The sequence below is a fragment of the Schistosoma haematobium genome, chromosome 4, assembly GCF_000699445.3.
Source record: "Schistosoma haematobium chromosome 4, whole genome shotgun sequence".
NCBI lineage: Eukaryota > Metazoa > Platyhelminthes > Trematoda > Strigeidida > Schistosomatidae > Schistosoma > Schistosoma haematobium.
Genome location: NC_067199.1, coordinates 38,664,842 through 38,783,722, shown reverse-complemented (window position 1 = coordinate 38,783,722; position 118,881 = coordinate 38,664,842). Strand labels below are relative to the sequence as shown.

The 118,881-nt window shown below is 33.4% G+C and overlaps 2 protein-coding genes across 3 annotated transcripts; one reads left to right on the top strand and one right to left on the bottom strand.

The window, feature by feature from the left end:
- The first annotated feature begins 9,989 nt into the window (after positions 1–9,989).
- Positions 9,990–117,685, top strand: MS3_00008022 (uncharacterized protein). 2 transcript variants are annotated; one of them, XM_051216359.1, is made up of 21 exons: positions 9,990–10,246; positions 10,282–10,384; positions 10,421–10,520; positions 10,555–10,717; positions 10,752–10,929; positions 11,715–11,864; positions 13,304–13,464; positions 19,765–19,896; positions 21,058–21,409; positions 22,200–22,334; positions 23,910–24,348; positions 28,922–29,051; positions 32,356–32,609; positions 37,832–38,126; positions 45,986–46,210; positions 76,903–77,506; positions 79,366–79,476; positions 89,039–89,149; positions 105,744–105,849; positions 111,443–111,637; positions 117,382–117,652. In XM_051216359.1, the coding sequence occupies exons 1-21, from the start codon at positions 10,014–10,016 to the stop codon at positions 117,543–117,545; spliced, it is 4,341 nt and encodes a 1,446-aa protein (XP_051066940.1). In that variant the 5' UTR covers positions 9,990–10,013; the 3' UTR covers positions 117,546–117,652. The 2 variants fall into 2 exon arrangements, with proteins under 2 accessions (XP_051066940.1, XP_051066939.1); XM_051216360.1 differs by having other exon boundaries at positions 10,421–10,717; positions 117,382–117,685.
- On the bottom strand, positions 70,186–72,018 carry MS3_00008023 (uncharacterized protein; the record flags this gene model as incomplete). The annotated part of the gene is made up of 1 exon (XM_035732492.1): positions 70,186–72,018. The coding sequence occupies one exon, from the start codon at positions 72,016–72,018 to the stop codon at positions 70,186–70,188; it is 1,833 nt and encodes a 610-aa protein (XP_035587180.1).
- Positions 117,686–118,881: the final 1,196 nt, after the last annotated feature.

The window sequence follows — 118,881 nt, the reverse complement described above, 5'->3', positions numbered from 1 at the left end:
TAGAGCTATTTATTTTAGGGATTTATTTACCGCTACAGATCACCCCCCCTAGTGGGGCAGTGACCACCCTAAGACGTGGCCAGCCAGAAGTTTAAACCCAACGAGTTTGTCGTTGGTAAACACTCTTCTGATAGTTTACTAAGTTTAGCAGCGTCTGGTCGTCTTTCCTTACTATATGGGACCGAGGTACAACATAGTAAAAAAGAAAATGTACAATGAAAATTTCAGTTCCCCATAAACGTCATCGTTCTTTTCCAGCCGTCCTGGAAAAGAAAAAGAAAATGTTAGTGCATGTCGAAATACACTCGTATGTACGTAAGAACACAATGTTGGCGAAAAATTGGAATCTAAACTGATTTACACGTAATTTTGTTAAAAAAATTTTTATTTTTTATTTTTTTTTTTGAAATAAAAATATATAAGCATATTAAAATTGTTTTTTTTAAAAATATATTATATATCGTGAAAAGAAAGATCGAGATAATATTGAATGTATAGTAGTGCCTTACATGCACTAGTCGTTTAAATGCTCTGGAAATCTAACTCTTCTTCCAGAACGCGTCATTTTAAGTTTATTTTCAGATACATTCGGAGTATCGTCGCGTGCGTTGGTTGTCGATTGAGTAATTATGAGTGGAGTCGTGTCGTTCGATTGTACCGAAGGAAAATCGACGTAGATAGGATTTCCTTCTAAATACGCTGCTTTGAGGCGATCGATGCTGATGCTATCGTTTGTTCCGTTCTTATCGATTAAATAGTACTTCGGTTCGCGTTGAAGAACTTTGAAAGGTCCTTCGTATGCTGATTCGAAAGGACGTCGATGCGAGTCTCGACGAATGAAAACGTGTGTACTATATCGTAAGTCAGGTTGAACGAAAACATCGGTTGATTGAGGTCGAGTGGAAGCAGGTTTAACTGAACGCATTGCGTTTGTAAGCCTGTTCGTGTAGGAGGTTAGATCCATGTTCATTGAAGAGGACGAAGGATCCACGAATTCTCCTGGAAGTCGAAGTGTCATTCCATAAACGAGTTGAGCCGCAGTGTATCCAATGTCAGCTTTCACTGTATTGCGGATACCTAGTAAGACGAGTGGAAGAGCGTCGGTCCACTGTGAAACGTTTGCAGCTGATAGTGAAGCTTTTAGTTGTCGGTGAAAACGTTCTACCAACCCGTTTGCTTGTGGGTGGTAGGCAGTCGTTTGGAAGCGAGTGGTTCCTAAAAGTGTGGTCAGACGACGGAAAAGTTCAGATTCGAACTGGCGTCCGCAGTCTGTAGTGATGGTTGAAGGGCAGCCGAAGTTTGCTACCCATCGTTCGACGACGGCGCGAGCCACTGTTTCAGCAGTGATGTTCTTGATAGGTACTGCTTCTGGCCATCGAGTGAAACGGTCTACGCAACGGGTAACGATCGGGAATGGTATTTGCATGCAATCGCCGATAGTCGCCAGTTGGACGCCAGTCGTTGCTGTCCTTTTAGGGCCATGTGCAACGGAGATGCATATGGGCTATTTGATGGTCGTATGATCCCTAAGTCTATCATGTTATCGAATTCGTTTTTCGCTAACCTTAGTTTTTCAGGAGCTAGTCGTCGTGCTTTAGAGAATACAGGTGGTTCTGTGGTCGTGATGTGATGTGTAACATTGCTGGTTACACACAGTAGTTTCGGTTGAGTTTGTTGTATCCCAGGGTACTTATCGAGTAGTGGTTGATAGAGTGGGTCTATCATATGCTTAATTGTGACTGGGGATAGTTTGCAACCAGAGAAGGAAGTTACGCAAACGGACAAATTAGTGTTTCCGTCTACTAGCCTCCGTTTGCGCGCATCGATGATCAGATTATAGTGTTGTAGAAGGTCCATACCAATAATTGGCATAGAAACATCAGCAACAACGAAGATCCAGTGAATGGGTTTGCGTAAACCCACGTTAAGGTAAACGTACCTTTTGCCATACGTAGCGATCGGTTTTCCGTTTGCCGCCTGTAAGTTTAGGGTCGATTCGTGAAGTCGGTCGTTGGAATTCGCTGGGAGGACGCTAACTTCTGCGCCAGTGTCGACGAGGTAGCGAACTCTCGTTGTCACGTCTGTGACGTATAACAGACGGCTATGTTCGCCGGCTACGGTTGCCGTTAACGCGTGCCGGCTTGGAAGTTTCCTGAGTTGTTTTTCGAGTCAGTCGGTTTCGTGTTGTGAAAATTGCAGGGTTTTCTGCAATTTCTGGAAGACTTTCAATACTGGTTATGATACCAGCACCAGTCGGGGTTATCTGTCTATCGTGGTCTAGGGACAGATCGCTTACGTGAAATACTTCTACGTGGGGTGCGCGATCTCTTACGGTCGGTACGAAGATTAAGATAACGCGTGAGTGTATGACATAACTCGGTTATGTCATTCTGAGTCGTTTGAGGCTTTTCTTTGACTGAAAAACCTCTGTAGTAGAAGATTTCGTAATTTCTAGAATGAGGTCGGCAGATGCAGCTAGCTCGTCTAAGGCGTTGTTCTGAAACGAGACAAGCACAGTTTGCACCTGTTGAGGAAGTTTAGACAAGAATAGTTGTTTGAATAGACCTTCGTCGAAAGTTCTTGGGCCTATAACCTCTCTCATCCGTTGCAACATGTCCGTCGCAGAACCGTATTGCAGGTCGATGTTATTGAAGAGTTGATCTAACCTTTGTCGATCGGTTAGGTCTCCTCGTTTAAGAATCGAACGTTTCAAGATTTCGTAAGGTTCGGAAATATCACTAGTAAACATACTAGGTGTTACGTACCTTTTGAATTCGCGCGGTAGTGCCTTGACTACTGCGAGGAATTGTGCACGTGTGTCGATCACGCTGTGCTCGTGGAAGTCGGCTTCTGCGTAGCAGAACCAGGCTTCGATATTGTCGGGCCAGAAAGGCATGAGTTGAAACGAAGGCGGGGACAAAGTCTTAAGCTTGAGTATTTTGGGTTTCTGTTCAGTCATGATGAAATATGAAGTACGATAATGAACGAGGGAAAAATATATATATATCCAAGAAAAACACGAAAAAAATCACAATGTTTAAAAAATAAATAATAAGGCAATGATATAAAAAATCTTAAAAAGAACAGACTCACAGTTGCAATTAGGTGTACCAGATCACGTCGGGCTCACCAATGGAGATGACACAGGTATTCAGTGTTTGACAACGTTTCTACCAGTAACACCTTCTAATATGATTTGTACCCACCGAGAGAAATCAAAAGACAGAGTCGAGGAGATCGGAAGAGTGTATTTGGCGATAACCAAAATATCAGAATTCTCTGATCTAATCTGGCTAGCGATTGCGGTTGATGTTGAGCACGGCGTTACCACACGTGATCTGGTGCGGATGCATGACCGAGCGCCTTCAGCTAGATGAGTCCACTTAAACATATGGTCAGCATCCAATGTCGAAAACTTAGAGCTATTTATTTTAGGGATTTATTTACCGCTACAGATCACCCCCTAGTGGGGCAGTGACCACCCTAAGACGTGGCCAGCCAGAAGTTTAAACCCAACGAGTTTGTCGTTGGTAAACACTCTTCTGATAGTTTACTAAGTTTAGCAGCGTCTGGTCGTCTTTCCTTACTATATGGGACCGAGGTACAACATAGTAAAAAAAGAAAATGTACAATGAAAATTTCAGTTCCTCATAAACGTCATCGTTCTTTTCCAGCCGTCCTGGAAAAGAAAAAAGAAAATGTTAGTGCATGTCGAAATACACTCGTATGTACGTAAGAACACAATGTTGGCGAAAAATTGGAATCTAAACTGATTTACACGTAATTTTGTTAAAAAAATTTTTATTTTTTATTTTTTTTTTTGAAATAAAAATATGTAAGCATATTAAAATTGTTTTTTTTTAAAAATATATTATATATCGTGAAAAGAAAGATCGAGATAATATTGAATGTATAGTAGTGCCTTACATGCACTAGTCGTTTAAATGCTCTGGAAATCTAACTCTTCTTCCAGAACGCGTCATTTTAAGTTTATTTTCAGATACATTCGGAGTATCGTCGCGTGCGTTGGTTGTCGATTGAGTAATTATGAGTGGAGTCGTGTCGTTCGATTGTACCGAAGGAAAATCGACGTAGATAGGATTTCCTTCTAAATACGCTGCTTTGAGGCGATCGATGCTGATGCTATCGTTTGTTCCGTTCTTATCGATTAAATAGTACTTCGGTTCGCGTTGAAGAACTTTGAAAGGTCCTTCGTATGCTGATTCGAAAGGACGTCGATGCGAGTCTCGACGAATGAAAACGTGTGTACTATATCGTAAGTCAGGTTGAACGAAAACATCGGTTGATTGAGGTCGAGTGGAAGCAGGTTTAACTGAACGCATTGCGTTTGTAAGCCTGTTCGTGTAGGAGGTTAGATCCATGTTCATTGAAGAGGACGAAGGATCCACGAATTCTCCTGGAAGTCGAAGTGTCATTCCATAAACGAGTTGAGCCGCAGTGTATCCAATGTCAGCTTTCACTGTATTGCGGATACCTAGTAAGACGAGTGGAAGAGCGTCGGTCCACTGTGAAACGTTTGCAGCTGATAGTGAAGCTTTTAGTTGTCGGTGAAAACGTTCTACCAACCCGTTTGCTTGTGGGTGGTAGGCAGTCGTTTGGAAGCGAGTGGTTCCTAAAAGTGTGGTCAGACGACGGAAAAGTTCAGATTCGAACTGGCGTCCGCAGTCTGTAGTGATGGTTGAAGGGCAGCCGAAGTTTGCTACCCATCGTTCGACGACGGCGCGAGCCACTGTTTCAGCAGTGATGTTCTTGATAGGTACTGCTTCTGGCCATCGAGTGAAACGGTCTACGCAACGGGTAACGATCGGGAATGGTATTTGCATGCAATCGCCGATAGTCGCCAGTTGGACGCCAGTCGTTGCTGTCCTTTTTAGGGCCATGTGCAACGGAGATGCATATGGGCTATTTGATGGTCGTATGATCCCTAAGTCTATCATGTTATCGAATTCGTTTTTCGCTAACCTTAGTTTTTCAGGAGCTAGTCGTCGTGCTTTAGAGAATACAGGTGGTTCTGTGGTCGTGATGTGATGTGTAACATTGCTGGTTACACACAGTAGTTTCGGTTGAGTTTGTTGTATCCCAGGGTACTTATCGAGTAGTGGTTGATAGAGTGGGTCTATCATATGCTTAATTGTGACTGGGGATAGTTTGCAACCAGAGAAGGAAGTTACGCAAACGGACAAATTAGTGTTTCCGTCTACTAGCCTCCGTTTGCGCGCATCGATGATCAGATTATAGTGTTGTAGAAGGTCCATACCAATAATTGGCATAGAAACATCAGCAACAACGAAGATCCAGTGAATGGGTTTGCGTAAACCCACGTTAAGGTAAACGTACCTTTTGCCATACGTAGCGATCGGTTTTCCGTTTGCCGCCTGTAAGTTTAGGGTCGATTCGTGAAGTCGGTCGTTGGAATTCGCTGGGAGGACGCTAACTTCTGCGCCAGTGTCGACGAGGTAGCGAACTCTCGTTGTCACGTCTGTGACGTATAACAGACGGCTATGTTCGCCGGCTACGGTTGCCGTTAACGCGTGCCGGCTTGGAAGTTTCCTGAGTTGTTTTTCGAGTCAGTCGGTTTCGTGTTGTGAAAATTGCAGGGTTTTCTGCAATTTCTGGAAGACTTTCAATACTGGTTATGATACCAGCACCAGTCGGGGTTATCTGTCTATCGTGGTCTAGGGACAGATCGCTTACGTGAAATACTTCTACGTGGGGTGCGCGATCTCTTACGGTCGGTACGAAGATTAAGATAACGCATGAGTGTATGACATAACTCGGTTATGTCATTCTGAGTCGTTTGAGGCTTTTCTTTGACTGAAAAACCTCTGTAGTAGAAGATTTCGTAATTTCTAGAATGAGGTCGGCAGATGCAGCTAGCTCGTCTAAGGCGTTGTTCTGAAACGAGACAAGCACAGTTTGCACCTGTTGAGGAAGTTTAGACAAGAATAGTTGTTTGAATAGACCTTCGTCGAAAGTTCTTGGGCCTATAACCTCTCTCATCCGTTGCAACATGTCCGTCGCAGAACCGTATTGCAGGTCGATGTTATTGAAGAGTTGATCTAACCTTTGTCGATCGGTTAGGTCTCCTCGTTTAAGAATCGAACGTTTCAAGATTTCGTAAGGTTCGGAAATATCACTAGTAAACATACTAGGTGTTACGTACCTTTTGAATTCGCGCGGTAGTGCCTTGACTACTGCGAGGAATTGTGCACGTGTGTCGATCACGCTGTGCTCGTGGAAGTCGGCTTCTGCGTAGCAGAACCAGGCTTCGATATTGTCGGGCCAGAAAGGCATGAGTTGAAACGAAGGCGGGGACAAAGTCTTAAGCTTGAGTATTTTGGGTTTCTGTTCAGTCATGATGAAATATGAAGTACGATAATGAACGAGGGAAAAATATATATATATCCAAGAAAAAACACGAAAAAAAATCACAATGTTTAAAAAAATAAATAATAAGGCAATGATATAAAAAATCTTAAAAAAGAACAGACTCACAGTTGCAATTAGGTGTACCAGATCACGTCGGGCTCACCAATGGAGATGACACAGGTATTCAGTGTTTGACAACGTTTCTACCAGTAACACCTTCTAATATGATTTGTACCCACCGAGAGAAATCAAAAGACAGAGTCGAGGAGATCGGAAGAGTGTATTTGGCGATAACCAAAATATCAGAATTCTCTGATCTAATCTGGCTAGCGATTGCGGTTGATGTTGAGCACGGCGTTACCACACGTGATCTGGTGCGGATGCATGACCGAGCGCCTTCAGCTAGATGAGTCCACTTAAACATATGGTCAGCATCCAATGTCGAAAACTTAGAGCTATTTATTTTAGGGATTTATTTACCGCTACAACACTAAAACCAGGCGCCAAGGAAGTTTGACAAAACTCTGATTTTATTGCATATTTCATTTTTGAATGGTAACCTAATATAAAGTGTAGCTGTAACTGATAACAGTGGGACAAATGCAGTCCACTGCTTGAAGTGGGTACCACTGGGAATACAGCTGCACTTGTATGAGAGGCAGAATAGTGAGGAAAATGGACCCTCTTTTTTAGAGTAAGGCTAAATTTAGTATACATTACACTAGTAGTCTTATGGACGTCTATAAGACCATCGATTCGATGGTTGTGTGAAATTCGAGTTTGATATGATCAACCATGAGCCACTTGAGATACCGCCAAAGGCGAAACTACGAATACTCAGAAGCCAAGCAGTGTCTTAGTCTGCGGAGTGCCTGATTTGGCCAGTGATGGTCGGACGAACACGAATAAAAGTGGCGTTGGCCAAAGCATGGCATAGGTCCTCACATTACTATGGAAACTAGAGCTTACCATCATTTCGTCTGTTACACCTCACGACCAATAGGTGACAGAGTCTGATCAGACGGAGTTGACCTAACTGAGGCTCTTTACCCATGGTACTTGTCGAAGATTTTCCCCTTCACTAACGTCAGGTATTGAGTGAACCCATCAAGACCGATAGGATAACAGTGAAAAAGCCAAACAAGAGACACCTCGGTGTCCGTTGACCTTAATCAACAACCCATAACACAGGACACAGAGATCACAATCCCGCCAATGGAATATTGTAGAAAAGCACAAAACATGCACCCTCCAGTTCCGACATAACTGATTGACCGACTTTGAACAACCATTTTTCCGCAAACCCGAAGACAGATGGTTCAGAGTACATTATCTGAGACCAGAAACATAACTTCACTGAAACCTGAAGATCGTCGTCCCGACTAAAACGCGGGAATTTCCCGACATCACAGATAAAATGACCTAGGATGATGCCCCACTTCTACGATGCTATAGGATGCACAAAACAGGTGGAATAATGATGTACGCTAGTAGCCCTTTGCACGGACGTAACACCATACAGTAAAGAACTTACAGAAGTGACAGAATCATGCTAGTGATGCTACAATGCGGACGGCGCAAAGTGCTTGACTAAAGGAATAAATCGGCCTCTCACAGGTTCTAACACTTAAAAAGATAGAGCAGTCCAGGGGATATTAAAATCGCCACCACGGCGTTTTGAACAAATACTATTAGCTGAAGTTTCAAACACTCCGTCCCTAAGTAATATTAAGCGAAAAACAACTCTTACATAATGGCTCCATAAGCGGCTTGTCACGAGCTCTATGAGCTCAGGAGTGTCTTAACATGTTGGTTGCAGGAACAATGAGTGGAAGCCATCCGTACGCCGGTACATGGCCTATTCGGGCACTCACTGGAGACACATCAACATTCGTGAGAGTTGAAATAGACTACTTGCTCTCCGATCTACAGAGGGGGAGTTAGAAATGACTCAAAGGGAACTAAATAGAAGAGGTTAAAACTCATCCTGTCGAATTTTCATATAATGGGCCTTCTATCCCTTTTGACTTACGTCCTCCATAGAAACTCCCTCCCAGTTTTCTCCTCAGAGAGCAGTGTTGTATTCATAATGAAAGAAAGCTTGGAGACCAGCACAAACTACATAAGGTCAGCAGACAAGACAGACAACTACAGCAGTCAGTAAATCCCTAAAATAAATAATTCCATAAGCCTTCAACATTGATGCTGACCTCATTGGTTTTACTGAGTACATCCTGGATGAAAGCGCTAGGTTATGCGTCTACGCCAGATCACGAATGGGTACTCCATGCTACTGGTCTCTTGCAACTACTAGCTAGCATAGATCGGACAGTTCTCAACACATCGAAGACCTTTCAAATATATCTTCGAACTCAGTCATTTCTGACTTCTGATTTAACTGAGTCAGCATACCTTGGTTATAAAAACGTTACAGATAAAGGCGTTGTCAAACAGTGATTACGTATGCTATCTTCACAAACTACCACTTTATGCTCTGACAACTTGGCGCTTTCACTGTAGATTTAATCCTTAGTTTCTTTTGAAATATGTGGATGGCTTCACCCTGATATTCACAGTGTTCCCTCATGCTGTCTCTTCTAAAGATGAATAAATCTGTTGAACCCCGTACAGAGGCTAGTACCTAAGTAACCTACTGTGCTGAGGAACTAATCTGACGAATATTGTTCCCATCAATTTGAACTAACCTCACTTAGCTATGAGAGAACAAGAGGCGATCCAATTGTGATGTACAACATATTGAGTACGCCAACCTACCTCAGAACGGGTATTTTACAAATAAATCACTACCACACTGTTTGAGAGAACCCCAGAAACATTGTGCATCAAAGCGCGAGAACACAGCTTTTCGTTTACTTTTTCTATCTTAGAGTTGCCCCCTGCATATGAAATGCTCTCCTAGTCAAAGTGATCATAGTCATCCAGTAAAAAATCTCAAGAGGAGACTTGATAGACACGTTCTCACTCATAGATTACTGTCTTTCACTTGGACTAGTTCTATCTAATGGTTGTCATGACACCTACCTACTGTTAAAATTATAACATGCCATTATTCTTATGACGTGCGATCTATGGTAATCGTATAAACTGTGAGAATTAACGAAATAAATGCAAATGATATCAAAAACTATTTGCAAAATAAGTTTTTCATGCCCATCTCTATACATCTATGCCTTCCTGATAGTCGTGCATTCACTTCCAATCAACTGACCTAGTTATTTATTATTCACTTGAAGCGATTGTCTACTCGTAGCATTATGATTTTCTACCCATTATTTTTCAAGTTACGAACAACCTTCTGCCCGTTTATGTGATAGCTGCCGGTTCTGGGAGGTTTATTGGATTGGGAAGAATTCATCCAGATTACAAAATACATCAACCCATACATAACTAATACTGAGCTGACTGGAACCAGTAAGGTGGCAAGACTATTGCTGATGGAACACTACCAATTACACAGGCTTGTGATGAAATAATAAGAAACTAATGCAAACAAGGCTTCTGATCACAACAACTTGTCACAAAGCTGTTGGGTACATTAAAAACCGATGTGAACATTGGATACGTTTGATATAAGAGGCCTTCTCAAATAGGTTCGTTACAATATGCTTTTCGAAAAGTCATTAACATGTGACTTTGATGATATCAAATCGGAGGAAGTTCTCATTCTTTTTCCTGTTTTGTATCAGTCCGGTGACTTGATGCAATGCATTTCAAAAGTTTCAATGACACATAATCTTCGTCATCTTCTGGGTAATCTAATCAACACTTTGAATTCCCTTAGAAGTTTGAAAATCCCTATACTATGGGAAGAAACATGCACCGAATATTCTCTGTCGTAAGTGCTGTTTTTTCTTAGATCACGCGATGTAGTTCCATTCCTTCGTTTCCTTCTCTCGCTCTAAATTACGAATCACAAAATGCTTTGGGGAAGTTAAAAACACTCATGCTCCTTATCATTCATTTATGCAACGATGTGAGTTAATTTGAATATTCTAGTTTTTATATTTAGAAGCCAGATCCAAGATGCTCGCTAGAAAGCTGTTGCGAACTCATGGAAGCTGAAGCTCTGGAAACTGAAGTTTTTATTATCTTATGTTTTATATTTCATGGTTAGTTCATATAGATATCAAATATAACTTCAAGGTCTATCGAATTACCACTTAGTTGGGAAGTTCTTTTGTGGTTATTTGGCTCACTGTAATACTGTCAATCACAGTATTTTACTGAAGTTGGCAGTTAACTTACCTTCTGATTGGTGGCCTATAGTCCACGAATTATGGAAGCTGGGGAAGTCTCTTACAACCAAGTATGTCTTTCAACTGTTCTTTAATGTATTTCAGATCCTGCTGTCAGGGTGACAATTTGCAAGATAAGGATGGGATCCAGCGTATTCCGCATTCCAAGTCAAACGTTGGAGCCCATTTAAACCCATTTTCATTGTCATGTCGTATTCAAACAGTTTTATTTTACCTGGTAAAATTAAACCCACATGATGCCGTTACAGTAGTGGAGAATTGCGTGAGTTTTTTCACTTAAGATATTCGAAGTAATTTACACTCCTATAATCTATTTTGTTAAGACTGGGTCACTATTATGCATTTGAAGTTACTGTGTTAACAAAAGTAGCGTTAAAATTCAAGAAACATAAGAGGTTCTTTTTTAGCAAAGCAATTCACGTACCATCTTAACAATAGTGCACTTTCACGAGTAATTGAGAACTTAGCTTAACGACCTATCATAACAAAAATTACTGAAGTTAACCATTTATCTGTAGTTCTTCTGGAAAACTCCGATCACAGTTTACTAAAGGTTTATTCCTTATTCTTTCCTGGAACTAAAGTTTGTCGGTCCATTTGTAGAACTTTTAGCTTTAATACCCTATAATAAAACCTAGTTAAATTGTCTGACGGTTTGTCAGTCATATATAATGCTCTTCATCTCAATTATACTCCTCCGTACTGCTTATTGCCTATCAGGATTCGACTCGTGTTCAATATTTATTCTATATTTGTTATTATACAGTTCCGGAAACCTCATACGTCACTGATATCCCGAATTTCGATCTTGAAAACCTAAGTTCACAGATTATTTGACTAGCACCGTGCCTAAGACTCGTGTCTATGCAATTGTTAGCTATGCTTACTTCCCTTTATGATCTAGAATTCCGTATCAGTTCGTAATGCGCCATTCAATACGTTGGAAGCGTTTAATTTTATTGGACTTTGGATCTAGTTTTGTTACTTATACCTGTGGAATGATGCTTGCAACTGAAACATGTTGCTGCGTATACTTTTTGTTTTCAGATTACCACCCGTCAGTTTCCAGGCTTAGTTTTGGATTTACTTTTTGGATTGATCAATAAAGAGGGTTATACCTTGAATTTTTTGAAAAGGATTTTGCTAGACAGTGGACAAGACATTCGATCTTGGATGAGCAATTTTCTGAAGCTTCCAGTAAGCGTCTCCGAGTTTCTTACTTATGTTTTTAATAACACAGATATCTTTATAAAAAAACCTGATTTATATGTGCACAGCTAATCCATTAAATCAATCTATTTATTCTAAGATTTTAGTTTCTCTGAACTTGGGTTATTGGGCTTAAGCTGCAGTTAGTATTCACGTTAACTAAATTGAATCACAAGTTATTTTGTTTTATATCCTTGGGAGCATCAGATCATCGAAGGAAAAATTAAAGCCTTTTCTCATATCCTTCTCATTGTGCACAATGTGACAACACTATATATGGTAAATTGTCGTTACAATCGGTAACTTGATAAAGTGAAGTTGTAAATTTTGTGTTGACTTGGAAGGAGTCTAGTCCATGCAAACGTAGTTGTCTTTTGTTTATATGAGTATATAGAATAAGTTTTCATCGATCAGGACTTTTACCAAATATAAGATAATATTCATATCGAAACAAACCAATAAGGTATAATTGTTAGGAACATGTACATACAGCTTGTCAATGAGGAATGAACTTGTTTTTAATTGCATTATTGGGTAAAGTAAGGTCCATCAGTGTAGTGATTTCATGTTAGTGCAGCTAATTAGTGTTTTATTAACATAAAGGTTAAAGGATATGTAATCTTGAGATGTATAAAATCGGTGATTGTATTTGATGATAATATTGCAAATAAAATTAAATACTGTAATTACAAGGTAGAAATAATTCTGTTTTACTGAAAAAATGGGTTGTTTATATGAGATATAGTCAGTTACTTCCGTAAATCGTATTTTATGTGTACCTCAAAAATCTTGCTAAAATGGATACAGTACTTAAACTTCGGTTGTGTTGACTCGACCATGTAAAGGAAAAAAAAAAGAGCGGACATCTGTAAACATATTTGAAAGCTATGAGTTTGGCTTTAAAATTAATCCTGGGACGAACGTCTTCATCCTCCAAATTTAACAAAAAGATCGGTTAGTATCCATTACTGATTGAGGTAAATGGGATGGAATTAAGAGTTGCTCTAATGAAACCAACCAAAGACCCATGGGTGGCATATTATGTAAGTAAATAAGCAACTCACTGTTAAAGTTTGTTTGCTGTTAAAGTTGATTTATTTTTAGCATTTTCCACACCATATTTTTTGACGGCCTTTTACTGTGCAATATTATATACCTAAACTCATAAAGTACTTTGATTTTGAATTAGAATTTTAACAAGATTCACTAAATGTGCTCAATATTGGGTGTTTGCAATGTCAGGTTTCAAAAAATTTAATCAGTAAGTATGTGCGCGGTTTGATTATTTATTCGGACTTCGTTATTTATAGACGGAAATACAATAAGATATTCTTTAGATCCAGATTACATGTATTTAATGATTTCTGTTGTCTCTAATATACCCATGGATTTCAATATGGCTTTTTTTCCACCATAAAAATTTTCAGTCTTCATCATGGTACTTGGATAAGCTAAGCCATCATTTTATAAAAATCACTTCTTGCCTTATACCACGTGATTCTGCAATTCCTTTGGATGATAACATGATTCTCACTGCGTTAACATTACTTCGTGTGTTAGCTGCATTTCGTGGGTTTATAAATTACAAGTAAGTTGTTTCTTCCTTTCCCCTACTATTGTTTTTAATTCATGGCTTAAGCAATAAGCTAAAGAATAACAAATATTTGTGTAGTTCAAGGTAATGTTCTCATTAATTTTTATTTCGGCGCGGCAAATATACTACTTAATACTCCCTGGTAGTATAATTTATTTATTGAGAATTTAAGTTTCCTCACAGCTTTGCGCAGTCCACTCTTAAAAAAGTAACCGATTGGTTTTCGAAATACTTTTGTCGGTAAATCATTCTTGATATTTCTTATTTTACTATATTCATTTGCCAAACTTACTATGCCTTGGATATGTTAAGTTCTTCAATGAGTAGTATTCTGTTTGTTTGGAAACAAACTAATTCATATTGAAAATCCTTTACTATAACTAGGGCTTTTGGTAATAAAAATGAATGTTGCGAAGAAATATTTCTTTTTAATTGGCTTTATATCGTAGCTATATATATATACATATATACATATATATATACATATATATATACATATATATATATATATATATATATATATATATATATATATATATATATATATATATATATAACAATTATAATTTAGCATCAGTTAAGTGATAATATTGAGTAATAGTACGTTATATTATGAAAATGATATTGATTGCTTGGTCGAGTAATTAAAGTGGGGAGGGGTGTGAGATAATCGCAATAACCAAAGTAACTACCCACAAATGAGTCTAAGAAGAGGTATTTTCATATAAATCTGGGATTTAAAGTTTATTACACATCCCAAATACTTCGGGATGGTGTGCCTTTGACAAATAAAAAAACATCTTTACTAGAAAACTACGATAACCTTTAACAAGCGGAAGAATATTTTCCATATCTGTGGAGTGTAAACTCCTCTGTCTGTTTACCTTCGTGTTCATCCACTAGATCACCCATGGAGTAAGGTAGTTGAGTTGTAGCCAGCACCCTTTCAACATGGATACGAGGGTAATATTGAAGCTTGGCTTTACAAGGAAGGATGGAATGTGGTTAGAATCCATCCTCGAAGATTTGATCGACTTTAGTTTGTCTATATAATCTTTCGAAATTTACCAAGATTTCATCGTATCTGACTCCTTAATATCGTAGAAGTTCCTTTCATCCGTGATATGAAGCCTGAAATTTGTGTTTACGAGAAGTGCTTCATCTTTTTCTGTACCGTGCTTTAACCGAAGAATATTATTAGTCGTTTTATTCTTATTTGTTTGATGTTTTAATTTACAAAGGCCGCTCTTTCTGTAATTATTTTCTTCATATCTCCCTAGATTTGACTCCTAATTGCTACCTATATCAATTCATTTGATCCCTCTAATGCCTTTACGATCAAGAAAAAAAACATTTTAGTTATTTTACTCTATTCACACGATAATCTAATGTTACCTTATTTCTTTTACACTTGTTCTTTACTTGTGATTACTCTATAGAAATTACATAGCCTTATATTTTCAATTACACTATTTTACATAGTATTAAAATGTTCCAATTGTATCATATTTGTGCATTGTTCAAGTGTTGTTTTGAAATTAGTCTTTAAAATCTTGTAAATAAACCAGACTATACAGCTTGATAATAAGTCTGTTGTAGAGAGATCACTTTGCTGAATTTTGTGTGCTTGTAAAATTGGTCAAATAACTATGATAACAAGTCAGTTATGAATTAAAATCACGTCATATTAGAAGATGAATGATACAATTATGTAAAAACAAGGAAAGCAAAAAAAAACGAAATGGCGAACCTATCTAGATCTGCTCTGGTAAAACAGGATTGTATATATTAATGTAGAACCCTGATAGAAAGTCTAATTAAAATAAATTTCTCTTGCTCCATTTACTTTTTATCAAATGTCTGGATGAAACTTTTATCTTCTTGCTTGGTTGATTAGAAATTCAACCAGTTTTTAATTGTAAATATTTTCCAAGTTGTTTATTAATTTCTTTCAGTTACCTTAAAATGATGTAAGACGTTATTATTTAATTTTATGCTTCATATGAAGTGTTGTTTCGGATACAAACTGTATAACAATTTGATCCTCATAATTTTCCATTTGAATGCATAAGGCTGATTGAAATTGTGTATCAAATATTTTCAAGCTCTCACGTAGTTGTGTTCCATATTGTTTACATGGTGTATGGCAATATTTCTAGCATATCTTAGTTCAACTAACAGAGTGATCTGATTCTTTTGATAAACTCATCAATATATTAGTTGATTAGCATTACTGACATAGTTACATAGTAACCGGAATTTTAATTATTTAACTTCTTCAGTTAAAGTATTTGTTAAACTGCAACTGTTTTAATGTCTTTCGGGACTAAATTTTCAGTAAATACTCGTGTTTTTAGACGGGGTTGGATAGTGTCTAACAGTGGAATCTAGGTCGTCTGTTTCGCTCTATTCGAGACTCGTCAGCTGGATATACCCACATCCTTGTGTTTATATTCACTCCAGGACTTGAACTCAATGCCCTTCGCTTCAAGTGTTAATGCGTGATCCACTTAACTGTTTAGTCCAAACAATAACAGGTTTGTACAACGGGTGTCAACCATAATTCAGTTGATCAGTAGCTTTTAGCATGTGTTCATCCTGAGTAAACTACCTGGATATTGCCATCAGTCACAAGTATTCTCCAAAGCGAAGGCGATCCACTCAGGATCCATATATACTAAAAGAGACTGATCAATTACAGACCTTAACACTGAGGACAGAAAGATTCAAACCCTTGCAAGTGAATTATAACATTAGTTTATTTTGAGATAAATTCTGCTTCATATGCTTCGTATTTGAAAGTAGAGCGAGTTGGTGAATAGTAAAACTGGTTGTACAGAAAACTAGTTTTGTACTTTGACACCTATTTTTCCATTTTAGACGCATTTTTGATCCTGATTTACTATATTTAAGATTTAATTACATTAATTACATAATTTGTGTTGTGTCACACACACAGTGAGATCGATCTTAAGGGATGGGGATAAAATCAAACACCTAACTTTAAGTCAAACAATTTAATTATACTGCCAATAAAGTTGAATTTTATTTATTTAAACACATAAATATTGGTACAAAAGGATATTAAAGCAGTATATAATCCACGCAATAAAAATGAGATTATGAAGAAATCGAGAAAGGGGGTGAGTATAATAAAAAAAAGAACGAAAATGAATCGAAATTAGTATATGGGAGGTGAAAATAATAATAGTAATAGTATTTGTTATAATAAAAGGAGCGATTCATTCATGAAGTTCCTCTACATTATACTAAGTAAGCTAATGACTACATCAGGACTACTACTTGGTTTTATTCTGAGTCACGTCTATTTATTTATTTGAACACATAAATATTGGTACAAGCGGGCACCAAATATATATACGTCACAAGAAACAATGAGAATAGGAAGAGAAGAAAGAAGGCAAGGTACGTATAAGGACAATAACGACCACAGATTAGTGTAAGGTAGTGTAATAATAATAATAATAATAATAATAATAATAATAATGACGGAAATGGAAGGATACAACCAGAAGAATTCTTTCAGTTAAGGAAGATACAGCCACTTTTTATGAAAAAAGTAAAATAAGGTTACAGAAGGGTCGCCACTGGCTTCTATTCTGAGCCACTGTGTAGCACCATCTCTAGGACCCCAGCCAAGGAGTCGATAAGGACCAACAGAAGCCAGCCCTTTGCAGCTTTCCTTCATATCACGACACCATGTCATACACCGACCACCTCTCCGCTTCTCCCAACCAGTCCCAGTGTCGACAAATAATGTACAACGTGGAATTCTCTGGGACGACATTCGGAGAACATGTCCGAGTCACCGAAATCGATGTTTCAAGATGTTGGCACCAATTGTATTATTGCCTCTGCTCCCGAACACACGATGCCTAACCTCTGGATTACTAACATGGTGTTGCCACTGGATGTCAGCAATCCTTCGGAGATAACGATGATCAAACACAGAGAGTCGTCTAACATCCTCAACTCGGAGAGGCCAGGTTTCACAAGCATAGAGCGAAACTGCTCTCACCGACGCGTTGTAGTCCCGACCTTTTACAACCAGACTAACATCACGAAGGCGCCAATGATGGTCCAGATTGGCATAAGCTACTCTGGCTTTCACTATATGTCCATTGATCTCATCACTCACGCCACCACCAACACTTATGCAGCTACTTAGATACACGAACCTCTCGACTACTTCTATGTGCTCACCATGCAGGGTGAGTACAGGATTAGAATCCTGCCGGTCTTGTAGAAATACTTTGCACTTCGAAGGTGCAAAGCACATGCCGTACCTACGGACATTGATTGCCATCTGATAACGTGTCAAGCTACTGTGACACTGTCTCTGGGGCCCCAACCAGGGAGTCGAGAATGACCAACAGATGCTTATCCTGTATGTGTACAGGTGTTGACGTATGCTAGTGTTTGGGTTATTTAAAGATTTGTGAAACAAATCTATTTGTTGCTCATTTATCTCAATTTGTTTTTTCTTCGAAATGAATTCTTTTCTATAGTTGGCTATTTCCATGTTAATTGTCAGTCATTATTCCATCTAAAATCACTTAACCGATGATGGGTAGCTAGGTCGACACCAGATACTGACTATTGAAGACTTTATTTGGTTTATCGAAATATTAGCACCGTTGTAACTCTGATCTGTATTCTTTGTGTTTTATATTGGAGTTATAGCTGATAATAACACTAGTTGTCAGCTTAAATGATGTAAATTTGAACCGTTGATAAAATTATCTAATTAATGAGTCATTATTGAATTGAACACAATCCTCTTTCTCCATTGATCTCTAATCTCAGTGGATATAATTGTAAGCATTAAAAAATGGTGAACTTAATAGGGTAGGTCATTAGGTTTTTTAAATTGTCTCACATTTATTTTCAATGTTCAAAAGCTTTGTGATGGGATTTTTATTCAATATTACTTCCGTCCTTTTTAATTCAATGTGTTGATTACTCAGTAGTAGTAGTATTTGTTTTATTTTCCCAGTATGGTCATTTATTCTGTATAACTATTTGCTATGATGGAATGAAAAGTCAAAATTCGATTGATTTACTCATTATGATTTTTCAGTAATACTTCCTTTCTGATTCAATGTAATGGTTAGTCAATGTAGTATTCGGTTTTCTTTTCTCGTATGATATTTTATTCTGTATAATATATGATATTCTTTTATTCAATTGACATGAACTATGCTCTATATGTGATTTCATCCTAATTATGAATCAAAGTGTGTGTACAATCAATATACAAAATAAGTGTATTTTCGATACAACACAGCATGCATCAATCCAATCACACTTGACGAAGAAGCTTTGGAAGATGTAAAAACCGTTACATATCTGGGGAGCATCATTGATGAATATGATGGATCTGATGCAGATGTGAAAGCGCGAATCAGCAAAGCAAGAACAGCATATTTACAACTGAAGAACATTTGGAACTCAAAACAACTGTCAATCAACACCAAAGTCAGAATTTTCAATACAAATGTCAAGACAGTTCTACTGTATGTGGTGAACTACGAAAGCCATCATCTAGGAGATATAAATGTTTATTAACAGTTGTCTACGCAAAATACTTCAAATCCGTTGGCCAGACACTATCAGTAACAACCTGCTGTGGGCGAGAACAAACCAGATCCCAGCGGAGGAAGAAATCAGGAAAAAGCGCTGGAAGTGGATAGGACACACATTGAGGAAAGCATCCAACTGCGTCACAAGACAAGCCCTCACATGGAATCCTCAAGGCGAAAGGAAAAGAGGAAGACCAAAGAACACATTACGGCGGGGAATGGAAATAGACATGAGAAAAATGAACAAGAATTGGATGGAACTATAAAAGAAGGCCCAGGACAGAGTGGGTTGGAGAATGCTGGTCGGCGACCTATGTTATATTGGGAGTAAAAGGTGTAAGTAAGTAAGTATTTTCGACTAGGGTCTTCGTCGTGTTTTGGCGGTTAATAAATTCTCACTTATATCAGTCCTTGTCCTCTTACTTTCGCATCGTGGAACTTGTCGAGGTTCCTCGTTTTGAGTGTAAGTGATAAGCGTTTCCGACACAACAATCAGCGATGGCCAGATATGACAAGTGGCGTTCAATCCACAAGACTTATCAGTGGCGACGGGTGAAAAAAAGAACCAAGTCACATTGTAAACTGGTTCTGTACTGAGAGTTATTTGAATACTTTTTTATTAGTTATAATAAATATATTATTGTCATTATTTGAAGTAGTGTTTTGTCATCTTTCTGCAAAATTATTTCAGTTTCCCACCAGAACTGTCGCAAAAGTTATTGATTCTTCTAACACATCGAACAGTTGTTTCTGAACGTGGCTTACAATATATCAGTTATTCGCTCGCATTCTTAATTGGGTTACGTTCAAGTTTGGCAACAGGGTAAGTTATTTATTTATAAATTACAACAAATTATTGTTTCATTATAGTAAGGATTTTAAGCATATCATGGCACTAACTATAAAAGAGCACCATATTACTTAGACTGATTATTAAACAACAACTGATAACTTTTTGTTACATATTCTCCTAGTGAGGTGATATCAGTCCATTCAAAGACTTGCATTGTTAAGGAAACTGTTCATAAGCAACTTTCACTCTACATTGGGAGGATGTTCAGTGACATAAGAGGATAGGAGAAGGCTAGTATCATCTGAGCCAAGATATGGGATCAGTTCTTAAGGTCATTAAATGTTTGTCTGAGTTTTTTAGGCAGATGCAGACTTACTAATTGGGATCCCCCTGATTATCGTGATAAATAGTTGACGTTAGATGATATGGCTTAGAGTTAGTTTCAAATAGCCAATATACATTCACTCTTTGTCTTCCCTTAGATTTCGAGTTTTAAATTTATCTCAAATTTTATGCCGTGAATTAATCCTTTCTTCTCAAATGACATTGTCTGTATATAATCCTTTCTACTATTGTAATGTACGAATGAGTGCAGTCCAGGTTGACTGCGTAATATTATATGCGATCCTACTATCTATGAGGACAGGAACAACTGTAATTCCCACGACGTGAAATGTGAACTTAAAGTTTGGTGTAAACGAAGATTTATTGTCTCTTCAAAAATCGTTACCTCAAAAACTCCCAAAATCATGTGATTAGATCAAAATACATTTGTGTTATAATTTTTACACACAAGAATATGACATATAGGGGAAAATACAGAGTTATTGTAGTAACACACATTAAATATAGTTCAAATGAATAGGTACAGGGAATCTAATCTTCATACTAAACGGAAAGTTATCATTTGTCATATAGAAGTTTATACCGGATTGTTACCAGAAATATTGGCCTGGAAACGTCACTGAACAAAAGTTCACATATCACCTTGGTCTAAATTCATAATGAATTCGATACAAAAACTGTTGACCTAAATGATGTCATCTTGTTTTACCTCATCATGTCAAAGCATAATATATCTCATTCATAATAACAGTATTTGTTTTCTTTTATTCTACTTACAAATATTGATTTCTTCGTGGTATTCAATTTAACTCTAATCCTGAACTGATTTCACCCTATTACGTGCAGAATATCTTCAGATACTAATGGCGTAATGCACAATAATAGTCATGTTCCTGCAAATACAACAGATATTGAAAATACAATTGTAACTTGGCTCCAACGTTTAATAGATGAACAAGATATTTTCAATTCACTAACTCAATCATCATCGTCATCTTATCTGCGTAATTGTAATCAATTTTCAAAAACAACATCGTACATTGAACCTTTACTGCTTTTAGCTATCTTATTTCATACAAATCAACCTGGACCAATTACTGAACTAATATCAACTTTACTTGGTCTACGTATACCATCACTTGGACGAACTATCAATGGATGGCGTAAATTATTTTTCCAAACTGTTTTTACAGAAAATGTAAGTTTTGTTTAAATCATTATCATCATAATACATTAACAATCCATACATACTATTGTTTAAAGAAACACATTATTTATTTTGTTCAATACACTAGGTAGTTACCTGTTGGGACTTAAATAGCTTGAAGAACCTAGATAAAGTCTGAAGGTGTAAGATAACTCGCGTGTAAACACTTGACCATTTTGTTTGGCCTAAAAAATAAGTCATTAGATTACCATGGAAACCTGGAAGCACTGCATGGCCGTTTCGTCCTACTGTGGGACTCCTCAACAGTGCGCATCCACAATCGAACCTAGGACGTATCAGTATAACGCGCGAGCGCTTAACCACTAGACCACTGAGCCGGTATCCAACAGTGTTAGTGTCTAACTTCAATCAATCCACCAAATTGAGCGACACATCCACCATTGTCTTCAGTGAGCTACTATCTCATAACTGACCCAGTTGAACTCCGCTGGTCACTGCTTCTTAGTAGAACTTCAGGAAATACCTCTTGAAGTCAGTCACTAGTGAGCATATATTAATTCATATCGAAAGGGTTTTTGTGGATATTATAGTAATTGTTAATTTACTTATAGTTTTTAAGTATTAACAATGTTATACACAATTTCAATATATATCGTAATAAATCAAGTTTCATATCAGCTCTTATGAAAATGGATACACATTTTATGTAATTAATCAGTTGGATGAAGTATTCATTAAAAATCATCTTTTATTATAAAAAAAAACGGTTCTGCTTCTATATCGTGTTTTATGTTTTCGTTAAAAAAATATATTTATGCAGATGATTGCTAATCAAGTTGCACGAATTCCAATTACGCCAAAATTGAGTCGACATTTAGTTGGTCACTTACCAACTCAATGTATGCTACAATTACTTAAATCGCATGCATTTGCTAAAAATAAACTACATACTAAGGTAAGATATATCTATTTATTTATTTATCTATATCTCTCTATTTTTTTGATATCTTTTATTTAAAAAAAAGACCCTGCCAAGACAACTCTGGCGTGTTTAATTTCAGATACTGATATTGTTATACATTGATAAATGTCTTGTTTTTGTTCATTTTCTTTTATTAACTAAATAATTACAATTAGATTCATTGGACACTTGCCAAATTTTTAAATTTTACATAGATAATGGTTAAGTTACATGATTTTATGGTTAGTTCGTATAGTTTGTAAGTAGATTTCATTATGAATTGATATGAAGTTATCCAAGTCGAAATTCAGAATGTAGCACAGTTATGATTACTGAAGCAGAAAATCTGAACGTTTGATGGTCCCAATATTACCGGAACAATGCTTTGAAGATACTTATAATCAAATACTGGTAACCTACGTATACACTCTATTTTTAAAGACCATGTTTCACAGCCATAAAGCAGATCGAGACGAACTACTGGCTTGTATACTCGTCCTTTAGTTAGATAGGCATCTCATCTACAACATGCTTTCTGAATTCGTGCCGAAATGTCGTCAGACATCAATGTACCAGAACTAGTGAAACTCTAGAAATAACTAGAGCGGTCTGTTTGTTCATTCACTTCACTCCCTATCATTAATTTAGGCTTTGTTGTGGATCAGTCTTGAAGCAGCATTTTACAGTCATAGAATAAGATATGCCTAGACTGTTAGTTAATACGATCGTTAGACTATATTTTCAGTTTTCACCAAACTGGATTGTAATATTTGTGTGTTCTAAGTCTATAGGAGATAAATCCTTTAAGTCAAGCAAAGAACTTATTCTTCTTAAAGGTTTTTCTATGACGATGTTGAATAAGCATATTAGGACAATGGGCAGCCTCCACAAAGGCACTTAAATTTTTTTGTTCTCATGAAACTTCACCGTAAGCTTTGATTCCCAAAGGCGGCCTGCTTGAGCATCTGGGCTACCTGTTCCTGCCATCTAGATATTTCAACAAGTTATCTATTTTTGTTTGTTTTACTATATCATTATGTTTATTAATCGCATAACCTATTCTGCTGCGTTTCTGAAAAGTGTACAACCTTTCGTTGTCAAAGTTACAAAGAACTCAATAAGAGACAATGTGGTTGCTGGCAATATACAACGAAAAGAATGCACATTATTCAGATGTTCATTTACTGAACTACTAACATCTAGCTGGAGATCACTCGATATTTATCGCCAGGACCGACCAAGAACAAAGAAACGGAAACTTGTTGAAATACTTTACGCTGAGAATTCTATATTGTACCAGAAATATAATATTGAATAAAGCTGATAATAATAATAATAATAATAATAATAATAATAATAATAATAATATCTGGAATGTGAACTCACTAGCGAAGTTGCTAATTCATTGAAGTATCTTGGGCATTCGTATGTAATAACACGCATATTTTCACCAGTATTTAAATAAGCTTGTTCTACTGTTCATTGATTTTTGTTAATGCGAATATCTCTGTCACTAATGTAATAACTTGGGTGTAATTTCAAATTTTATCTATTTATTTTTCATTGTAGAAATGGATTATTGGACAGATACGTGAAAGTGTACGTCCAATTCATCCATTGCTACCAGAATTATTAGAAGCACATATTACGCATTCGTTTACTTCCAATTCTAACAATTCATCGTCATTGAATAGTGATATTCCCAGTATTACTAGTAGTATTAGTAGCAGTACTATTACTACCAATCCTACTGCTTCAACAGCTTATATCAATTTATCATTAATTTCTGAACAGGAATTAATCAATGAATTTACAAATTCTAAATCTTCTAATTTGATTCAATTTTGTGCACCAGGGATTCATTTACAATCGGAAATTAATCATAAATCTGTAAATCGTTTATATATTTCAACTACAGAACAAGATTTTACTCCGCAATTATTATTTCTATATTATGCATTTTTTGTTTTCGATTATCAGTTCAATTTACGTTTAACATCTAATCGACGTAAGTTTATGAAAATGTGACATTATGCTACATTACTGCTTCCATTGATTATGCAATGAAATTTTTACTGGTTTTTTATTACCGACGCAAACTACAATTTAAATGTGTATAGTTTATGTATGACATTCATTTTGTGATGTAGTTTATACATTTTATTACTTCACTTAGATATCCTCTAGAATCTGTTGAGAACTGTGAATGCAAGTTATTTAGTTCAAGGCAGAATTTCGAAAGGGAACAACTGGCGACTTTTGCATAACTCAGTACCCTGGTGGATGAATCTAGCGTCTCCGTTTTTTGTTGGGATTAATCTGTGGGTTAGCAGATATGGCCGATAAAATGATGGAAATCCATCCGGATAATCATAGTTTAAACTCAGTACAAACTGCAGCACCGACGGATAAAGGTAGTACAGCCATGTTCCAACAATAACAACTAACGGAACTGGCAAATTAACTAGCAGAATTACAAGCGACAATAGCCACGGTACTAACCAATCGATACAGATCACCGGCTAGGCAAAGATACTTTTCAAGGCAGCGTTCATGATCACCTAAACAAGCCACCGGGATCTGTTGGTACCACTGAAAATACGGCACAAAAGCACGGCGTTACACACGACCGTGCGCGTTTACACCAACCAATAACGAGAAATCGGAAAACGTGCCGGCCAGACAGTAATGGCGACGCCTGTTGCTGGCCACAACACTAGCCGTCTTTTTCATATCCGGGACTGTATTTCTGGCTCAGATTTGTTTGGTCGAGACAGGAGTAGAAATCAGCATAATCCCACTTCAACTTTCACGACGACAGCACACCATGAGTACCAAGTTGTCACTCATCGCGGCCAACGAAACGGTCATCAAAACCTATAGAGAGCAATCTCTCATTTTAGACCTCGAACTCCGAGTTCTTATAGTTGCCTAGGTCAAACAACCTATTCTCGGAGCCGACTTTCTCAGCGCCTACGACCTCCTAGTAGACATGAATAAAAAGAAGCTGATCGACAAAAATACACGTTTACAGGTGATTGGTACAATCACTACCAACTATGAGATTCACGGTGTTGGAATAATAAAACCAGTGAACAAAGCTTTCACCGACGTCTTGTCGAAATACGAATGCATCACAAGAGTTGATTATCAAAATGATTGCACCTTACACCATGTCCAACACCACATTACTACTACTGGTCCACCTATATACGCTAAGTCGAGAAGACTACCACCACACAAATAACCGATTGCAAAGAGAGAATTCGAACATATGATGCAACTAGGCATCATCAGGCAGTCTAGTAGCCCATGGGCTTCGCCTTTACACATGGTTCCCAAGAAACATCAGGACTGACGCCCATGTGGAGATTATCGACGATTAAATAATCAAACTACTCCAGATAGATATCCAATTTCTCATCTACACTATTTTTCTTAGAATCTACACGGAAAGCAAATTTTTTCGAAACTAGACCTTGTGAGAGCATATCATCAAATTCCGAAGGCACCGGAAGATATTGAAAAAAAAGCAATTATCACACCTTTTGGTTTGTTTGAATTCTTAAGTACTGCAACGAGTCAACGACATTATTGTACTTATAATCAGACGAAACGTTCCGTGATGAGTTTTGTGGTGACTCGGATTCCCGGATGTGGAAGTTTGCATAAATGTTGAAATATCTGTCGCCGACAAGCTTTTGGTAAAAAGGGGCGCTTGTTGCCAGTTGAAACGTTGCAAATGATAGATAAGTCTGAGAATTTGAGGCGCTCTAGTGCAAAATAAATAGCTAGTAGTTCCCGTCCGAATTTACTGTGACATTTCTGTGCAGGCGACAGTCGTTTGGAGAAAAATGCTTTAGGTCTAAATAATGTCGTTGACTCGTTGTTGCAGTACTCCGGAATTTGATGATATGCTCTCACAAGGTCTAGTTTCGAAAAAATTTGCTTTCCGTGTAGATTCTAAGAAAAATAGTGTAGATGAGAAATTGGATATCTATCTGGAGTAGTTTGATTATTTAATCGTCGATAATCTCCACATGGGCGTCAGTCCTGATGTTTCTTGGGAACCATGTGTAAAGGCGAAGCCCATGGGCTACTAGACTGCCTGATGATGCCTAGTTGCATCATATGTTCGAATTCTCTCTTTGCAATCGGTTATTTGTGTGGTGGTAGTCTTCTCGACTTAGCGTATATAGGTGGACCAGTAGTAGTAATGTGGTGTTCCGTTAGTTGTTGTTGGAACATGACTGTACTAACTTTATCCGTTGGTGCTGTAGTTTATACTGAGTTTAAACTATGATTATCCAGATAGATTTCTATCATTTTATCGGCCATATCTGCTAACTCCTCTAAAGTAACTGAATGTCCTGATAGGCTAAGAACTTGTCTTACGTTATGTGATAGACGCTGGAACGACATTTGTTTTACTAGAGGTTCTCCTAGTTTGTATGGCCCTGCTAATTATTTCATATGCCTTAACAGTTGCGATGGTCTTTTGTTTCCTAATTCACATGACCTTAACAATTGTTGTAATCTTTTTTCGTCGGAGACTGACGTGCGTTGTATAACAGCGGCTTTTATTTTGTCATATGGCTCGCTCTCTGGCACTTGGTCAATTTGATCCCCAAACTCGGCAGCGATTACTATGGGGACTGCGCCAACTACGTGAGCATATTTTGTTGCCCTCGAGCGTATTCCTCTAGCTATGAATAAGGCTTCTACTTGGGCGAACCTGACTCTCGGGTTATTAGCTCCGTATGCTGGGAATTTGAATTCACAGATAGTATTAACTGAACTTAAAACAGTGTCAGCAGAATTTGATAATGAATTGAGGGCATTTATTGGAGAACCATCTTTAAAATAAACCAACGGGTCAGGCAAAAAATAGGTAACATAGCGTTTAGACTAAACTCAGTGCTCACCAGATAATTGTGGTGGATCAATAAGTATATTACCTCAAAAATGACAATAAAGTTATTACATCCAAATGTTAATGTTATAATCTATCAATTATAGGTTATAAACACAATTAAAAGTTAAAAGGCGTTACTTAAATCGACAGGTTTGTGCGTGTTCGAGTTGCCTTTGGTACCAGAATCCACAATTATCGATGATATAGCCAGACGTAGAATATAATGGAAATGTGGCTGCAGTCTATAAATGTAGATGATAGGTATTTCAAAGTTCAGTTATCATAACTACAGGCAATGGAGAACGAGAGACATGTGTATAGTAGTATATTTACAAGCAGTTAACAACATGTGTCATGCTATGAGTAATACAAAACGAAAGAATGTGAGTTCAGGGTCATACACTTAAACAACATGTGCAGTCATTTTGTGGTAAATGTACAAACTGTGAAAATTAATAAAATAAGTGCAAATAATATCAAAAACTATTTACAAAATAAGTTTGTCGTGCCTATCTCCACACCCCGAGCCTTCGACCTAGCGGTCTAATCCACAAGGCAGTGGAGCAACGTAAGGAGATGCAGTCCCATATTTGCAGGTGACCAACAATAGGTTCATACGCCATTTTTTTCTTTGGGATCCTGGTGCCCATATACACCATTGGTTTGGAATCAGGGTTTTCCAACTCCCCTAGTTGTACTCTCAGTGTCCACCGACCCGGTTAAAGAGTCGTGCGTTCGTTTTTCGTATTCTCAATTTCGTAGACAACAGCGCCTCGATAAGGTATTAACATGTCTTTTAAGGTTATATCGTGTACTGCACAATATTCATTGTTGAATTTGTAAGTCAAGACCTCATAAACATATGTTTCAGTAAAAACCACAAAACTATTTGTAGATTTACGGTTGTTTTTGTATTCAATTTTGACTTTTTCGTCAGGGTTAAACTAGTCGATAACACTTATCATACAGTAACTATGTGCAAAAATTGTTCATTTGACATAAATGTTTTTTTCCAAAGTAAATATATCTGATATAAAAGAGTTTGCTTAACAATCCAAACTGATAGATTTTATTTTCGATCTGTATTCATACTTCAGCTACTAGTTCTTACATAAACAATACTATTCAGGGTCGAATACAAACATTAAAAGTGACATATTACTGACTATCGTATAAATTATTGATCGAGTTTTATCGTAGTTTATTTATCTTAATTAGACAACCATTGGAAACACTGGCCGACTGCTTCGTCTTATTATGTGATTCCTTATAATAATGATGATCAAGTGTTCACAAATAATTAGTCTGGAGAGGTAGTTCCTGGAGTTTTGGTGTGAAAATGTGGCCAAAGTGGCTCAAACATGTCCGGTACGAGTCATTTATTCTGCCATAACTTTAGGAAATGGTAGTTCAATACCGCGAATTGATTGAAATTAGCCATGTAAACCGTTGGATTTGTAGACCTAGTGGTTTAAAAGCTAATCACATGTCGCGATACCTGAAGTTTCTCGATTCGATCTCCTGTGTGGTCGTGGGTTCACACTGTTGAGTATTTCTATACTAAGAAAAACAACCATCCTGAGTTCAACAAAATCCATTGTTTTAATTCGTTTTCTTTTTTTTTCTATTTGCTGTGCTTATATTCATATATTTATTATTAACACAGATCGTTTACCTAATGAACCATCATGTGTTTATTCCAATAAACTATGGGATATTATACCTATAACATATCTTTTACGATATGCTCGTGCACATTTATCAGATTATCGCTCTCTATATCCAAAATTATTACAGTAAGTTATTTTTATCTTAAACCTATTTCCTCTTTCCTATTAATAATTCGATTTTGCTTGATTTACTGAAAGAAATTGATAAGAACGATGACAAATTAGCTAATTCGTAGCTAGCTAGACTAAACCATCTTTTATAGATATCAGTGTTATTGGTATGTTTTCTAAACGTACTATAACCTTTAGTCATTATTTCTAATATCTTATCTATTACTTCTTAGCTTTACCAAATTAGTCTAGATTTTGAAGTGAGTATTACGCAATCTGTCTTGGATTATTTGTAATGTTTAATCTATAAATAAGCGGATGTTTGGATAATGTTACTTCTTCCATATTATTGTTGTTACGATCATAATTATCACTATCGTTTCTAGGCTTATTATCCACGTATTCCTTTACCAATAGAGTACTTTGAAGTTCCTTCATTAGGCAATAGTTGTGCTGTTGTTGTTAATGCTATCTTGGTAACCAAAAGTAGTAGAATTAGATTGGTTAGACATTAACACAGCTGGATGATAGCTCAGTGGTTTAAAGACCCAGTGCTCTAACTCTAAACCGAATTTCCTGGGTTCGAGTCCCGTATATGGAATTGTGGTTGTGCACCTCTGAGAAGTCCCGCACCAGGACGAAACGGCCGTCTATTGCTTTCAGGTTTTCAACGGTGGTCTAACATTAATCGGTTCATGATTTGAATCAAAACTTAAAAATCTCCACAATCCTATACTGATAAAAATAGAGGTCATCAACAGTCTTTGTCTCCTGATGATTGCATCCTTCTTTTTAACATCTCTTTATCCAATATTTTTTATGCTTCTTGAGTGTAATGATAATTGCTTAATGCATTTTATTCTGTTCGATGATTTTGTGATTGTGTGCGTGTTTTTGCGTTGATTTGTGTGTGTGTAATAAGACCAACTTATGTTCACTCGAATTTCTCTCATATTTATTATCAGTTCTTTCTAAATAATGGATCAATTTCTGAACGGAAAACGAATAAAAAATTAACATAAATGGATGCAAACATTTCTTAATCCTTTTATCAGATTACGAAGCATCTATATATATATATATATATATATATATATATATATGCTTTATTAAAATTTCTTGTCAGATGTGTTAATCGGGGGTGGTCGCTAGGAGAACCTGTTTGACCTAGGTTTTGTGTTAGTCGACACTCTTCGGAACGGTGTACTCGCGATCTTGAGGAAACTGATGCTCCCTGTATGATTCAAACTTGGGTTACTCAGCTTAACATTCTGAGAATTTACCACTGAGCTATTTAGGTCCCGACTGACCTCCTATAGGACTGAGTTGTTTGCAACTGATTAATCACTGAGTGTCGACTGACGTCATTCCTAATGCTGACTGAAAGGTATCGATCAAGTTACAATCCAAAGTATTTTCTAAATCGCTGAATCTCATTTATCATTTATATGCTTTCGTTTGTTTCTGATCTTGAAAAAATATATTTAGTAACAATAAAGCTCTCTCATTCATATGGAACAATGATGATATTGATTCTCCACATTCAACAATCATCGTTTAGAATCTTAGTCTTCAGTGTATACCTATGGACGCAACTTTTTTACAAGAGATTCTTGAATGAACAATTTGAGTATTATTTATTTTAATTTTCTTGTGAATTTTTAGTCCTATACAATTAAGTTGATGATTTTCCCGTTGCAAAAATTCCTTCTGATTATCAAAACATAACTGTCCCTCTAAGTGAATGATAATTGTTGTTTAACCATTTATAAGTAGGCACTTTCACCCATATAGAGAACTACATCTTAAGTTAGGTAAGGACAAATGATTATCTGGAATTCTGTTGATTTATTCACATTTGTTTAAATTACAGATGCCAATAGATTCTAGATAATCAGGAGAAGAAATATTAACTTATCATTAATCAGTCAGGTATAATATATTTGTCATAATCCAGTATGTCAACAATTTATATTCGCACAGTGATAATAATTGTGGTGAAAAAGTGTTATATTAAATTTTCGTCTACATACAATTTTATGATTAATTAGTTATGTTCTGGTCACATATTTCATTTTACTTCCTGATCGATATGTCACATTCTATTGACAATTTGAACTTATAATCCATTAAATTTTCATATATAGTGCATCATTTATTTGTTTGTCATAAGTTATTTATTGGATTCATGGTATGGTGTGTGCTACTGATGTAGACAGATATAAGTAGTGTGTATCACCAATTGAAAGTGTAACGCCTGATGTCAGAAGGTTGAGAAAATCGAAGAGAAGAGAACGGGAACAGAGAATGATTGGTAGGGAAAAGAAGGAACAACAAGGTCTGGGACAATTGATAGACATTTTGCGAATGAATTATTACTGTATGGTTCTCAGATTTTTGTAATAGGTTCTGTAGATTTCTGTTAAAATACATTTGGTTTTCCCCACTGGTGTTCTCATCCCCTACAATGGTTATCGAAACCTACATTGTTTTTTTAAATATTATTAGTGGAATTGTGAAGAGAAGAAATCTCACTAACTGATTTAATAAAACAATGTAGTCCTTCAACAGATTCGTTCGTTACATTCCAAAGAAATTCACTGAAGATGAATAAGTGTTGATATAACAAACCATCCGAAACAAATGTCAAAATGAACTTTTCATCCATGTAAAGAAGGAATTGTATTTGTGTGCCTGAACGATTTATTCTAGTCTATGCCATTAAAGTATATATGTTTTTCTGAATAAACGATTTATTTATTTCAATCCAGATTGCTGTATAACTCTAGTCAACTTTGTAATGGTTATTTCAGTGATTCAGAAATATCTTTTATACCCTCTTTTAAAGATAAAAACAGTATGGAAGAATAAATCAACTTGCGATAAAAAAAACTACACAAGTTTTTGCATAAAATTAAAAGATAAATGACTTTCGTCTTTCATTACACCAAATGATCTATCCTTGATCAATGTTAGACCACCATTGAAGACCTAGAGGCAATGGACGGCCATTTCGACCTTGTTGGGAACTCTCCAGCATTGTGAATCCACGATTTCTCACATGGAACTGGAACCTAAGACCTTCGGTCTCGTGTGAATACTTAACCTCTAGACCACTTGACCGGAATCCAACGATGTTTAAGACCATCCCTGCTTCGGTTTGAGCGCCTGGGCAGTATCCCAGCCTTTACACAAATCGAATGATTTGTGCTGTGCATATCTATTTGATACCTTGTACCAATCATTAATAGGCGATCGTTTTATTTTTATAAAGACTTCCATGTTATATCTCTTAATTTATATATATTTGTTTGTCCAGATTGGTTACAAATCATTTTCCGCATTTAACTATGGGTGAAATGATGATACAAGATGAATTATTACTTGATTCAATATGGAGATCTGAACACGAACCTATTCGTGTTCTTTGTATTAACAAAGCTGAAACGAATTTATCACCGGTGAATAATACAACAACAATCGTAACATCGAGAGTAATGACGAACCAAACAAATTTTGTTTATCAACAATCGAATTATCCTTTGCCGTTCCGTGAAGAACAATTAAATCAAGGTTAGCCTTTTTTGCATTATTTTCCAACTTTGTCTTCGATGCTGTATGAGGTATGAGATTGGTTGTCGTAGTTGATCATTATGGGTAGGTACTTCTTTATAAAATACCTGGAAAGAAAACCAAGTTAGGGAGTGGTTCTTATGACTTAGGAGTATAACAGAAGACCCCAAGGACTAACTTCTTGGGGTCAGTCAAACATACCACTTTTGTGAGTAGTTCTAGGTGTGTTATCTCTCTACTTTTTAAAACCTACCACTGAGAATGGGAATCCGCGAGGTAAGGTGAGGTTTGCAATTATTAGGGGGGACTTTTTCTAAACTCTTCCTTCTTTTGTGAGGTGGCAGGATTTCTGGGGATGTTGTTGGTCATCTGAGGGAAACATCTTATTAGTGCCATACCTCTGTACAGTTTCCACTACAATATTGGCTTCAATCCTTAAGTGCCTGCTTTTAAACTTACGTCCCCCCAACCAACATACTTACCTCGATAAGACCTGAAGGAACGAGTGTTCTAGGCAGCATAACTTTATCAGGTCACCACAATACTCAAACCTGCCCACCACCTCAAGGTTGTTGCAACGGTTGCGTTTTTATCTGACTGAAATTTTACAGGTTATTTTTCGATATTTGTCAGCGTAATCGAACTAGCCGGTTAAATGTACAAATACTAATTTGGAAGTTCGTTCATTTGCTATTGACGTTTTTTTTTATATTTTTCAAATCACTTACTCATGTGACTTCAAATTGTTTATATGTTTTGAAACCTAGATGTTGGAATTTCTGACTGTTTGTTTCAAATCGAATCACATTTGAGTACTAAAATTCATGATGATAATTGAGTTATGGACTATCGCAGCCATTCCGTGATTCACTTAATAGTAATGCTACGAAACATGGTATACGTTGTAGTTGTTTTTTCGGAATCATTAGAAATCCAGCCCTCAGTATGAGAGCTATTTTTAATTGATTCATTCAACTTCAAGTTATTGTAATGAAGTAAGCTCAGTAGCTGTGTATTGGAGACTAAATGTACTTAAAAAGTAGTTCTCATCAATAGCTGAAATCGACTGGTGAACTGTTAGAACATATATAGCGTATGCTTATCCATCCCTCAACTTGACAGGCGATGTCTTCTGGTGTAAGTGTATATTGGAAGAATTCTAGATGCGGTTGAACTAAAACGTATCATCAATACACAAGATCATTAACCGTTGATCTGAATCATGTTGGTCAGATCCACACGGTTATCATAATCAATAGCTGGAGACATTATATAACATGGTTCCGAATAGTTCACGATGATGTAAACACATCTACTCTTTGTCCTTCCTCTAGAACCGATGCATTAATGTGACAGCTTCTGCGTTGTATGTAACCGACTAACTGAAAATCATCATTGTTACGGACTGTTGAATAGCTCCAAATTAGGATTTAGTAAGCGCTTATCATATACATTGGCAACTTAGTTGACACTAATCCAGGATATGGATATCACTTTCAAATTACTCAAAGTTCTCAGAAAATCACGAAGGACAATTATAACCGTTCATTCACTGGTGAATAGGTTTGTGGTGCATTTTTAAGTGGTTTAAGTGGTTGACAATAACTCATCGGTGCAATGCATTTCTGAGTGTGGTGACTAGCCTAGGAGTATAGTCTATTCGTTAACTCTTAGAAATATTCATCAATATATCTTGTAAATAATTACATTAAATGATACAATATTAATTCTATCAGTTGTATAATCATACAAACTATTGTAAGTTTTATATACATAAATTAATGAAATATATTACAATCTTAAAGCTTTTATTTAGTTTCTATTAAATGATTATAATTTTAATAACTAACTAACATCAATAGGAGAATCATCAAAGTCTATAAGTCAGTGAACAGATGTTTTCGGTCCTAGTTCGAAAGCACCATACATCAACGACCGTATACGAGCTGACTAGTTTTTTTAAAAATCAACTTATACCATAGTATATTAAAGTATGTAGTCAGCTGTAGGATCTAGAACATCTATTTCATCCAATTTGAAACTCTTTGGCTGGATATATGTCCACCCTATTGTCAATGTTCATATTGAATTGTCATTCAAACTGCTTAAGATACAAATATAACAACAGAAAATGATCAGAAAAATAGTTTTTAATATTAACAACGGAAAATTACAAATTCTGGCATAGAGTTCAAAGTGTAGTAATGTTAATTGCAATTCATGTTATGTATAAACTGTTTTTATTTGTTCTTCTTTTTTTCTTTACTTAATTATCAAGTTTACTTATCACTTATTGTGATATGCTTAGGTACTCTTCCCCTTTTCTTGTATCACATCACTTAACATACTGATATTTATAAATGGTAGGCGTGTGTTCTATTTCTATAAATCTTTCACTCTATATATATGAATATAATTATGCTTATTCATTAGGGAAATCTTTTATGTATAAAACAAATTATTAAATTGTAATTCGTCGTTAAGTAAAATAAGTTTTTTATTGACTGTAAGAAAAATAAAATCTAGTCAATATTATTGTCATTACAAGAATTATTCCAACTTATTTGACTTTGTCAACATTTGGTCCTTTATTAAAACATAATCAACTATAGATGTAACCATATAACAATGAATTTTCGTATAGATATTGACATATTTTAAATTAATTTTATTTTAGTATGTAGAGATTGCACAATGCTGACTAGTGTTGGGAATAGTTGGAAAAAAGTTAGGGGTGACCAACTCAAAATGTGGCATCAGTGCTTTAAGTCACTAATTTTTAATGTGAGCAATGTTGGTAGATGCAGACTACTTGATTGGGGTCTGAGTGACTATCGTAACCAATGGTTAAAGACAATGGATGAAATGGCTCAGAATCGATCACAATAGAGTAGACGTATACACTCTTTGCCTTCCCTTAAACGGTGAAATTAAAATTATTTCATATTTTTCTTTGTACGAACTAATTCTTTTTTCCTGTACTATATCCTTATCTGCAATCTTTCCTTTATATATTACTACCACTGAATTAACTGCTTCTATGAATTTGGTGTTCATCTTGTTGTGTTAATGAGGTATGGCAACTTGAACCGATGCACATATGTGCCTGGTCCTGCGTTGTAACTGACTGATGTAGAGATTGATAATATCTGGTATATTTCATCTTGGAAAGTTTTATAACTGATAGTACATTACATGAATCTTTGTTCAATGAGGAATACAATGCATAGGTTCACACGATCTCTCTCTCTCTCTCTCTGTTTTTTTTTATGGAAGTAAAATGGCACCATGAAGTTAGCAATGTGAATGTTGACAGTATAAAAATGACTGAAAAAAGTTAAACTAATTTAGTAAATAATAAGCTTTCACTCATTTAACTTGTTGAAATACATTCTACTGAGTCATTTCACCAGTTCATTAATTGATTGAAGCAAAATAAAACGACATTTTTTGTAATCTACAATTGAGTAGTATCGACAGTAAAATAATCTGTCGTCAAATAAAGAAAATCATTCATTTTGACTTTTAGGTAAAAAAAATTTTTCATTTTTATATTGGTTGTTTGAATCTTTTTATTGATGTTTAGGACTTCAATTAATCAACTCTGCCTATATTACTTGTGAATTAAGACAATATTGTGACAATCCGCATAGGATGCACATTTGCCAATAAGAGACAGATCAATTGTGGTCCTAAACATCAATAAGAAGATTCAAATAACCAACACAAAAGTGAATTAAACCATCCCATTGCACAAGCTAGTGGGTATGTGGACTCAGTAGCTAAGCTTATAACACGATGTATTTTGAAGCGAACGGTACCGGGTTCTTGTCTCAAAGCGAACATCAACTCTGGAATGCAGGTGCATTCAACTGAAGAGCCCCAAAATAGGACGAAACGCCCGTCGTGGATTCCTCTACTAGTCACCATCTTTGTTTTTATTAAGGCTAACTGATCAACATTTGATCTCATTTGATAGTGATCATTATCAAAAAAGAATAAATACTTAAACCTAAATTCTAACTTATTGTAGTCACTTACTTAATGAAAAATTTCTTCAATTTCCAATTCAACGCTTCTTAGAAGCATCAATCAGTTTGATGTAAAACACGCTATTTAACATTGGTTATCGTGTACAATAGTGTCCATTCACTTGATCAATTTTTATTTAGTTTATTTCTAATCCCTAAATACCTTTATATGCGATTATGGGCCACTTATTGTTATTCCTTCCTGTATATCAGGTCAATGATATGAAACATTCCTTCGTTTTTTCCCTTTTTCTTGTTCTGTTGATTTTGTAATATAATGGATATATATAACCGTTATTTCATATTTCCTCGATTTCACTGTATAAATTTACACACGTTTACAAAGGTTTTAAACTTCGTGTAGAGTAGGCAAAATGACATGTATTTGTCAAGGTCATGTTCTATATTTATGCATCTATATTTTCTTTTTAAATTAATAAATAGAATAGTAGATACATTCTATAGACTGTGTATTGTTGATTATTTTTCCTGTATAATAAAAGTATTGTGGAAGTGAACTTTATTTGACAATTGTGTTGTCAAATTTTATGTTTTCCCTACTAAAGAATCTCAGTTTTGCTTGTACTGTACTGATTATTTAAAATTATGTATAACAAATATAGATAGATATATATTTTGATGTTGTAAACTCTTTATTGTTGGCTATGGAGATTTGTTTAAGAGATGTTCTTTGACAAGTGTCGTGTTGACTCAAATATAGATGTCAGCCCACAGTTATTCACTGATCTAGATTTACCTTTTGATTTTTGCGTTTAGAACTATATTCTCATTGTCATTACTATGTGTTATGTTTTTTTACTTTGTCAATTTCATCTTGTCGTTCTAATGTATTATGTCACGGTGGGCACCCGAGCAGTATCACATCCCTCACACATATCGAATGAGATCTGTGTGGCGCATATGTATTTGGTGTGTCCTTGTACCAATATCTATGTGTTAAAATAAATAAATAAATAAACGGTGGGTCAACGCAAATTTGTGCTTGACTTAACGTTAGTTATCTGACTGACTGGTTTATTCAATGTCCGTATAGAACAGTAATCTTATTGGTTAGTTGTCTTGCTAAAACATGGTTGCACTTATAATAATTGGCCTTTATTTGACTCTAATGTTCTTCTTTTTGTTTTACTCTTTTGTGTTTACCAAACATAAATAATAATATTTATCTAGCATTTGAACAAGTAATTTCAAAGCTATCAATATCTACTGAACAGCCAACGACATTGAATAATCTGTCTGAAATATGCCCATTATGGAAAAATCTTATTTATATGATTAATCAATTGATACAATCAATAGAGATATTCGGTTTAGATTGTTTATTAAATTTTGGTCCAATCTTAGCTGAACAATGTCCAAGACTACTATTATTACAAGGTAATGGTGGATTTTTAGGCGTCAATCGTAAATTTGTACATTCTATGGAACTTTTATGGAGACGTTTACATTTGATTATGCCAAGACGGTAAGTAAGCATTTTTTTTCTTCGTTGAATTAGTACCTCTGTTTGTTGAGGTTGTTTAATCTTCATATATAATTAAGTAGGATGGAAGTAAATGTATTGATTTACATGTAATTTTCATTCAGCTGACTTTTTGTATGAATTCAATGTGTTTTTTGTTCTGCATGAAATTCAATCTAATTTTTCGTTTATTCAAAATACTATTTATTTGCATTCATTTTTATGTAAAGCTTATTCAGTATGACATTTTCTTTAACTCAGAATCGTTGAATTTAATCTTTACACAATGAAATGAGTTGTAATACCAACTGATGGTTTTAGATCTCTGTATTCCATAATGTTACAAAGCAAGTTTGAAATTCTTTCTGGAGTTAACGGGCAAGGAATGAGTTTTGTCCATTGTTATCGAAGTTAGAATTAGAAATGATATGGTTAGCTCAGGGACGTGTTATTTTTATTGTCTACCTAGTTTTTGTTTCCATCCATGGTTTATCCCTTGTAAACATAATGCTTTAGTCTTTGTTTTGTTACTTTTTTTCAGCTGTATTGGATAGGTTATTGAATTTGATGTACGAGTAGTTCATATATTAGTGTATGAGGAGTGTATTTTTTTCAGTCAGGTATTTTATGTAGTCACGTTTTAAGAAGGAAAAGTTTCATAACTATATTTGTATCTTCAGCATGGTGTTATTGAATTTCTTTGAAATCACGAATCGATCCAAGTTAGACCACCATTGAAGACCTGGAAGCACTAGGCGGCCATTCCATCCTAGTATGGGACTCCTTAACAGTGTGCATCCACGATCCCACACGCAAGAATCGGATTCATATCCCTCGATCTCTCGAGCAAACGCTTAATCTCTGTTGGTTATAGCCATTTCATTTCATAGTATTGTAAATTTTTATTAATACACTAAATTAATTAGTCTTAAATAATATTCAGTTCAATTAATTCAAAAGCATATACAGCCACTCCCAAGGAAGTTCTACTCACTTCGTTCTCCCATCGCAGGTGTTTCTTACGAGATTTAGAGGAGGAAAAGTGAATGTTTGACGCCTTAGCCGGGTTGGTGGGTACGGAGTACCCACCTAGCGGAATTGAAAAACCCTGATTCCAAACCGATAATTCACATGGTCTCCAGGATCCTGAGGGAACAAATAGCGTATGAACACATTGTTGATCACTGGCTATCATAGGACTACATCTTCCAACGTTGCTCCATTGCCTTGTGGACATTCAGACAATTCCTACTCGCAATTATTTGATAACATTCGTTTTTATTTCTTTCATACTATGTCGCTTATTTACTCTCTTCAATTCTAATTTTGTGTATTCATATTTTCCAACTTATAAAACAGTTCACCTATGGTGAAAACCCTGTTCTATCTAAACGATTTCGAGTCACCGACTGGTCGAAAGTCAAATGCTACCACAGAATACGAATACTGAAACAGTTTTTCTGTAACAACGTGCACCATTCAAACTGGCTTCCTTCAATTTTCGCACACTTATGCAAACCGGACAATAGATAGGGCTGGCTATGTCTTTAGAAAGTCATAATATCGACGTCATTGCTAATAAACCACTTGGCGTCCTCCCTCTTAATCTCATGCCTGGATTCAGATTGATCACATCGCGAACAGCTACCGCTGGCGTAGTTGTGTACAAGACTGATGCTCCATCTGGGGTACCTATCTGGACTCTGATCATTCCCTTGTTTACGCTAATCTTACCTTACTTTTCAGTGGCCAACAAGTTCATCGTCCTAAACGGATCGATGTCAGTAAATTGGTTACATCTTCTGTAGCAACTAAATATCAAACCGAGCTAGCTTCTAGGTTAGCTACCATCCCACCGAAAATTATAGATGAGAACTGGCTGCAAATTGGATGACGCCATGAAAACGGCGAGTAAAGTCGCTTGGAGCTTCGCGAAACGTCCCGCTTACAAGCACTAGGTTTCTTCACGTTCCTTATAACTTATTAAAACCCATCGGTCTGATACGAGTAACCTCGACGTTGACCGTGTGTCCATAGTTCTCGTCTGTCAAATGCAACGTGAAACTTGAAATATTTATATTCGCTTTACTATATCAACACAATGTGATACCAGACTGGTAGAAGTATCAACAGTATTAATGATAGCGGAACAGATTAGGTATAGAAAATATGTTTCGAGGAAATATAGGTTCGTAAATCACAAAACTTAAAAATTATCAAGCAACTTAGGATCTAAAGGAAAACAAAGAGTAAAAATATGTCTGCGTCATTACAAATAAATATGAACCATGCCACTCAAAGTAGCCAACTATTAGTCACGATAATCTTGTGGATCTCAATTAGATATGATTTCCTGTAGCTAATGCTAATTTTCCGCAGGTTATATTCATATTTTTATCTTGCTCAGTTTTTTTCAATGTCATCCACATTACTCTGTTATATATACATATTTAGTTGCATAATTTTGACGATTCATTGATTTGTCTGTAAATTCTTAGTATATCCATATTTTTCAAGAGTTGTTTGTATGCTACCATCTTCACTATAAACCCGTCAAGTTTTAATTCGCTGATGAAAATTTCCTAATTTTTATGTCAACTTATTTTTTCTTAAAATTCCTAGTAGATTATCACACATTCTTCAGCGCATCTCAACAATGCTCATCACAGAGACTAAATTTTGATGATTGTTGTTTCTTAAGTATTCTTAATTACTTTTTTTGCACTCTTAGATTTTAAGGCTGTTTTCTAGGTGTTGGTTACTTCCTATATACTTTCGTTATTGGTGGTTGGTTTTAAAAAATACATGAGTGGGGGGATTTTTATAGGCTTGCCAAATAACATGTAACTATTGTTTCACGTTTCCTATCGTTGTTGATAGAAGTAAATGATGAAAAAGTTACGGTGAAAGTGCTTTGTTTGATTTAATTTCATCTCTCGTCACTGTTCACAATGTTCTAATTTACAAATTAAGCATAACTAAGGCGTTGAAAAAAATCTGTCCTTAATACGAAATACATGCTAAAACAAAAATATTCTACATTATGCGTTAAACAAAATAATAGAAGACTAGGAACTCTAGATTACGATACTAAATGAGACATTATACTAGATCATTTGCTACCCACCAACATAATCTTTGACCGATTATTAGATTACACAGACAGAATAACTTGTTCATTTCAAGTATAATCAGTCATACGGCGTGAAATCCAACAGTGAAATCACTCTTTTACACTTAAAAATGAATCATAAGTTAGTTTAGATAGAGAAGCTTTTCTTTTATCATATGTTACTTTCGCTGACCGCACATAACAGATATTGTCATTTTTATCATTGCTCCACTAGTCGTTCCTTGAGAACAGCATAATTGGTTGATGATGGTATACATCATTTGAACTGGTACTTCATAATTAGTAATGAATATGTATCTAAAAGATTGCTCTAGTTTCATATACGAAATTTGTGTTACTGAGTAACTGCACAAATGAGTTAGTTTAGACTTTTTCCTGAATCTTATGCTTTTTGATAGTGCAAACTAGAATCTTGGATGAATGGTCACTGTATGTGTAACGATACGTCAAATAATCCGCTATATATATTTGATTTCATGAAATCCTGTGTATCATACTGTGAAATTTATATTGTAATATTTATCGAAATTATTTGATTAACTCCTTATCAATAATCTCACCTCTGCTTCTACTTATCTCTGATATGATACATTCATTTTTATTCTTGATCTTCTAAAATTCGCATTGATAACGTATTATCCGAGGTTCACTTTTCACATGTCGAGCAATCCTTTTTTATTTTACTGTATATCTACATATTCTTCCATTCCACGAAAATATGCTCATCTACATCTTTTAAAATAGTAATGGATTTTAATATTAATTAGCTAGGGGATTGATTTATTCCACCTACTATTCCAAAGACAATGGAAGATCTTTAATCCTTAAGAATCATAAGTAAAATGTTCCTGCATATCTCTGGAAAAATTTACTATCCTGTTGTATTCATATTAATTTCTAATCTTATAATTCAATTTGTTATTGTTGGGCTTTGCAGATTTCATCCAATTTAAATAGAGGACATTTGTAAGTTACTAGTATTTGTTTATAGATTCTTTCGAAGTATTGCTCGTATATATTGGGACCATTAAGTAAACTATGTTGAGTCTAAACGCAAGTACCAAATAAAGGTATCGAACCAGTTGATGAGGTAACGAATCGTCATCGATTGAGAGGGTTGAGTCATGTATTGTGTGCGCCCAAACACTACCTACTTCAACACGTCATGATGTGTAGTTTCACAGTAGTTTGGAAAAGAGATAGGAGAAACCAAATAAAGACAGTATCGGTCCATGAATTCGTTGATTGTTGAACTTAAGCTGTGTAAGTACTTACAGACTACATTATTGAGGTCCTCTCGATTATCGTATCCAATTGGTCCAGAATTTGGTTATATAGTTCAAAATCGGTTACAATGGCTAATATGCACTCACTTTTAGCCTATCCTTTAAATGTTGGGTTTTAAATTTACCTTACGCTTTCTGTTTCGTTAGTTGATATTTCCTTCTCGAAACTTCCTAAGTCTAGTCTTTTCTGCTACCACTAGTATTGTTAATACTTCTATTAATCTGACATTTGTCTTGATGATTTTATCTCACCGTCATAGATTATTATGCTTTTTAAATAGTTTTTCTTTTGTTATAATCTATAGTTCATAGAAACAGTTTATTTATCACCAAAGATAAAATGTTTAATGTTTACTACTTTCTTTAATAACCATTCTATGTTTATGTGTGTGTGTATGTGCATGCACACTGACTTGATGAGTATCGTCGAAGAGACAACCAATTCATTAATTTAATTGTCTGTAAATAATAATACTAAAGATTAAAGCAGTATGAGAAGTATTTGTTATGGTAAGAAAACAAAATGCTCAAATTATATTATGTTTTGTGTGTTTTTGTTTCATGCATTACTATTCCTCCCTTTTATTAATATTGTTTCTCCCCTTATATAAAACATTCTCTAATATAGTGGGTATGCGAGAGAGAGAGAGAGAGTACACACTTGAGACATTAGCAAATGAGTTAACACTTGTTATTGTTCCATCTTTTCATATTTTCTTGTTTTTATTTAATTCATTTTCTCTATTCCTTATCTCTACTATTTCAACCACCATACACAATATACTACTCTGTTTAACTTTTCATCAGTAGTTTTTCTTTTTTCATTATGAGTAATTTTTGTTTGATCATTGTCATCCATCTTAACAACAAAAAAGAAAAAAAACTGAATTTCACAAGTTTTTTAAATTCAATAGTCGATTTTCTCTGTTCAATCGGAATTTTCCATTATAAACCCCTTTAATCTGGCCGGTAAGAGTAGAGGATATTCGTAGGTTACTAGTATTTGATCAAAGGTGTCTTCGAAATAGTGCTCGTATATCCTGGGACCATCGAGTAAGTAATGCAGTTGTTAGGAAACGGGTACTAGGTAAGGATGGCAAATCAATTGATGACGCAGTGAAACTTCATCAGTTGAGATGGCTGGGACACGTGTTACGTATGCCCAACGACCGACTACCTCGACGTGCGATGTTCAGTGGTATAGTAGTAGATTGGAAGAAATCTAGGGGCGGCCAAACCAAAACATGGCACAAGTCGATGAAGTCACTGACAAGTGGTCTGAGTCATGTCGGTAGGTGTAGACTACCTGGTTGGGGACCGCGAGATGATAGCAACCGATGGTTAGAGACCCTGCATGACGTGGCTCAAAATCGTTTGCAATGGCGCAGGTGCATACACTCTTTGTGTTCTCCCAAATTCTAATCTGAATTCTTCATGTCCCTTTTTCCTCTTTCCAAATTTATCTCACTGGATTATACTCTTTAAATAACATCTCCAAACCCTAATCTTCCCGATTACTGCTTATACTCTTGCTACCTCTAACACTATGGGATTTGAATCGACCACTGCATCTCTATGCTAATGTGGTGTGGCAACTCGAACTGATGTACGTACGTACGAAGTTCTACGTTGTTACTGACTGACTGAAACCTCTTTAATCAAAAAAGTATAATCGTATCTTAATGGTGTACATTATTAGTTATAGTTGATGTGTTAATTAATGTATATGTTACAATCATTGTTTACATTAGTTTGTTTTTTTGATGTTACATTCACAGTGTTAACGGATGTTTATTGGTGAAACTTTTTTAAGAAGATAGCAACGTTTATCAGCAATACAATTTTCAGATAAAAGTGCACAGTTAGGATTTGTTGTTTTTTTGCACAACTGATCATCATCATCATCACCTGAGAGTTGACTGGAATTTGTTGTTGTTAATATTTATCCTGTGATTATTTGCACATGGATTTTAATTGTCAAAATCTTCTATATCTAAACTATGGACTGACAATGTTGTCTAGAAAGATAATGCTAGCTTCACAATCAAAGATCAGTCAAATTAGAGTTAATAACTTTAACAAAATTGTCATTCTTAGCTACCGATCTTCTTCATCTCAAAAATATTCTATCGTTATCTTTCCTATTTTGTTTTAAATATAAGGTTTATGTAACTCTCAGTTAACCATGTACAAATAGGTTTACGTACGTAGCTGGCTTTTAGTATTTTACGTTGGTAACTGAATCTTCCATTCAGTGTTTTTTTCTTTGAAAGTTAAATGGTTGAACCAACAAGCGCCCACCATTCGATCTAAATAAATGTAGATATTTCTTTAAAAGTGAAAAAGCGTGATAGCTAATAACAACGAAAATTTGTTCTGAAAATTTTGAAAACATTTGTAATCGTTTGTGTTGTAAATAAATCATTGTTTTGGTCGAGCTTATACCAATTATGACTTGATATTAGTTTCTGTTTATTTGTATGAAACAATCGACTGGTGAATAATGGATCCTACTTTTAACTGTTGGATCACATGTTCAAATCTTGTTACCTACTTCATTACAAACAAACGACCTTTATCATAAGCCTACACAAACAGAATACTACTGATGATGTGGCTCGAACCAGATTACACAAATTCGTGCTTAGTTATGCACTTGTATTGATCTAAATGAATCATTTGTTGTTAGTAGGTTTGTTTCCAAACTGCACGCATTAAGCTAGCGTGTAGAATAGAGTTAGCTTATCCAGTGGGTGGAACTAGGAACATGAAGATCTGAGTAATCGTGCAGAATAATAAAAATGTGTTAGGAAAGGTTAACTGGAAAATAGTAGTAATGTGCATTCTCGAAAAATCTTGACTAGAATTTATGCAGTAATATTCTATTATATTTATACATATATACGCGTCGATTAAATTCGGATAGTGGCTAGCAGTGAAATTTATCCTATTCGAAGCTCATCAACTTAATCTAGTCTTGATGTCCACACTGAGACTCTAGCACAGCACCTTTCTCTCTAAGTACTCTGTGCGTTTTCCGTTGTTCGGACTATTGGTTATGTTAACTCAGTAATTCTGCAAATCACTTGTCAGCAGTTGTTGCAAATGTTACTGCGTTCAAGTCTCAGTATTATCATCAACAGTGGGACGCAAGTACATTCAATGTGCATCTTGGATTACACGGCTAGTCACTGTCCAACCTTGATTAAAACTTGTGACTAAATGGCAATATTTAGAAACACCATTTGGAATATATATATATATATATATATATATATATATATATATATATATATATATATATATATATATATATATATCAATTATAGCTCTTAACATCAACAACAGGATGATACAAACCAGCACGAATATACACGTATTTTTAAACAGTGAAATTCTCCTTATATATTTATTTATTTATCCATTCTGTTTTTCTATATTAGATTGGAATTAATCACTATGAATAGAATACGATCGTCTAACAATGATCCTCCAACAACATACACATCAACTGCCATGACAACAAGTATAGGTACTACAAATCCCCTTGACTTATTTATTGAAGCTAGCAATCTCATCAGTAGTAGACGAAAACCTTTATGCAGTTTAGATTTATGTACAGATCCAGTTGAAAATGTTATGAGTGAAGTAGATAGAAAAGTTTTTCGGTAAGTTAAAATATTATAAAATGACAGATTATTTGTTTTTATAAGAGAATTCTCTCAAACGTAACATTTTCAAGCATGAAATTCCATTATATTTGTGTATTATATACTTTTCTATATATATTTCTTTTCGATATAATCATAATTTCTATATATATTCATTGTTGAGATGAATAATAAAACCCTAGTTTCAGTCATTCATGAGATAATTAGTTATTCCCTAGTTCCTTCTGTCATTTAAATTACCAATCTTTATTATGCTAATCTAGGAAAACTGTATCATGTGCTGCATTTATAATGGAATGTTCCATTCATAGAGATTATCTGCAATTTTAAAATAATTTTCTACATAAACTTATATTAATTAATAAACTACTGAAATCGACAGTAGACTGAACAGTTGTTTTGTTTTAGTTAGCCACTCAGTTGGACTCATTTACGACTTAAAATGAAATCAAATCCATTTCCTTAAAAAGGCTATAATATCTGTAAACGACAAACTAATCAATATGTGATATAGTGTGCTATTGTGATTCAGTGTTATTATTTAACTCTTATCCTTGTTCTCTTCTGGAATTCCTGGATAAAGCTTTAGGAATCCATCTTGGTAATAGTTTGATTTGACTTTCATATCTATGCATTACTGTCTATCTACTTTATTATACGTTATATGTCTTTTTATTTCACTATTTCTATCATTAATTACTTTAATAAACAAACGGTTTAACACGTCATATCACACTATTAAAATACCCCATTCATAGACGTATACTCTATCAGAATTTTCATGATTTATATATATACTCAATGTTCATTTCTCTTCAGTGCTTTGTTTTTGCTTTTATGTATCATTTGAACTACATTTCAGTTGTTTTCTCAACTGTTATTTAAATTATTATTTTTTTACTTATATTTACTAGTTATGGTTTTCCGATAAATGAAGTTGGAACCATAATTTACATGTGCTAGGGGCGTTGCTTTCTGAACTAACCTACTTTTTGCTTGATGTTTTAGTGGATAAATCTAAAGGAAAACTCGTAGACTGGAAATCTTCGATACGAAACAAATATCAATGTGTAGCAATTATTGTACTCAAAAAGTTTTAATAAATGGCCGTGTTTACTGTAACTTTACAGTTGCACAATATCACCGTTGAACTTTGATTACCGAAAATTTTCACTTGTATGTATCTGCACAAATTAGATTCATTTTGTCAGCAGTGTTGAAGTAAAGCTAAGGGATAGTGACATGGAGGATCTGTGAGCCAATGTTGTCTGGAGCAGTAGCCTAGTGATTAAGGCATTAGACTTCTGGCCAATAAACCAATGGTCTAAACCCCGCTCCATCTACTACGGTTTGGACACTATTATTAGCCTTCCCAATTGTCGTGTAGTTCATACCCAAGTTGTCCGATCTTGCCATATGTCTAAGTTTAATAGTATACTCTAGTCCTCCTCATGCATATCTCACGACTTTAATGCATTTATGTAAGTTTAGGTTGGTATTAACTTTTATGTTAATGTCTTGTTAATTGTTCATTGGTTGACGTGTCAGTTGGTAAATAGAAGATCACCAGTCATGTTTGCAATATAGGTCAACTAATCGATAATCCGACTAGAGAGATCATACAACTCCTTTCATTTCATTACGGTTGTTTCATCTTTTATTCGTAGATTATTAAATAGATAATAAATCAATTAAGATCACTTTCTAAAATGAAGTCCAACCATTAGTCTTAATAATTCTAAACTGTTCTAGATCAATAGTATTTTTATTGTTAGGATATTGATGATTTAAAAAGAATATTATACCAATTTCATCTCCTTCAACAATCCGTAACATTTACTGTTACATATTAAATTATCAGAAAGGGGTTTTATGGAGATTGTAGAAATTTAATGATTGAATCCATAAGTCTATTAAAGCTAGACCATGTTGGAAACCTGGAAGCACTGAACGGCCGTTTCGTCCTAGTACAAGACTCCTCAGTCATCCTATACTTCCGTGTTTTCAATGGTGGTCTAGCTCTAATCGACTCATGATTTCAACTATTGAAATCACTAAAATCTCCCGAAAAACCTCTTCTGATACATATTGAATTGTTTTAGAAAATTTACTTAGAAGTTAATGATTATAGATTTTGGGTTTATTGACAGTCCTCAGTTAAATATGCTTAAAGCGGACAAAATCAGTAGCCTACCTATCAGCTAGATGTAATTACACTCTAGAGTTGATGTTTACTTCAGAACTCGAACCCAATACCTAATCGCAAATAGTATGATACATTCATCCTAAATTCTACTTCTAGCAACATTCCATTTATTTTACACAATAACTTGTATCATAATAACTATATCCACATATGATGTACATATCCCAACTAAAAATGATCAACATTCAGCTAAAAATATAAACAGTTCAATGTTACCTATATCAATCGGTCCATAATCTTAATTAAAAACTTGATAATCTCCGCAACCCCTATACTTATATTGACTAAGTTTAAAATGTGGCCATCTATTCAGTTACCGTACGCTGTATTTTAGTGTTAGATAAATGAAAAAATGATATCCTGATTTTAAGTTTTCTTTAACTACGTACACATTCATCATCAAACTATCTGTCAGAGTTATAAATGTAACTTGTTGATTAATTTACTATCCTAATAGATAACTCAAAATAAATAAATAAAAATTGTATTTAAACTGATAGTGACATTGATGATTACAATTCTTCAGTTTAAGATTAAACTGGCACCAGTGTGTACCATTCTGTTAATTTATGATTACTACTGTTAGGTTTATATATCAGTTTTTTCTCCCTACCCTAGCACACCGATTGCTAATTTTTTTATTTATAATGAATAAAATAGACCCGAAAAATGTTTTCTTTTCTATTTGCTAGTTATTTCCTTATTTGTCTTGATCAACAATTTTGTGCTTACTGTTCATCATCAGTGTCACACAAGTACATAAAATGTTGAAAGACACAAGTAAACAGAATCGATTCACATAAATTTTCATCACCATTTTTATCGTAATTTCGATACACTAGTGACCTGGTATTGTTAGATTATTGTTCCATTTTATATGGGTTTATTTTTCTCTATACGTTATTTGGAATCATAAAGAGAGAGCGAGGGGGAGCGTTTTTAGCTATTGGTCATTATTATATGTGTTCAATGCTCATTGCGTTTTATAAGTTCAATAATTCAGAAATGAGAATGAGTACTATTTTTTTTTTCCCCATTTAAGAAATAGTTTGTCAATTTTGGCCCCATATTTATTCATTTTATTCAATTTTACTATAAACTAGGATGGAGTTTCCGGCCTTCAATGTGTATATTGTTTATTCTTTTTTGTAATTGTTTTAATTACTGTTTTATTGTTTAAATAAAATAATGGAAAATCAGGCAATTCTACCCTAATTTTTCCTCTCAGGGACGTTGTCAAATATATTACGTTTTTATTCTTATATCTTGATATTTCATTGAATATATAACTGGGGAAAGTAAGGTATAAAACTTGAAAGGGAAAGTTTTATTTTTTTTTTACTGTGTTTCTAATATCTTGCGGCGCAACTGTTTGAAAATTAAAAGACAACTCTTTAACTATTGTAACGTTAATATCCTTATGAATCTAATTGAGTTGAATGAATAGGAATATTAAATGAACAATTTTGTTAGCTGGTTGTAGATAACCGGCTATGAACCCTGCTCAACTTAGATTTTTTGCCAGTTATCTGGTAATCGCCCATAAAATGTACTTGCCATTTTGAGTAGACTGATGTCTGATGATGGATCTGAACCCAGATCACTCAACTTCACAGTATGAAGCGTTACTACCAACACTATTCAAGCTATTCAGCAACGTCTAAGATTATGAAACTGGGCGACATGTGTTTATATTTCACATGGAATTTCAGTCCATTTGGCATTGCAAGTAATCTTTGCTGACAATCATTGATCAGAACGTAATTTAAGTCGAATAGTATTTCCGCTGTTGACTACGTAACATAGTACAATCGTGTATTAACATCAGTACATTTACTTTTTCACCATTACGAATGTTTCGCAAATATTTTTTCCACTCCACCTTTCACTCTTTTCATCTACTTATCTTTTGTCAAATTGATTATTTGTTTCATACAACTTGGTCCTTTGATAAATGTAAACAATACGAAAATAATACAATTTACAGAATGGAAATTAATTCATTATTCTATTATAAGGCTTATCACCAGTTGTCAAAATAGCCTAAAATCGCACAGAGGCACATAATTATAAACAAATGTTGAACATACTTTAATTAGTCAGATTGATATGAATGATTTCGAGTACTTCAGAGGCGTCCACATAGTATTCAGTATCCATCAATTATCTAACAATTAAATTTTCGAATACTTTATTACCTTTAAAACATGGATTCACAGGAATGTTTTCAGAAAATCTGTTAAAAACCTACTTTCACTTCCTGTCGTTCTTATACAATTGTTATCACAGGTATAACTGAAGGTGACGTCTATTAATATACCTTTGAATGATATAACAAACAATTAATCATATATAATGAAACCAGCTAAGCTACAGGCAAGCTTCAACAGAAGACAAATGAAGTTAGATCTTTATGTCTTACTTTTGTTATCATGATTTTCAGTTGGTGGATGTGGAGAGTCCACCTAGGGTGGTTTTAATACCCTGATTCTAAACCAATGGTGCACATGGTCTCCAGTATCCTGAAGGAACAAATGGCGTATGAACCAATCGTTGGTCACTGGCTTTCATGGGACTGCATTTCCTTATGATGCTCCACTGTCTTGTGGATCAGACCTTCAGGTCGAAGGTTCCGGGTGTGGTCCCCTAAGAAAACCACCTGCTTCGGTTTGGGCGCCCTGGATCTATCACAGCCCTCACACATATCAAATGAGATTTGTGTGGTGCATATGTATTTGGTGCCTCCTTGTACCAATATCTATGTGTTAAAATAAATAAATAAATAAAAATTTTCACTCCCCTTTTGGAACATTCATTTCATCTTTACTAACTAAAGTTTATTAAATCTCTACTTATAATCATCTATTTCTCTTTCGGCAATTGATGATAAACCTTAGAATAGAATAACTTAATTTAGTTTTGTTCTGTAAATTCTATTATTCTTAACTCGGTTTAAATTTCCTATTTTTTTCTTGTAATTTAATTGCTAATTTATGTTAAACGATTTCAACTGTGAAAAATCTACCTTCTTTGTATTAATATTCGTCTTTTGGTTTGTTTGTTTTTTTCTTTGAACTAACACGAACTGGATTCTTAAGGTGAAACATGGAAACTATTTAAATATTAATTCATTTTTGTATTCTTCTTTTTTAAACATTCCCATTAATGTTTAAGACTGCAATTGATCAGTCTCTTATTGGTATATGAGCATCCTGTACAGATTACCTCGATGTTGTCTTAAGTCACAAGTATTATAAGAAGAAATGATGATGACTGGCAGTGAAATCCAGGACGCGCGTTTCATCTTATTTGGGATTCGACAGCTAGATGTTTCTGCATCCTAGAGTACATTCAAATGACTCCTCCAGTAGAAAATATGTCATAGTTAACCTAATAGACTAACATTAGATAATTGTTGAAAACCAAGAAGCTTGGAACAAATGTTTTTTCGTGTGTAGGACTCCTGTAGAGTGCAACCAATCACCTCACTATCAAACCTATTCCTTCAAGGTCTCATGGTTAACTCTCAACCTTTAGACCATTGAGTCGGAACTCAATTGTTTTCCTGTATAATTTCAACTATATTAGAACCAAATAACTATCCAGGGATCCCCGATCTCCAATACTTATCTAACTTAGTTCGATCTATAGTGTAAACTAGAAAGAAATCCAATAATATATTCCTTTTGATTACACATGTATTCATAGTTTTTCGTTTAATGTAGCTTTTCAACTTTTAACCGGAATGAGCTTACTTTCGAAATGTCTTTTTTAATCTATGCAGAAACTTGAGCTAAGTTTTTATTATTAATTACGATTCTGTAGATTGGTAATTAAATCCTTAATCCAATTTAATGTTATTTGCATATTTCCATCTGATAATTACGAATATATATAAGTTTGGCACTGTAACACTAGCAATTTGTCACGCGATCCTCATCGTCATTTTTTACTTGTTCATGACATTATCGGTGAAATAATTATTGTCAAAATGTACAACAGTACTGCACCGTATATAACACTTAGAATTAAGACTGGGTTTAAGCACATAACTTCCTACACACCCGAAAACCAAAGTTTCACACTATTATTTATAATTCAGTGAGTTAGCAACCCCCTGTTCTAACACAACATTGTGCATAATATTTATTGTTGTTTAATTTATTTAAACACATAAATATTGACATAAAGAGGCACCGAATTGATATGCGCCACATAAATCATTCGATTCTAAACAAATGCGTATTGAATTTTGGGCCACACTTGTTGTCCATCAGTCGAAATCGAACTTTAGTGGACAAAATGGTGTTACCGAATTTCGACTATATTGTTGTTTTTTTTTCATTCTTCTGTCTGAGGAATGCTTAACTGATTTGTGCTTGAAGCTTAAACCCTGAATGCAACCGCGCATATTAAGAAGATAAAGACTTGTGATATAGATTTATTTTACGTAATCGAATATTTATTAAAATATATTCTCCCTTTATATGAAAATCTTTTTTATTGACATTAATTAGTCAAATAATTTAAATCAACTAAAAAACGTGTGGTCATTTCCGGTATTGAAATAGAGGGAAGATATCTGTATTAAGTTGTTCATCATTGTAAATAGGTTGTTAATGAATAGTTTCAAAGAAATCTATATAATTAACTTGATGTTAACCAGTGAACAGTCAATAAAAAAAAACAACACTAGAATGGAACAATTAGATTGTTTTCGTGTGAAATTCTTTATCAGTGTGTGTACTCCATGATATTGCGCAACATCACTATTTTGGAATTTGCCTCAGTAATTTCCTCCGACTGTATTGATATAGTTGTAACCTGAGGTGATGCTCATGTGTCAGATTTTACGTTGTGTACACAATTGATTAAAATGATAGGACTTAATTGATGAAGTTTGGATCTTTATATGAGTATAATTTTCTTCACATGAATACTTCTCAGAGTTTTCCTATGCCTTCCTGTCATTTGTTAGAGATTTTATTTTTAAAAGTATATTTATCTTAACTTTTAATTAAGTTTCTTTTGTGTATGTATAAGTTGAGTTAATGTACACTTCTGTTAGGTTCTACATTATTTCTAACGAATTCAATTGATCCTCAAACGTGTAGCTGAACATTTCATTGACTGGTATTTATTTCCACACTTCGCTATAAATTCCACCTGAATAGAATTTTATAAAACGTTTAAGTCTCCAGTACTTTTTTCCTATTTTACCGATATTTAATATATTAAACAATTTATTTATAATTATCCTTTTATATATAGATGTGTTTCATACTGTTCTATTTTTCAAGATGTGGTTGTTAATGAATGAAAATTAAGGAAAACTGATAAATAGGTTGACCTAAAGTTTATTGAAATATAAGCATAATTAAGTTTAAACAGAGTGTAATTGACACCTTTTTTTATTGTAAACAGTTAAAAATCATCACCATGCCACTCGAGTTAATATTTCAATATCTTGACATCAATTGAAATATCATAATCGCATTCAAATACATTCATTGAACTTCTTCATTACTTATACAACGTTACTATTTGATATGAGAATTTTTAACTCAGAATAGGATAGTTTGACATGCATATAGACGCGTTGCTTATCTGAACTATTACAATTAGTTTAGTATCGCTTTAGCGCCAAAGACGCTTTTAATTGGAATAAACTCCTGTTGTATTTACGAAGCTATCAAGGTACACAAAATTTTCAATTATTTTCATCACTTTATCAGTTAAAATGTGTGCACCCTACTGTTAATTTTTCTGCAACATTGCATATTTGAAACGGAACTTTCTAAATGTTAATTAACATATATTGATTCAATAGGTAATCCCATAGCACAGTTCTGTACAACATAATAATTGTTAACCTGTAATGGATATGACTGTATCCAATCAATCAATCATTTGTCGAAAAGATGAGACAGAAAGACAACCTATATGATATAAATAAATAATATATTTGTAATATCCCGATGAATAGAAAAATTAGATTTTCTGACGTTTCGTGACTTAGTGTAAGCCACTTCTTCAGAGTATAAATAACCAAATTAAAATTAATCCAAGTTTAAATAGTACGACGGAACAACATGAACTTTGGTAATGATACCTACGACCTATATGACAGTTATTCTCATATTGTTTTGTAAGTAAAGTCAATGATTATCTGTATTTCACAACTAACCCCATATTTATTTCTGATATTTGTTTTCAATGGTCATTATGCTGACTAGAAACAGGTTTTTAATATCAGATACGAAGATTCAATCAGTCAGACTGACTGAACATTCAATAAATAAACTTCAATTATTCGTCTTACATTTTAAACGTTCACCTATAAAATAATCAGTTTTACATGTTATTACAAGCTAATTTACTTATTAAACATAGATACCTAGATATGCTGTTTACTATCATTGAATTAAAATTGTTTTCTATCTAGGAACTTTCGTGAAATTTTAAAAATTACATTTGGTAAAGGTTGTATAGTTATATTAATTAGTTTCTAGTTTGCCAGATAATGTCAATCCTTATTTTTTTCCTACCATTACTTTCTCTTAATCAATTCTCATCTCTGATTACTATTCTATACAGATGAACCAACCAAGTAAATAGCATGTTCTCTGTTGAAAGTAGTTATTTCAGTTTAAACGATAAAAATACACTTAGTGGGGAGAATATAATTTATGGACGATTTTGAGCGATGCTAAACCGACCTCGAGCGTGTTCACCTAATAACCAGGATCGAATGAAGGTTATCAACCAGCGTGAGGAACTAGAATTATCATTTACAGTTGGTGGTTAGTGTTAGGAATTAGATTTCGGGTTCTCATCACGAACTGACCTCAACTATAATGCTAAAACTCTATTTAGCCAAAAGGATAAGTGAAGTTCACGCCAAAATTTCGAGACCTGTTATCTGATAACTGATTGGTTTGTCCATAAATTGTAGTCTCGCCCACTTAGTAGTTTGCGGTTAAGATTAGCAGCATTAAGACTTAACTAAAAACTCTGCAACCTAAATTTCACAGAAATCTTAAATTTTAACTTTTGCATTCGATCGATCAATAAGTTACCCAAATTTGGAAAATGACAAACTCTGGGACTTATTTTCCCACTTTTTATTTGTGGTTGTGATCATTTGGTTGACGGGTTTTTGATTCGCTTGATCTCAAGCTTTTGTTTGATCGATAAAGTGTCGCCGTATCCTATTCTGTCCATAAATCATTTTAGTCTAATCATGAACTTTTGGTCTCCTAATTTTGGACTGTAAATGTCCTGTTTTGGGACATACTGTATTTTCGTATTTATCATGCGTTGTGGTACAATTTTTTTGATTAAATTTGAACGTTTGAGGTTTTTACTGTAGATATATTCTCTTCTACTATCCAATCAGGGTCCGCATTGCAGATCATTAGTTAGCGAATAGGAATGTCTACAAAGCCAGTTAGTTAAAGCTTTAACTCACGTTTTGCAGAATCAGGATTGTATTATATGGGCTACCGTATTAAGTGAGTTATTCAGTTCTGAGGCAAATTTTATTACATATCAAACTAAAGAATTAGTAAGCAAACTAATGTCATGTCAGTCAAGCTTAGAGTCACTTAAAATCATCTGCGTGATGACGTTTAACATGTGGATTCAAAAACCATTTTATTTAAGGTGTAGTCGTTCCTAAAACAAAAAGGAGAGTGATTGTGTTATTGTTATGTTCATTTTTGAAAGGTTTATCGGCTAGATTATATTCTGTGGACGACATTTAATCGATACTAAGGTAACCGTGAAATCCTTCAACGACTTACTGAGGTGAGAAGAAGGTGATAAATCAGTGTGAATAATTAGGGTTAGGGATTGGAAGTGCGATTCTCATCACAAACTCACATCAGCTATCATGCAAAAACGCTACTTAGCCGCTTAGAATAATGGATTTCACACCAAAACCTAAGACCTGCTATCGTAAATATGATCCATTCGTTCGCAAATTATGGCCTCGCCCACCAACTCAATGTGTACACATTTTTAGTGATAGTCTCCTCAAGGTACTTTTCTTTTGGTCATCACTTATATTTACTAACTTCTACCTACCCGTCTAACATGCAAATTGAATTAAATTATAACCTATATCTAAATATATAAACGTACAGTTGATAAATACATTATGGCTAATATTAGTCAATTTCACTGTTTATTCATTCTATTATTAAATCAGTAGTTGTAAAAAGAGGTACTACTACCACTGTTGTGGACAAGAGTACAGGTGATGACAACTGATTTACTGTTCAGTTGCAAATCTCCCATCAATTGTCCTTTATATTCTGTCTGATTCTTCTATTTCAAAATTCCTTTCCACTTCCGTTTCTGTTTTCTTCAATTCTCTCTTCTTAGCTTTCTGTTGCCATGTATTTGACTTCTGTGTTACATACTACTGCTACTACTACTACTACTGCGTTTCCGTTTGATATAAATTTCTCTTAATGTTTGGTCTTTGTTTCAGAAAAAATAATCTGCTTTTATCGATTTGCATGTTATTGTAACCCTTAAATTAGTGATTGCTTGAATTGATGTAAACTACATTTTCTTATTGACTTATAATACAGAGTGACGGTATGTTATTAACATGATTCTCATAATAGTAAACAACCCATTAGTAAGTGATTTCATTATTGGGCATCCCTTTGTTGTATAAAATTTACTACAATTTATTTTCTCTCTCTCTCTCTCTCTCTCTCTATATATATATATATATATATATATATATATATATATATATATATATATCACTGTTATACTGCGTATCTTAATTAAATATCTTGTTTCTTATATTCAAGAAAACGTATTTATGTCGTGATCTTTTTCTGTTATAGCGCCAAAAATGAGATTTTACTGTGATGCTTACTTTTTTCACAGTTTCTGTCCCTAAGACTTTGATATCCAGATAGTCAATATTATGCCCATATGGTTTGTTGAGTTGTGTGTGTGTTTTTTTTAGAAGAACACGTAATTTCGACATCTCATATTTTATTATACTGAAGGTTTTTTGTTTTCAAGTGGCCAAATTAAAGCTTGTGAGTTATAATATTTGAGTGGAAGAGTTTTATCCGCCTAATTTACTGATATATATGCTTACTCACTCACTCACTCACTTGATTGCATTTACCTTAATAATGATGTGGATAATGATAGATAGTGTTGGAAAATAGCTATGTTTATTGTTAGATGGGGAAATATTGTGAAATTATTGTTCTTTCTCATAGTATAAAACTTTTTTAAGCCATAGAAAATGAAAAACAACAATCTTTTTCCCGGTTAATTTAACTTTTGATGTGTTTTTGAAGACTGATTTCAGTGAAGTGAATTGAAATGAACAATTTCAGTATATGTATTTGGTAAACTAAGTCGCGATCTTCATTAGTTTTATAATGGTCAACTTTATTCAAATTGACGTAATGAATAGTACTACTACCCAAAAGTTGTATTGATACTTAAAACTGAAATTTCATTTACCTAAATTAAATCAGCATCAAACATATTGAATAAAGTGATGTGTTTTTTTATTTCATAATATTGCTGTTTTTTTATCAATAAAGTATCTTGATTGCCATTGTGTCACGTATACCTTTTTTATAGAAAGACTGTCTAATTTAATTGAACAGGTTTAATGATACGATTGTCTAGTCACTCGGAAATCTCTACCTACACTTAAACTGTGAACAAGATACTAAAGGTAAGAAATGTAAAAATTTTAGGTTTGTGCATGACCTTTACGTTCTGGAATTTCCTGGAGATGTGTTAAAATGGTGATGTAATAGGTGATCATCTAGTTAGAGTATTGCAGGGGGGCGGGATCATGAATGGACACTGCTGAGGAGTCCCATACTAGGACGAAACGGCCGTCCGGTTCTTCCAGACTTTCCATGGTGGTCTAGCTTCAATTGACTCATGATTTCAAATAAATATTTGAATTGGTTTGAACTAATCCAATTTTCATGTAATCAACGAATTCCATGTAATCACATACAGAATATATACACTATTATTTTAGTATAAAGACAGATTTGTATTCATACATGTGGAAATCTGAGTGTCTAATATTCGTTTGCTTCCTTATTTTCATTACTAAGTGGACTGGTTATCGATGAAAGAATTAGAGATCTCCAAAGTAAATAGTAAATCTGTGGGGTAAGATTATGTGTGACACTTCTGAGGGTCGATTTTTTTACCCCTTTCTTCCGTTGTGATAATGTAGCGTTGCTACAGATGCTGGTTATCCGAGGAAAGCATCTTACTGTTTTCAAACTCTACTGTCAATAGTACGACCTCGCTTTCGAACCTTAAGTTGCTGCTCCAAGTCTTACTGTTCTCTGAAAGACCTGCCTTGCATGGTAATACCTAAAGTAACAGGTGTTCTAGCCAATATAGTTCTATTGATACATCACGACAAGCAAGTCGGACCACCACTTCAAGGTCACAGCTACGGTTGCGTTAGGGGGGAAGCCTTGACTGATTTAATAATTGTTCTGTGTTAGTAATCATCACTACATGAAGTTTCTCGCCATTGATCTTGTCTATTCACTGTACAACCTTATAGTTTATTTCTTTCCTGTAAGTATAAATGTTTTGTTCCAACAACATTTTTACCGATTTCGCTAGCAAATTACAATAATACGAGGTTTATAGTACATTTTCTGTGACGCCTACTACAGTAATATTAGTATGTACTGGTTCGACAGATCTTTTGATGATAGCTGAACATTTGATTAAACATGTTGAGTGTCTCTGTACAGAGGACAGTCATTTGTGTGTTTAGTGGGGACCCATTAGTCACAAGTTAGGTAACGGCGACCGTCTACTGTAACTTTGTGCATACTGCCAGCCGTTTCTGGCCAACATCAACTGTCAGCACAATTATCGGCATTAGGCTACGTAGCATCCTCCCTTCGCATCTCAAGCCTGGACTCGAATTGATCTCATCGCGATCAGCTTCCGTTAATGTGGTTATGTTCAAGAATGCCGCTCCTTCTGGAGTACCTATCTGTACTTGGATCATGGTTTGGTCTGTGCCAAGTTTCTTAGCTTTGGTGGCTAAGCAACTTATCGTCATCAACAGATTGATGTGTCCTTCCGCTGCAACCGAATTTCAAAGCAAGTTAGTATCAAGGCTTACCTATCAGTTAACCAGAAGGTGTAGATAAACACCAGCTATGTTTCCATGATGCCATGAAAAAAATATTATTCTAGTCACCTGCAGCTTCGCGAAACTTTACGTTTATAAGCAATAAGTTTCTGAAACCTCCTTACAACTCTTTGTGAAAACATATCTGTCTACTCTAAGTACTCTATGAGTATGATGTTTTAATGGTTTAATTGATTATTTTTTAATAGCTTTTATCTATTCCATATTGGATAAATAAGTAATTTTATTTCTTCCCTTTTAATTATATTCATTAATTCTAATTTGCAGGTAGATAAATTTGCTTATCTCTTACTTTGATTATTTGTGTTCTTTCTATGTATTTCGTCTAATTCTATTAGTCTAGAAGAGAAGGCTATTTTCCACTATTTAGTCTATTGAACACCCTATGTATAGCTTATTTCATCAACCTTCTATAAAATATAATTAAAAATATCTTTATGATGTTAATTTATAGACTTCTGATATCTTGAAGAGGTTAGAGAAACATTATTATTATTATCCTGTGCATCTCACTGTTGGGAAGGTTAATGGTGTTTTATTTTTGGTTGTTTAGCTTAAAGCATGAGTTTTGTCTAGTTTCTCTATTTTTCTTCTCTCTATCACACACACACACACACACAAAACGATGTTCTTTTCTCGCTTTGTTTCTTATTAGCTCTCTCAATATATTGTATGTTTATCAAATTAATTTTAATTATAAGTTGTTAAAAGACAAATAAGTCTTTGAAACTTCAAGTGTCTAAAGTAGTTTGATCCGACTAAGTTATTTCTTTCCATTCATGAACATTTCTCATCGTCACCATCATTGTTCTTTTTTTTCAATCTTCATGTTTTACCTTTTTCTGTTCTTGTACTGCTGCTATCTATCTATTTACGACAGTAGTGATCTGTTAATTGTAAATATCAAAGGTGGTCACTCATAACTGGAAAAGTTTCGTGACAACTCAGATTAGAAAACTGAGTGATGTGTGTTCAAATCCCACAAGGAGCATCATTCTAACCTCAAAATAATACTTATTTCTTCTAACATGAAACGTAAGTCATTTCCTGTCGAGTACCTACAGCCAAACATTTCAATATAGTTCATGCGTTGTTAAGTCACTCAGAATAATGGTCATTGCCAGATTTTGAGTTTCTCTCACCAATATCACGTGTCATCCCATCAATCGAAATCCTGATACTAATTTGGTATATCTCGCATCCACTATTTCCTTGATAGCTAATTGTCTCTGACTTGGCCAGTGGTGCTCTCGACCAGCACAATTGACATTGAACCTACAAATAGGTTAAAAAATGGTCCACTATTCGCTAGCCCCTCCCTGTGCGCTACCTTAAGTCAAAAAGTGGCAATCAACCTCTTAGTTATTTATATTTCAAATAGACGTGGTTCAGTTACAGATATTATGCACCCCACCACTTCATAAAATAAAATAACACCTATCCACGAACGAGCTAAAAATAAATTGAAACTAGGAAAGAGTTTAGGTAATCGACTGGCAACAAATCAGAAATAATAGGTCGAACCACATTAGTTTATGGGTTGACCAGAAGTTTATGAAAAGATATATATATATATATATATATATATATATATATATATATATATATATATAGCGAATAAAGCAGTTCCAACTTCTACAATATTCCTTCCGGTATAACAGCCATATTGCAATTTGACTGACAGAATTTACTTATCACTAAAACACAACACAAACATAACATTGGTCTCTATTTACTGATCAATGCAATTTTTAACATTCATCACCTAAATATTTTATTCAGTTAATCAGAATGGAATATGTTTTAAACGTATGTAGTGGGTTTTCAAATTTGAACAGATTCAGTAATTATAGAAAGTCATTGAGTTCATAAAAAAATAATGTGCATCTTAAATTTCCACTGAACCATTTTGAAAATTCTTGGATTTTAAAGTATTGAATTATTTCTGCGTGTATTTTCGAGGTTTTTTTTTCCATCGACTTCTTTTCAAAAGTAAATCGTGTGGTTATTATGAGATACTGCACAATAACAGCTTATTTGTACCGTACCCAAGCCTATTATTCTCACTTTCATGACTTGTAATAACCACTCCCATTTTTAGTGTAATTGCTATCATGAAATAACAGACTTTCATGTTTTTTCCTGTGATGTGATTTTGACTGTTACTTATACACATAGATCGTATCAATTTAAAGCAGATTTACCGGTATTTATGGTGTTAGTAAAAGTTACATGATGATAATATACTTGAGGGATATTTATTTCCACAAACAAGGTTCCAGTTATCATTCGTTTTAGTTCTCTATTTGTAAACCCTTTTGAAAAATTGTAACCAGATATTTATTTTATATCAGAAGGGTTTTTTGTGAATATTATAGTAATTCCAATGGTTGAGATCATGAGTCAATTGAAGCCAGACCACCATGGAAAACCTGGAAGCACTGGACGGCCGTTTCGTGATTTTACTTGTTTATTGTTATAATATTAAAAGTTGTTTTCAGTAGTTTTATATAGAATGATCATTTGAACACAGATGTTAATGTGAAATCTAAAATTAAGTCAAACATATTGTTTAATCAAAGATAGATAGTGGGTAACAATGGAATCCAAGACCCTCGTTTCGTCCTATTTGGGACTCGTCAGCTGGATGTGCCTGCATCTCAGAGTTGATGTCCATTCTGGAACTCGAACTCAGTACCGTTCGATTCAAACGCCATCGCGTTATCCATTTAGATACTGAGTCCACTGCTGGTGTAATAGGGTGAAGTTTAAATTCACTTGGTGTTGTTTTACTTATATCTTCCCATTGTTATTTAGGACTGTAATTGCTCAGTCTCATTGTTTAATGTTTTTTTATCTTTCAATTTTCTATGGTTTTAAATTTTTTTATGATGAAATTAGTCTTCATTTAAGTTTGATAAAATATAATGATTGCCATAGACACTATGCAGATTTTCGGTCGAAATTTGAATCATTAACAAACAAACTAGTGATTTTACATGTTCATTTTCAATGTATACCCGTTTTTGTTTTGTGTTTTACATTCAGTTCTAATTCATAATATTACAGATTCCACAATCTGCCAGCAAATATAAACTTAGATATCTAGTTCCCTTAAATTTTGGTTTCATATTGGAATGTTTAGGAATTAAAACAATTCTATAGGCTTTACTTGTACACTACTGTTTGATTATTTTATAAATTGTTTATTTATTATGCAGAATCTTGGCTCAGTGGGTTATGATGCTTTAACTTTCATTTTAGGCAACTAGTTAGTATCATTAGCGATCACACAAAGGTTCTAGGTCGTGTTTAAGTACCTGATGAATAAGTTAGCTAGAATTGATTAAATTCTAGCCAATGAGCATTGAATCAATTCGGGAAGGACTTATACTTAACATTATATAACTTATTTCTCTTGTCTTTTTTTGAATTCATTCTCCACATTTTCAGTTTACGTGACTAACTAGATTAATTATTTTTCTAATTAATCCATAAGACATTTCATTAACAAATACACTTACATTTGATAAGAAAAGACAAGTATAAAACATATCATACCCTTGTTTACTTACCTTTTTTCAATGAAAAAATAATAGCAAAACATATCTTTACCTTCCTCGCCTCTCATCTTTTTCGATTGTCTTGTTCATTTGCTACCTTTCACAATATTAACATATAAGAAGAAGAACAATAACAAAGCGACAATTTTTCACCCAATATGTTCTCATTCTGATGGATTTCTATCACGTTATTCTTTATACTCAGACTATATGTACATATATATGTATATAATTAAACCTTTTGTTCTATGTTGTTTACTAAATAATTGAGTGCATTATTTATTTATTTATTTATTTACCATCTATATATGTTTTCATAAAATGTTTGTTTATCCTTTCATAATATTCAGTAAACAATTTCTCTACTGTTATTTCATATAATTCCTATAATTCATGAGTTTGAAATGATGTAAAACGGTTCTTGGCAATGTTTGAATACTATTTTCAGTTTCGATTTTGTGTAAAATAAACGAAGCGTTCTTTGTTTTGATTTTTTGATTTTTGTCAGTTTATCTTTCTTATGAATGGAAAAATTGTTCGGTTCGTGTGTGCGTGTGTGTGTGTGTATTTTGTGAGTAGCCCGTTTACAGTTTAATGTTTTCTTCTATTCAGTTATCAGTTTTCATTTAAGGAATTTTTAGTTTCTGAGACGTAAAGAAAAGATATCCAACATAGCATTGTAGATATTTCCAATATATTTTCATTTACATTATTACTGTAAAGTTTACAAAGTGTTATGTGGAAAACTGGCAGGAACCTATGCCTGCATTCACTCTTCGAAGTGGATAGTTGTGTTGAGTGCTTATCCCACGAACTAATAAAATTAATATACGTATATTAAAAGCCAGGACGGGAAATATCAACCTTAACCATTGTTAGAGCCCATGCCATTTCTAGCGCGCTATAAAAGTGTAGGTTTACTAAGCTTCGGTGAAGGCGGTTCTGTTTTGTGCCTATGAAACCTAGCCTATTTGAGTTGAAGATATTCAGCAATTCTCTGCGTTTGATCATTATTTTGTTTAAAGAATTGCTGGACATGTTAGCATTACTGAGGTAGGGCAATGTATTTTCATTCGCAGTGATGATTGATCACTTAGTCCCACTACCTTGAAATACCGGCTTCGGTGGCTTAAACATGTGTTCCGAATGTTATTCCTGCGATTCTCACATCAGTTATTGATTTCTCACCCTTTAGTTAGGTTCAAACATTTGAGAGGTGTTCCGATTATGATACAACATTGTGCTGAAGTATAAAAGAAAGTCGTATAAAACTAGTATCTGTCGACCCATCAGGATCCCCCTGTCTATGGTCCGAGAGGTTGTGCAGTTCACTATCTTCGAACGTTGTCACATAGTACTTAAAATAGAAGCTAATATTAACCATGTTGTAGCTTTTTTCATAAAATATAAACAGAATTCAATGCATTCAAAGAATATATTTTAGACTTATTTTAACTGAAATTGTTTCCACCATCATATACTAATCTTCATTTCCACTTTATTGATTTATTGAATTCTGATTATACTCCTTCCTTTATCACCACACAAAATTTCGTTTCCTTGTTTGTGTGTTGACTTTCTCTACTAGTAGATATTTGTATCAGTATTGAATTAACAAATACCGAATACTCAAATATTTGAGCGAACAACTATTTCTAATAACTTCATCGTCAGGTTCTATAGTTACAAGTTCATAATTGATACTTTACAATGGCCGAAATAAATCATGTGTTAGGAAATTTGACAATGTTGTATGTTAAAAATGGTGAACATTCGTATCTGTTACTACTTAATTACTTCAAAATTTTGTAAATTAGAAGGGTCATTTAAAAAAAAAGGTCAGAATGAGTTAAAGTGAAGCGTCAAGTCGCAATCAGTACAATAGTAACATAGCTAAAATGAAAATGAAAAAAATCGTGGTGTCAAGGTAATTACAATAAAAAATGAATGCCTGTGAATTGAGAAAGATGGATGTAAAGATGAAGATAGACGTAATTTAAAAAGTGAGAAGGGGTAATAGGTTTTTAATATTCAGTTTAGGTATCCGGTTGTCTATTCGTGGGTCAAATTAAACATAGTGACTGGATATACCTTTTCTGGATACACAAGTTCGATCTTCTGGAGTTGATCCAGATGGCTTCGGCTATGTAGCTTTTTGAGATAGATTCTTTGGAACTTGATATACAACAGAGAAAGCTTCCTCTGTTTTGATATGATGTTCACTATCTACCGAATGAGAAGGAATAGTACTGTGGATCGATTTATTAACTCCTTTTCCCAACCATGTTCCCAAACACGCATGGATAAGGCCCTTTGAGCACGGCTTATGTAACTAGCTCCATAAGAGCAGTCGAATTGGTATACACACATGGAGGAGCCCATCATCGGTAGCCTATCCTTAATTTATTGTGTAAGTAATGGTTTATTTGAGAAAATCATATGTAACTTGGCGACTTGAAACGTCTTTTCAACAGATCTTTTGAGTCGACATGTTAAAATATCACCCTCTATGTCCCCTTTAAAATCCGGTTTCAGATATAGAGTTTTTTTTACTGACTGCGTCACAATTTCTTTTTTCCACCTTCCACTAGGAATTTTCTGACAAAATTATCTGGATAGTCATCATTTCTTAATGTGTTCTTTTGTATGTCTATTTCGCTGTCTACACCATCCTCAGAACATAACAGCTTGATTCTATGGCTGAGACATTTAACCATATTTATTTCGTATTGAAGAGGTGCGAAGTTTTGGAAATGGGTATACTTTCTCGTCCATGTATTTTCTTTTTAAATATATTTCTTTTTTGAAACCATCTATCCTTCCAGAAAGTAGGACAATATTGAGATCTATACTATTGCCTTTCTCCTCTTGGTTGGTGAATTCAACAAGTGAGTGGAAGTTAAGTAAAAAGTACAACATCTCTTGTTTGTCGATATTTCCGTCATATACGATTAGTGTGTCATCTATGTATTGATAGTAATAATCTAGCTTACTTAGGATGTCTTTCAACGGTTCATTTTCTGGTTTGGCCAGAAAAATATTAGCAAGGATCGGGCCTAGGGGTAATCCCATTGATACTCCGTCTACTTGTCTGTAAAATTCGTTGTTAAATATCAATTAGATATTCATTTCAACAGTAGTTCCTTCATTTTACTTACTGAGAACAATATCTTTATTGTCTTTTCCAGCAATTGTTCACATATGTAATCGATAGTTTCAGTCAGGGGAATGTTAGAAAACAAAAATGCTATGTCTGGTTATGACAAGGTTTTGCCATTTATATTCGTTTTTATTGTATCCATAAATTCAAATACATCTTTAACGCTATACTTAACCAATTCTTGGCGTAATGGTTCTAATAATTTCACCAACCATTTTGCTGTTGAATAGTATGTTAAGTTTGACGTGTCCAGAATTGGGCATAAAGGAACTCCAGGTTTATGAATCTTAGGTAGGTCATAAAAAAAGAAGCATCTAGCACTTATATGACAGAAAAATGGATAACTAAATTGTAGAGTTTTCATTATTCAATCTAGACAACATCATCACTCTAGCAGCAGCGCTTTTACATAAAGTAAAACGTTAAATATTGTTATCTAGAACAACATCAAAAAGCTTGAGACATAAATAATTTAATTAGTAGAATATAAGAACAGAATACATTGAACAAAAATTTCCATTTATTAGATACAATCACTACTTGTGATTTTATCTGTTGTCAATTCAGTAGTATATTACCGTCTCAACTATGACTAAAATTTTGTTTTTGTCATCATAGTCTGATTAATTTTTTTCAAATTTAGCCTTAATTAAAAATCTATCATATTCATTAGTTATATATGGAATAAACTATTTTTAAAAACATGATTATAATCTGCTTAATCTAAATAGTTCCACGTTTAGATTGTTTTGATCTGAATTCATAGATATTAGTTTCCTAATTAAAATTATGATACTTTATCAACAAATTACATCTTAGATTCAAACTTCATCACATCAACTTCATTGTAGACAGTCAAATATTATGACTGACCGGCTTTAACATGCTAATTATTAGTCAAATCTAAGTACATTAAACGTTCTTGATTATTGAGTTATTTTCGACTTATAATGATTTGATAACGATGTTTATCTACTATAACTGTATATGGAGGATCCACCTAAGGGAGTTGGAAAACCTTGGTTCCGAACCAATGGTGCACATAGTTTCCAGTATCCTGAAAGAACAATAAGCGTATGAACCAATCGTTAGTCACCGGCTACCATGAGACTATATATCTCCTTACGTTGCTCCACTGCCTTGTGGATTAGACCTTTAGGTCGAAGGCTCGAGGAGTGGTTCCCTAATAAAATCACGTGCTTCTGTTTGGGTACCCGGGCAGTATCCCAGCCCTCACATAGACCGAATGGTTTATGTGGCGCGTATCTGTTTGGTGCCTCTTTGTACCAATGTTTATGTGTTTAAATAAATAACTGTAAGAACGGTCACTATTATTAATATTATCAACTGCTTTGCCAGAAACATCTTTTTGTTCTTGGCTTCGGACCATATTTTAAATTATGAAGACTAGTGACATTATCTGGTTGCTTAAACGGAAATAAATGAAGTGGGGTTCGATGTAATAGCTGAAAGCCAAATCCCTAAAACCAATCAAAACACACTATTGATTCACTAGATAATAATGAGAATATTTTATGCAGTTATGGTATTGAGAGTTGAAGAATACACATTGATTAACAGTCTATTAGATAACTGTAAGTTGACATCGGTAATAAATTGTGCATCTCATTACGGTTTTAATTTATTTGACACTAATAAGCATAATGTTTTTGTTACGTTTATATAGTCTTGAAGGTTCATGTTTGCCTAAAACAACAATCAACCTGATTCATTTAAATACAGCAATTGATTAACAATAGATGTATTTTGTCTCAAATACTGTTAAAGGTGGGTAGCGGCTGTTACATCCCGGTTACTCACACCACTAGAATAATCTTTGGTCATAAGGAACTTGGAAAGAAGACTGAATTAGTAGTGCTCTTCGCGACCTAGGGACATCTCAAGGAATGACTTCTTGATTTCGGTCATACATGCCTTTTGATTAGTAGGTACTGATGTGTTAGTTTTATTCTTTAATGACCTTACTGCTGGTAACAAAAATCTGTGGAGCTAGGTGAGGTGTGTTGTTTTTTAGAACCGAACTTTTCTAATCCCCTTCTGTTGTGGTATGACATTAACTACTGCAGATGCTGGTTGTCTGGGTGAAATAGTTTACCGTTTTAACTCCTCAATACAGTTATATCTGAGACAATATGAGTCTGTTCTTGAACCTTAAGATATTGCATTTTGTTTTAACGTCATTCAAATCATCTCTCTGGTATGATAGAATCTAATTAAACAAATGTTCTACGCATTATGGCTTGATTGGATCATCACGATAGGTACTCTTGACCGTGATGTACTTAGGATGTAGAATTTTATATTTCTTAACTCCAAATTCGAATCTATTTTCGGTCGATCCATCATTTTAACTATTTATACACATTTTAGCAAAAAAAGACAGAAACGGTTAAATATTTTCTTTAGAATTCGATATATATATATATATATATATATATATATATATATATATATATATTGTATCCCAACGAAAATAACGAAAGGTAACTGTTGGGATCTATCTATGGACTAATATTATACTCATATTCTTATTGTATAACTATTAAGTGACTACACTATATGTATATTGATACTCCTTTGGTTATAATTTTCTATTTGACCTGTTGACTATTATCATACAATTTACTATTCTTGAAATATTGCCAATTTATTAGTAACAGTTTCTCACAATCACGGTCACTTCCGGTTAGATCTTGTTTGTACAAGATTATTTTATGTTGTGATGTGGTCTAATTTGTTTGTATGTAAACTCGGTACGTTTGAAGTATATGATTCGTATTGCGAAGGCTGAGATTGGCGTTCTGGACTTAACAGGCAGGGCTAAGTGAAAAAGACCAATCGGAACTCCAGGCCGCTTGTAGTGGTTTATGCGTTATTAATTTGGTCGTATAAGTCAGCGTATATAAATTGGCAATCGTATGTCGCGAGAATCGTATAACTAATGACATAACTATATATATATATATATATATATATATATATATATATATATATATATATATATATCGTTGAGAATGATTACATAAATCACTATTAGTTTGACAACTCTTTCCATATCAAACTATAAACATTGTCTTATTGAGATTTCTCTGTAGTAGACGGGCGAAAAACAACAACTCTTTACTACTGCTAATAAACTAATTCGTCAGAACTCTGTCAGCCAGCAAGCAATAATAATTTTTATTATTATGTCATAAAATGCGTATTATTCTTATATTTATACATTATTACCATTATCATGCTTTCACATATAATTAATGCTTTTGTATGTATATGTTTGTTATTCAGTAGAAAAAAATCTTACACTTCTCTCTTTCTACACCTCAGAATACATAGTTATGTACACCGCTTACTTGTTCAGAAAGAAGATTTCGTTTCCTCTTGTTCATCGATGCTCTTTCTCTTGTATTTTCATTGTGTCACTCTTATTTGAATTTTTTTACTTGTGACAATGTTGTGAAGTGATGGTATTATGTAATGATTAATCTTTAAAATAAGTCCATAAATAATTATGTTCATAATATCTAGTGTTATATGGTATGGAGTGGAGTGGAGCAGTGAGAAAGGCAGTTATAAAGAGATATAATAGACTGAACTATAAAAATGGAAATAGTATTGCAGTGTAAAATTTTATGATTATGAAACGAAGAATTTTCCAATTATATTTGATATAATGAATGGAGCAAGAACCTAGAACAATAACAATACTGTTAATTTTGCGTAGTTTTCATGTAATGCCTACAACATGTGCTGATAATCATCAATCATATTTTTGTATATGACTTACTGTCTCAAAATAATGTTTACCTTGTCTGTATATAGGTGTTATTTAGATTCTTCCATTGCATTTTGTTGTATTGGTTGGTTGTCACATGACTGAGGATTTTCTTGTGGTTGTCGTTGTTGGTAGTGGTGATTATAGTGATAGTGAGGGTAACAGTTATGTCGTTGATGATGTTTACTGTTATTCTGTTGTTTTAGCTTATGAAGGTTTTCCATTTTATGTTTACAATAAATTGTTTTTTTATGTTTTTTCCATGATAACGGTAATAGTGTGATTCTTGTAGTTGATGTTGACGATGACGGTAATGTTGTACTAGTGGATAATAATGACGCTTTATTATTATATGAACAGTGTTTATTCTGTGAATAAATCATCTCATTTTGCTGATCATGATGGCTGCTAACATTATTAGTAGTAGTAGTAGTATCAATTGTAGGTGTAGGAGTTGTGTTAGTAATGATACTTTTGACGTGATTTAATTTACAATAAAAACAGCCTAATTGAAAGCATCGTTTTATCTTCTGGTATAATTCATGTAAATACATAATACACATACGACGAAATTTTAATCCAATTAACATGTAAATAAAAAAATTACTGGTACATCCAATTAAAATACATAATAATGCAGCTGGATAAGCATAATAATAAAAATCTGGTTCAGTAGACAGTGACGATTCTGTGGTTGTTGTTGATGATGTCGTCAGTGTTGTTGTTATATTAGTATTTTCATTTGACAATTGATCCGATTGTGTAATTTCAGTTAATAACTCCCAAAATTCATAACAAAAACATATTGTTGTCGGTGTTTCACATAAAATAAATATTGAAATTACACCAATCAATGTTAATGTTACACTTCGATTATGTGCATGATGTTGTGTCTGATGATGATTATGCTGAAGATATGGTGTTGATGATAATGTTGATGAACTTCGTGATGTCATCATTTCTCGTTTATTGGACTTCATATTATTATTATTATTACTATTACAGAAAGAATTACAATGTTTATTTGTTGATTTATTAAATAATAAACCTGTACTATCTTCACGTAAACGTTGTATTGTTGCTTGTCTTACACGTAATATTAAACCAATATTTAATATAATTAATATATTTAATGGTATAATAAATGTAATGACTTGATCTAATACTTGTACATAAATAATTTTAAATGTTCTATACCATGTTTGTTTAATAAATATCTCTTCTAATTTATATTCTATACAATAATTATTAATTAATTGATTATATTGTTTATTGATTATTAATATACGATAACCTAATATTAAATTTGGTAATTTTAATATAAATGATAATATAAATATACTATATAATATACGTTTAGTTCTACCTAATGAACATAAATAGGTTGAATGTAATGGCCAACGTATGGCTAAATAACGTTGTAAACTTAATAATAATATTGTATAAATTTCTGATACTTTTATCCAACTTAATAAAAAATAAATTGGACTATCAGCATATTTAATTAAATTTAAATAAATTAATTGTTCTGTATATTTTTCATAATAATGTATTGCTACATAATATAAACTATATAATAATATAATTAATATATCTTCTGTAGCTAATGTAGCTAATATAAAATTAATTGAATTACGATTACTTATTGTATTTGATATCATTACTGTTGTTGTTGGTGGTGTTGCTGGTGTTGATGTAGATATGAATGTTCCACTTGTTGTTGTTGTTGTTGTTGTTGAATCACGTTTTAATACAATCAATGTAAGTAGATTAGCTGGAATGCCTAATATAGCTAATGAAATACTTACATGTGTGATAAGTATACCAGCTATACCAGATTGATAAGGATTTGTAAAATGACAAATTGTAGTTGAATTATTCATTCGTTTTATGTATGTTTGTGTTTGTGTGTGTAAATATTGCAATGATTATAAATGTTTTCTAGAATCAATCAAGTTATCACTATCCAAAATACATATAATCATTATATCACATTATGTAGCATGTATAATTTTAAAGAAATAGTTGAATTCATCTGTAACTACGTCTTTTAGCATAGGAAATTTATTTTAATAGAATTTGTTCAATTCCTAAAATTATTGTAATAATCCATTCATATATGAGTATTTGTTTAAATTCTCTTTAAATGACAACATTCTTTGCTGATGTTTCAATCACAGTCATGATCCTTATGTATATTCATATTTATATATTCTATCTGTGGATATTGACACACAAACATACATGGACACAAATTTATTTTTGAAAAAGAAAAACGCATACACACTAGCCTAGATGTCATTTCTGTTGGATATTACAATTGGGGAAACAGTCGGTTAAAATAAATTTTCTTTAAAAAAAGGTTAGACAATGTGTTTTTTTTTAGTTAAAACAACTGATTGGCTCTAGTTTCTGATTGGTAGATACAAAAATTTAATAGAGATCTGTAAAAGAAAAACAAACGTGTATTATGCGCATTTATACACATACATTGCTTGTTGTTTTTTAATGTTTAAGAAAATAGTGGCGTTCTGGGGAGGGGAGGGGAGGGGAGAAACAGAATCGGGTGGCTTTTTGTACATCGTTTTCGAACTTTTGAAACTAATGTTTTCTCGAAATTTGATTTTAGTGGAATAAAATAAAACAAAGTATTAATAATCATAATCAAGATAGGTGTGCATCTTTTTTTGGATGGAGAGTGGCGTAGTTTTGTTCTACAATCTGTTTAATTAGCCTTGTTGTTGTTGTTTTTTTTTATATTAAGACCACGAATTGATCCAAATCAGAAAACCGTTGAAATCCTGAAAGCATTAAATATATGTTTCATCATAATATAGGACTCTTCAGCAGTGCGTATACACGAGCTAGGTTCTAAGCCAAGGTCTTTTATCTCGTACGCTTCCAGACTTTCAGTGGTTGTTTAGCTAATTTCGACTCGTGACTTAAAATTTGAAAATGTTTTATCAGTTTATTACTATTAACAATTTACCCAGTTCTCAACTTGTTTGATACTACTAAGTTAATTCTTGGTAGCGGTACTTGCTTTATAATAGTCGTTTCAGATGCAATAACAGTTTGTAAAGCTATTTGTCACTTAAATGGATGCTCTTGGCGTCGTTCAGCTCTTTCATGATTAATCTGGAAAACAACAGTGATCGGTGTAGCTAAACCGTGTCAGATGTGAGACAGTTACCCACCGAAAACAATGGAAGATATCATCTGAATGTTATGAATTCATTGAAGTTAGATACTAACACCATAGGATGATGGCTCAGTTGTCTAGAAGTTAAGCTTTCGTACGTCGAAATGAAGGTCCCTAGTTCGAGTCTCATGCAGGATCGTGAATTCGCACTACTGATAAGTTTTATACTAGAACAGAACGGTTGTCCAGTGCTTCCAGGTATTAAATGGTGATCTAACTCAGATCGGTTTATGATTTCAATGAAATGGTAAATTTGTCTGTTTAGTTAAGTAAACATAAGAACTTGTACATAGTCTTCTTTACTGAAATCTATATTCAACAATCTCATGTTTTAATATTGCTACAGCTTAGTATGACTGGGCGTTTTAAATTTCTAATGGTTGAATCTGTATTCTATCTCGTCTGAATCAATATAAATTTTGTCTTTTAAAAATACTAATGTTGTATATCTATTTTATCATCAATGAATTGCTTGATTAAATTTATCAAGTAAACATGAACTCAATTCATCAATTTCTCACCTTCCATAATTAAAATTAAATGTGAACTAATAAGAATACGACGTCTTCGAGGTCGTTGGCGAGAGTTCCGGGAAGAATAAGAATACTATTTCACATGAGATTTATTTTACATTATGGAATAACTCGTGTTTTTATTGTTTAAATGAAACAATAATCCAGTAATCCATAGCGATCTTATGGAGTCTTTAAATACTCATTCTTCACGACAACAGTATTTGTTCTAATGGTTTGATTTCTTTTCAATTTAAATGGATTATGATCACAAGTTTTCCGTAATCAAGTAATCAATTCTTTTTTCGCTTATATGTATATAAGCAGTCCCATTAGATAGGTTTTAAAATCTTTAAATAGAAACTAACTAATCTCATTTATTCTCATGTATACACTGTTCTGTAGATTAGACTAAAATTGACTGATTATTTTATCTAAAATGTTTTTGTGGATTCATGTTTCATGTATAAAACGGTTTAAATCCTTTTTCTAGTTTTGATCATGGACTAATCTAAGTTAGATAGACCTTGAGAACTGAAAAGTACTAGAGAGTTGTTTTGTTCTAGTATGTAGCTCCTTAACTCTGTGTATACACATACTTCACTAGGAATCGAACACAGAACGTTCAGGTCTCGTGATAAACGCTTAACGTTTAGATCACTCAGCTGGTATTTAATGGTTTACATGTCTAACTCTTATACATTTTCAATATTTCAGTTCTGTGTACTTGATATTGTTTGACTGACACTAGTTATTAGATCAAGTGTGTACATTGTAAGCTGTTTGTCTAGCAGTTCAAACAGAAGCTCTCTATAAAAAGTTTGTAGTGATGGTAATGTTTAGAAAAATAATAAAAGCATCATGATGAAATGAAACGATGTAAAAAAAAAAAAACACTAATCACACCACCCTATGAAACTGTAAAGGGTATTCACCATTCAATTTAAACGCTATGATGTAGCCTTCTGTTTATTAATGCTTGAAAATAGATAAGAAATGATAATCATATTCAATATACAATCATACGTTTATTTTTCTCAATATGATCAGATATTAAATGACGATAGATAAGTGAATTTATTAAGCACCATTATCATAATTATGCAACTGATTATCATCATAATTATTGTATTCATTAGTGCTTGAAGAATTTAACATAGTCATTTATTGCGTGTAACAAAAAGAAGCAAATTGGAAAACGAAAAAATCTATTTAAAATTCTATAATGAGTAAAACAAAAATTTTTAGTCGTTTGATAAATATATTTCTATAGAAGGATAGAAAAGATTGCATAATGAATTGATTCGAGACTTCAGTTATCAAATGTGACTACGCAATAATCAAGGGATAAGAGAAGAATAGGACGATGGAAATAATTTACGGGTCAGAATGAGGAAAGATAGTCGTCCACTTGACAGATATGAAGAAAGACAAAAAACGCGAAATTCATAATAATAACTGAATAATATTTTGAAAAATTATTAAAGGATAATAATAACTGATCACAGTTTAAAACTACAAAACACTAATTTGAAAAATCACACCAAAACACCACAAAGGAGAATTAGGGCCAAGGAAGGAAGTTCGAGCTTGAATTGGTGGATCTCCAATGCTTCAGAAGTGCACAGGTTTTTGATTCGACCTCCCTTCTATCCAGTTCCTTTGATTAAGTAGAATATTTTAAAAGGAGACTCCTTCGGAGCGCTTGGAAAGTGATCGCTTTGTGCGACCAATATAACTTGCCCCACAGGAGCAAGTAAATTTATAGATGCACATTGGTGTGGCCCAAAGCGGAAGTTTATCCTTAACACATTCATGAATAGTAGGTCGGCTTGAGAAAACAATACGGAGCTTAGCTGAATAGAACGTTTTATTCAGGGATTTTCAGATCCGTTTATTCAAGATTTTCAGCAGCCGTGTCTTCTTTAAATTCCATATTCATAAAAAGGGTTTTCGTTTGTACTGTCGGTGATTTTTCATGATGTCTAGCTGTTAAGTCGCTATCGAAGAATCTAGATGGATAACCATTCCTAATGAGAGTCTCTTGAAATTGAAGTTGTTCCTCATCTATTGTGTCAGTAGAACATATTCGCCTGATCCCTGAGGATAAAGAGTGAATTAAGTTCCTCTTTCTACTCGGTGGGACCCAACTATGGAAATTCGTGCACTGCCAATTCCAGGTTGTCTTCCTATATATATACCTTTGTAAAAACCATCCAGCCTTATTTCCAGTCGGAAATCAAGAAAATGAAATTCGTTGTTTGCCTGTGCTTCCAAAGTGAATTGAATTGAGGGGTGACAATTATTGAAACTATTCAAAATTTCATTGAGGTTCATGTCTTATTCACAAATAATGAAAGTATCATCCATATATGACTTGTATAAACGAAATCTCTCAATTATTGGTTGAAGTACCGTACTTTCCAGATTGGTCATGAAATAATCAGGCAAGAAGGTGCCCAGTGGTGAACCCGATTGTAAAGAAGGTCGTATAGTTGGAAAATGACTCACCATGGAGTCAAGATGGTTGTTTTGTTCGATTGGGGACTCTTTAATTGGGTGTAGTATCTTCATCCCACTATTGATGTTCAAACAGATATTCGAAGGTCAGTGATTTCCGACGTCGAAACTAATACTGAGATGAAAGTAAATCCGACAGGACGAAATGCCTGTCTATGTTTGTAATGTTGTATGAAATGAGTTTAAATATCGGAAATCTAAATAATGAGGTCAAACCAGTGTATAACATTTGACTGAGAAGTCATTTACTATTTATCAGAATACTGTGTACTCTGTATCTGAGTTCTTAAGGTTGAAAGTTTAAAACACTTTATGCTGACGTCGAACACTGAACGAAGTTCAGATAACCACTATCTTGAGCAAATACGTTCAACTGATGAGTCCCAAATAGAATAAAACTTTCATCCTGTATCTTACTGTCAGATTATTTACAGTGAGTTGTTATCAATGTTGGCTAAATAAGTTGAACGGATTCTGATCTGTTTTATCGTTCTGTTTGTATGTCTTTTTCTTTAATTTTTTTTCTTTTCAAGATGTCCGTCACTTCTTCGTTTATTTCTACGTATATTGGAATCAAGTTTATTAGCATCCAGATCATATTGGGCACATAGACTTGTTGACAGAGTTCAATCTATACGTGGAACAAACACAAATTCAACGGTATATAATACCCAATCAACAACGTCTATGCCAGCAACAATGATTATGCTTTCTTCAACAAATGGTGGAACACCATTATCTGGTTCTCCTATTCCTAGTACTAATGCTGATTTGTTAAATCAAGATACATCTAGTTCAACCACAAACTATCCGAAATTTATTGGTTCTTCCAAATTAATTACTACTGATTCTGGCCAACAACAACAACAGGTTAACAGCATATCTACCGTCGCCCTAACAACATCATCAATAACTACCTCTCCTACGTCTACATCAGTAAATACAACTGTTTCTACTTCTAATACATTATCTTCTGCACAAATATTCAATGAATCTAATACAAATATTTCTCCTCAATCAGTAGTACCAATTAATAATGAAGAATGTGAACGTTTATGTACAAACATGTTATTAACACAAGATTCAACTATTATTCAGTTATTGCTAGAATATTGTTTACCAACAGAAGATGAAAAGGTAATCAATGTTCAATGGATTATTTCTTTATTCTGTTATGTTTTTTGTTTTCAATTTGTTTGTTTGTTTTTTATGTAATAACAATTGACAGTTTTCATATATACGTTGATAACTGCTAGCAGTTGGTACTTATAGATATTGTTGAACTCTTCTTGTGGACTAATTTAATCAAATAAATTGGGACAATAATAAGATATATATGTACAATAACGGTCCAGCACATTGATAACGTTGACTGTATAATATGATTTTTTTTACCAATGGACAGGTTTACATTCTAACAAAGAAAAATACATTAGGCACAGATCGGTATAGTATTTCATGAGATACCCACTAACCTGACATATATAACATTGATTACTACCCAGTGATCAATCAATTTTAAATACCATTTAACTGTTTATTAAATAAGAGGTCTAAATAAACTATGTTATAATCAACTATTGTGTTACAGATCGTTATCAAAAATAAAATATCAGTCCAACTCATCAGCGAAAACGAAGTCAAATAACGAAGCCAACAAACAGATCATCCTAGCATATGTAAAAGACATTTAAGAAATTATAAAAGGAAACGGTTATTGAAGTTGTTTGAAAATGGCTGTAGCGCATAAACTACCATAATTACTTCACAGTTGATCTTATGCAAAACAAAGGATACAATGACAAAAGTTGAAAAACTAAGCATCATCTACAAAATGGAACTGTTCCAATTGCAAGGAACACTACATCGAACAAAGTGGACAACCCTTTCATCTTCGTCTGAATGAACATCAACTAGTAGTCAAACATCATGATAAATCTATGTGGAGAGCTGTGGATGCACACTCAACTAGGAAAGTATTAAAATCTTAGATTGAGCAAATGCTAAGAACACGAGAATTTTTAGATGCTTGATACTCGAGTAAATTAACAAACACATCGAAATCAATCCAACTTATCAAACAATCAGAAAAATCATGGAATGCTGTAGGTCTAGGAATCAGACTAGAAAGATAATCAAAATAAAGATGCAAACAATGAAAGATGAAAGATCTACAATAACCATTTAAGATTGAGGTTAACAGGAAAAGTTGTTTATCATATATGAAGAAATTCGAATACTGCATTTCTACCTGAAGCTTGTAATGGTGATATCGTTCAGAAGAGCAACCGAAGTTCCATGATCATACCATCCAGCTTAGAAAATGAAACTCCACCAACATTTTTAAACAATTTATATTCTTTGCTCAATAATATGGTTAACTAATAGAAGTAGTAGTACTATTAATAGGATATTTTCAAATTAAATTATTCTGTCAGCGTTATAGAAATAATAATAAGCTACTCATTTCTTGTCTATATTGTGTTTTAAGAAGTCACTTAATTGATACTTGGAATAATGCTCAACTATACTTTCGAATGACGTTAGTCTGTTGATCCGTTTTAGCCAATCAGAAACACAGCAAATATAGATCAATGACTTATTTGTATTACGTTTCTATATTTTACTAGGCTATCATTATAAAGTGTGCACCAGCAACTCTCATCTATATATATATACGCATTGGTGTTGTACAGTATGGTCATTAAGTGTTCTCACATGGCCATGCATATACAACCACTACCCGAGAAGTCCTACTCACTGTCTTCTCGAGGCGGTGTTCTCTACGAAATTGAGAGGACAAAAAACGAATGTCTTCCGCTTTAACCGGGTTGGTGGACACGGAGGATTATATGTTTGGTGTCTCCTTGTGCTAATCTTTATGTGTTTAAATAAATAATAAATAAGTTGAATACTTATAATTGTTTATTTGTTATTCTGATTTACAGTATATTTACTTGTCTATTTTTCTTACTACCCTTTCTTTTATCATTTAGAAACTTGAATCAGAAATTAGTATTCTTCGTGAAATACGTATTACAATTTGTACATTTATACATTCATTATTCATTGCTCAACCTGTACTCGCAGAGATTATTGTTTGGCAAGTGAGTGGGGTTTATTTTTTTTCAAAGACTTGTTTATACATACACATGTATGTGCGTGTATATGTGTGCGTACATTATTATTATTATTAGAAGCTTTATTCAACATTATATTTTTGGTACAACATAGAATTCTCAGCATAAAGTGTTTCAACAAGTTTCCTTTTCTTATATCTTGATCGATTATGGCGATAAATTTTGAATGATGACGAGTTAGATGTTAGGAGTTCGGTAATCCACATTTGATTAATGTTCATTCGTTTCAATGCATATTGCCAGCCACCATGATGTCGTTGATTGTACCGTTCTGTATCCCGTATAGCGAAAGGTTGTAAACTTTTCATTAACGCGCCTGAATAGATTGTGAGCACAATAGACATAATGATGTGCTAAAACAAACAAAGAACAGATAACTTGATGAAATATCTAGATCGGAGGAACAGGTAGCCCAGATATTCAAGCAGGCCGCCAATTCGGATGAAAAAAAAGTGTATCAATAAATCTTTTTCTTATTGAAATGATTTTGGCATTTGTCTTATTCACTGTATGATTCCATTTGTTCCAGGTAATATTCATAGATAATTTATCATATACTATGGGAATTGATTGAAACCTTATTTACAAACTTGATACACCTAAAAGACGTTTGATTCTTTATTAAAGTGTACATTTTTAATCCCTTTTCTATACACTCAAAGAAGTTGAATATCATAATTCTAAATAGGTTAAATCCATACAGGGAAATTTATTGATCAGTAGTCAAAGCCATTTTGATGAATATCTATTGTTTATTATCGGATTTTGTTGATATCTTAGTTGATAAACGACCCTATCACAAATTAAATTGTTAAAATCTTCTGTCATGTATGTGCCAATATCTCCATTGTCTAATCTTTTCTGTTACCACTAACACTGTTACTACCTCTGTGCTAATGGGATGTGACTCAGTGAAATATGTTTATCGGTTCAAGTTGCTACACTATATCACCACAGCGAGAAAAAAACTATCAAGACAGTGTCGGAGTAGTAAATGTAGTAGCAGTATCAGTTTTAATAGAAAAGATTAAACATGGATGATTTGATGCTACAATTCATAGAGAATTTGTTAAACAGAGAAACATAAGATAATTTTAAAAATTCAAGATCTTAAAGAAAACTGAAAGTGAATGTATCTGTATCATTGCAATGGATCGTGAGCCATATCATCAAATAAACGGTGAACATTTGTTGATTGTTACTTGTCCCTAATATTTTGTTGTCTTTCATCTCTCAATTATGTCAACATATCTCTATAATAATGCGCTTCTATTTACACACCATGATAAAGATTTTTGTGTCTATTTAGGGTGATGTGGCTCAAAAATCATTAGTAGTGTCACAAACGCTTTCACTCTTTATCTTCCTCTCGAGTATGAATTCCAGTATCCCCTCACACATATCTTTCCAATGTGTCTTCTCAAACCATATTCTCACAATTTAGTCTTTCTCCTCATCGTTGCTACTACATTAATTCGATCTCCTTCATTATTTTCATCTCGTGCGAATGCGTTATAGTAGCCTGGGCCAGTGCATGTCTGTCAGGCTCTGTGTTGATTATGTCTGCCTATGTGACCACTTTGTATTAATAAAGTAAGAGAATGGATTAATTTAGTAGTCTTCTCATAACGTGAAGGAAAAGCGGAAGAAATTTCTGAAGAAACTCAGACTACATTACGGACCAAAAAGTCAGTAATATAAAATAATAAGCATCGAAAATACTATTCAAAGAAATATAAATTAGTGAAACAAAAAAAATTATGAGGGATTCCAAAGCTTAGACCCTGAAGGAAGATAAAGAATGGATGCACCTACATCATTGCAAACGATTTTGAGCCACGCCATTCACAGTCTCTAACCATTGATTATAATGATCACGCGAACCCCAACCAAATAATTTACCTCTACTAACATGGCTAAGTCCAATTGTCAATGACTTAATGGACTGATGCCATGTTTCGGTTTGGCCGCCCCTAGCTTTATCCCAGTTTGCCGTTACAACAGAAAACACTGCGCATCGAAGTACGCGGTGGCTAGGAATACGTAACACATGTTCCAACTATTTCAGTTGATGAAGATTTACTACCTCATCAGTCGGTTTTTCATCCTTATCTAAAGCTCTAATCCCAAACAAGACATTGCTTACCCCGTGGTCCCAAAATATACACAAAATGCTTCGAAGACACTTATGATCGAATACTAGTAACTAACGAATATCCTCTGTTCTGAATGGCCATGTTTCACAACCATATGGTAGAATGAAGCGAATTGCCGGGCAGTAAAGTAAAGAATAAGGATACCTCACATATGCTGCAAGTGACGTAAGTTGAAGAACGTTAACTGAGCCTTCTGAATCCGTTCCGATATTTCATCAGATATCAACCCATCAGGACTGACGAGACTTTCATGACAAATAATGTGGTAGATGCATCCAATTACTCCACTTCCTGCTAACTAGAGGGAGAAGACCAAATTCAGCCGCGAAATATATATATTCTACAAGCAGTCCAGAAGAACGAACGAAAAGCACACAACCCATGCATATGTATACAATCTAAAAATGACCCTGAAAAACGTCACAAAATAGCTTAATAAAAGAGGGAACGAAACAATAACACTTAAGAACCTTCTGGATAGGACACAAATCGAAGGTAAAAAGTGGGCGCTTTTTGAACGAAAATGAGGAATTCAAACTTCCGTAATAAAATCGCAAAAATGACAAGTTTACCAAGTGATTTTTGGGGATCTAGCGTCCCCTACACATCCTATTATCAGTTCACGCACTGAGTCAAGCCAATCCTAAGGCAACATTTTACACATACATAGCTCCCTTTATCATTTTGAAAAGAGCAAGAACAAAGATTCGAGCAGAATAGCATGAATTCATTTCATTTCGTAGGTTCTCCTCAGTTGCTTACAACCTGTGATATTTAAAAATCATAATTACATAATGGGTTTAAATTGCTTACTGAATACTGTAAATATATACCTAATGTGAAAGAATATTCTACAACATTAATTGTGACAACAGTTCAAAAGTGGGTTAGAAACAATCGATTACATAATGAATAACATTGAAGGAATGTAGTGAGTAGAGTTCAGTTGAAAGATTATTAATTTGAAAGATGGTTGAAAAAAAAAATAAAATAGAGTCAATGATGTAATAAATGCAAAAGAGAAAAAAAATAAAATGAAATTTTATGGTGTAGTGAAGGAATATTTGTCACCAGGGCAAGGAAAGATTAACCACCGTCTCCTTTTGAATACATAGGTCAGGTTTTTGACGTCTGATGGCAATGGCTTCAGCAAACTTCAGAAGACTGGAGTTTGGCTGCTTACTAATCACCCTAAAGGATTGTAAGGTATCTACCTGATGTCCTGTATCAAGGAGATGTTTGGTGATTGCACTACTCAGAGTCTTTCTTTCCCTTATTCTAAGACTTTTCGGAACATGTTCAAAGAATCTAAGATATGCTCTCCTTTCAGTTCGGCCGATGTAGCTGCTTTGGCAGGTACACGTAAATTTATAAATACAGTTGGTGGTAACATGAAAGGGTTGCTTGTCGATCTTTGATTGGGTTATTGAACATGTTGTTTTATAGAGAGTTAAGAGTTTAGCAGCCGGATAAGTTCTGGCTAGAGCAGTGTTCAGTCTTCTGTTGATTATTTGTGCTATGTTATCACCTTCTTCTTATTGACCGTAGTTATTTCCACCTTGTTTTCTCTGGGCTTTTTATATTTGTTAACAAACTTTTGTGGATAAAAGTTGTCTTTTAGACATTTTTCTACGTTCATTATTTCTTCTTCCAGTTTGTCGGTGGTACATATCTTTTCTACCCTGTAAAATAGTGTTTTAACCAATGCTTTCTTGTAACTAATTGGACAAAAACTATTGAAATTCAGGTAGAGGCCATTCCAATTACTTTTTCTATAAACTGAACGTTGAACTGTCCCGTCTCCCCTGCGTTTTATGGCAACATCAAGAAAGTGGAACATGTCGTTCTGTTCGTGCTCCATAGTGAAATGTATGTTAGTGTGAGCGTTATTGAAAAGTTTTAGCAGGCGGATTGCATGCTGTTTATTGTTACAGATAATAAATGTGTCGTCCACATATCTGGAGTATTCCGTTGTTTCACTAATTGCCTGTTTAAGTACCGTGTTTTGAAGATACCCCATAAAAATATCTGCCATAATTGGACCTAGTGGGCTTCCCATTGCTACGCCATCGATTTGGCGATATATGGTATTATTGAACTGGAATTGAACATCTGTTGTGCATATTAGTAGTAATTTTTTCTGAATTCTGGGGCTGGTAAAGGTAGGAGACCATCATTCTGACAAATTATATCAATAGTTTCAAAAAGTAGTATATTGGTGAACAAGGATGTTACATCAAAAGAGACCATGAACTTGTCGGTAACATTCGTATGATTTAGTCTATCAGCAAACTGGAATGAATCTCTTAGCGTATATGTTGATAATCTACGACGAACCGGTTCTAGTTTTACTACTAGCCAGCGTGCAACTTTATGATACGGTGAGTTGATCATTGATAGGATAGGTCTAAGAGGAACGTCATGTTTGTGAACTTTTGGTAAATCTACCGATAGACTAAATCATACGAATGTTACCGACAAGTTCATGGTCTCTTTTGATGTAACATCCTTGTTCACCAATATACTACTTTTTGAAACTATTGATATAATTTGTCAGAATGATGGTCTCCTACCTTTACCAGCCCCAGAATTCAGAAAAATTACTACTAATATGCACAACAGATGTTCAATTCCAGTTCAATAATACCATATATCGCCAAATCGATGGCGTAGCAATGGGAAGCCCACTAGGTCCAATTATGGCAGATATTTTTATGGGGTATCTTCAAAACACGGTACTTAAACAGGCAATTAGTGAAACAACGGAATACTCCAGATATGTGGACGACACATTTATTATCTGTAACAATAAACAGCATGCAATCCGCCTGCTAAAACTTTTCAATAACGCTCACACTAACATACATTTCACTATGGAGCACGAACAGAACGACATGTTCCACTTTCTTGATGTTGCCATAAAACGCAGGGAGACGGGACAGTTCAACGTTCAGTTTATAGAAAAAGTAATTGGAATGGCCTCTACCTGAATTTCAATAGTTTTTGTCCAATTAGTTACAAGAAAGCATTGGTTAAAACACTATTTTACAGGGTAGAAAAGATATGTACCACCGACAAACTGGAAGAAGAAATAATGAACGTAGAAAAATGTCTAAAAGACAACTTTTATCCACAAAAGTTTATTGACAAATATAAAAGGCCCAAAGAAAACAAGGTGGAAATAACTACGGTCAATAAGAAGAAGGTGATAACATAGCACAAATAATCAACAGAAGACTGAACACTGCTCTAGCCAGAACTTATCCGGCTGCTAAACTTTTAATTCTCTATAAAACAACATGTTCAATAACTCAATCAAAGATCGACAAGCAACCCTTTCAGGTTACCGCCAACTGTATTTATAAATTTACGTGTACCTGCCAAAGCAGCTACATCGGCCGAACTGAAAGGAGAGCATATCTTAGATTCTTTGAACATGTTCCGAAAAGTCTTAGAATAAGGGAAAGAAAGACTCTGAGTAGTGCAATCACCAAACATCTCCTTGATACAGGACATCAGGTAGATACCTTACAATCCTTTAGGGTGATTAGTAAGCAGCCAAACTCCAGTCTTCTGAAGTTTGCTGAAGCCATTGCCATCAGGCGTCAAAAACCTGACCTATGTATTCAAAAGGAGACGGTGGTTAATCTTTCCTTGCCCTGGTGACAAATATTCCTTCACTACACCATAAAATTTCATTTTATTTTTTTTCTCTTTTGCATTTATTACATCATTGACTCTATTTTATTTTTTTTTTCAACCATCTTTCAAATTAATAATCTTTCAACTGAACTCTACTCACTACATTCCTTCAATGTTATTCATTATGTAATCGATTGTTTCTAACCCACTTTTGAACTGTTGTCACAATTAATGTTGTAGAATATTCTTTCACATTAGGTATATATTTACAGTATTCAGTAAGCAATTTAAACCCATTATGTAATTATGATTTTTAAATATCACAGGTTGTAAGCAGCTGAGGAGAACCTACGAAATGAAATGAATTCATGCTATTCTGCTCGAATCTTTGTTCTTGCTCTTTGCAACATTTTACATTTGGAGAGAGCGAACCGCGTCCCAAACATCACAGCGTTGTTGGTTAAAGTGATCCGAAGACTCTCCGCTTTGTCATCGTGTTTGTTGATCGAAATAATGCAACTGATCACCATCTTCAGTATTGTAATCATTATTATTTGAAGTATATAATATATTCAGTCATTGTGTGTAAGAAAAAGAAACAAGCACATTAGATCTTAAATGTAGCACAGCCATCTTCGCTTATGGCTAATCTAACCGGGTTTATATGTTTTGCTCAAAAATCAGCGAGGTCATTAGTTGCTTTTAGATTTTTGAAGAAATATTGTACTAGAAGTTCTACTGCCGTGGAATAAAAATCCTTTACACACTAGTAGACTGTTTGAGTCACTACTGTCGTTTCTGAATCTACAATTTCATTTTGTTGTCATTAACCCTTCATCACTAGCTACATCATTAGTTTATCGTCTTCCGTCTACTGAAACTACACTTCTATCTGCATACTATTGCTTATATTTCCTAACCTCATGTCATATCAGACATAGAGTCCCACTAACACAACCTTTAATAAAACTTTAGAATTTCTTCTATATATGTCCTCGAATTAGGGTGATCATCTAAAATTTTATTCTAAAAGAATATGGCTGCACATTACGACATTACAATTGTACACGAAATCCAGTAATATCTGTTCTCATGCCGCCTTTTTTTTTCTTAGAAAATCGACTTTTTAAAAATTAATTACATATCATAACTAAAAAGATATCCTGTGTTGTTTTAATACGAAATAAAGTCTGAAAAATACGTATCATATCAGACACACATACACACATGTACTTACTGTTCTCACATTTTTCGGAGTTGAAATAATCTAGAAACAAGGAGAAAATAAAGGGAAGTAGGAAAGTCATAGGTTTTTTTTGACATAAAAATAAAATAAACATTTACTTAGTGTCTACATTGTGTTCAATTGTTGTATATCATGCTTATTCAATGAAATGTGGTTTTTTGTTTTTTGAAGATTTATTGAAAAGTGACTAGATGTGGATGGAGAGAAGGGATTATTGGGTTAGTAAACTATTGAGGTTTATAATTTAAAACGATGTTGTTTATTCAGAGATGGATAGTGGCTAGCAGTGGAATCCAGGACGGACGTTTCGTCCTATTTGGACTCAGTAGCTAGGTGGATAGTGCGATGGCATTTGGAACGAACAGTATTGGGTTCTAGTCTAGAAGTGAACATCAACTCTGCGATGCAGGTACATCCAACTGGAGAGTCCTAAATAGGACGAAACGTGCGTCCTGAATTCCACTGCTAGCCACTATCCATCTCTGAATAAACAACATCGTTTTAAATTATAAACCTCAATAGTTTACTAACCCAATAATCCCTTCTCTCCATCCACATCTAGTCACTTTTCAATAAATCTTCAAAAAAAAAAAACCACATTTCATTGAATACGCATGATATACAACAATTGAACACAATGTAGACACTAAGTAAATGTTTATTTTATTTTTATGTCAAAAAAAACCTATGACTTTCCTACTTCCCTTTATTTTCTCCTTGTTTCTAGATTATTTCAACTCCGAAAAATGTGAGAACAGTGACATCGCGTGCTCCATGCTAAGATGGTTTGAACCAGTCTGTAGAGTAAACTCTACTTGATAGAATTTTCGTGTTATTTTTAACACTCGCGGATTCGAATCCCAAATAAAGTGAATCAATTTCCTTAGGATTCCAAACCCTTTTTTTCCTAATGAATGGCAACTAACACGACACCTACGTCAAATAAGGTTTTCTACCACCTATCTCCAAGCACAGAACAATAATGAGCTTTTATTATCTTCAGTTTTTTTAAACCTAGTTATGTTGATGATGAGTAGTACTTATTTTCATCAATTACTGTTTGCTTATCTACTCGTCCTTCCCTATATTATATTTCTTTTTAAGGAAATAAACATAAGCACTTCAACAAAAGCAGTTTTTCTTATGATTATCACGGTTGTATAGTTGTGCGTGTATATATGTTTATTGTATATACACTATTTTACAGTTTCAATAAATAGGTGAATGTCATTGAAATATTAAAAAATTTTACACTACAAAAGTCTTCATTGTGTCACCCCAATGATGCATACGTAGTAGGTTTCTGTTTCTTTAAAATTTTTGTCTACTAGCATGACTCTCTCTATATATTATAATCCTATAATAATAATAATAATAATAATAATAATAATAATAATAATAATAATAATAATAATAATAATAATAATAATAATAATAATAATAATAATAATAATAATAATAATAATAATAATAATAATAATAATAATAATAATAATAATAATAATAATAATAATAATAATAATAATAATAATAATAATAATAATAATAATAATAATAATAATAATAATAATAATAATAATAATAATAATAATAATAATAATAATAATAATAATAATAATAATAATAATAATAATAATAATAATAATAATAATAATAATAATAATAATAATAATAATAATAATAATAATAATAATAATAATAATAATAATAATAATAATAATAATAATAATAATAATAATAATAATAATAATAATAATAATAATAATAATAATAATAATAATAATAATAATAATAATAATAATAATAATAATAATAATAATAATAATAATAATAATAATAATAATAATAATAATAATAATAATAATAATAATAATAATAATAATAATAATAATAATAATAATAATAATAATAATAATAATAATAATAATAATAATAATAATAATAATAATAATAATAATAATAATAATAATAATAATAATAATAATAATAATAATAATAATAATAATAATAATAATAATAATAATAATAATAATAATAATAATAATAATAATAATAATAATAATAATAATAATAATAATAATAATAATAATAATAATAATAATAATAATAATAATAATAATAATAATAATAATAATAATAATAATAATAATAATAATAATAATAATAATAATAATAATAATAATAATAATAATAATAATAATAATAATAATAATAATAATAATAATAATAATAATAATAATAATAATAATAATAATAATAATAATAATAATAATAATAATAATAATAATAATAATAATAATAATAATAATAATAATAATAATAATAATAATAATAATAATAATAATAATAATAATAATAATAATAATAATAATAATAATAATAATAATAATAATAATAATAAATTAATAATAATAATAATAATAATAATAATAATAATAATAATAATAATAATAATAATAATAATAAATTCATTATTTTCACTTAGACGTATCCTCGTGCATTGATCCCTATCAGTGCTCAAGCCATCCCATCATTACATATCTGTTTGGATACGGTTATTGATGTATTTCGAATGAGTGGAGATTATGCCAAAATGGTAAGTTGGAACTTATTATCCTTCGGCTTTTTTATCTGTTTAATTTTTTGACAGTTCATTTTTATAATTTACAGTTGAATATTTAATTAAATAGAATGGTACATATATATACTACTTATAATTTAATCAGCTTATTGTATATTAGTTTATATATATATATATATATATCAAGTGTTAGTTATCAGTGTTATGAATACTTATGATACTGATGAAATAAACGTCAATAGTTTCCATGTTGTCTCTTAGTTGTAATTATTATTTGGCAGAAAATTATTTCCTTTTTAGTCATGGGAATCAGATAAATATTGATTTAAATATCCGGTTTGGTTTGGTTTGTTTTTCTTATTTAAATCAATGTAGAAAGTAATGTTTTATTTTGTTTTATCTATACAGTTGTATAAAATTAAATCATGAAAGAATTAGACAAACAACCGATCTTGTCAATTGTGTTTCGATTAAATTTTCAATAACACCACAGTTTAATCGAATGGCTTTGGTAAAGTGATATCATGTATGGTTTAAAATATTTTTCTCTACACTAATACGTTACTACGATAATGAGACTAGTCAGATCTAGCATTCACAACCTAGAATAGAGAACCAGGTTAACACTAGATGATACTTTATTCAATACCGCTGCAAGAAGTCATATTTAGTGAGTCCGCGATAGAAATTAATGAGGAAAGGAAATCACATTTAATAGTTGGTAGACTAAGTACCTGTTTGTCTACGCTCAGTGACCAATCCGTAGTTTACTTTCACTACCGCATATCATAAAGTTAGGTATTATGGTTAGAGCAGTAGAGACTAGAATGTGCTTTACTTTCTTTTCAGGACTCATCAATTGAATGTGCCTATATTTCAGTATCAACGTTCACATTAGGACTTCAACCCGGTCAGTCATCTTTTGTTTCGATCACTAACTCCTTATCCATTGAACTACCCACTCTAGATAGCGATTCAATTATTCAATGAGTATAATGTTTATTATTCATTATTAATTGGGTTTAAGATGTAAGTGCATCCAGCTGATAATTCCTAAATACAATGAGATTTGTATCGTGGCTTCCAATCTTCTGGTCGAAAATGGTCTATTCATTAAAAAACTTGCAACAAACTGGGTATATCAAGGCAATCCACAAAGTGTGCACAAATATGCTGTCTGGGCCTTAACATTGATTGAATTCTACCAACTAAAAATGTAGAATTTTTCTCACTAAACTAAATATTGTCAATATTTTCCTATCCCACTGACTATTCTATCATGAAATATTTCAAAAATTATTGTCAGTAGTAGACACTTCAATTGACTTTAAGCATATTATTTTTCTCTTATAATGGGAAACTTTTTTTACTGAAAAAATAAAACGCATGAAATAATTGACGAATATCAGTTTTTTTTTTCAATTCTACAGGTGTATTCCTTTTTTAAAAAACCAAGTCTGTATCACATGATAAAGAATTTTTGTAGTTCTGGATGAGAATGTTCGAGGTGTTGTAGTCTCTATATTTATTTATTTGAACACAAATATTGATACAAAGGGGCAACGAATACATATACGCCACACAGGTCAATGCCCTGGTACGGTCGAGAGTGGGGAAAGTCCGCTCTCCCTCTCGAAATGCTCTCACATGGCCACACGTATATAGCCTCTGCCAGGGAAGTCCTACTCAATGCCTTCTCGTGGCGGGAGTGTTGTTTACGAAAATGCGAGGACGAAAAGCGAATGTCCGGCGCTTTAACCGGATTCCAAACCAATGGTGCACATGGGCTCCAGTATCCTGAAGGAACAAATGGCGTATGAACCAATTGTTGGTCACCGGCTTCCATGGGACTGCATCTCCTTACGATGCTCCACTGCCTTATGGATCAGACCTTCAGGTCGAAGGCTTCGGGTGTAGCCCCTAAGCAAACCACCTGCTTCGGTTTGGGCACCCGGGCAGTATCACAGCCCTCACACATATCGAATGAGATTTGTGTTGCGCATATGTATTTGGTGCCTCTTTGTACCAATATCTATGTGTTGAAATAAATAAATAAATACACAGGTCAATTGATTTGTGTGTGGGCTGTGGTACTGCCCAGTCGCCCAGACCAAAGTAAGTGGTTTTATTAGAAAGCCACACCCACAAGACAGTGGAGCAACGTCAGGAAATGTAGTCCCATGGTAGCCGGTGATTAACAATTGGTTGATGCGCCATTTGTTCCCTCAGAATGCTGGAGCCCATGTGCACCATTGGTTTGGTATCAGGGTTTTCCAACTCTTCTAGGTGGACTCTCCGTATCCACTAATCCGGTTAAAGCGACAGACATTCGCTTTTCGTCCTCTCAATTTCGTAAACAACACCACCTCGAGAAGACAGTGAGTAGGACTTCCTGGTACTGGCTGTATACACGTGATCATATGAGAGCGTCTCGAGAGGGAGAGCAGACTCTCCCCACCCTCAACCGTACCAGGGCATTTGGGGACGTAGTCTCTATGGTTAGATTACCAGCAGTTAAGTGCCTAAAACTATGCCTAATTAGTAGTGCCATTTGCTGTTAAAAACATCATTTATAAGCGAACAATAAAACTTTTTCAAATAAATTCTCATTATTCAAAATAATGACGATTAAGACGAGAAAATAAAGAGCTTCAGGCAGTTTTTTTTTAATAATAAAGTATGTACAACATATGCATTTTGGAATTTTAAGTAAAATTAGATTGCCTATGTAGTTCAGCAAGATTGTGAAATTAATAATCGGAATAATTATGATCGAAGTAGAATAAAACGAATATATTTTTTGAGATGATAGGTGGCGGACAATGGTACAAGTAGATGATTTTTGGCTTTCTAAGCTCAGACAATACAATTTCATCAAAGTTTCGAATAATAATCATATCAAATATTCGATAAGAAATTATGCTATTAAAATGAATGATATGAATTAGATAAGGAATATTAGAGAAAAAAGGTTAAATTAGTGGTAGACGGAAGTGAATTATTCATCTGATATTTAATATAGGGTAGGGTAAACCAGAAAATTAACCAGATACATCCAAGATGTAAATATTATGGGGGAATTGTGATATATATCTATTGGACGTATCAGGTTGCACTTTATGTTGAGTAAAATTGTCCACTGATTAGTTCTGAAGTTGGTCAAAGTAGTAGAAGAGGTTAAACCGGTTTTTTATGGAATTCAGAACTCAGGGCGTTTCTTTTTTTACTTGAACAATTATTGCTTCCATCGTTTGAGAAATTTCGAGATTAGATCACCTATTGTGACGTGTAACTTTTAACAGTAAAGGTTATTAACAATCAACGGTTATCGCTTGTTTTATGATCTATTTGAACTGTATTAACTGTGATCGAACCATTTACGATTGTGACTGAAGTAAGAATCTAAATTCTTAGAACACTGACCAATATAACTTACTTCATTGAAACATTTGTACTGATAAATTCAAAAAATGGATTTTTTCCGTTGATAAAGCTCCATGGTTTTTATTCAGAATGACTTATGCACTAATCGTTCGTACACCCCTGTCTTGTATGTTGAATCGCCTGTTGGATTATTGCTATTACAAGGTGTTGCGTAGATTGTTGAATTTAAAGTTTCACATAATGGACTAAATCGAGTTGGACAACCATTGAATACCAGTGTACTCTACATAACTGTTTGACCGTAGTATTAGACATAATACACATGCATTACCCAACTAGAGAATTAATCCAAATACCTTCGTACCTCACGATGGACACTGGGTCTTCAGATTATTTAAGTCAATTCATGATATTGTACGATCATCATCCATCGTCACGATTGGCACAAGTACACAAATAAATAGATAACTTCAGCCTAATTAAATAAGCAAAATAACTTGATCTATAATATTCATCTGTTACATCTGTTAAACACACTTTGCATTTAATCATAACGCTCCACATACATAGGTACAATACCATTATGATTATGTTAAAGTATTTATATTACTCTGTAATCCTCTGGATTCCAACCAGTCACTATGTACATCAAATTGTTTGTTTCCGTAAGGTATTTCTCATTGATAGACTAATGATTTTGATAATTGAATTTGGACAGAATTCTTTTTGGTTGTATCAAAATAAACTCTGAACGTCAGTCTCAATCATCATCTCTTTATATTTAATAACAGTAAATAATAAATATGCCTTGTTTTTTTTTAATGATCACCATCTAAAGTTGTAAATAAATGAATAATACTTGTCTATTCTTATGAATATTGTCGTAAATTTCGGTGAGTGGGGTTAGAGAGATGGAAATAAACAAAAATTCTTTTGAATAAGAAGAAAATCTTTAGTCTTTGATGTTGTTTCTTTCTTCGTTATACGTCCAAGTGTGTGTGTGTGTGTATGTACATATATGTATGTGTAGGAAATACCTTAAACTGTGTCATGCATCCTAAACATCAAATGTCAATGAGATCTGTTGATTTTAACTTTTGAAAACTATATTTCTGTTTGTTCTTGTCATTGTTGTCACTGATTTAAAGAAGAAGAAAAAAACGGGAGGTTCATAAATGACTAGTTTTTGTACATTTGTAATATTAAACTCATTAAAGTATGGTTAAATAAATAGATTTGTATGCCAGTAAATAATTTATTTATACCAAAATATGAAAATACTAATTTAGTTATTCAGTTTCAATAAATTTTCTTTAGGAAACCTGTATATACTCGAAATTTTTCATGAGTAGAAGTTGAGAGAGCTATTTAATTTCATAGCTTACATCAAACACTGGTCTTAGTTAGATAACTACTGAGAATCATGAAGCAGTGGATAGCTATTTCAACTTTGTGTGGGACTCTTCAGCTTTCCATCTGCATGACTTCACGGGAAATCGGACTAAGGACCTCCAGGTCTTACAACAAGTTCTTGAATTTTCATTTATTCTTTTTACATAATACTTCAGGTATATATTTTCAATATTATATTAAACGTCTTTTTAAATTATCAATCAGAAACGATTCTTATCTCATCAATTTCATAGTTTTATCGTATAAACAGTGAGTATATATACAAAGGGTTAGAAAATGTTTTGCCATAATTCAGTCCCGAATTGCACTGATGTGGAAATTGAAACCTGTTATAACTTGTAGCCTTGTGTCCAATGACGTATAAACCCGTACAAACAGTCTAGAGTCCTTATCGGTCCTTCTTCCTGACTAGCCCTGCTTGTTTAAGTCGATTACGCAAATTTCAGCTCCCGCGATGTGGTACATATATTTTAAGCATACTGGGTTTATATACAAGCCAAACAGATCACATCACACCATAAAATAGAAAAGAACATTTGTACAAGATCTAGCCAAAAGTGGCTGTGTTTGTGGGAAACTGTAATTCATTAAGTTGGCATAACTTAAGAATGGTCAATTGTATAATAATAGTTTATAGGTCAAAATGAAGCTTATAATAAGATGAATATGAATGTACGTAGTTTAGTAACTTAACAATTATACAATAAAAATACATGTATAATATTAGTCCATAAATAAATCCCAACAGTTACCATCCATTATTCTCGTCTGTATATACCAAAACCCTTACTAGTCATAATATAAACATCATACTTGTTGAACAAGTTATTGGTTATCTAGTCCAATGGATAAGGATTTGGAGCTCGAACCAAAAACTGACTGACTAAGGCCGAATCTCAGTGTGAACCATTATCATTAAGATTTGACATGTATATTCAAATAATAAATCCCAAATAAAGTGTAACATACATCATAAATTCCACTGCTAAACTATAATCTATCTATTCTAGTAAACATTTTATTCAACTTTTCATCAAAAATATGGCTTTTCTTTTTCATAAAATATACACTGGCTGATATATCAATTGATTATATAAACCTCATCTTAATGAATTGTATAACGAATCAGTTTTTTTTTATTTTTGTTCAAAAATACTTCAATTTTTAATTTTGATCATTGAAATCAGATCTGATATTTATTTATTTATTTATTTATTTATTTATTGTTTTTGTTCCCTTTTTGAGTTCTCTTCCTTTTAATTTTCTCTCGTTGCTATCATTCACTGTTTTTCTTCCTCGCTTTACATCACTGGACAATAATATTGAACATTGAACATAAACTCTCGTTATCTATGATAAGATTTTATTATTGCAATTCTAGTTTTATTTCCCGATAATACTATTAATTTTCTTTTTATTGAAGTAGTATGATTACCTAAATGTTCTAGTTGTGTATAAATGTGTATATGTCGATGGATATCTTTGTGTTTGTTTACAAAGAATATGACAGAAAATCAAGAGTTTTGATGACAATAAGTGAGATTTTAATCATCAATAAACTTGAATGATCATATCAGTGATTTAGTTGATTTATATATTTAGAGCAACAAAATGCTCCAAATTTAGTTCGTGTAATTTAAACAATGAAAAAGTTTATTATTTAAACAATCCTCAAAGTGTTCATATGTATTACCCTCAGATTTTGTAGACTTCGTTTCTGATGGAATATCAACTGTGACGTAAAACTTAGTTTAAGGTTCTTTTTCAGAAAGAGTTTAATTCTTAACACTTAACAAGTGACAATTAATTTATCAAAGTAGATCATATTTAGTTAGTGTACAAAGAAAAGATCTAAGATTCATAATGTATATTTCCATTGATTGTTCTAAATATTTGGTTCGAATACAACACATTTTAATATCAACAAGATGAGACTATAATTTATGGACAACCTTTCAACAACGCTGAAATGATCTTGAAATATCCACCTACTTACTAGGGTTAAATGTGTTATATATATATATATATATATATATATATATATATATATATATATATATATATTAATGTGAGGAATTAGAATTCGGATTTACAGTTGAATGTTAAAGTTAGAAATTAGATTTAATGTTTTCATCACAAACTATAATACTAAAATGGTATTTAGCCAAATGATTGAATGGATTTCTCATCAAAATCCAAGATCTATCTTAAATTTGATTGTTTCGTCCATAAATTATGGTCTCGCCATCAACATTATTTCAATTTAGAAAAGGAATTAATTGTTAAATAATAATTTCGGTAAATTACTTACTGTACATGATAAATAAATTATGTAATTAATGTAAAGATTAGTTACTTTACTTTCATCGTCATGATTGTTCCGTTCTACAGATTATTGAACGATAAACTTATGAAAGCTCAAAAGAAAAATTAACTCTTGTAACTTAAATTCAAGTTACATTCTGATGCTAAGTAGAGTATTATTATATACAAACCATAGGTTAATCAATAATATTGTTTGAGATGAATGTTTGGAACTAATGTTTCTCTTTTCGATCAAAGTAAAATGTAACCACAGATGTAGTGGAAGTGAAACTTGGTATTTCTCTAATAAGCAATGAACATATAGAAGAGCATTAATCATTTGTTTTTAGCCTATTTTAAGGCTACTCTACAATCTGTACTCACGACCTTAAATAAGATCAAAACCTGGGCATCCGGTGTCTAGATCAGTGCCTCTATAAATCGGAATCCGATAGAATACATTCTGTAGTTCAGTTAATTTACGTAGAAACCGAAGATTTAGTAAAGTAAAAATACATGTTTTTATTTTACAAAATCGTTAAATAGTAAATTAGTTTTTATTATATAATAATGTTTATGCATTATATACTTAGTGAGATACTTTTATCATGATAACATACGCAAATTAAAGGTCTCTTGAAATCAATCAGTAATGTATACATAAATTAATAGTTAATTAATTAGAGAAAATGTTAAATTTTTCTTTGATTAAAACAGTAGGTAGTGTTATCTCGCAAAGGTTATTAGTTTTCAAAACACAATCTTCATACTTTATCAAGAATCAAACACAGAATGTAAACGATTACACCATATACACATCCCACTGTGTTTACCAATTTTGTATGTAGGTCTGTGTATGAACAAATATACATTGAGAGCGATTTAATCTTGATTTGGATTTTAGAATAGCTGAACTGGACATTCATCATTTAAATGGGGATTATCTGTCAATTCACCAAACTGCCTACAAAAATAATTCGGGTCAAATCATCTAGTATAAACAGATGACAAACATAACATCTTCTATTATCAAACACACCGTTTAAATAACGCATACAATAATATAAACTCAGTTTTGCACAAAAGTTGTCGATGGTAAATATTCAGATTTGTTGAAGCCGTATTCATACGAAAGTTCAACCTCCTTCCTCTGTATCTTCAAAAACAATTTGTACTTACACTAAACATAGCCTGATAATATTGATTGTATTACGCAGTGTGGTGGAATTCATATTGATTTTTCCCTGTTGTGCTGTTTGTTTATTTTTAATCTTCCAATTTGTCCAGTTTGACCTTTAATTATTTTCATGTATGAGAATGTTTTAACAAATAAGTGTGTAATCAGAAATGTTCTTCGTAATGTATTTTGCTGATAACATCACACTATTTCTTGATCACTTTGTGTTGTCATTAAATTGCCAAAATGGAATTGACTTTAAATAAGGGAGGTATTTGTCCTAAAATACACATCTCAAAAGTGTATACGAATTACTTTATGATACTACTTAACGTTGGAGTGTGACTGCAGTTTAATTTATAAAAGTCACTTTTTCTTCTGTGCTTTTAAAGTACATCATCTTTAATTTAATTGAATGTGAAATGATCAAAATGATGACTATATGGTAACAAATCTATACGGTTTTGTATATCCGATTGTGATTTGTCTCACAATAATACTGATGCAAATAAATATAAAATCATAGTGTGTAAAATAATCATAAAGTTACCTAACTACAACTGTGTCGAGGAATAAGTAGGTGCAAAACATCCGTTTAGTAGAGCTTCTTGTTAGATGGTTGAATGTAGTTGTCAGGATACCTTGGTTGGCTGCGGTTTCGTGCTAGTTTTCACTCATCGACAGAATGTACTTTCGATATTAAGGAAACTGACGCTCCCAATAGGATTTGAATCTGCGTTACATAGCTTCATAGTTTAAGCCATTACCACTGAACTTTTCAAGCACTGACAGACCTCATTTGGATCTGAGATATTTGCCATTGGTTGGTCACTTGGTAATGCTCATTGTCTTGCTTATCTTATAATACTACTGATTCCGATCCAGTCAATCAATTCATTTAATATTACAGATATATCTTGCTGTGACGAGTCCCAACTAGCATAAAATCCATGTTTTGTAGATCTTGTAAACTATTTCTAACCACCTGTAATCTCAACATAGTACATGTATTATCGAATCATTTAAACTACTGGCCAGTTTAAAATTAAATTGTCAAACTTCTTGAGTATTCAACCCTCAACTATTTTAACTTGTATAGTTATTTATTTTATAGTCAGTTAGATTTCTGACCATTTAATTTAATTTATCATTATTATTATTATTATTATAAACTGTAATTTAATAAGTACTTTTGTCTTTATTTAAAATATCATTTATGAATGTTTTCTTTTATTGTTCTTTTCCTATTTAAATCCTTTGTCATTTAATCAATCTTGTGCGCATACAAAAAACAGTAGCTAGGAGCTTTTATTAATAGATTTTACCCTCCATCCCCCTACGCTGCTTTCTACTTTTAAAAAAATGACTTATTTTCACCATTATATAATTCCCTGTTGTTTTTTTTATGCCAACTTGACATGCAATCATGTGCACTTGTGGTGGGTTTGTGTGTGTGTGTGTGTGTATTTGCGTCTATCTATACTTCCATGCTCAAATCTCTCCCTCTCTCGCTTCAAAAATCGGTTAGCATTTATATTTATATATATTGCCTGTCTCTGTTAGTTAACTAGTTTCCGTGTTATAGTAGTAATGTTTCGTTTTTTTTCGAATTTTAATTGAAATTTATCATATTTCATCAACGTTCTCAATAACCATTTGATGGTTAAAAGACCAATAAGCATTTATTATGTGGAAGTTTTGATTAAAGGTTCGACTGTCGTTGTTTACAAAACGTTGGATAGTTTGCTTTTTTCATTCTACTCTAGAGATTTATCAACAAGACCTTTAGAGTAGTAAAATGTTATTCAACCAATAAATCATAGTCAAATGGTTTATATTTTCTTAGCTGTAGTAAGTCAACTTACCGTCATATAGATCCAACCGTCACTTGGTATCTATGTTTGTAGATAAGTGTCTCGTTTTTTAATATGTGCTTAATTCCTTCGATTGTGACTTCGCTTATTAGAAGATTTATCTTTTAAATCTGGTCATCATTAGAAACGGTATGACCTTTTTTTTAAACAATTTTTTTTCGGAATTAGCTCATTTTAATGGTAGCTTTATTTCACATTGATTGAAGAATCAGTGAAAATAAAAAAGACCCTGTGTAGAGAGAGTATTTCCTAGTCCTCAGTAGTTCTGAAATCTTGAGCAATGCACAGGTTAGATGAAGAGTATTATATAAAGATGGTTGGTTGATTAGTGAGGTAATGATTCTTCATCAACTGTGGTGCTTAAAACATGTGTTATACATATCCCTAAACGCCACTCACCTTTACATATAATGTTCGTCTTAGGGGTAATCAACCCAAGATAGTTGGAATGAACCTCGTTGAAAAGTTCAAACAGCCTGTGTTGATGTCTGTGCCATAACCGTAATCACTCATTGCAAACCGGATAATATGATTCAGAATCATTCATAGCAACCCACATATATTCACTCTTTGTCTTAAAATACTTATACTTCTTATGACGCCAAACTCATTGTTTTGTTTTTCTCGAATCACTATTGTCTATGTCAAATCTTTTCTACTATCATTAATATAATGTTACTACTTTTATTACTTATATCATTGGTTTTAAAAATTCTATTTCATTATGCTGTTATAGTATGGTAATAGCAACTTGGACCAATGTATATCTAGGTTAGGTTTGTACATTGTGTTTATGATTGGTATGTGATCATACTACATGTAAATGTATAATAAAGACTATTTGTTTAACTCAAACTTTATTAAAATGTCAAGTTGTAATGGTGGATTAGAAATATCTACATTCTTTTTTCTATACTTTCTTGTTTCTCCAATAAACTGAAATATCAGTTCTCTTGTTTTGTCTCTTTTTTGTTGTTGTTTTAAAAGAAGATTTTCTTTTCTTAAACTTTTAAGAACAAATAAGAATTGTTAATTGAATCATAAAATTTGTTTTCATTTCACTCGATTAAATTCAAAATGGATAAAGGATTATCTGTATTATTAGTGTTAGTCTCACTTGGTTAAACATACTTGGCCTTGGTAATATAATTATACTACACATTGTCTCAACTACTTGTCTTCGTTTTGCCTGTCAAAATTGTCTAAAATTTAATATATAGAGTGGTATGATGATATTATACATCCTAGCTACCATCGTATATATTAATCATCGACTTAAATCGTGTTAGTGAATAACGGAATTAAATAATTTAAATACGAGATTGAAGTTTGAATATGTATATTTCGCACAACCGTTGATCTGAACAGGCAATCAGGGAAATGAAGCGAGGAGGAGAGAGTGAAGCGAAACGGACCGGAGAAGGGATGTGAGCCGCCAACTCGATTTAACCAAGAGTGACTCTCTCTCTTCATATATATATATATCATCAACAGGGTGGCAAGCAATTCGCACACACACGATCATATAAAGACAATCAGGGTGAATAAGCAAGTAATTAACAAGGTCAAAATGTGACTCGAAATGAATGAATAAACTGGCCTGTCCAGAAGCTAGAATAACTTATCTGGGCTTGACATGGTACCAGCCCCTGCGAATATATAGTTATTCAGATCGATGGTAAGTTCGAACAGTACTTGTCATCTACGCTTCACCATAGCTATTCTTTTTCAGTCGCTTGCTGCACACTTATAAGTATTTTAAATTCAAAAACCTGAGCTAATGGGTAATTTAGTTTAATCAGATGAAATAAATTCCTGAAAATTATTTCAACAGTAGTTGTTTAGTATAAACTGTTGTATTACTTTGTAGATATCACTACTATGGCTTGACATGATGATTTTGAATAAATTGAACATTGGATAGAGTGCTAATACACATCGTTATTTATAATATTACTTATCTGAATCCTGCAGAGATTCGGTATGCTAGAAAACAACCATTTCACATGCGAGGCGGTTAACCACTAATGGCATTAAAAGATAGAGACACAGTACTCCCAATTGATTCGTGTTAGAAATGTAAACAATTAGTTGGTGACTCCATAATTGAAGTTCAGCGATCTATGTGAGGCTTGAAGGTCCTGGGTTCGACTCCATATAGGGTCATGAATGAGGATTGCTAAAGTGTTCTATACTACCTCAAAATAGCTCTATAGTGCTTTCTGGTTTTCAATCATTGTCTTACTAAGGTTATTTCATGATGTAAACTACAATGCATTAAAACATCTGGTCTAAAGTCATTTCATGTATGTTTGAATGGGAATTTCCCCAAAATGACAAGTTAGTTTTAATGTGTTAAACCTAATTATACACCTTTTAATTAATCTATTTTATCTGTATATCTATAATAGTCATATATATATATATATATATATATATATATATATATATATATATATATATATATATATATCCTATCTTGTTTACCTCAAGTTTTACTGCATGTATTGTATTGTTTCGATAAGTTTCATTCTTATTAACCAGTTGATATATGATGAGGACTTTCATTGACTCTGCAATTTATAGAATTATCATTTGTATACGTTGGAAAAAATCTGTGGTCACCTAAAAAGAAGTAACACAGAAGCTGGTTGTAAGTTTATCCAATAGGTTATCATCTCTTCTTAAAGTATTAAAATACTACATTTTCCATATGATGAGCCAATGCTTTCATTGTCCTTCTAGTCAGCACCTGAAAGATAAGTAAGTTCTTGGAATTTCTCTATTGTTGACTAACAACTTGTTCTATCGATCGGGAATCAACTTATTCCCTCATTAAATATTTAAAGTCATTGGTTTTTCTTTCGATGTGAAAGGTATATTGCTATACTAGTTATCTACTTCGTGGCTTAGTTGTTCAGATCAGGTGAATTGTTTAGCTAGTTTAATGTGGCTACTTACAATATTTCTAAGTAGTGTAGTTGGTTTACATCATATTTTGTTGGTTCGATGTCTTAGGATCAATTTTATAATCGGTATTATAAGTTTTTTCCACATTTGTATACTATTGTTATTTTCTAGTAAATATTTGAAGGTTCAGTAAGGTGTTCTGCTTGATATATTCCAATTACGATTATTTAAATGGTCATGCTTTTCTAGAATTGTCACTTGTTTATCTCTAAAGCTCAAATGAAATAACAATCTGAAAGCTTTTTAAGCAAAGATGGATGGTGGCTAGCAGTGAAATCCAGGACGCGCGTTTCGTCCTGTTTGTGACCCTTCAGCTGGATGTACCTACATCGCAGAGTTGATGTTCGCTTCGGGACTCGAACGGTACCGGCTTCACTGATAGTTCTGTTTCCCGTTTTTTAATAAGAATATTGGTTTTGATGTTTTATGTGCTTTTATTAACATTTTCGATCGTCTATGACCAGTGATAACTCAACATTGTATGAAGGATCCGTAAAGGAAACTTATGTACAATATTCTGTTATGTGTGCCGTTTCCAAAATGAAATCGTCGTATCAATATTTCTTCACTTTACTGTTTTCAATGTCTTGATATTTGTCGTCCTAGAAGCGACCAAATCAAGATGTAGGATTAGTCCATAAAGTTTGACCGAGCTCTGTTAACACGTAAAAAATATTGTGTCTGAGGTCTGCGCACTAAATGTAGTCAGGGTTTGTAGCGTTCGCGCGCGAGATTGAAGGCCGTGGGTTCGAATCCCGAGAGTGGTATCTTGGACGCGCACTGCTGAGGAGCCCCATAATAGGACGAAACAACCATCATGTGCTTCCAGGTTTCCGACAGTGGTCTAGCATCAATCGGTTCATGATCTCAATCATTGCCATTTTTTCCTTCGGGATCCTAGAACCCATTTGCACCATTGGTTTCGAATCAGGGTTTTCCAACCCCCTTAGGTGGACTCTCCGTATCCACCAACCCTGTCTAAGGAGCGGACATTCGCTTTTCGTTCTCTCAATCTCGTAAATAACACGCCCGCCACGAGAAGGTGGTGGTTGTATCCACGTGACCATATGAGAGTATTTCGAGGGGGAGAGAGGACTCTTCCCACCCTCTGCCGTACCAGGGCATTCGGGGGCAAGATAGTCATAATAAAATTCTATTAAATATGGTAACAGTGAAGTAGAATAAGTAAAAAAACTTATTCTTATTCTACGATGTCTTAATGATTCCATCTCTCTGTGTTAATCATAGTGTGACAAATTGAACCATTGCATAGCATACATTCTAATAATCTATTTTGTTTATGCTTAACCTTCTGCCCTAGACGTGTTTTTTTTTAAACCGTAACCTTTAACATGTTTATATTCACAAATATATATTAACATGAAAGCTATTAGCCTCATTTATTATCATGATTTATCTGTCTGAATTAATGAATGATTATGTCATTACATATTTGTACTCTAGATGAAATTTTTAAATAGTGATGATGGTAGATTTTATGCACCTAATCATATCTAAACTCATATGATAAAATTGTTTTTCTTTTTTTGAATTATGAATTATGAGAAATAAATTCAATGGAAACAATAAGATATGAAATAGGAATAACATAAGTGTATATCATCATGTATTCTCTTCAGGTACTTACAACCGATAGGGGAGATTTAATAAGATATATTGATTGGATCAGATAGGATACTATACTGTTGTATAATGAGAACTTGGGAGGAGAGTATGAGGAACGTTAAATTGTGATATTTATAAAAGTTTATATTGGTTGGATTATGTTTCTTTGCAGTCTAACTGTCGTAAGCACCCCATGGATGGTGATATATACTTCTGAACGCTCCTCTAACTCAAGTGTGATCCCACTCATCATCTAATGCTACTCCTCTTATTCTGTGCTAAACAATTGTATTGTATTTGTAGTTCTGACACAGTAGTAAGTTTACATAGCGACCAGTATCATGTTCCTTTGGTGCTAATCGAACTTTATTGATCGAATATAAGTGACTTGAAATTGCACGCGTCATGTTCATGTGTAAGTTCATGGTTAGAGGTAGTCGGTAGGACACCTTAGACAAAAGTATTGTGCTAGTTAACGCTCATCAGCAAGATCTACTTGCAATATTGAGGGAAATTGATGACGTTACCGAACAGCTGAGTATTAACGTCTCAAACTGTAAAGCCGGACTCGATTGTCACAAAAAACATCAATGCCTTCAATACTACAAGTAGGCCTCGGTGAAAATTGTCAACTAGCACGAAACTTATATCTAGGACTTCCTGCCGAGTACCTCCAACCACGTAACAATAGCTATCAGTCAGTCAACTACAACGTAGGACCAGAAACATATGCATCGGTCCAAGTTGCCACACTTCACTCATTAGCACAACAAGATGAATACCGGATTCATAGAAGTAGTCACTTCAATGGTAGCAATATATAAAAGAAATATTACACATGATATAGTACAGGAAAAAAGAATTAGTCCGTGGAATGAAAGATATGAAGCGATTTTAATCTCTTAGTTTAAGGGAAGACAGAGAGCGTATACACCGATGCCATTGTGATCGATTCCAAGCCATGTCACCAAGAGTCTCCAACCATTGGTTACGATAGTCACGCGGACCCCAACCAAGTAGTCTGCATCTACCAACATGGCTCAGACTAGAAGTTAGTGACTTCAAGCACTGATGTCACTTTTTGGTTTGGCCGCCCCTAACTTTCTTCCAACCATCCCGAACACCGGTTAGCATTGGACGTCGTGGTAATCGGTGTTCGGGCATACGTAACACGTGGCCCAACCATCTCAGTCGATGAATATTCACAACTTCATCAACTGATTTACCATCATTCCCTAATACCCTGCGTCTAACCTCACTATTACTTACCCGGTGATACCAGCAGACGCCAGCAATATTTCTAAGGCATCTGTGGTCAAATACTAGTAGCTTACGAGTGTCTTCTACTCTTAATGGCTATGTTTCGCTGCCGTAAAGTAAAACAGAACGGACTGCCGCGCAGTATACTCGTCCTTTTATTGATAGACGAATATCTCGCCTTCGTCACAGGTGACGTAAGTTGGTAAAGGCCAAGCGAGCTTTCTGAATCCGTCCTGAGATTTCGTAGGACACCAACCCATTAGGGCTGATCAGACTTCCAAGATAAGTGAAGTTGTCAACGCGTTCGACTACTTCACTCCCTATCCTTAGTTCAGGTGTTGACGCAGACCAGTCCTGAAGTAGCAGCTTGTATTTAGAGGGAGAGAAGCGCATTCCACGATAGCTATTATGCCTGAAGAAGTTAGAAATAAACTTTAACTCATTGACTAGCAGCAGCCATCTTCCATTTCCTATCTCTAAAGCTGCAATTTAATCCAAATATTTGATGTTTTTTTATTATTTATAACCTTGTCATAATCTCTTTCTAGTGCTCTTCTTCACATTCATTCTTTTGGTCTTTTTTTTTCATTTTCTCTCTAAGGTATTCTGCTTGGATTTAGTTTCACATCTAGCCCAACATTATAATATTCAAGCGACACTGGATCGTGCTGCTTTTATGATTGATTCATTATATCACTTTTTGACAGGTTTGTGTATAAAAAATTTTAATGTTAGAATCATAATATATAAGTACTTCTCTTATGATCTATTGTTATTTATCTGTAGAGTATGATAAGTTTAATTATGAAAAGACTATTATTGATATGGAGGGATTTGCGGAGACAGTTGTTCCATTTTTCCTAGGTTCACATCACGAATTCGAACCAAGTTAGACAATCGTTGAGAGCCAAGAAGCACTCAATATAACTATTTCATCATAGTATGGTGCAGTGTGCTTCCATAATGTTTACCTGTTTGTGACTAATTTAGAGACTCAATTACCTAAGTTCTTATGAGAAATCATGACTAGTGGAGTTCAATCTTGTCGGATGTGATGCACTTACTTGCTAATGCTATTGTAAGATGGTTGAGCAATATCTCGAGTTGATTAAAGTTAGTAATGTAAACGATTGGATGTCAATTCAGTGTTCTAAAGGCTGAGCAGTTGCTGGGAGACTTAAAATTCCCTGGTTCTATGCTCAGTAGAATCATAAATACACATTAATAAAGAACACTACACTATTGAGAAATAGCTCTCCAATTCTTCCTTATTCTCTATGGTGCTAGTCTGACGAAGGCCAGTTCATGACGAAAACTAAAAAAAAATATCAATATATAATATAATCAATACATGCGATTACAATTTTAATAAAAAATACGTTCACATTGATAAACGCATTAAAATGAGCTAATTTAAATTCTCTATCAAATCGTATAATCAATATGTCACAGGCTAGAGGTGATATTAACAATCTGTTAGTTATAAATAATATAGAAGTCATTGATTTATATCGGGTACTTTTAGAGTAGCAGGTAATAGGTAAATATAATTCACCTAACTGAGCTCATATTAGTTACACTATTCAGCTATTGTATTCATTAGATCGTTTCACATTTGTGATCCATATGTGTTTCTATCTGTATATATTGCAATGATATCTTATAGCCAAAAAAACAAAATCCATTTCTCTTCTGATTTATAATATCAGTCTCATGTTACAACATCTTTTAGTGTGTTACATCTCTATGGATAATAGTAGAATGGAATGTAAATATATCGTTTTTGGTTTCGTTTTCTTTCTCTTTTTCTTGTTGTTGTTGTTGTTTCGCTAACTTCAAAAAAAATTTATTTCTAGTTTGTATATTGTAATTAGGAATCTTTAATGAATTTAATTTGTCTCAGTAGTCGGTCGATTACTGTGGTTTAAATACAAATTCCAGGTCTTAATTTATTATTTTAATGTAAATTATTTCACTAAGTGACTTCATTTGTTTGTTTTGAATTATTGTGTTGTTGTTGTTCTCTTTCTTTGCATTCGCCCATTATTGTTTATTATTTCGGCTTTTCTTTTAATCCAAATTTTCATTTTTTTTGTTTTACTTCCCTTTTTTCTATGTGAATTAACTGACAAATTAAGTTAACTTACATACAAAACTCAATTTATTCAGTAATTTACATTTTTCTTCGCATAAACACGAGAAATTACCACTTGAAATAGGAGGACACTGAAATATGGGAATCGATCTAAGTTTAACGATCATCGGAAGCACTAGATGACCATATTGTCCTAGTGTGGGACTCCTCAGCAATATTCACACACGACCCTTCACAAAGTAGGAGTCGAAATACAGGACCTTCGGTTTCGCACGTTAACACTTAACCTCTAGAGCCTGGGGATCCAATGATGTACAAGTCTAACTTAAATCAGTTCACGATAGTTCGTGACTAACTTCCATTTTCTGCAGTGCATACCTTCTCCACACCCGACATGGTTTAGATCTATGGATTGCGGCTTCTCATTAGAACTTTGAAAATTTTCTCTTTTGGCGATTCACTAGTGAGCACATTATTAGTGTAGAGCTGTAGAGATATTTGTTCGACGTAAGGGAGGAACCAAAAAACCGATAGGAGATGAAGATTTTATTGACCTCTTCAAAAGTACAACAACTTCTGAGTTAAATACTAATTCAAATACAGACGTCGTTGATATTTAATGAGTTAATCCATGGATTTTATTGATCTATTTATCTATTTAAACACATAAACATTGGTACAAGAAGGCACCAAATACATATGCGATACATAAATCATTCGATTTATGTGAGGGATGGGATAGTGCCTGGATGCCCAAACCGGAGCAGGTGGGTTTCTTAGGGGGCCACATCCCGAGCCTTTGACCTAAAGGTCTGATCCACAAGGCATTGGGGCAACGTCAGGAGGTGCAGTCCCATGGTAGCCGGTGACCAACACTAGGTTCATACTATATTTGTTCCCACAGGATCATGGAGCCTATGTGCACCATTGGTTTGGAATCAGGGTTTTCCAACTCCTCTAGATGGACTCTCCATGTCCATCAACCGCCAGACATTCGCTTTTCGTCCTCTTAATTTTGTAAACAACACCCCACCACGAGAAGGCAGTGAGTAGGAATTCCCTGGCAGATACTATATACGCGTGGCCATGTGAGAGCATTTCGAGAAGGAGAGTTGACTCTCCCCACTCTCGAGTATTCGCGGGCTTTGCTAACCGAAGCCGAAGAAATACACAAGTACGCATAAATATAAAAGTCATACTACTTATTATAATGAACGAAAGCCGCATAAAATTAATATAAAATAATAATATTATACTAATCAAGTGACACGATTAATTAAAAACAAACGTAATACTGGACAGAAAATCACATGGAGTTAAAATTAGATCACACGTGCTAATCCCATCTTAACATCTTGAAATTATTAAAATTGTATACGTACCTAATCTCTGACAGTAATAATTGTTACAATTAACTGTTTCAAATTGTTATGAAATTATTATTTAACTATTGAAATAATCAGTTGAACAATGACCATTTGGTTAATTGATTGATAACGATAATGACCCAATGATAAATGATCATAAGGCACCTAATCTGTTAGGTATCATTACCAAGGTTTGATTTGATAATTTCGAATAAATTGAGCATTAGGTTGATTGTTATAAATTAACTAGTATATTTGTAATATCCCAATCAGCAGAAACATTAGATTTTCTGACGTTTCGTGACTAAGTGTAAGTCACTTCTTCAGAGAGTAAGTTGTAACCAAAACTTGGATTAATTTGGTTATTTATTCTCTGAAGAAGTGACTTACACTAAGTCACGAAACGTCAGAAAATCTCATTTTTCTACTCATTGGGATATTAAAAATATATTATTTATTTATAACTCAATCTGGTAGTTTGTTACATTTAACTGACTGATAATAATAATTAGAAATTAGAATGATAAAGGTTATGTAATACAACACAAAATCAAAGTGTATTACAAAGCAACTAATATCCTTCGAAATAAATGAATCCGCTTAAAATCTCATTTATGTTAGGACAGAATTGTGTCTACAAATTAGAATGTGTAGATTATGATGCCTTGTATATTGGATAGTCATCTCGAACCAAAGAACATTTTAAGTACATAAAGAAACCACCTCATAATCTTGTAGGACTGGAAAGACTCCAAATTAAATCGTCAATATCAGTTCGTACCATTTTCAACAATCATTAAATCGATATCAAAAACATCAAAATAATACAAAAAGCCTTTTCCAACTATAAAGAAATGTGAGTAGCTGAAGCTTTTCATATATTGCTTAATCCTACTGCTCTCAATAGGAAAGAAGGTCTCACTATCCATCCGACTTGGGCTATCTATCTAAGCCATTATGTCTGATTCTATTCACATTTCACACTATTATAGTACATACAAATTAAATTCTATCCATTCGCACCACAAAGATCATATCTTTTTCACCCCTTACCATACATACACACACACGAATACAAACATGTCTCATATAAATCACCTTGACCCGGAATGACATAACATTGACATGGTCAGACATGTTTTTGTTTGATCACACCTAATATTCTTGCTTTGTTCATTTGTACTATTTAAACTTGGGTTAATTTAATCTGGTTATTTATACTCTGAAGAAGTGGCTTACACTGAGTCACGAAACGTCAGAGAATTTGATTTTTCTACTCATTGGGATATTACAAATATTTTATTTTTATTTATCACTTCATAGAGTTACTGATTGTTGAACTAAATAGAAGGAAGAAATTCAAACTTACTGATTGTTATAGATGTTAGATGATGACGTAATTCTTCATGTTCAAGTATAATGATATATGTAACTATATATAGTCGTGAATTGTTGAGTTTCATTGAAATCACTAACTGATCCATGTTGGTCTAATTTAGATCATCGGTCCATGACATGAATATAATGATAGTTTTCTCGATATTTTGTCGAGCTGCTTACTATTTTATAATTATTTATCCCTCATTCATTCACAGTCTTCTTAATATTGCTTATTTCCATCTCATTCTAATTATTTATTCCCCTAAATTTGTTGTCGAATGAATTGATTACAGTTTTGTGTAGTGTGAGGTCTTATTTATTGTAGTGCATAGTTGACTTTACTGCTTCAAATTAAGTTTATAAAATAGATTGAATGTTTTGAATTGTATATGAGTATATTTTGTTTGTTGAAACGGTGAATGGAATATTGAATATTATTAGTATGGTGAACTTGTGGAAGTTTTTGGACTTCATAGTTTACATCATGGGCTAATCTTAGTCAAACGACCACGGAAAGTCAGGAAGCATTATTGCAGATTGGTTGCCGTTAGACATGTTAACTATTGAACGTTGGCTCAATGATTTTAAGGTTAATCACTCATTGAATGACCTGAAAATCTTAGGTGGGGTCGTCAATACACACTCCTGAGAAGTCCTATATCATGTTGAAACAACTCCCTAGTACTTCCTGGTTTTTAAGGAATGTCTAAATGAAATCAGTTTAGGATGTACACTGTGAGGATGCTGACCAATCGTTGATTCGAAGTTACCAGCTAATAACCATTCAAAAGACTATACCTGAACCATCGATATGTTACATTCACTGACAATCGATCACTAAATGAATAACAATCGAAAATATCAATGAATCGTTATAAACAGAGTCAGATGGTAGCTAGTACTGGGATCCAGGACGTGGGTTTCGTTCTATTTGGGAGTCTTCAGTTGGACGTTCCTGCATCTCAGAGTTGAAACTCTCCCGGGACTCAAACCCAGTACCGTACCCTTCAAACGCTACCACGTTACTCACTTAACTTCTGAGTCTAGGTAGCCACTGTCTTGCACGACGACTTGAATTTTGATTCATTTGGATTGATCATGCCAAAAGAGATTGATCAGTTGCAGTCCTGAACATTAATGAGAAGATTCAAACAACCAATACAAATGAATTAAGTAACCAATTACGCAATCACTATTGTATTGTTCATTTCATTGAAACGTTATAAATATCATGTGATAAAATAATAATCATGAGTTCAATCTGTGAAAATTTCTAAAAATCTCCACAAAAAAAAAAAAAAAAACAACCACCAGCCCCCCCATGTTTTAAAGGTTTTATTGATTAAAAACAAAAAAAAAAAAAAAAAAAAAAAAAAAAAAAAAAAAAAAAAAAAAAAAAAATAATAATCATTTCTTTTTAAATTTTATCTCTTTACTTTGTATCACAATAAATATTAGTGGTAGTCAGTGCAGAAGAACGATCAAGTTTATTATATGAATGTTTGTCTTCATTATTACGTTTGGGTAGTGCATTCCCAAATTTAGCGCCTATAATTGCACGTCTTCTATTATCAGTTGGTTTAATGATTAGTTCTACACTGTCAGATGATTCACGATCATATATGCTTTGTCAATTGGAAACTTTAAGAGCAAGTAAGTGTAGTTTTGAGTTCAATTGAATAGATTTACATTAATTTCTTTCTTGTAATTTTAGTTCAATGTAATGGTTTTGGGTTAATTTTATCAGTGTTCCAAATTCTAATATCTTGTATCCAAATTGTATATATTCGCAATTAAAATGGTGGTTGGAGGTAGTCAACAGGAAACCCTGGACCCGGGTTTCGTACTACTTGACACTCGTCAGCAAGGTGTGCCTGTAATCTTGAAGGAACTGGTGCTCCATGACGGATTCGATCCCGTTTCACCCATCTTGTAATTCTACAACAACTAACATGTTTGCCATAACCACTCCCATATTTGGTTACATAATAATTGGTGAATTATTTAAAGATTTTGAATTTGTGATTACTCAGGTCAATAGCTAAAACGAATATGAGCTACCGCTTCCGTATTTTGATTATAAGGTATTGTGGGGATAGATTGTTGAATTTCATAGATCAAATGTAAACTATTATTTGCTGATCGACTCAACAGTAGTGAGTGATCCATAGGTTTAGACGTTTTCCAAGAGACCTAAAACTCCTAGGTTCGATTCTCATTGGGTTCTTGGATGTGTACTGTGGGAGATTAATAGTAATTTCATACTAGAATAAAATATCTATGTCTAGTTCTTCCTAATTTTCACTGGTTTGTTGAACTAACTAATTTTGGTCTATGATGTGTAAAATATAAAATCCTATAGATTGTGATTATCAAATCCATAAAACTTTGTCTGTCAATATTTTCAGTTTTTTCTTTTACTTTTCGTATGTCATAATTGTCTTCTTGAATAGGCAGATCATGATTTCATTCAATAAAGCAGCTGTACATTACCATGTTAAGAATTGTTTTGTAATAGGAATTCACTTTAACCTTATCGATTGTCTCTGCCTTGGATTCTTTATATTTTTCTCATAAAATGAGTATAATTCACGTGTTTCATGTATTGGTTATGATTGTATTTAAACTTGTGTACTTGGGTATCTGAGTATTACGAAGTTAGTTATTTACTGTTACAATTATTGTAATCATTTTTGTTCATTTGTTTATTACTGCTTATAACTCGTGATATCGATTGTAATATGATTCAAATTGATAATTAAAATAACCCATAGTATCATTAAATAAGAAAAAGAGAATACAGCGAAGAAAATCTTCTTTTCGATGAAATCATTCACTTAAGCTGTACATTCGTATATATAGTTAGATATGGAAAATATATATCTATAGGAGGATAGAAAAGATTACATTACCAAAATGGATTCAAGGATAAATAACAAATGAGGGTAAGGAAGAAAATCGTTTATGGGACAGATAATAGTCCAATTGACAAATCTGAAGAAAAGCGACAAACACAAAGGTTATAATAACACACTGAATATTAATCAAGCAAGCTTCAAGAAATGAAATTCCTCGTTTGCCTCTGATTCTAAGGTGAATTGAATTGAGGGGTGACAATTATTGAAACTATTCAAAATTTCAGTCAGCTTCATATCTTCTTCACAAATAATAAATGTATCAAACATTTGTCTCTTATATAAATGAAATCTTTCAATTATTGGTCGAAGTACGGAATTTTCTAGATTGGCCATGGAACAATCAACCAAGAGGGAAGCCAATGAAGAACCCATTGCGACTCCATCTGTTTGTTTATAGGAATCATCATTAAATCTAAATTGCACGTTGACAGTACATCGTGGAAGTAGTCCTTTTAGATAATGTTTAGGGATACATATATCAAGGTTGTTGTTTTCAATAGTCACATAAAAAATATATAGTTTCTGTGAGAGGAGCATTTGTAAAAAGAGAAGTGAAATCCAATGAGATCATTATGTTTTTTATGTGACTATATTGAAAACAATAACCTTAATGTGTATCCCAAAACATTATCTAAAAGAGTTACTTCTACGATGTACTGTCAACGTGCAATTTAGATTTAATGATGATTCCTATAAACAAACAGATGGAGTCGCAATGGGTTCTTCATTGGCTTCCCTCTTGACTGATTGTTTCATGGCCAATCTAAAAATCCCGTTCTTCTACCAATAATTGAAAGATTTCATTTATAGGAGAGATAAATGTTTGATACATTTATTATTTGTGAAGAAGATATGGACCTCAATGACATTTTGAAGTTTCAATAATCGTCACCCCTCAATTCAATTCACCTTAGAATCAGAGGCAAACGAGGAATTTCATTTCTTGAAGCTTGCTTGATTAATATTCAGTGTGTTATCATAACCTTTGTGTTTGTCGCTTTTCTTCAGATTTATCAATTGGACTATTATCTGTCCCATAAACGATTTTCTTCCTTACCCTTTGTTGTAACGTGTCGACTGCAGCGTATTTACCGATCGATTAGCAGTGACACGGAAGACACGTAATGAACGACCTAGAGTCCCGATTGGCCCCGCTTCCCTGTCTAGCCCAGCCAGTTGAATCTAGAACGCAAGTCGCAGCCTCTGAGATATGAATCATTATATTTCAGACATACTCTGTTTATATACCAACCAAACAGACCACATCGTACCATAAAGTAGAAAACAACATTTGTACAATATTCAAAAAGTGAAACAAATATCGAGTGTACATTTAAAGTCCAAGGCCACCATTCGACTTAACACGATAATTATTGGTATATTCTTCTGCATACTTAACACCCTTTGATTAGTACGTAACCTCATTTGTTATTTATCCTCGAATCCCCATTTTGGTGATTAAAATTGAATTAAATTTTATCAGTAGTTATATATATATATATATCACTTACCGATGTAATATTGTTTAGTACTTATGACAGGTTGAATAAGATTACAGATATGATTTACTCATGAGTATTACTTAGAACTTCTCCTTAACTTTCACTTACTCTGATGAGCGATATTATCTGGTGTAGAAATAATTTGCAGGGAAGTTAGCGGTGGCCGAAACAAAACATAACACCAGTCCGTTGACTGTTTGTCTGAACCATCTTATCTTATTTAAACTAGCTGGCTCGATAGATATCGCGATGACCACTATAAATAATTGAAGACGTTGGTTGGCATGGCTTAAAATCTATCATAATAGTGCAGATGCATCAACCCTTTGTTTTACCCTAAATCTTAAGTTCCATTGTTTGTTTTGCTTAAAATACATATCTTTTCATTGTGTTGTTCTGGACCATATCTTCAATGTTTCAGTCTTCCCCATGATCATTGGTAATATATTATTTAGATTCTTTTGTTATTTCGTCTTATGGTGCTGTCCATAATGTGAGAATTTACCCGAGCTTTGTGCTTGGCCATACTTTGACTATTTATATGTACCTAGTGATTAGAAACTCTAATACAACGAATAAATCATTCATTATACGGCGTTCAAGATTTAGTTTATTTAAAAAGGACAACAATTGAAATTGAACAAGTAAACACCAATGGAATGAATAAATGATAATAAGTTGATATATTTCGGTCAATATTGGGCTAATTTATTATTTATTTTTAAAGGAATGTCGTTTAATCATAATGTGAAATAAAACTATTTTGTTGTTGTCTGTTTGTTTTGCATAACTTTCTAGTGTCTAATGTATAATTGAGACTTTGAATGTAGTGTGTGTGTATGTATGTGTATCAATATGTGACCTTGACCTCCATTTCACTTCCTGTATCATCAATAATATCAACAGAATATTTCTACTGTTGTACGGAATAGGAGTGGAGATAGTTGCATATAAAATTATTATGATCGGTCGTAACACACACGGAACTTAAGGTTGATGAGGATATGCAATATTGAAGGTATACATCTAGGGATCGAGAGGGTCTCGATTAACGCTAAATGGTGGCTAGCACTGCAATCTAGGACATAAGTTTTATCCTATTTGCGACTTGTCGTTTGGATGTACATACCACCCAGTGTTTATGTTCACTTGGGACTCGAATAAATGTTGATAAACACTCGTGACCAAGTGGTAGTATGGAGGCAATTCATTGGAAATTTATACATGCTAGTACAAACTAATAGGTTGGAGTCCTTAACATCAGTAAAAACAACTGAGAAATGGGAAAAGTTGGCTAAAGTTCCCTTGGAATATATACTTCACAAGTTGTGACCAAATATATCTATATTCATCTGTATGATTCCTTTGTTTCCCTTTGTTTGGTTGAAATACCAAATTTACAACTCATTTATTCGCTTATTTTTGTTTTATTCAACTGGTTTAACAGTAGTTGTTGTAGTAATATCCATAGGCGTCATACAAAACGTTTAGACTGTAATTTTTAATTTACATTCATAATTGCTTTGTTCAATAGTCAAAATTTATTCTTTTTATGTTTAGCTTGTCTTAAATCATCCCAATCTAAAGTACAAATAATTAATTCATCCTCTTTTTGTAGATCTTTCTCAATTGTAACTTGGCAACTATCGATTTCCTATTTTTTTTTAGATTTGAAGTTGATAATATGTCTAATGTAATTATTAAAATTCTGTAGTTTTTTTTTAAGTTCGTGCACTCAATTTTGTGCCGTACACTTTTCGTGGGTTAGTGATTAATAAGTTGAAAAAATGTAATCCTATCATCAGTAAAATAGAACTTGAGATCATGAACCGATTGATGTTAGACCACCTTTGGAAACCTGGAAGCACTGGACGGCCGTTTCGTCCTATTGTGGGACTCCTCAGCAGTGCGCATCTACGATCCCGCTCGCGGGATTCGAACCCAGGGCCTTCGGTCTCGCGCACGAACGCTTAACCTACTGGACCACTGAGCCGGCATCCAATGGTGATAGTGTCTAATATCAACTAATCCACGAAATTGCGCGACCAACTTCCATTGTACTGAGGTAGATACCTGTCTCTACCCGACAAGGACTAGCTCCACTGGTCACGGCTTCTCACTAGAACTCCGAGAATTCCCTCACGAAGCTAGTCACTAGTAAGCACATGTTGATTACTAGTATAGGGGTTGTGGAGATTATTACGTTTTTGATTGAGATCATGAACCGACTGATGTTAGACCACCTTTGGAAACCTGGAAGCACTTATATTATATCAACACAGCGAAATAAATAGTAAATATAAATTTCAGAGTAGTAGAAATAGTAACTGTATCAGTAGTAATAGTAGTACCAAGACTTTAGGCATAAACAATATGATTTGAGTAAAAATAATGAATTAGTACAATAGAATATATATATAAGTATTTCGAGACAAAAAGTGAATACACTTACGCCACTGTAAATTAATTCCGAGCTATATTATTGAACATCCCCAATCACTGGTATTGATTAACACGCTCACACTAATCAGGTGGTAGTCTCGATTTACTAACATGGTTTAGATCAACGACTTCATAAACTGATGTATGATAAGTAGTGTAGCAGTCGAATTTATATACTAACTAGTAATTCCTAGGATTATCCAATCTAAAGAGAAACCAGTGAAGCCACTTTTAAGTATATTTGGAGTTCGAATCAGGCATAGAATAATATACCACGAAACTATTACACACAAACATCACATTATACTAAGTCGTAGTTTAGGTCTCCCACCCTCTATCTACTTTTACATCAGTATACATTGTCAATTGGAGAAGACGGTAGCTAAGCACCAGTAACACATATCATGACTGATAAAGATTCATTGCGTATCTTGATATAAATATCCTATATCCTTATTCATTCAACTTACAATTCAGTTATATTACTAGTCTAGTAATGTAATTCATTATCAAATATTTTGTTTTATCTCTATAGATTCATATTCAGAAAATAATCAAATTGACAATCAACTGATGAAAGAATTAACATTGAATGAACGTAATCAAATTTGTCTATTACAAATTATATCTGTATTAGATAAATTAGTTTTTCAATGTTCAGCACAACGTCATCTATATTATTCACCTAGATTAATATAATTAAATAGAAAATTATTATATGTTTATTGTTTCATCAAATGAAGGAATCCCCAGTAATTTACAAATAAAAACAGCAACAACAACAACAAGACTACATGTGTAAAATATGTTTTATTGAATATACATACTTTCCAAAATTGTATTCTCGTTATGTATATACTTTATTAGTTACCTATGAAGAGAAGTAAATATGTATCATTGGTACAATGAAACTGCTTGATTTATTATTTGATGTAGGCCATTACCTCTAGTGTACATTTTAATAGAAAATGTCGGTTCTACTATACTCATTCTCAATCAAAATGGGAAGTTAATAATTGATAGTTGGTATATATAAAATAATAAATTCATTGGAACATTAGCATGTCGTTAAACTCTTTCATAATTATTTTCTTCTCTATGGTTAGAAAATGAGCTACAATGGGAGGACTAGAAGTTAAAAAAAAGAAGGTATAACCGATTCTTTCCCGACGTTATTTAGTATAGGTTCATTGTGAACAAGATTTATTCTGAACGGTGATAGAATGACAATGAGAATTTAGATGAAAACATGTATAAATAACTAAGGAAACAAACGTTCATAAAGCATTGTGATAATAAAAGCAGATAATATTACTTTCTATACTGCACAGCTGGATGAGGATATTCGGAAAAAATCAAGGAACATAATGGAAATGAGTATGATAACTTGAATTAAGCGGAGTATCATGCTGTTCACTTTCTAACCGTTTTCAATGCATGTCCAATGATTATTAGACAAACTTCAAGAAGCTTCTTAGATAATTGTTTATAGGAATCATACTGACATTTTCTAACATGTACTACTAATTTATTTGTACCAGGGTGTGGTGCATTGGAAACTTCACACTATCTGAATGTAGTTTCTGTTTCCAGATTGTCTTTTGTTATTAAATGTAAGTGCATTTGTGCGCCTGCTGGATCATCGTGCCCACATTTCCTTTCGTTCTCTTTCTCAACTCTCCCCATCCATGTTTAGTCTACGTACCCCACCTAATACACAAAGTACCCTCTGGCTAAACACAAATCCCAACACAGGGTTTGGTCGTCCCAATCTTAACCATACACATCAGATAGAATTTTATAGAAAATCGAACTCCAATCAACCAGTTGGCACTAATGCAGTAAGACCTAATTGATCACATGGTCCATCATGACACTACTACAATCTATTTCTTTCTAAATGTAATCATGGTCTGGAGGAGTGAACCAAACTGATAGCCATACCTATTTCAAATAGTTTTATTACTAATAAATTAGTTATTTGATATGTTTTTCTCGATACAATGTAATGTCAGTTTTTTTATGGTTGACTTGT

What these genes read in the sequence shown, in the direction of transcription:
- MS3_00008022 (XM_051216359.1), top strand. Translation starts at nt 10,014, where the DNA reads ATGCTTTTCGAAAAGTCATTAACATGTGACTTTGATGATATCAAATCG. An exon ending in TGAAGAACAATTAAATCAAG is followed by an intron (nt 32,610 to 37,831) that starts GTTAGCCTTTTT and finishes ATATTTATCTAG; the next exon opens with CATTTGAACAAGTAATTTCA. An exon ending in CATTTGATTATGCCAAGACG is followed by an intron (nt 38,127 to 45,985) that starts GTAAGTAAGCAT and finishes TTTCTATATTAG; the next exon opens with ATTGGAATTAATCACTATGA.